At 47.1% G+C, this 122,006-nt stretch overlaps 2 protein-coding genes across 2 annotated transcripts; one reads left to right on the top strand and one right to left on the bottom strand.

Annotated features, from left to right (window-relative positions):
* Window positions 1-37,841: 37,841 nt before the first annotated feature.
* LOC8041560 (DNA polymerase eta) lies at window positions 37,842-101,171 on the bottom strand. The gene is made up of 11 exons (XM_040220288.3): window positions 100,885-101,171; window positions 94,898-95,058; window positions 92,423-92,557; window positions 83,014-83,207; window positions 74,717-74,868; window positions 67,680-67,783; window positions 61,622-61,741; window positions 48,411-48,534; window positions 46,235-46,300; window positions 39,794-39,948; window positions 37,842-38,880 (listed from the first exon to the last, which is right to left on the bottom strand). Exons 2-11 carry the CDS (start codon window positions 95,035-95,037, stop codon window positions 37,878-37,880), a joined length of 2,193 nt encoding a protein of 730 aa, XP_040076222.1. The 5' UTR covers window positions 95,038-95,058; window positions 100,885-101,171; the 3' UTR covers window positions 37,842-37,877.
* A 3,325-nt stretch (window positions 101,172-104,496) lies between these two features.
* Window positions 104,497-110,297, top strand: LOC121837607. Its single transcript, XM_042293275.1, has 2 exons — window positions 104,497-105,202; window positions 105,349-110,297. The coding sequence occupies exons 1-2, from the start codon at window positions 104,708-104,710 to the stop codon at window positions 109,822-109,824; spliced, it is 4,971 nt and encodes a 1,656-aa protein (XP_042149209.1). The 5' UTR covers window positions 104,497-104,707; the 3' UTR covers window positions 109,825-110,297.
* Window positions 110,298-122,006: the final 11,709 nt, after the last annotated feature.

The following is a 122,006-nucleotide window of genomic DNA, read 5'->3' as shown; positions in this document are numbered from 1 at the left end:
CCACACGGCCTCATCACCCGCGATATGAAGCCCAGTGTCCGCCTTGCCTTGGAGACGACACCCGCGATATGGGCCGAAAAGTCCAAATTCCTTGAGAATGTAATGCCCAAGGTGCATATAGTATCAGAAACGGCAAGTGGAGAGCCGCCCTTAGCGAAAAGTCGGTCAAAATAAGTAGACTGAAAGTATACTAATAGTGAACTTGGGGTATGTACTGAAATCGTACTAGTTTCACACTTTTATGAAACAAAATAGTACACCTTTAGTACACCCCAAGCACATATGTAGTATACCATAAGTGCACCTCAAGTGTACTTTCAGCATACTGTAAATGCACGTTTAGTACACTACAGGTATTCTTTTAATGTACTAAATGTACACTACCAGGACAAATATGCGGGGTGTCCCAGATAACTTGCACCAAAGTTAAAAAAAAAACCGGAGCGTTCTGCGGGAGTGAAACCAACTGTACGGTGTTAGAAAGTCTCTTGCGAAAGTGCACGAAATTGTTTTAGTGCGCCTATTTATTTAATTAGGAGTAACAAGCTAACTTTTGAAATCTTCGTTTAAAAGCCGAAGTGTGAAATGGAAAGTTGTAGAGCGCACTAAGAAACACCCAATTAAACCATTTTCAACAAGGTACACTTTGAATGCTCTTTTTTCCTAGCCTTCAAAAAAACGCCTGCGAAACACAAAAAAATACCGCGTGACAACTCGCTTCCCCAATCACGGTGTGCGAGCGCGCCGAGAATGTGCGTTCTTTGAAGGCCGGAAAAAAGCACGAAAACGTATTATGTTTCAAACACTTTAATGGGTGTTTCTCAATGCGCCCTGTAACTTTACAATTGACACCTTGGCCCTTAAAAGAATATTTGAAAGGTTAGCTCATTAATCTTAGTTATTTACATAACCAGGCGCATTAAAAAAATCTATGCACTTTCTCAAGACGCTTGCTTACGACAGTTGATTTCACTCCTGCAGAGCCCTCCGGTGTTTTTTTTAAAGTATGGTGCAAATTATCTGGGACGCCGTGTATGTCGGGCGTTCTGAATGGAAAGAACGGTCTCAAATTGGCCAGAAAAATCGGCACCTGCATTTAAAAAGCTGACTTTTCAAAGGTGTTTTTTTTTGAACGACTGTATTCCAACCTGTGAAATTTCATGTCATATGGCTCCATTCTCGTGAAATTTTAAGAAACGCCGTCGACAGCTCAATTGATGATGATAATGCAGAGGCGCCACCGTCGGGAGATGCACTCTTAAAAATGAGTCAGGAAATTAACGAGGAAATCTTTGGCAGCTCTATTCCTCGTGAGAATGACGTACCGGCGTCTTCTGAAACTGCGTGAGAAAAGCCATAAAGAAGAGGTGCATTGCAATTTTCAACTGAAAGTATGTATCTGTAGCATACAAACATTATGATCAGTGTTCTTCGCGTGATTGATAAGACAGAAATTGAAATCCTACTTATCACTTTATTCAAGTTTCCGAGCCTGCCTCACTGTACACTCTCCTTTGTGATGATGGTATGCCATTACATCCCGCGTAAAAAGAGAAGAGAAAATTATCCTCTGCCACTCTATGATATAACATCACATAATTCGCTCAAAGGACCACTATGTGAGGAAGGCAAGATAGTAGCAACTTCATCCTGACAAAAGGGTGACGAAAATCGGACAGTATCGTTTCTGAAAGCCTATGTCAGACATTGGTGGTGTGCTTTCTTTGCATGCCCAGGGCTGTGCTACAGGTAATAGTGTTGATTGGAGGGCACCAACATTTGTTACCCCAAATCTTAGGCACCATAAAGAAAAAAAAGAAAAGATTCAAGGTTGCAGCTTCTACATTTTAAGCACATGGATTGATGAAGGCCACAACGAAACCATCTGTAAATGGCCAATTTCAGGGCTGTGCATGCTAATAATAAAATAGCATTTTAGAAGTTTAGTATAATACGGATTCGATATTGGTTTCAAGATTAATTGTACTACAGTAAACGACCTAATTTTCGCGAAGGCTTAGTTTTTGCGAGTTTATCGAAATTGCTCAAAATTGGTCATGCAAAAAAGTAACCCCATGGATACGAATGCATTGAACATTACTCCTGATTCCAAAATTTTGTACCTGGAAAGTATTCTCAACACTAACACTTCATAAAATGAATGAAATATTGAGCTCGCGCAAACAAAGTCGTTTATGCCATTCAAACCTTCCAAAGCGCTCGCAGAGTCACCATTGCGATAGATTTGCTTTGTTCAGTGCGCTTCTCCGCATGTGCCAGTGCGCTGCAGAAATTAGTTCTGGATGAAATCCCAAGAATAGGGGGACATACACACTTTTTGATAAAATAGAATCTAAAAATTTTCACGTCGAATGGCTTCCCAGGCGACTTCTCGGGTCCGGATGCACTGTTTCTCCGCAACAAGCAGGCTCTCTTGGGATGACAAGAAAAAACACAGCGCCCTGAACGCTGTTCGGACCAGCACTCGGGAGAGTTGAAAAACCTGTCAAGCACTCGCTATCGGGACGGGCCGCTTACTTACGGTGGCTTCATACCTGTCTGCCCGATGCATCATCCAGCCACCTATAATAGACATCAGTGGGCGGACGTCACTTTTACTCTTGTGATGCAGGTCCCTGCAGGTTCCCATAGGTTGCAACCTGCTAGCCCAACTGAGTCAGGCCTGCAGCCCTGCGGGGAATGTCAATTACACTTTTTTAGATGTAGACACACATGCTGAGAACACACATACAAGTCATACGCTATTACACATTCAGTGGTGCGACTTAATTTATGATAAGCACTTTTTTTATATAACTTCGAGCTTTCAGAGAAAAGATTCAATATAATGGGTCGGACATAAATCCTTGCTATGACCTATCCTATATATTCACATATTATCTGATATCACAAAAGCACTAGAGCAGGGTAGGGGTGCTGCATCAATTATAAATTTCTAACCAATTAAAAGTTGGCATTTATTTAATTTATTAGTATTGGCTATTATTCTTTGACAAAGAATAACTGGGCAAGTTGGTACGTTGGTAGTCTTTCAACTCCATCGAATATTCAAGTCCTTTTAACATTTTTTTTCATGCTTTTGCTTTTTCTAACTGCTCTGTTTTTTGTAGCGGCTTTCGCCGCCACTAAGCGTGACATCCAAACTCACTTTATTCACAACACACAATCGCAAACTTGGAAAGCGTGCCGCTTCGGCATACGCAAAGAGATCGTCCGTCTTTACGGCACAGGCATCAGCACGGGCAAGAAATCGTGCTGCTCGCTCTTGTAACGTTTTCCTCGCTCCCGCTTTATGAAACAAATCGTTGGCGAGAGACTGTTGGGACCACACGTCAGAACTAGCATGACCTGTGATTGCTTGAACTGCCGTCAGGCTGTGCTTGAACGCTCCGCAAAAGCGTCGTCGGGCGACCGTCGTAGGGACGGCGCCCAGGACAGGCCCTCGGCTGGCCCTCGGTTCCGCCGCACGCGAATCTTTCTCACTCTGCGGTGAGAGCCATAAATTTTGAAAATACGGTCTTCTCAAATAACGAAATAAAACCGGGTAGAGCATAGTGAGAGTCAAGAATAGCTTAGCAAGCACACGGTACAAGACAAAGTTTGAAACAGCGGCGCACTTCGCAGAAACAAAAGAAACTTCCTCACCTTCGCTTGCCCCAGTCGGCCATGACTGTCCGCCACTTGCGACGCTGCGTCTCACAGCTCTCAGTAATCGCTTGCTATTATTGAATACGGTATTCATAAGTAAGCTATCTGAAACATCCGCTAAAACGGCTAAAACGTAAAAAGGAAGCGATGCTCGAACCCTCCGGAACTCCAACGGCGGCCGAAGCGAACGGAAGCTGATTGCAATAGCGATGGTCTTGCGCAGTTCTCAAAGTATCTTCTTTTTGTTCTTTGTTTCTTTTAAGACAAAACTAAGCAAATCAATATATTAATACTAATAATGCCACTTTATTATATTCGTAAAAAATTAACAAAACGTTTAGTCTATCTTGGGTTTCATCTAAATTTTCGGTTTCCTTTTCCAGTGTAAAACCGAAACTATCTCAAGCAATTTCTCCCTTGTCGCCAAGGATATTTTGATTCATGAGCGCATGCTTGCACCGCTGGGATTTCGGCTTTTCTGGAAGGATTGGCTCTCGCGGCACATAAATAAAGGGCAACCTCGTGTTTTGAAACAATGAGCGTGCCCGTCTTTTTTGACGAATGAAAGACACGTTAAATTTACGTCTTTTTTTACAGTGTGGAACTCTCAATCGACGGTGTTGTTCGTTGTTGCAATTGTCAATCTCTTTTCACAGGAATTGAGATGCGTGTCTAAGAGTTTTGCAAGATAAGTCTACACCATGGAAACACTTTCGGTGAAAGCTTTGTTACATGAAGGCGCCGATTTCTCCAACCAATTTGAGAGCGAGCTTCCATTCATAACACCAGTTCGCTTACGCGGTTCAGAAGTTGATTTGCGCTGCATGCGACTATGCAAGGTGGAGCATCTGATGTCCCCATTATTAGCCGTGGTTTCTTTTGCCTCCTGTACTTTTGGCTGCTGTGGATGCAGATATCTGAAACAGCGTATAGTGCGCTGAGACCTGCATTACAAAAACACCGGATTATCCTGCAAACGTAATTTGTCTACTAGCCTATGAGGCAGCACGCAAGTGGCGGTGCACTTTGAAAACAAAGTCATGTGCATGCTTTTTCATAGGCGATCGTGCGATTGCCCTCGATCGCCTAGCTTCCGAATAGTGCTAACAGTTTTTTTACAGTAAACTTTGTGGGGACCCCCTCTCCCTGGCTCCTCCGCTCTCCGTGACCTTGCCGGTCCCTGCCGCTGTACTGTCGGGCGCTCCTTCGTTCCCCGTGACCTTCCCGTTTCCTGTCGCCGTCCTGTCGCGGAACGTCCGAGCTCTCCGGGAGGAACGGGGCAAGCGCCCCCTCACCTAGCGCTGACGTCGGAGGGTCGGCTCGCAGCAAGGTTCCCGATTGGACGGTCGGCGGGACAAGGACTTGGGAAGGTCTTAAGAGGGGAACGGAGACAAAGGAAGAGGCTTGGGCGGCCGACTAGACAAGGGACCGGTCATGGAGGCGAGCTCGGACGGCGCTGGACGCTGGCGCAGGGAGTGCGGGCACTACGTCGAGTGGCGGACTCGACAAACGGACCGGACAGCGACCCTGGACGACGACGTCCCCATGACGCGGTGTGGACGACCACCGCTGGGACTCGGAGAAGCTGCTGTGGCAGCGGACTCTCCCTCGGCCTCGCTGATGACCGTCCCCCGATCCCGAAACCCCCCCAGGCAATGAGTGAGTGAATAAACCCTTTTGCCGAGAGCGAAGTATTGCAGTGTCATATTCATCCGGAGACAGGGTCTGAGGGAATCGGAGCTAGAAGATGCCCGCATAAACTGGCGCCGCAACGTGGGGCCTGATTTTCGATCAGGCAGGCATTCCGATTCCTAACCTGCTTCCGGTTGAATTGGGGCACTGTTTCGCGCTCTTTTTGGGGGTCATCTTTGTCGCGGGAGCGCCGCACGAAGTTTCGTTGCGGGAGCGCCGCACGGAGGCCCTGACATTATCGCCTGCCTGACGAGGAGGCGCGGACCTTGACCGTTGTCTTTAAGGATTAACCCTTTGTCCCAGCACGTCAGGAATTTACTTATTCCCCGTTATGAGAAGCGCCATGAGTGTTTGCTATTTAGCGCACCGCTGGATGCGGGCAGGTTGATCCTGCTACATAAGAGCGCTGTGTGCGTCGAAATTACCGCACCCCTCGAGGCATGTAGCGTCGGGCGTCACCCCACCTACGCCTCCGGCCGTCCATGTCTGCTGGAAAGATGCCGGCTCACTGTTTGGGAGATGTGACGCGCCTAACCGCCTTTGTTCGCGTATCGATGTAATGGTTTGTAACGCTTGTTACTCATCGGACGCGTTAAAGAGGCATCGCTTTGGGTGGAGAACGCTCCCATTGCGGATGGCGGTTGCATGGACTGTGTTTGGAAATCATTCCCGCATTGCATTTTGTCCGGGAGGAGACTAGCGTCTCGGTTTGATGGCATGCTAGCTCCCAGTTGGCCTTGCTTGAGCTGTCGGCGCGGTTTTGAGCGTCGTTAGTTGACAGCGTTTTAAGGTACGGATGCGCTCTTATGGTTCCGACCAAGATCGCTTTAAACGAGTACCTTGTGGCCAGAGGCTACATTTAGGGGCTGAGCCCACTAAATTGTGCCGGATAGGCGATGTCTGGTGCGTAGACATCGAAATCCCGAAAGCCACAGAGTTTCCGTGTTCACTTATCAGTGGCTGTGCGTGTGTAATGCTCCGTGGAGTCCAGTGTGACGCGATGGGCATGACCCGTGCGTATCTGGTTGTAGAGTCGTGAGGTTGATCCCGTTTGATTGTGCGCACAGTTGGTTCCGGATCCTCACACCGCCATATCGATGGTTGAGCCTCGAGGCGGGAGTTACTCTCTATTTCGTTTTCTCCGTCTCCGGAGGAGCGGCGGCCAGCGCGCGCTTTGCGCTGCCGCCGGATACGGCTCTCGGCCGCGGTTGGGTTCGCGTTGGGACGCGAGGGCGTAGAGAGCGTAATTGGTCGTGCAGAGACCTGGGTTAGAGATAAATTATAAATTTAGGGGAGAAAAGACAGCTAGGTGAGGAAAGAGCTGGGCTCGTGCAGTGAAAACCTGCACGAGGGGACAGCGGTCTTGCGATGATGTGACGAGTTGTTCATAGTTTTATCCTGTACAGATGCGCGGTTGGCCCGGGAAAACGTACGGTTCACGTCGGCGGGTACGTGCCCGGGAAGCCTAGAAATTATGGCAGCGGCATGGCCGTCGGCGGCCTATAACTGTTGTGCGTTGGGTCAGCCCGTCGCTGTACAAACTGCAGCCTTTGCATGAATGGGTAGCGGGTGTTGGAATGCGGCGGTAAATGCTGTAGACACTTCGACGCTGCAGAAACTGTTTATGCAGAGCCAATATAGTTTATTAGCTCGTCCATCTCCAAGACTGGCCGGTTAGATTATTTGGCACTTCGGAATCGCGCTCGTTGCGCGGAAGTTGAGAGGTGCGCGTGTGGGATACTTACATTGTTCGAACCCTGCCTGTCCTCACAGTCGCAAGAAGACTTTTCAGTCATGCGGCGTGTTGACTTGGCTGGGGGCGAGTTTTGTGCGTAACCTACTGCGTTTGTATGTGGACACGTTGCTCGATTCGAGAACGTTGAAGAGTCGCGAGACGCGTTGGCGGCGTACCTTTATTGCTCGATCCCGGCCGGCCTTGACATCAGCTGGAAGACTTTTTAGTTATGCTGTGTCGGGGTCTGGCCGGGTGAGAACTCTAACGTGCGTCGATGCGCTTATTGCGGTTGTCGAGCCCGTGCGGGGTTCGGTGCGGACCGCCGTTACGCGTCTGTCGCTCCTGTTGGGTGGTCGCCTCCGAGCAGTGAAGCGGTAACGTCTGGTACATGCCCAAACGTTACGGACATAGCCGTGTAAATAGGCTGTCCAATGAGATCTGCTGTTCGCACGATCCAGGTACTGTTCCCTTTGTACTGGTGTAAGTGGCCGGTACCACGGAACAACGGCCTCTCAGTAAGGTGATTACCCCTTCTGATGAAGGCGTGCTGCGTAGCTTGGCTGTAGCGTGTTTGTAGCTCGGGTGTCGCGAACGCCGAGTGCATGGGTGCCTGTCTTGGGTAATTGCTACTGTTGACAGCGTGCTCCTTCCGAGTCGCACCTCGCAAACGGGACAGGATTTGTGACCGTTTCTGTTTTACGGAAGGTTATTCTTAGTTTTTGAGGTTTTGTGCGTTCTTCGCGAGTGTGTTGGAGATCAATATTGTGGTCAGAGGTGTGCGGTTCTAACGCTTTGGTAGATTGCTTACTGTTTTAAAAGAATGCGGTTGAGTTTGATAGGAGCAAATGTTGTGTAGTGGGCGTATGTACGATTTGAGTATACAATGAGTGCTCATACTTTTTGGTTAAGGAATGGTTTTCCTCTTATGTACCTCTTGAACGTGTAGCTTGTCGTTCTTGATGATTGCCTGCCCGTTAGTATTGAAATGAAAAGTTTTGTTTTTATTTCGTGGCATGTCCAACGATCGAAAGATTTTGGTTTCGTCCCGCTGTCTGATATTGCCGCGCGCGGGGTCACGAACGTGTAGAAGATTCTTGTTTATTCTTGCTGCGGACATACCTTTTATCGTTTGTCCTTGCTTCTGTTGTTCTAGAAAGTGCGCGTTCATTCTCGCCCTGAGCGCGCTAAGCACGAACCTTCCCCGCCGAATCTTCGAGATAGTGATTCACTCTAGATAAGAGGCCACGCACAACCTTGTCGAGTCAGTTTCGCCTCAGCGTTCGACCTTGCTGCTTCGCCGCCTTCGACGCCCACGACGCTCTGTTGTTATCTTTCTATTTCCTTTTATTTTTGGCACAAGTTCGCCACATTAAACGTTTCTTTCTTTCTGTGTATTTATTGTTTTGTTTGGTCACCACCCGTGACATTTTGGTGGAGGTGCGGGGTAACGCATGCCCCTGCCGCGTACCCCTCCGAGGGCCCGCAGTGCAAGTCCGACGCCTAGCCCACGAAGAACCAACGAAAGCACTTCCGAGATCCGGTTCAGTCGTCGCACCCAAGGCCTACGCCCGGAATTCGGACCTCTGCTGCCCAAGACTAAGCAGCCAACGAGACCAACGATGGACAGGCAGTCGTCGCCGAACCCGTCCACCGCCAGCGTCGTCGTCCTGCCCGTCGCACCCCGGACTCCGGCGCCTTTCCACGGGGAGGTCACCGGAGACATCGAAGACTGGCTCCGACACTACGAACGTGTAGCCCGCCACAACGGATGGACGACTGAGCAGTGCCTCCACAACCTTTACTTCTCGCTTGAAGGCACTGCGAGGCACTGGTTTGAAAACCACGAAGCCTCCTTCCCCACATGGGAGTCCTGTGTCGCCGAACTTAAACGAACATTCATTAACCACCATCGTCGCCAGCGAGCAGAGGACCTGCTTCAAACAAGGGTGCAGGGCCCCAATGAAAGCCTACCAGCTTTGTAGAGGATGTTCTTCGTCTGAGTGCCCGAGCAGACCCGGAGGCCGCTGAGGAAAAGAAACTTCGAATCCTCATGCGAGGCGTCAAGGCAGAAATTTTTGGAGGCCTGGTTCGGAATCCCCCGACGACCGTCGATGCATTTGTGAGTGAAGCCACGAACATCGAGCGCGCACTGACGGCCCGAGCAAGCCACTACCACCGACTCGCCGGCGCGCCTACTTCTCCAACCGTCGCAGCTACCCTTCCGGACCTGAGCACCACCGGTGTCGACAGCCTTCGGGATATCGTCCGGGGTATCGTCCGGGAAGAGCTCCGGAAGATTCTACCTGCTGCAGATCGCCCAGCCTCACTCTCACTCGCCGACGTCGTCCGAGAGGAAGTTCACCGAGCTTTCCATCCCGAGGTTGCCGTCACCGCAGCAGCACAGCAGGAGCCAGCCGTAAGCTAAGCCGAAATGCTCCGCCGAGCACCATCAGCACCGCGTCCGTACATGGCGCCTCCCCGACGTGTGCTTCCAGAGCCGCAGCATTCCCGACGCCAGGAAGATCGGGCGCACGTTCGTCCAGAACAAGTTGCGCCAAGGAAGACCGACGTGTGGAGGACGGCTGATCGACGCCCGTTGTGCTACCACTGCGGGGAAGCCGACCATATCTACCGACGATGCCCCTACCGCCAGCTGGGCCTACGAGGGTTCGCGCCCAACGACCCTCGACCACGTCTTGGAGAGCGACCTCGGGACATCGAGGACTACCTCCGTCAGCTTGTTCTCCCCAAGGTCGATGATGGCGCCATACGGCGCCATCATCGACCTTGGGGAGAACAAGCTGACGCTACGGAAACCTGTTCCCTCGGCGGAAGATCCCAAAGCGACGTTAGCTGCAGTGCGAGTCCTTACCAGCCACGTAAACCTGCCGCCGCTGTCCAGTGTCTTTGTCCCCGTCGGTACCGACGAAGCCACCTGCGGGATAGCACTGTTGGAAGGAAGCGTCCAACTTCTCCTTGGACGAGGGATTGGTATTGCAAGAGGCGTAACCGAGCTCCAGGACGGGCGTACCGTAGCCCTTGTCACTAACTTCCGGCAAGAGTCGCAGCACCTTACAATGGGTACAGCTGTGGGCTACGTCGAGGAAATTGAGGACTCGGCCGCCATCGCCGTGATCTCAGAAGACGCCTCTCCGACGCACCACAAGGGAACCACGCCGCCAAAGCTCGACATCGACCCATCCCTCCCAGGCCCACAACGACGACAGCTGACTGGCGTTCTCGCTGAGTTCAGTGAGTGCTTCGCCACATCGTCAAGGCTACGCCAAACAGCGGTTGCGAAGCATCGAATTGTTACTGACGATGACGTGCCCCCTATTCATCAGTCGCCGTACCGAGTTTCGGTGAAGGAGAGGGAAACCATCCAGAAACAAGTTCAAGAAATGCTTGACGACGATATTATCCAGCCTTCAAGCAGTCCGTGGGCCTCTCCAGTCGTGCTGGTGAAGAAGAAAGACGGAACCCTTAGGTTGTGCGTGGACTACAGGCGGCTGAACGCTGTTACAAAGAAAGATGTCTATCCGCTTCCCCGCATAGATGACACCCTCGACCGTTTACGCCACACCCGGTACTTTTCGTCGATGGACTTGAAGAGTGGCTACTGGCAGTTTGAGGTCGATGAACGGGACCGCGAGAAGACTGCCTTTGTCACGCCCGATGGACTTTACGAGTTCAAGGTGATGCCCTTCGGACTTTGTACGGCGCCGGCGACTTTCCAGCGGGTCATGGATACTGTACTAACGGGACTGAAGTGGCAGAGCTGCCTCGTTTACCTGGATGACGTCGTCGTTTTTTCGCACGACTTCGACGAGCACTTGAAACGGCTTAGGGCCGTGCTCCAAGCCATCAAGACCGCAGGGCTCACACTCAAGCCAACTAAGTGCCGCTTCGCCTACGCCGAACTTAAGTTCCTTGGTCATGTCGTTAGTAGCGAAGGAGTACGCCCTGACCCCGCGAAGACATCCGCCGTAGCCGAATTCCCTCGACCATCGGACAAGAAGGCCATCCGCAGATTCCTGGGGCTTTGCGCGTACTACAGGCGCTTCGTTCAAGATTTCGCAAAAATTTCGGCGCCCCTCACACATCTTACGAAAGACGCCGTGAAGTTTCACTGGGCAGAAGAACAAGAACGGGCGTTCGACGAACTGAAACAAAGACTTCAGACACCTCCGATCCTCGGACATTTCGACCAGCACGCCGAAACCGAAATTCACACGGACGCAAGTAACTCCGGACTTGGTGCGGTATTGGTACAGCTACAGGAAGGCACGGAGCGAGTTATTGCCTACGCAAGTCGGACACTGTCAAAAGCGGAGAAAAATTACTCCACGACGGAAAAAGAATGTCTCGCGGTTGTATGGGCGATCACAAAGTTTCGTCCGTACATATACGGGAACCCGTTCCGGGTGGTCACAGACCACCACTCGCTCTGTTGGCTTGCAAACCTCAAAGACCCTTCAGGACGCCTGGCTCGATGGAGTCTTCGACTACAAGAATTTGACATGACCGTAGTCTACAAGTCAGGACGGAAACACAGTGACGCCGACTGCTTGTCCAGAGCCCCCGTCGAAACGTCAGACTGTACCGACGTGGATGATGACGAGTGTTTCCTAGGTGCCGTGGACACCAACGACATGGCAGGACTTCAACGAGACGATCCGGAGCTCCGCGCCCTGATTGAGCATCTAGAAGGACGAGGAAGTACCGTTTCTCGTGTCTTTTCACGAGTCCTGCCGACCTTCGCTATTCGAAGAGGTGTACTTTATAAGAAAAATTTTGGAACCAGTAATTCGTCGTGGCTTCTGGTAGTCCCCACCAGCCTTCGAGAAGAGATTTTTCAAGCCTGCCACGACGACCCAACTTCAGGACACCTCGGTTACAGCCGAACACTAGCCCGAATACGTGAAAAATACTACTGGCCCAAGCTGCCGAAGACCGTCCATCTCTACACGCGATCGTGCCATGAGTGCCAGCGACGCAAGAAACCGCCGTCAAAGCCAGCAGGTCGCCTTCAGCCGATTCCCCCTCCAACCAAACCGTTCCAGCAAATTGGAATGGATTTGCTGGGCCCTTTTCCACCGTCGACCCTGGGAAACCGCTGGATAATCGTCGCCACAGATTATCTTACGCGTTACGCCGAGACGAAAGCCCTTCCTTCAGGGACTGCTGTCGAAGTCGCGAAGTTCTTCATCGAGTCCATCGTCCTCCGGCATGGCGCTCCCGAAGTCCTGATCACAGACCGAGGGTCATCGTTCATGGCGCAGTTAACCCAGGAGATCCTTCGTCTAAGCCAGACGGACCACCGTCGGACAACTGCATACCATCCGCAGACAAACGGGTTGACGGAGCGGCTCAACAAGACCATCGCCGACATGATCTCCATGTACGTCGACGTGGAGCACAAGACATGGGACGAGGTATTGCCATACGTCACATTTGCCTACAATACGGCCGTACAAGAGACCACAAGAGTGACGCCCTTCCAGCTGGTGTATGGCCGGAAGGTGACGACTATGCTAGACTCTATGTTGCCGCACGATCCAGTCGACGACGGAAGCGATGACGCCCAGGTGGTTGCTCAACGGGCAGAAGAGGTCCGCCAACTGGCAAGACTACGAATTCAAGACCAGCAACATGTCGACGCCGGCCGATACAATCTTCGCCGGCGTGACGCCCACTATCAACCCGGAGACCGGGTGTGGGTGTGGACACCAATACGGCGCCGCGGTCTCAGCGAGAAGCTTCTCAAGCGCTACTTTGGACCCTACAAGGTGCTTCGCCGTCTCGGGGACTTAAACTACGAGGTGCTTCCCGACGGAACTCGACCATCAAGACGACGTCAACCGCGACCCGAAGTAGTCCACGTCGTGCGCCTCAAGCCATATTACGAACGATAGAACTTCGGACTCTCGTCAAACTGTGAACTGTGTCTCGCGATTCTACTGTCCTTTTGTTGTGGATTTAGTGTTTTCGGTTTGTGCTGCATCGGGACGATGCGCTTTTAAAGGGAGGGATAATGCCGCGCGCGGGGTCACGAACGTGTAGAAGATTCTTGTTTATTCTTGCTGCGGACATACCTTTTATCGTTTGTCCTTGCTTCTGTTGTTCTAGAAAGTGCGCGTTCATTCTCGCCCTGAGCGCGCTAAGCACGAACCTTCCCCGCCGAATCTTAGAGATAGTGATTCACTCTAGATAAGAGGCTACGCACAACCTTGTCGAGTCAGTTTCGCCTCAGCGTTCGACCTTGCTGCTTCGCCGCCTTCGACGCCCGCGACGCTCTGTTGTTATCTTTCTATTTCCTTTTATTTTTGGCACAAGTTCGCCACATTAAACGTTTCTTTCTTTCTGTGTATTTATTGTTTTGTTTGGTCACCACCCGTGACAATATAGCGTGCCGCTATTCGTTTTTGCGCATTTCGCTGTCTGTTACATTAGGGACGGAAGCGAACTTTAAGTGCCGGCGTGTTGTGCGTGCCTGAGTGCCCGTCCGTGTTGTGAGCTGTGGCGCTCCGGACCAGTTCGTGGACCGTGCTCCGTCGGTCACGAGCTTCCCAGTGAATCAACGTTCACCGCTGACCTGCTTGGGTTGATGCCATCATCATCATCGAGGGTGCGCGTCGTCATCGGTGACACTCAGCTGAACGAGCTCCCTGCCAAGGGTCCTGGGGACCACGCAACCTCAAGCCCCCCGGGGTCCGAGCCTTGAGGGAGGGGAGGTGTGGGGACCCCCTCTCCCTGGCTCCTCCGCTCTCCGTGACCTTGCCGGTCCCTGCCGCCGTACTGTCGGGCGCTCCTTCGTTCCCCGTGACCTTCCCGTTTCCTGTCGCCGTCCTGTCGCGGAACGTCCGAGCTCTCCGGGAGGAACGGGGCAAGCGCCCCCTCACCCAGCGCTGACGTCGGAGGGTCGGCTGGCAGCAAGGTTCCCGATTGGACGGTCGGCGGGACAAGGACTTGGGAAGGTCTTAAGAGGGGAACGGAGACAAAGGAAGAGGGCTTGGGCTGCCGACTTCACAAGGGACCGGTCATGGAGGCGAGCTCGGACGGCGCCGGACGCTGGCGCAGGGAGTGCGGGCACTACGTCGAGTGGCGGACTCGACAAACGTACCGGACAGCGACCCTGGACGACGACGTCCCCATGACGCGGTGTGGACGACCACCGCTGGGACTCGGAGAAGCTGCTGTGGCAGCGGACTCTCCCCCGGCCTCGCTGATGACCGTCCCCCGATCCCGAAACCCCCCGGCAATGAGTGAGTGAATAAACCCTTTTGCCGAGAGCGAAGTATTGCAGTGTCATATTCATCCGGAGACAGGGTTTGTGGGAATCGGAGCAAGAAGATGCCCGCAACTTTTATTCTTCAATAAAGGTAACGAGTACAGCTCAGGGAAAATAAAAGCTATCATTGCAATAAAAGTAAACTTTTCAATTGCTAAATTTATAGGAATGACTAGCTAAAATAATTGTTGACAAGTTAGATAGCACTACTTTCCGTGGCGTTCAATGTAGCTAATTTTTCTATTTGTGCTTTTTTTTAGGCGTAAGTCCATGTTGCATTTGCGACGTAAGTATGCTATGACAGTGCCGGTCGTTTCCCCGGGGAACTTTCGGACCACGTGGTCTGCAGTGAAATGAGAAATGAACCATCCCTTTGTCACATTATGTCAGCTATACCCGGTGATATTTTTTAATCAACTGGTTTCAGGAAAATTGGGGGCTCACTGTCATGTTGATGCACTCTTCATGTGTGTCGTGCGACTCGGCGGACATTACATGGGTGAATAACCGTGGCAACATTTTTTTTAAGTAATTAAAATCCGTAAATTTACTTTTTTTATTATTGCTGTTTTAGAGGCAGTCGTTATTAGAGCCTAACACAATTAAAACTATTCACGAAACAGCGAGGGGCTTTCAGATATTTATTTATCAAATTTCGCACTTTTTTCCCTCGATTCAAGAACCACGCGCGGCAGGGGCGGGCAAAGTGGAGAGTGACCTAGCGGTTTTGACATGGCATATCGGTGATGGCATGTTTGTTTGTGTTAGCGAGAACTTCTCATACTGGAGTTCTACGCATTATTTAATTTTCTAGTGAAGTTACAACCCTCATAAAGTGCTGTCGCATTCAGCATGAACGAAGTTGCACACCTTTGACAGCGTGCCTTTGGTGGATGCTCCAGCATCATACTTCCAACGGTTCGACTGAAGGGAATGCGTAAGAATAGCATCCTGCGCTCTGTCCAGCGCGCTGTTTTTAATCAGGCAACGAAAGGCAGAGTTTTAGCTATGAATAACCCAAAACTCGTCACCTTTTCGCAAATTGTTTCAGTTGGGCTAGAGTTTATTCATAGCCCCTTTAAAATTGAAAATTCAAAATGGTCAATTACACTGTCAATTAAAAAAGCTAATTAGACAACGTACTGTGACGTTTATTTACTCATCTAATGTCCGCCGAGCAACACAAATATTCTGTGAAAATGGCATCGGCCTATCTATCGCGTTTTTAGTGAGTGTATGTTAAAAATCGCACTATATATATATATATATAGATATATATAGATATATATATATAGATATATATAGATATATATATATATAGATATATATAGATATATATATATATAGATATATATATAGATATATATATAGATATATATATAGATATATATATAGATATATATAGATATATATATAGATATATATACCCGTTATTATAATTTGCGTACGCCGACTGCAAGCACTGAAACTACACCTTTAGTATACTTAAGTGCACTTCCTGTATACTGATTTTGAACTACTTTTTACCGCGGGCACTACGATTCTATTACATGTACTAGTTTTGTACGGACGAGTATACTTTCAGTCCACCGCCATTTTTACTGGAAGTATACTTTAAGTACACTTAAAGTATACAATCAGTACAAAGACCGCACTGAAAGTATACTTTTAGTATACTTCAGTACACTTTGAGTGTACTGATTTTGAACGACTTTTCGCTAAGGGTAGCTCACGCTGTACCTGAGAAATTCAGCCTGTGCAACTCAAACACGTGCCGGTACGATGCTCATCCTGATTGGTGGGGACGAACCCAGGATTTCCGGGTTTTTGTAGCCTGATCTTTCTGCTCTCCACATGCCCCGAGCTACCAGGCGCTAGCACACTCGGTTAGGGACTCTCAGAAAACCAGGTCTCAAACAGGAAATGTCGCGGGTCCCTCGCCTTCGCTGAAGGTATAAAATATATTGGCGAACTAGCATATAATTATTTATTTATTTGCACCATATAGTATCTCTCTTTCTCTCCCTTGCACAATATTACCAACTGCAGAGCTTACAGATGTTTCTGTGACTATCAGACAACTTAGTCAAATTTCGACACGGGCTTAAAATCATGTGGGTTACCACAATTTCAAGGTTGCTTGCAGAGTTTTTGCTGAACCTGGAAACGCGACTTGCAAAAACTTGCATATTATACAGTTTGTTACAATATATGGTCAGCAGGGGAAGCTCCAACTCCGGCTCGAGCTCTCCAAGTTTGGTAACGCTTCAACTTACGAAGAATGACAAGCGCGAGGTGGAGACGGAGGTTCTCCTGCTGACCTTCTCGGTGTGGTCCAACCATTCGTAGGTACCGTCTCTATCTGTACCACATCGCGCTCGGCGTGAGTTGATATTACAAGGGCACCAGGGTGGTTCGTGCCCCAGTAGACTTCTGGTAAAGCGCTTATTTGTCCATCTCTAATGCAAAGCGTGCTTTGTGTTCTGAGTTATACTTATACCTTTATATGAAAGTGCATACAAGGGTCGTTTGATGAGTTTGGTAAAGAAAGCTAGTTAAACGCTTTGTTAGAAGAAAAGGTTGATGTCGTTTCTCAACATAGTCCCCATTGAGGACTATCCGCTTGGTCCAGCGAGTTTCTAAATTTTCTTTCTCTCAGAAAAAGAGGTTTTCTTAAAGGCTAGAAAATATGAACTGACGGGAGTAATGACATTCTCATTTGATGAGAACCTTTTCCGACAGAGTCAGATTTCTCAAGTTCGGGAACACTGATAAAACACACGACGCCATATCAGAAGAATGGGGTGGATGAAGAAACAACTCGAAGCCCAATTCTTCCAATTTTGCCATTGTCACGGTCAATTCGTGGGAGAGCGCGTTGTCTTGGTGAATGAACAGTCTGGTACCAACACCTCCTAGATCACAAGGCCGTAGTGCTGATAATTTTTCGACACAGAAGAAGGCCGATCGCGGGCGGTGATTGGATACGAGCGCTGCGTCCGTCTCTCTGATTAGACACGAGACGCTGATGCAGCCCTCGCGTCCAATCACGGCCCGCGATCGGCCTTCTTTTGTGGCGAAAAATTATCAGCATTACGGCCTTGTTATCTAGGAGGTGGTGCTGGTACCCATCGCGCACATAGAATTTTGTAGAGGGTTTTGTGCACACGTTATTTTGAGATGCCTATGGTCTCAGCAGTCTTGTGCACATTCACTCGACTGTCCTCCAATTAATATACTATGAATCTATTCGACAATATCCGTCGTGGTGACCTCAACTCGGCGTCCGGAGCGCGCTTCATCTTCAGGGAACGTTCTGCCACGTTTAATCCAATGAACCCAGAGCTAAACAGCCTTCAACGTTGAATAAGGGTCCCCATGAACTTAATGCAACTCGGTTTTGTGGCGTAGACGTTAACATTTTTAAAACAAACGTGCTTGATCATTGCACAGGGCTGGGTTTTTTTTTTTTTCCAGTGTTGTGGCAAGCGCTACAGTGTTTGCTTCAGCCGTCTGTCAAACATGAACAGCGTTTCGCTCCCCTCTGGAAGCTAGCTTGGGTTAGTTCGAAGAATGACACTTGCCAGCCATGGCGTCATCCATTGAATTGTTCATCGTATAAATTTACCAAACTTATCAAACGACCCTTGTACTTGCGAGCTGTACAGGAAGCAAAATTACGTGGAACAAAACGGAAAGAAGTTCGAATCCGGAAGCGCGCAGGGGTTCGCCAATAGTGGACTCAATAGTCTGTGACAGCTCAAGAGTGCAGTGGAAGCTCCGCTTCCAGCACGAGCTTTGTGTCCTTGATAGCACAAGTGTGCACGCGCAGCCAAAGCGCGGCGGAAAGCAAGGAGCGCGCTGAAGGCGGAGCTTACACTGCACTCTTGAGCTGTCACCCACGATAGTGAGCTTGTTTACAAAATGACAAATAAATAGCTGACGTGCATATTCCACCGTATCACGGCCAAAGCTACACTGTTAGCAAGTCCCGTGTATTTGGCGAATATTTGGGGTGAAAAACACGCCATTTACACAAATTACCATAAATTTACACGATGAGTAACGGATAATTCGTTCAGAAATCATGCGAGGTTGTAAAAAACGTGTTTTGGTTCGGTCATACACGCATAACCGTGTAGCCGACCTCGAAAACACGCATCGCCCCCGGCGACGACCGCGGGATTGCCGGCTATCGAAGCACCGGAATGCTTGGGGACACACTTAGAAAGGACCGTCGAGACAAATGCCGCGGAAAGAAACATGTCTCGGAGACAGATATGCACCAAAAGCAATTGCGCCATGTCGCAGGACGTTGGCGAAACCCACGCTTACCGGGCTCGCCGCCATCTTCTGGTCGATGGCAATGCGGCTTGCTTCATGTCGCCCATGTTTGTATTTAGTTTAGGGGTCCTGATAACACTTTCTTGGACACCACAAATAAAGTTATGGGTCTAATTATTCGTTCCAAACAGTTAAAATGGATATAAAAAGCGTGTCCTCGATGTGAACACGTGACATTGCAGTTGGTTTCGTTTTTGCTTCAACCTTCAACTGCAAGCGATCTGGCGATCTGGCCACGGCGCAAGCGCAACGCCGATGTACGCTGGAAGCAAGCGCCGGTTGGCTTTCGTTGTTTTTCTTTGACCGGAGGAAATCTGGCAAGTACGAATGGCGCCGCTACTGTTTTGGTTTGACAAAACGCGAGAAGCTTCGCATAGAGCTTCGGAGTTTGCGAGCACATAGTGAAGACGTGACCGGAGAAGTGCCCCTGTGATGTTCCTGGAAGACGGAAAGTAGCATTCGTAATCGTCGTGTGTGCTTTGAAAGCGAAGGGAGTCACAGGGTCCACGAGTTCGCAACCACAAGCCAAGGTTCACGACAGCGCGGCGTTGACTTCGGCGATCTGTTCTGTTTGGTGCAACCCGGCGATGCGAAAAAGAGCTGAAACATTCGTCCTGTGTGGTGCGGTGCTTTGTATTCCGGGTCTGTTTGAACCACGCTTTTAACACGGAGCGCAAATTGTTTGTTGCGTGGTGGGGGTTCAACGGGTACAGTCCCGTCGTCGTCAGCTGATCCGGTCCAGCTGGTCCGGGAGGACGCAGCGAGCGTTTTTAAAAGTAAATCTTCCCTCGTTCCGTTTCAAACTGTGGAAGTATCCCGACACATACCGTGAGTAAGAAGCAGCGGGCGTTTTCAACAAAATTACGTTGTTTTAATTGAATAATGGACTCCGGATTGTTGTCTTAAATCTGCCGTTTTTTATGCTTCGTGTTGGACTGCGTTTGCATAGCGACGCACACCGCTCGAGTATGATTCGGTCCTGCAACGAGTTTGTTGCGGCACTCATGCCCGTCGTTTCCAGCAAAACGAATAACATGATCTACTACAAAGGCGCAATCACAAGCCAAGATTTAAGATAGCAGTCGTTTGCTTCGGTGATCCGTGTAGCTGTATTTTACCCTGCTCTCTGCAACACCGTGTCATGACGAAGAGCTGGAACGGTCACGGTTTGTGCTGGCCTCCCGGTTGACAGAAACCCGCGTCGCCCGCATCGGCACCGAGTGCGCTCGGGCTGTTGATGCTCAAGGCTTTCATCCGCGGCTTGTCGCCAGCTCATCCTGCTGCTCAACGGTGAGGAAGCGGCGAGAGTAACCTCGGAAGTGAATGTAAATCCTCGTTCATTCAGTTATCCGGTGTCAAAGTGTGGAAGATGTCCAACGTGTACTAAGGGCGGGAACTACGAGCGTTTTGCCTTGCTTTTATAACCGAAACCAGACCAACGAGATAACTGCCTTGCGCACTCTAAAATGACGGAAGCAATAAGTTTCAACAGGTCGAGTACGTCATCGGGGATGTAGGCGAGACGGTGCGCACTGTTTAAACGCTTGCAGTATCCACGAGTGGTACCAGGAAAGCGATGTCAACAGAGAAGGAGCTCGCGATTCAGCATAATGCACTGCTACGGGCCCGTGTATCTTCAAAGTTCGGGGTGGTGGCAGTATAAAAAAAAGACGCATCAGCGCCCCACACCAGTGTTCACGAATAACACCGGTCACAAACTCCCAAGCCCCACCGCCCTTCTCGACATCGACACAACATACGACAACAAACTGCATCAAAACGCCCCAAAAGTGAAGGCGTCTGCTCCCGTACTGCAACTGCTGCAACTAGCGGAAGTGAAGTGTTCGGCGGATGTCCGGATGTCCTTCACAAAAATATATAAAAAATGCTTTGCGCAAGGATCATTTTCATTTATTATTGTATACGTAATGACAAAATCCCAATAATTTGTTTTTCTATCTGATTCATGCTAGTCGGACTGCTCATAACACTGGTCAAGCAAGAAAATAACAAAAATTTGAACTTTTTCATGACCGGTTTAAGATTTATTTTTAACATATCATTATTTATTGCAACGGACTAACATTATAGATTTTTCCTCCATACTTTTTAAATGCAAACAGTTCTAACACACGGCTGTCCATTGCGCCGTGTTTTGTGTATTCTTCTATAAATCTGTAATGGTCAGTGACCAAGGAGCTCACCCGCACATGTCAAGCTTATATGCGCCGCGGGGAGAAATGGATATCGAGTAGGAAGTGTCGGGCGTTGTGTCGGTTGTTGTGTTTGTGTATATGTCGGTGCCGTGTAGCTGTGTGCTGTGTTGCCTGCGCTGAATGTAGGGTTGCTGTTAGGGGTGTCGCGAACTTTTGTCGAACCAGATTTTTTGGTCGAACTTTCGGGGTTCGACTGGGTCGAACCGGTTTGACGAACCTTCGACCTTTTTACCAGATTCGACCGGTTCGACTTTGTGGACAGTGTGGCCAGACCTTGATACAAGCATGTCTAGGTTTGAAAAAAAAAATTTTATGCAAAGGGTTGTTTTATATTGTGAACAGCTGCAATTAAAGGAAACTAATTCTAATCAATGAAGAAGTTAATAACTAATTTTTAGTACTGTATTAACTGAAATAGCCAATCAGCGCTGCACTTAATTCATCTCTTAGCCATTATCATCCAATCCGAAGCCAACTGGCCAGCTTGTCGCGCATGCGCACACGAGTCGAACCTCAATAGAAGGTTCGTCGAACTTTCCACTAAAAGTTTGAAAAAGTCGAACCTGGTCGAACTCGAACCGCGGCCGGTTCGCGACACCCCTAGTTGCTGTGTGGCCGTGGTCGTTCAAAGTGTTAACAGACTCGTCTTTTTTTTTTTTAATCAGGCTGCTAGAAATCTCGATAGGTGGCGCAAGTTACCGCCCGATTCTAAATAGTTTGCTCAAGTTATTTATCCATGTGAGTTCGGCGTGCGTTTTTTTCTTTTTTTTTTTTTTTTTTTTGTCTAGCGGCTCGTTGAAGCTATTGACGCCGCCGACCGCCGACAACACACGTACGTACCTTTGCAAGTAGCTACGTCCGCCGCTTGGAGACTTTACTGTGTATAAAAGACATCGAACGAGAACTAACGCGCCCTGTGTGCTTTCAATTCGGCTGAAAGGCGCGCGGCTCGCTGGGCTCGTCTCTCGCCTGTTCTCGGCCGCTGGCCGCCATGTTTCATAAGGAACACGCTCGAAACGGTTTTGCGGAAGGCAGGCACGGTGTAGCGTGTTAAGTTTACACAGCAACTCATGTGTAGACGAAAAACACAGATGGCCTCGTGTAAAACGAACACGTTTCGACGTGTCCGCTATGGGACAACGGTTTACACGTCTGGGCGTGTTATTTTTGCTAACAGTGTATAATTGTATCTTTTTAGCAACCACGCGCAATAAAAGCCCGGGGTAATCGCTTTGGGTGACGCCTCGGCAGCTGCGCGAGCACTCGTGCTGCGAGGATGCAAATCTACGCAGTCAGGGCTGCCATCTCACGCTAGCGCAGCCTCCGTTGTTAGTCCATGTTAGCGTGAGACTGCGAAGTACTACTGAAAAGGTTGTGCAAGCGCGAGCGGCTAGCCTTGACAAACTCGACTGGAGTACTCTCTGCCCGAGCGCTCGCGCAGCCACCGAGGGGTGATTCAAAGGAAACGGCTCGCGCCTTTAGCATGCATGGCTAACAATAGTCCATGCTGAGGTGAGACAAAGTTTAGCCTGAGCCAAGGCGCCCTAAGCCAGAAGACCCTCTCTAAGAGGCTCCAGTGACAAGAGAAAGCCCAGCCTGAAACAGAGCACTTTTAGCATCGTTTTGCCTTATGTCCGATGCACTACCGCCGGTGCGAGGTAGGAAAACGCAGCGGATTCGGCTCGCGCTTCAATACTTCGTCTAACCTTAGCATGGGCTATTGTTGGTCGCGTGCTAAAAGCGCGAGCTATTTGCTTTCGACGACACCTCGGCGGCTGCACGAGGGCTCGTGTGGCTCGAACGCCAATGAAGGCTACCGTCTCGCGCTGGAGCAGCCTCCGGGGCCAGTCCATGCTAAGGTGAGACGAAGTATAGCTTTAACTTTGCTCGGTTTAAATTTGGCTTTTTAGCGATGGAGCAATAGTCTTGAGCGTTAGCTTATCACTTTAAAATGCACATTGGCTGCGGGAGAAGCAATTACACATTGCACGTCTGCGCTAGGCGCGCCCAGCTGTGACCTTGAGAGGTTCCGAGGTTCGGAGCTGTCTTGAGCGTGTTATCAGTGCTATGCCCTTACTGCATTACGATGTCTCCTCTCCGGATTCGAAGATAAGATTGGCGGTGCGGGCGGAAACAGAGGGCACATTGGAAATTGGAAAAGTGATTTCGCTCGGAACTTAGGCGCCACATGTCGTCGCGGAATGGAATTAAACCGAATGTCTCGGATTCTTGGCCATGGGAAGACGGTTTTATTTGTGTTTCCTTGAGGGGTGCGCGCACGCACGCGCTTACAAAAGACAAAAACATGGGCGCACGGACGCACGCAGATGCAATCAACGCGAAGAGAAACCCTCCCGTGGCAGAATAGCACAGTGGCAAAACGACACCTTCCCCGGCCCCCCACACACAATGACACACACACCGAAAGGAGGAGCCGCCAAGCCGCGCCGCGTAAACGGAACCCCACGGCCATGCAGGAGGCTCAAACGTCTGCCGCGCACAGACAAAGCTCCCCTAACGTTCGCTAAGCTGCACGTGTACTACGCGACGCGGGTACGCACGCACGCACGCAGTATCGGGGCAGAGGAGCGGAGGCCTGCCAAACTCGTTGGAGTCGCCGCTGAGTCTGTGCCGGTCCAAACATCCCCCCCCCCCCTCCCCCCCAATCCCCATCTGGGAAGCGCTGGTGCCGCTTCGTCTGCAATACACAGTCCCCTCCCCATTTCCGATTTCGCGCTTAAGCCGCGCACAGTCGCACACGCAAAATGTCACATCCTCTCTCAAAGTCCTCCAAAGCAAACGCCCCCTGCAGTTGCTTCCCCCAAACGTTACCAGACCACCCCTACGAATCTCGTTCTGGCCTCTAACAGAAGTTCCTTCCAAGTTTCTGCTCCGTCTGCACTCTATACTAACCGCCACAGCATGTTTGTGCGTGTAAGGGCACCAACATGCTGCAGACACTACCAAATGTCAAGTCGGGTATCAGTCGCGAAGAGTACGCACAGCCAAGCAAATCCATACCAACATTTCACATCACAAATTCAGTTCACGAATTCATTCACCATCACATCACGTATACAGCCGAGTCACGAAGTCCTTCACCACTGCATCACGGGTGCGTCAGAGTTCACGAGGTCACTTCCCGTCACATCACGGCTCCTTCCGAGTTCATGAAGTCACTCGCCTTCGCATCACGACTCGTTCCGCGTTCACGAAGTCACATCCACTTCACATCACGGCTTCTTCCGAGTTCACGGAGTCACGCCTGTTCACATCACGACTCCTTCCGCGTTCACGAAGTCACATCCCCTTCACATCACGGGTTCTTTCGCGTTCACGGAGTCACGCCCGTTCACATCACGACTCCTTCCGCATTCACGAAGTCACATCCCCTTCACATCACGACTTGGTCCGAGTTCACGAAGTCATTCACAGCCCTTCACCTTGACGCGGTGAGCGTGAGTGAGTGTGAGTGAGCGAGTTCGTGAGTGACTTCGCCGAGGTATGCTCGGTTGGTCCAGCTCCTTGTGGCAGGTGTGCCGGCTGGCCTTCTGGATAATCTTTTCAAATCCTTGAAGCTTTCATTTCCTTCACCCCAAACTTGTAAAAAAAAAAAAAAAAAAAAAAACAGGCAGCGGGCAAAAAACAAAAACAAGAAAAAAATTGGAAAATGGCGAGGAGGAAACGAGAGGTGATTTTCTCCTTTCATAGAGGCGAGAAGGAAAGTGAGGGCGCAGTGTTTGGAGATGTTGCGTTTGAATAAATGCTCATTTTTTGCGCGAAAGCAAATTACGTGAATAGGACTTGTGAAATGTCAACAGACCATTTTTGACGAGATAGGTGGGTGGAGTAGAGTTAACACATTCGTTAACTCGCATTCGCGCAACGCGCGAAGCTCTACCATGTCATGTCTGAACGTTCGTGGCACATTAAACTTCGCCAGTTTCGTCCGAGTTTTGTCAGCACTTTCAGCCGTGCTGGGCTGAGTTTTGCCGATCCCCAAGACAAGCGAAATATCATTCGTCCTCCTGGCGAACATTCCGTTTGCCTTCGGGGACTAAATCATACAGATGCACCCTGTCTCAGGGGGACTAATGGCTGCTTTTTCTCGCGCACGCCCATCGATTAGCCCCAGTCGAGCGCAGTTAGTCCCCAGCTTTTGCGCACGGTACCTAGCTTGAACCAGATGGTCCTTTCGGGAAGCAACTGGGAGTTCAGAGGACCAAATGCTGCCGTTAGTTCCTTGAGGCCAGCATTTTTCTTAGTGTGAGGAACGTTGTGCAAATTTTGTTTACGGTTGAGTCATTTTGTTCAGGTCGTTCATCCAGCAGGACAAGATAATCATCAACATATCTGAACACACGTGATATCAGGTTTGCTGGAAGCTTCTGGGCTATGTTCTTGTCACATTGGGCTAAGAAGATGGTACACAGAACTGGAGCTACGCATGAGCCAACTAGCCCAACAGTTCATTTTAAAACGCATATTCATAACGTAAAAAAAAAAAAAACTTGCGTACCGTTTCGTCTGAACTCGACCGTACCACGCCAAAGCTGCCTACGAATGTTACGTAAGCGAGGGGAGAAGTCCTCGTTAATGGTCAAACGGGCACCCTTCAGTTTTCGTGTGTTTTTAAGAATTAGTTTTGTCATTGTGGTCAATCACTGGTAAGAAAATAGGCCTAATTTTACCCTCAATATTAGAACCAAGATGGTGACAGCGTTCAAAGCCGTCACAGGTAACCGAAAACTTGGAAGACAAAAGATTGGTGACACACTTAAATAGAGACGTGGGCGATTCATTATCAGCTTCCTCTAATCCATAGAAAATCAAATTTTTCCTACGAGATTGATTTTCCAAGTCTTCGTTCTTATCTGTCAGCTGGGCAACGGCAACCCTCTAGAGCAACAATTCCATCTTCAAGACACCGCAACTTGTTGTCAAGAGCCGGTAGTTGTGATAAACTGGAATCAATAACAGTAAGGCGTGCCTCGAAAGCACCAAGTTTGGTCTGCAGAGATGCCTGATGGCATTTTATTTAGGTAATATCGGCAGAATTTTTTGCTTGCCCTCTCAAAATGTTTTTAAAGGGGCACTGACACATCAAAATCGTAATTTATTTTATTATCCGAAACGATTGAAAATGATGCCGGGACATTACCCTCAAAATTCGAAACTTGGGAATTCAGTATTTCTGAATTAAAAAAACAATTTCCAAATGCCGAATTTGAAGTTCCCGCGCGATCCGCGCCAGCGCAGTGAGTCAAATTTTGCGGTCTCCTGCGACTCGACTTTCTTTCGGACCTCCGCTCCACGCTGTGAAGCAAAGCGCCGTTGCTACCGCGACCCGAAGAGAGGAGGAGGTGAGCAGGCGGGATAGAAGGGAGCCGACGCGGGGAAAAACCGGTCTTCCCCGACTCGGCGATAAGCCTCTGCTCCAGCGCCGCCAAGGTTTCCGAGGGAGAACACAAATTCAGGAAGCAACATCACACCGAAATCTGATTTTTGGTATTTCAAAAAGAAAGGCCGTTGTGCGTTCGTCATTGCGTTAAAAAACATGTTTTACGATTGCCGTTATTAAATGTTATAGAAATGTCGCCTACAAAGCTTCTAAATTTCCTGATTTTTGACGTCACCGATCAAAAGAAGCAAGGAGGTTAGCGCGGGAAATATAAACGCCAAAAATAAAAAGGCGCGCGCGCGCGCGGGGAAATTTTTTTTCGCGATGCGGTTTTTTTTGCGTGTATATGACTACAACTTGCATCGTTTTAGACAATAAAAAAGAATACGACCTTTGGGGTGTCAGTGCCCCTTTAAGAGCCAGAGTATCATCGTCGGGGCCGGGGTTCATCTCAACTTCGCCGCTACGAATGAGCAGGGTTAAACAAACTCTAAGCCAATCTAACAAGGAAGAACAAGGTGTAACAATACGCAGTGGGCAAGGTTGCAGCAACAAAAATTGGTTGTCGGACCTAAGAGACTAAGGTTCACAAATAAACCCTACCTGCAGGCAAAGAAGAAGAAACTCAGTGGCCTGTTGATCATGCTGCCACCAAGCCCACTAAAGACGAACGGCCGCAGCGGTGGTCTTGAAGCATCGATGCCGGAAGTTGGTGTCGTCAGTGTCGTTTCGAAGGCTCCAATCAGATGATAGGGCGAAGGCACGTGGTCACAGCGATCAGCACATGGCGAACAGTCAGTGATGGGGCACGAGGATTCTGCGGTGTCAGCGTAAATCTCGGGGAAAGTGAACAGCGTGGAAGCTGCAATGCCACCGGACTCAACATGTACTGACGACTGGACGATCTGCATCTGCAGGGCAAAGAAGAAGAGACTCAGTGGTCTGTTTATCATGCTGCCACCAAGCCCACTGGCATGGAGAAACAGACTTATCTGTTCCTCCACCCCAGCCACCGCGAGGTCAAAGACTTGGTCCTTCTGCATCTGGTGGATCTAGGAAACCGGGGAAGCCATCGAGGTTACAGGCCTCCAAGGAGGAGCCCCTTGCGGCTCTAGCTGAACCAGTGGACGAGAGTGGGTCAAAGCCCGACGGAGACAAACCCCACTCGAGTTCCGAGTCCTTACTTCCGGCCTCCAGTGGCTCCACGGGTAGGCCGAATGACACTTCCAAAAAGAAAAATGCTCCGATAAAACATATGCTTACCACTGACAGTTTTTTTAATTTTTTTTTATAAACTTTGCAATGGTCCATAATTATAGCATCATGCAGTGGAATTGTCGCAGCCTTTTTCGTAACATTGATGACATACATTTTGTTCGTGATGAGCTACGTCCTGTGGCCTTCTGCTCACAGGAGACTGATCTGAGTGACCACACAAAAGTGCTACATCGTCATCAGGTTTTCCGAAAGGACCGCAATTCCTCAAACCCCTCGGGTGGTGTAGCAGTGGTAGTACAGAGTGGAGTCGCCTGCGCTCCAGTCCCTCTACAGATTCCACTTGAGGCAGTTGCAGTTCGATTTCTGCTTGACCGCTTTATTACTCTTGTATCGCTCTACCTGCCATTCAACACTCCACTGCATTTGCAAGAGCTGCAGAGACTTGTCGGCCAGCTGCCCCAGCCCTTTTTATTTCTTGGTGATTTTAACTCGCACCACCTCTTGTGGGGTAGTCCTCGACAAGAGTCTCGCGGTGGAGTCAATGAACGACTTTTATTATCATCCGAGCTCAGTGTTTTGAACAAAAAAGAAGCAACATTTGTTAGTGCCGCCAATAACACTTTTACAACTATGGACTTGTCCCTATCATCACCATCGTTACTCCCATGTTTTTCATAGAACGCTTTAAACGACCCTTCTGGCTGCCATCATTTTCCCATTATTTTAGAAAGCGTTATACCGATTTCATCGTTTCCGACTCGCCTTCCTAGGTGGAAATTGTAGAATGCCGACTGGTCTAGTTTTGAATTAGAGACTGTGCTTGATCCATCCTTGCTTTGTACTATGAGCCCCGACAATGCGACAGTTTATGACACTGAATATATAACTAGTGCGGCTTCGAATTCTATATTTCTCAAACCTCTGGACATCTTCCTAAAAGGTGCAAAGCGTGGTACTAAGGAGTGCCATATCCACTCCTCTATTGGAAAAACGTACCAGAAACCTACCTGCTGCTACCAAATTCTGGTACGACACCACAATAATTTCTTATTATGTATGCAGCTAGTTTGGTTTGGCGTTCTGCATAACTGGAGATCCCGGCACCGCTATGGCTCTGCGTCTGCCTATACTGGCAGCCAGATTGCTTGCCGATATGATTCGGTGTAGCTGGTATGATTTTGCGTCCGATGACGTAGGCGACCGATCTTTCCACCACAACGCTTATACCTCAAGACCACCGGTATCACCAAATCATATATGCAGAAAGGCGACCGCCATTTTCCAACAAAAACGTCTATCATTTACCACTGGTATCGTTACATATACCATACATGTCGAAACAGAATACAGACCGACGTTGAGCCCCCCCCCCCCCCCCCACACACACACACACACAAATTCCTCGGCCAACTCTTCACGGCGACGTCTTGGTGCGACTGTCTCGAATAATATGCACCACAAGTATTCGACAACCGCACCAGCCGTACCGCATGGCGAAGCCAACGTGCACGGCAACAAACCGATCGTGACACCAAGCCAGGATACCGCGTCAACGGTCGACATCGGCAAACGTCCCGGTGAAACCGGCGTCGGCTAAAAGCGAAACTTAAAGCGGCCGCCCAGTGACTTCCGCTTCCGCTGCTCGGCTTCCCCGCTTCCCCAGCTTCCCGTCAGGGTTGCCAGGTTGGGCATAAATAGCCAAATTGGGCTAGTTTTATTTGCAGTTGGCGGGAAAAAGTGGTAGTTGGCTATTTGGCTAGTATTGGGCTATTTCTGACCCGTGCTGGGCACGCCAGAATGCCTCAAAGCACTTGAGTTTATGCGGAGGACAAGTACGTCTGCTTCTTGCGCAGGGGGTAGCGGTGACGTCAGAACGCCGAACCCTGATTGGCTGATCGCGACCCCCCTATCTGAGCGTCGTCTGCTCCTTTGCAACGTCGTCTGCTCGCAACGTCGTCTGCGTCTGTCTCACCCTTCCTGCGACTTTCGGAAGTGCAGAGGCCAGATTCACGAAACGATCTTACGCCAAAAATGTGCGTAAGACATAACTTAAGAACAAATTCGTATTCACGAAACGAAATTTTCGTAAGTTTTGCGCAGGTTACGACGAAATCCTACGACAGCTCCGAAGCTGTCTTACGCACTTCTTACGATCAAATCAGCATGGCCGACAGCGTCGCGGTCGCGACGACCCACGGACGTTTATTTTTCTACGTGCGCTTCTCACGCGTCCCGACTTCAAGCAGCAAGAAAAAAGTACTTGAAACAGACCACGACGAACAAGAACGCTGGATCCACAAACACCCGGGAAAAGCACCAACGGCCACGATTCCACCGAACGCGACCAAGCGAGCATGGCAGTTAGGCCTAGCAGGCACTCCGCGACTCGGCGACCGTCTGCCCACGACCGGCTGGTGTGCTGAATGGAATATGCCCGCGCGACCCTTGTGAACCCTTCCCGTATTATACTTTGATCGCTGACCTGAGTTTTAGATTAAGAGGTCAATTTCTTCCTCTTGTTATCTCCTTGTTTCCCGAGGCAACGGTGACTCTCGCCGGTGAAAAAGCGGTGAATCTCCGACAGACGCAGGAAAGGTAAAGCAGCCATCGCTTTGACTAGCAGACGTAAAGCAGACGACGTAAACTGCGCCAACCCGCCGACGCCGTTAAAAAATGAGGGGTCTCGCTGCACACGAGAGGAGGGAAAAAGTATTTGGGAGGGAACTTGCAGACACTAACACGCTCACCTCTCGGCTGTTAGCAAACAAACCTCGGCGCCTTGCGACACCTCGCCAGTGAGTCCTTTGACTTCCCTCCTTGATGCGCGACTGCTAGTTAGACAAAACCAACGTACCACCTGTTCTGCACATTCTTTAGGTTGTCTGTTGATTGGCGTGCGCATATACATTGTGTTTAAATCTGAATAGTTTTCCCGTGACATCGATCTGGTCACCATGCCCCGATACTAAGCATCCCATCATACAGTGAAAGGTATGTTTCTTAGGTTACCATTGTCCAACGCTGCAGTAGAACGCGTGTTCAGCCAGGTCACCCTCAGAAAGACGTACTTGCGAAACAGGATGTCGATGGAAACGCTATAGAACATTTTGTCCGTTACATTGGGACTGTGGGGCAAACAGCAGTGCTGCAAGGCCTATGTTCCTTCAGATGTTTTTAATACCGCAGTGATGTACTCGTACTCTGCCGTTGGTTCTGCGAGCTAGTGGTGTGAATATTTCTATTTGATGTATAAAAATGCATTACGTGACTTTAGTTCTTCAAATAAACGTTCCGAATGGTCAGTTTTTTTTGTTCTTTTATTTTGTTATTTTGGGGCTACTTTTTTGGATCGACATTTGGCATTTTTTGGGCTATATCTCGTAGAAATTTGGCGGGTAAGAGTACAAACACCTGGCAACCCTGACTCTGGCGTGCGCAGCACGGGTCAGAAATAGCCCAATACTAGCCAGATAGCCAACTACCACTTTTTCCCGCCAACTGCAAATAAAACTAGCCCAGTTTGGCTATTTATAGCCCAACCTGGCAACCCTGGTGCGAACCTCCAAGAACGTTAGAGACGAGATCATTGATCTCTATGACAACTGCTGGATCGCGCTTCCCCGCTTCGAGCCCATTGCGCGATCGAAGCCACCCGTCGGCCATCTTACCGGTTCCGCGGAAGCGTTGTCAAGGCGGCGGTTGTCTCTGTTGTCACGTGACCTACACACGGTAACCATATGGTAACTGTCTAGGTTCGACAGCGCTAGAGCACATCTCGTAACATGGCCGGCGGTGGCGCGATCCAACGAACGTTTGTTTCCCGCTCTTTTAATATGGCGTCTCCCCTTGACCCAGAGTTGCCAGACCTCTTTCCGTCTCTGCGCACGACACTAACAGCACCCGTTATTTTTTAACGAGAGGCAACAAATTTACAGTTTAAAGGGATACCCTACAACGAAATTTCGGTGCTCATTTTTGAGTCTATATGTGTTCAAAGGAGCAGTATCACACCGAACATACCAATATCTTGTTAAAAAAAAAGTCTCGAAAAGGAATTTTAAAACGAATTAAACGATTAGCAAAGAGCACCTGGTGGATGTCGCTAACACCTCGTTTGTAATGCTCGTCTAGGAACCTTGACAGCTATTGACGGAGGTTGTCTAGCCTCCGGCCACGACGGATGAAGAGGGGAAGGAGGAACTCCCCTCTTCCCGAGAATGCCTTTTGTGGGTCGCAGAAGTCGCTATTGTCCCCCTACAAGATTATAAAAAATTAACCTGTCACTCAAAATTCGTACAAAAGCAGCCGCTTCGGTGGCTGGAACGACTAGGCCATCCTCTCGACGTCAGCCTCGCCATAGCTTTGCTCGTCCCGAGACGACCTACGTCACGATTGCGTTGGATGTCACGTGGTCTCCGCTGGGCCTTCTCCGAGCGCTTGCCAGAGTGGGCCGTTTATAACGAAAAATACAGCCACCAGGCTCAAAATACAAACGTGCGATTGTCTTTTACGGATATTGTGGATCATATTCAACCTATTTTTTTTTAACACGACGGGAATATTTCAAATTTCGCTGAAGTATCCCTTTAAATGTGAAGCTAAGGATTAATGTTAGGTAATTAATTTGCTAATTATCACTTTACCCCAACTGGCGTCCACCGCGGTCACTGAGGTAAGAAGCTTCTGGAGGCCACACGACACCACCAAAGGTGAAGCTGGTGGAGACTTCTGGTTTTAACGATGACCAAAACCAAGACACTATTGGATGGACTTGAGCACCCTTGGCAGCGTTCCCACCAACCGCAACCTCTACTTCCGGCTTCATTTAAGATCTACTCGATTGGCTGGCTCGAGCCAGCACACTTAAAAGACATTTGTCAATTGTAAGTGAGACACTCTCCATAAATACTTGCATGATAGCCACGATTCAATTTTGAAACCTTTACTGCAAGGATGAGAATCACATCAACATTCACCCAGTTTATGTGTAAATTGCAAGAGATTTCTGCAGTTCAGCCAGGTTGGAGGGTGGTGCATACACAATATAAAAAATGCTGACATTAACAATAAATTTTAAAAGTGATACGACAGGTCTCTGCAATCTACACGATGCTTATTCCGTACGACTCTGGATCACACTCAAAAGTGTGTGAGCATCGAATTGGTTGAAATTACCGACTATTAGGGAACTGAAGGAACACCGTTCCCATGATCCCTCGAGCGCGGGCTTGGGCGCTTGAGCAAATGGTCCATTCAATTTGTCCCAAACTGATACAAGAATATAAGTTCTTCACTTCCGGAACAACTGTTTAAAGGGACACTGACAGGGTATTTATGCTCGCCGAGGATTTTAGTTGTACGTGACATATGAGAGCTCAACTACCCAGAACAGAATTTGCGGCTCGAAATTCGGTTTCTTTCCGCCCGAAAACCGCCGATCAAGAACTGGCCGGTTCGAGTCTCGCTCACTCTCTTTTTCAAGGTCACGGGCCGTTTTCTGAGGTATCGATGCGACCACCAAATTTAATCAAAGTCGTGGGTCACTGAAAGCACACACTCAATATTAAAAATAGAAAATATGAAACCCATCTTTTGTGGCTTCTAAAAAGCTGTAAATACGTTGATTGAAAAAAAAAAAGTTCCACAGACAACCGGAAGCATTCTGTGCGTTCGTCGCTTCGCGTATCGTAGGACTCGCGGGGACGGCGATGGTAGTGGACGACGGGCGTGGGACCTCTATTTCAGAACTGTCGTTCGCGGTACCGGCGAATTCTGTCTACCGTTAAAAGAGAAATTTGGGACTGTTCAAAAGAATTGGTATTCATCCCGTACGACACGCCCGGCCACCAAGCCGATTTGCACGAAGACGTCGCCGAGCCGTCGCTCCCTTCTCGTGGCTGAAGACATCGCTCGCGCAAACGTCAAGCACGAAGTGTCTACTTCGAGTTGAATATGCACGCGTACGATTTCTTTACTAGGTGCGAATGTCCCCAAAGCGTGGTGCTTCCCGACTTCGACCCGGGAGTGCTAAATTTGCTAGAGAAAAATCGACAGCAAACTTTCCAACTTACAGTTTACCGGCTGAATTATTACTAAGGAAAGAGATCCACCACAAAACAGATGCCCCAGTGTTCAGTGGGAAAGACGTCCGGTTCACACGCGGTAGGACCGAGTTCGATCATCCGTAAAACTTTATTTTTTTTTTCAAACATTTTCCGATGTTTACATATCTTTTTCTTTTTTTTACAATCATCACTGAAGAAACAAACAAAAAATAGCAAACAAATGTTGTGGACGATACTTCGCTGAATTAAATGGTATGGGATTTCCGTTTTGACAACTGCGAAATCCATGTAATCACTTTCCACAAAATACAAGGAGCATATAAATCAGGTAGCGTCCGCTTTCCGAGGTGCCCGTATATGTTCTACAGGAATTGCAGCCAGCCATTGGTCCCGATCCCGTTGATCTTTCGGAAACTCTGTCGCACAATGCCACTTTTTTTTTTCGGACGCAGGACATGTGAGCCAGCTGTTCACGCAACATCTTGGGTGTATTCTTTTCAGAGCCGATCATGGAAATTCACCACGGGCACTCACTACTCATCTCCAACTCCTCAATGTACAAAATAACTCATCTTGGAGTACAGAACAACGAGCGGAACAAACATAACTGCAAAAGAATCGAACGGCGAGCAGTTCCCGCAAGCCGCATCGCACGCCGCATGTCGTGTCGTCTGCTACGGAGAAAAAAAAAAAAAAAACGCACGGTCGGGTATAGCACGTAACTTCCGCCACTCACTCTCTTCTCTCCATTTCTCCGATCTCCGTCGGGTTTCGGTTTCGAGCAGTTGCGTCTTTTGGCTTTATTAAAAAAATATGCTACTCTGTTGCAAAATATTAATTGGGTAGTCCTCCGACACCATAATAAAGCGCCTGGCAAAAAATAAAAAAAAATTTTTGGGGGGTGTCAGTGTCCCTTTAATGTCTTCCAAACAATTGAAATGATCGCTCCTAAATACTGCATTTCATGCATTATAAAACTTCAGAAATAAAGTCTGATGCCTTTTTTTTTAATATCCGGGTTTTTTGCATGCACCATCCGCCTCAAAAGGTATGTTCTTTTCTAAAAATGCCGCTGCACTGCAGAAACGCCAAATGTGCAGGATTGCAATGAAGATTTGTGGGTGTTGTTTCACAGCAGCACACCAATGCGCAGTGAGAAGCGCGCTCAACATACCCGACTAATCCGCCTGTACTGACCAGAAACAATTAGAACCACATAGCGGAAATTCTAAGTACTCTCAAAGTTTGATGAAACTATTATAATCGCAAGCGTTCATAATTCGATCGCACAGATCTAACGCACCGATTCGATAAGTATGGCGGGGCTATAAGCTTTAAGTTCCAGTACTGAGAAACTGGAGCTAACCTTCTTGGTGACACAGAGCAGGGTAAGTACTTTGGCACCAACTGTGCAGGAATCACATCACCGCTTTCGCCTCTCTGAAAGTGCTTGCCACTATTATTTTTTCAAGGCAGTTTCATTGATTTTAAGGAAAGTACCACATATATTTTTTTTTTCAAGTTTATTAAAAATTGCATGACAACTTTGATCAGATTAAACTAAAACCCCCTAAAACGCTTCAAGTGCCATAAATTCAACCTCCAGAGGCATAACATGTTTGTTTATCAGTTCTCTCAAAACCCTGGAAGTTAACAAAAACTGCTCCAATAACATACAGCCCAATAAAATAAAAACAAAATTGCGACTTAGGGGAGAGAGGGGAAGGGGTGCATTCAACGAGCTCGGCTGTTGCAGAACACATATAAATGGCTCATTTTTTTTTGTTGTTGTTGTTGAAAAGGTGCATTTGAAACAGCAAGGTAGAGCAGGTAAAGACATGGACCCTGTGAAAAAAAAGGAGCAGCAGGTTTATCTTTCTCCTTTCGTTTCTCGACTTCTGTGGGAGTAAGTGCAAGTGATATAACTAATGATGGCAATTGTGGTAAAGAGATAAGGTCCGATGCTTTAGAACTTACGATTTTGCAACCAATATCCCTAAAGTTTCAAAATCACGGTTCACAGATTACAAAATACAGCAGCACAAACAATTTTTATGTTGGATGCCAAACATGCTGGTTCATGACTCAGGCAGTAGGTTTCCAAGAGGGTACCCAAAAACTTCTGTCATAATATTACAAATGCCACAACTAGAGCCACTAAATGAGCTGCACTTAGAGTATCGGCACTCCATTCCCCGACATTGTTGTGGGCGTCGCCATTTTGGCTCGTATGCAAAGCAGACGCAACTGCCGATCGTCGTGATTCATAAGTGCGACTTCCGCAGCATTAGATTCGGTGTTAGAAAGCTAAGTCATATAATGTTGTCTTGCTCTGTCGCGAACTGTCTAAACATCTGTGGAGGGCGCAAAATGTGCTTCTTGTGATTTCCGATAAAGCTTCAGATAACTGGCAACCCTGATTTTAAGACACAATATGACCAAGTGTCGTTACTCTGAAGCGTAGCTTATTTAGTGGCACTAGATACAACATAGAAGGGGATTACATACAGATAGTTTAAATTATGCAGGATTAATTGAAAATAAAGCATTTCACAAACAATGCAGCATACATTTTATTTTAAACTTTAAAATGAAACTTTCCCGTCTAGACACATCTCAAAAAAAGTTCAGACTGCTATACTCAATAACTTAATTTCTACGATTATACTGGGCATTTCCGCTAGGTTGTGCCAAGACTTGAGAAAAGTGTGTCGAATCAATGCAGTATTGTTCACAGTTCAACTGAACAAGTCAAGATATTGTTGACAATGTGCCAAATTGGCTAATAAGAACAAATTATACTTAGTTACCTTTTTAAATATTAATTTGTGCTCAAATCCTCTAAAAGAAAAAGTTGTGGAGAATGTTGACAAACATTGCAATGTTGCGTTTCGATGAAGGTGACCTTGGTGTGTCCACTTTTTTTTGAGCCTTAAAGAAAATGTGAAAAATTTTAACAAATTCCACGAGACCAAGGGTATTAACACCACAGTTCACTAGCGACTAGTCATGTGTAATTTTCCAAAATCTAGCGCGCTTTCTTAAAATCTTGAAAAAGATTAGAAATAAAGGCTACCTTGGTAGAAGCGACAAGATGGGATGTTCCCCAAGATACACCGACGCGTCCCCGTATCCGCATAAGCCAGCACATGCTGTATGTGTAACCAATGCAGCAGGGCAAGAAATGACCGCACTCACAGTCCGCACAACATCTACAGAAGCCGCCGAAGAAATTGCCATCGCCCTAGCCGCAACGACAGGCGACGATATAATCACAGTGCTCAGACTCTCAGGCAGCGTGTCGAAATTACCTACGGAGACGCATCTCGAAAACAGTGCTTCGCATCCTCAAGACCATCCCCCAGCTCCCCGAAGTACACCTAGTCTGGGTACCCGGACACGAACACCTCGAAGGTAATGAGGCGGCACATGCCGCTGCCCGCGCGCATACACACCGGGCCATTACCCGAGAGAGAACAACCTCACTTGTTGCCCCCACGACCGACCTACTCATCAACCATGCCGACATACTAGCCCACTACCGTCACGACCGAAAAAAATACCCGGCACCGCACCCAAGATTATCAAGAGATGAAGCCACCACCCTCCGAAGACTGCAGACCAACACATATCCCCACAGCACCCTTCTTCACGCCATCTATCCCGTTCAATACCCCGCCACTTGTAATTTTTGTCCTCCTCCCGGCAACCTTTACCATCAGGTATGGGAATGCCAACGAACCCCGGACCTCACTCCCAAACCCACCCCATCCTACGAGCAGTGGATGGCCTGTCTGACCAGCCCGGACCCTGGGATCCAGCAAGACTTGGTGACAAGGGCCCGGATAGCCAGCCGTAGCCAGGGTATCCCGGACTAAGGGTGCCTTCCACCGGGTGGGTGCTCTAACATCTGCACCTGATGCTCGATAAATAAAGGTTTATTCATCATCATCATCCCCAAGACTCACAATTTTTGTATTGAAAAGTTTGCAAACAAATACTCAAAAAGGTAGCTAATTAACCTGGGTCAATTAGTCAGTTTGGCAAACCACAAAAGACGTCTTGACCCGCTCAAGAGGACTGTGAACAATATTGCACCAGTTTGACAAACGTAGCACACACCGGCTTCTTTTTTTTAAGTCTAGGCACAAGTTAGCTGAAACACCCTGTACAGTCCAAACACAAAATATAATACCAAAAGGAACAAGTCGCACCATTTCACAGAATTGTTTTAATTTTTACTCATCTAAATCACAAAAAAAAAGTCTTTCAGAGTTTTAACCTTCTCGGGGCGAGCTTTCTTTCTTTTGTGCTTGGAGCCCCGAGATGCAAACGCTTTTCGCTTGGACGGGCTTGCACTTGGCAAAGGCAAAATGCTTTCCACTTTGCTCAAGTCCTGTGCGAGATGATAGCCTTTGTGCTCCTGCACTTTCCACACGGGAACCGCTTTGCCGCACCGTTCCCAATTCTGAACAAAGGTTGGTTCCAGGCTGACAACCGAACCGTCGCCCGAGTTACGGTCACCGGGAGAGCCACCAGCAGCACAGTCCACATCTTCTGGGACACTGCACCTGTCATCGTCGGCTCCATACTGGGTACCTTCAGAACGATCGGGGAGATTTTCATCACTTCTCATGTCTCGCTCCTCTTTCACAGTTTTGCCCGATGAGGCCACACCAAAAAAATCAACGAATTTGCGCGTCTCCATGGCTGCCGAAGAACAAGGCTTAGGCGCAAGAAGAGATGCCCCACAGCTGAACTCTTCGCGAGCCTCGACGACACCCGCTCCCGAGTGATCGCGGACGACTGCAGGTGACTCCAGCGAGAGATCTGCATCGTCAGTCTTTAGGTTCACTGCAAGACTGCCATCACTTGCTTTGGTACCAGAGGCAGCATCTCTATGAAGATTTGATAAGAGAAAATGACCATTGTAATTTTTTTCTGGCAACACCACCGTGTCACTACTGCTTTCTTCGCTCGTTGACTCCACCAGGGGGAGTTTGAGCTTTTTCGAGAAAGAAAATGTTGCACGAGCAACTGGTTTGTCCAAAGCTGGTTCTGGAAGCTTCTTGTCCGGTGAAGAACTGCAGTGTTTCCCTACGGTCTCTGGTACGGTCTGCTCGGAAGAGGTCCCTGCCGAGTCCTTCAAACGACGCACCAAGAATTTGGAGATGTCCTGGGCAGCGTCGGCGGCGGCGACGGCCCTGAATCTCGCGGCTGACAGAGAAATGTTCGTAAGAGCTGGAGTCCTGCAATAAAAAAAAAGAAAAGACAACTAATGTTTTGACACATTCCAAAAGCAAACATTGCTTAAATATACTCCACACTAAGAGTATCACACTTGAGCAAAAAAGTCAACATCCCTTAGTGTAGATGTTAGAAAATTCTCCATAAAATGTTGGTCGAAACATTTAAACGACACATGCAAAGGAAAAAAAAAATTTTTTTTAAACAGCCTAGATGGAAAAGGATGTCATAAAACAAACTTGCAAAAAAAATATTTCCATGTTTACGCTACTGTTTTCTGCTTGCACCGCAGACGGCGCTACACGGCACCATTGAGGTAAGAGCTCCAAAGAGGATTGTCTGTCAGCCCGGAGTATAAGCAACAAAACAACAAACAATGTGACGCTATTTTTGTTCTGCAAAAGCGTGTGAGTGCATATTTATGTGTGCAAGCATTTCACCAAGAGCTAGGCCGCTTCTGCGAGTGCTGAGGCTTTCAGAGAGGTGCCGTTGGTGCCGCAAAGTCTTGCAAAATGTAATTGTAAATATGCCTGAAATTTACCAATTACAGATGCTAGGAAACAATTAAATTACAATTACAATTCTTTTTAGTCAAAGCAATTAATTACAATTAAAAAAGAAAGTAAGTAAGTAACAGTAATGCAATTACTGTAATTGCATTACTACCCCAGTTCGAGTAGTTACTGAAAGGGTGAGAATGACAGGGAGGAACTTCAGTTGTCCCGCTTTAACTGCGAGCTTCCTACCTTCAATGACGCTTTGGCATCCCCCAAAACTCAAGCGTACATGCACAGTGAAAGCACGGCGAGGGCAAATGAGAGTGCACCGAAGGCTGGGCATTCAAAAAGATGCCTCATCATTCTCATCTTCTCGACGACTACCACAAGGATTATTGCAACGACCGCCGCAACTCACCAGGAGCCCGTCGTGTTGAGCTTGGCCAAGATTGCGAGGGCGTCCTGGGCGATCCTCGCGGCGCAGTAGGCTACCATCGGGCGGGAGCGAGAGACGGCCCCCTGCTGGCCACTTCGCTGAACGCCCACCGTCAGCAGCTCGGCGATCCGGTCGTTCTGCATTGCGAGGGACCACACTTAGCAAGACAGCAAAGTAGGGAGCAAAGGGCAGCGAATCGTAAGCGCCGACGTTGGCGGTGCCGGAGTCCTTTGCCATGCTACTGGTTACGAAACTTCGGCCAAAGCTTGGTACGGAGTCAAAAACTGCCGCCAGGTGTGCCACTGTTCCAGAGGGGGAATTTTCGTCTGACCCCCCCCACTCTCAGTAAGCCACCCTCAATTCGCAATAACGAGTAGTTTAAAAGAAGAAAATTGTTTCTCGTATGCTGAAGTTTGTTTACGCCTGTAATTGATCAATCAATCAATTCTTAATTGATCTCTAACAACAGAATCTAGAAATAAGTTTTTTTTTTCACTTCTTTTAAAAATAAATGGCGTTTTTGCGAGCAAGAAAGCACCAGGCAACTGAGTGCCTCTACAAGAGGGTGCTGAAGCTTGACTCTCAGCGCTCGAGCTTGAGGGTAAAAGCGGCACAGAGAGTTCATTTTGAGAAAAGAAGAGGAGGGAAGAATTATATTTTTTTGGAAAATGTTGCAGAAAAGCAAGTTTAATTGGTCGACTGAGAGTACACAGCCGAATACGCTTACGTTAGCGAGAAGAAACGCATCAGAGGGGGTTCAAAATTGCTACACCGTTTTTGGCTGCCAGACTCCCAGCGGTGCTGGCTAGATTGGCGACTCCTAGCCAACCTCGTCGACGCTATACTCCGTTTCACCTTATGTCGTAACACAGAGAAGGCTAGAAGCACGAGCTCATAGTGTTGGGAGCTGCTCTTAACGCACGAGAGCTTGCGCCGCCAATATGTGCCCTAGAGCAAGGAGCTCGCGCCTGTAGCCTTTCCTGCGGTACATCATAAGGTGAAACAGAGTATAGTGCCACACATGGTCACGTACCAAGCTCTGCCATACAGCTATATAACGACTTAATATGGAGAATGACAACACAACATGCTGGATCTTGCGATATTCTGGGTTGCCACTTTGGGACCACTTTCAATGCGTGGGAGGAATAGGACACTGAACGCACCAGTCCGAAATGCACTGCAGTCTTCCCAGTGGTACTGAGAAAAAGTTTGAGAAAGAGGGCAACGGAACAGCAAACGCATTTGAGTTGTTTGAGTGTTTTGTTAATTCTCTAGCTTTTAACGCAGAACAAGTAAGGGCTGGTTCCCACATTGGTGATGGCTGCATTCACAACAACCAAAACAACCACAACACCGGAACAACCGTGACTCACTACTGCTGCCAAAGCTACCTCTTACGTTGCCTGCCACACTGCATATGGTAAACGCTTGTTCCGGTGACTTTGTCGTTGCTGTGGTTTCGGTCGCTCCAAATGCAACCCACACAAATCTGTGAATCGGCCATTAAAAGGAGTATTCACCGGCGGCCATAGCTGACTTCCCGGCTGCTGAACGCGGGCCGACACAGAGCTACCGCAGCTCTTTTGCAACTTGCATTTGAAACCATCAAAATTGCAGATCTTCGCGCCCAATAAATGTAAGCTCGTTCTGGGCATGTGCAGCGAACGGTGTGATCTAATATGGTGTCCGGTGAATACCCCCTGACTCGCATTCATGAGATGAGCGTAACATTATAAAACAATGTGATAAAGAACCTCACGCAGTCGCATAATTTAGCGGGGTCCCCGTCTCGCTGCATCTAGCAAGCAAAACATTGCCTGCCTTATTTACATGAAATATTTAATGAACTAACATTGAACGATATCGATAATTACGAGTAGAGAAAAAAAACAGCATTCTTCGACTGTATACTCCATGTGTCAAGACTTCAACCCTAGCATTAAAGGGACACTGACACCCCCGAAAATTGTTTGCTTGTTTTTTGTCAGGCAATTCATTATGGTTTCAGTAGACTACCCAATCAATATTTTGCTACAGTGTCACATATATTTTTAATAAAGTCAAAAACCGCAACTGCTCAAAACAGAAACCGATCTGGTAGGAAGTAGAAATATAGAGGAGGAAAAATTTACCAAAAATAATGTGGCTCTGCAGCTTTTCTTTTTTTCAATCAGCGTATTTGCAATGTTTTAGAGGCCACAAAATATGGGTGTCTTATTTTTTTGTCTATTTTTAGTATTGAGTGTGTGCCTTTGATGACCCACAACTCTGATTATCTTTGGTGGTTGCGTCTAAACCATGGAAAACGAATTGTGACCATGAGAAGAGAGTGAGCGCGACTCATACCAGGCAGTTCTCGATTGGCAGTTTTCGGGCGGAAAGAAAACTAATTTTGAGGCGCAAAATATGTTCTGGGTAGGTAGGCTCTCATGTCATGTACAAATAAAAACTTTAGCAAGCATAAATACCGTCAGTGTCCCTTTAAGGTAGATGTATTTATTTTTATACAACGCATGACACCAGTCTTTCCTTCCAAAACATAGTTAGAAAACAGTACAAACCGACCCTGCAAGTGAAATTTTGCCGCTCCTTTGTGTTTATTAAAGCAACATAAGCAGTCTGGATGCTTGCCTGTACACTCTGCTATTTTGAGGCAACCGAAACACACGAGAGGGTGGCGGACCTCTTTTGCTAGAGAGTGTTTACGAGCACTACAGTGTAGACCGCACATAACGTATGTCTCCGGAGTCGCGAAAATCCGCACTATAAGCGGTACCGCACTATAACCAAAACATCAATTTTTCAGGCCAAAATACATGCCATGAGACAACTTACCTTTATAAAAGAATTTATATTATGTTAGATGAAAAATAAAGCTTAGTTTGAGGAAAGTCTTTATTTCAATAGACTAGCACAGTTCTGTCTCAAGTGTGTCACACATTTTGAAAGAAATGAGCAGCTTTTCCCTGGCGCAGCCTTTTAACGGCGTCGCGGGTTGCGGACGGACGTTGCGAGCGTTCAGGATTGCTAACCCTAATCACTTTTCTCCGGAGATGAAAACCCGTGAAAATTCGCATCCTTCATACGGTACGCGCCAGCGATACCTTGAACTTGAGCACACGCATGAAATGCGCCAAATAAGAAATCCGGGCGATGTTCGAGGACGTAAATGCTTAGAAATCACCACTGTAGTCGAAGTAAACAAACACGACGACACGGGCGTTTCTGCTGTCTTGAGAGCGCCGCCACGACATCGCCGCACGAGTAGGTGAATCTTCCCTTCTAGTACGTCCTGGGTTATCATAGCGACACACAACGAAAATTCAGTCAAGGATAGCGCTTTTACGCAGAACGATGAGATGCACGCCGTCTACGACGAGGATCACAACCGACGCCATGTTTGCGGAATAAAAGCAGCCGGCCTGTGACCGGCACACCGGCATGCAACGCGCGCGAACACTTCTCCTCGACCTGCGATTGGTCTGTCGTTGCGGTTGTTTGTTTCTTTGTTTCCAATGCAGTGGAGGGCACGGCCGGTCTAGAGCAGAGAGGCACGTGAACGACTCGTGCGTGCGTTCCTCCGTCGCTATGGCAACTGAAGCCCCTCTCTTCGCTTCTCCCCGCGTTTTCGAGCAACCTCCTTGCCCTGCGAGTGCAGCTTGCGGCTCGCGCCGTCAGCTGCGTCAGCGCCGTTACCTAGTGTCGCACAGGGAAGCGAGCTCGCTGCTCCAGTCGTCGGCGCGGTCGGCGGGCTGTGCCAAAAACCGCACTATAACCGGTATTTCCCTTCGCGCGCCTGCATTTTAAGCGGTATGTAATTACATGGAGTTCTATGGGGGGTGAACCGGTGGTTTAAAAAAAACGCGTTATACCCGGTCCTGCACTATAAGCAGTTACGTTGTAAGTGGTCTATACTGTATCCTGGCCTGAAAAGATTCATATAAACGACTAACGAAGTGTACTGAAACTTTCCACAAAAGTGTCTTTAGTTGGTGCATTCATCATACTCAAATTTAATGAGCACAGGTTGGAATACAAAAATTGAAGCCTGATAAAAGTCCGTCTTTTGCTATGAACTGGGGAGAAAAATGGCAAAAACTGTCTGGCTCACGCCTCTACTCACAGATGGTACCACACATCCTCGGATCTTTCAGATATTCACCTCAAAGACGCTTTCCCGTTTTTGCCGTATGTTGTGCCCTCTGCGAGTAGAAGCATCAACCGGATGGTTTCTGCCAGTTTCCTCCCTGTGCATAGGAAAAAAACAAGGTTTTTTAAGGGCTTAAATTATTTTCCTAAACCTCCACTCATCAAATTTGAGCATGACAAATGCACCACCCAAAGAAGCCTTTGTGAGAAGTTTCACTGCACTCTGCCCGTCAGTTTATTAATAATACAAATTGTTTTCGTCCAACTTGTGTTCGGAAACACCCTGTAGGTTTGTCACACAAACTCTGTGAAGCTCGGTCAGTCACTGCAACTCAGTTCCTATCAGCCACTGGACAGGCAATGTCCCACTGAAGCTTCTATCGTAGGGAGGCTGTCATAGTCCCAGCACCATCCGCTGCTAGGCGTGTGTGTCACCACTTCTGTGCTTTACAAACCTGAGTGTGCTTTCTGCCAGGATGGGCGGAACATTGGACCCGATCCGTGCCAAATGGCAGTACCAAAGGCGATTCCCAACCAGACGCATCCAATACTGCACGAGGACGACGGAGAAGAAAACTGCGATTATTGAACGAGCAGCAAGTGGTAGGTACTGAGTGGAAGTTGAACGGAGACTTAACATTTTGAACAAGAACGATTTTTCGTTGTGCACAATTACTTTTGTGCAATCCCCACAGAATTTGGAAAATCGGTCCATGACCGTGACAGTGATGTGATTGGCCTAAGCCATTTTGGAGCACCTTTGGGAGCAGTCAAAACAGTGTTTTGGAGCAGAAAAAATGGCTTTTGGAGCAGCCAAGACAGTGTTTTGGAGCAGCAAAAGTGGCTTTTGGAGCAGATATTCTTAGAAAAATAAAAATATTTGTTTTAAGTGCTGTACAAACGAAGGGTACTTTGGATTGTGTTGTGTTCTGATGTGACGTGTTGTAACGGAATTTGCTGCGTGTGTTTTTACGGCTGAGACATCCCAAAAGTGTACAGTGCCGTAGCATTGCCGAGCAATTCCGAAAATCCGCTTGCCACCGTTTTACTGGTTCCCGACGTGCCGGATTTTCGTCAAAAGAAAGCAAGCGCGAGACAATAGATTGCAAGCGTCCCGGCTGGTGCCTCTGTCGTGCAATCACGTTCACGTGCACATGGGGGCAACTTCGGCAGGCTTGCAGTTGCGCGCGCTTAGTCTCGCGAGCGGAGACAACGGCTGCCACTCCTCTCCGTCGCTAACTGATTCCCAACATTGTATGCAAAATTTAACTGTCGACCATACGACAAAAAACAGTGCAGCGGCGCGTGCTTGCCAGGACGGCAGACAAAATACAAACTAAACACAAAAAAAACCCAAAAAAACTGAGCGCATCGATGCAAGACTTTGCGAGCCAGGGTGAGAAAGTTCCTGAAGCACTTTGTGTAACGACTGAACTCGAGACAAACAAGCGCGCTGTGCGGGTTCAGCGTGGAGATTGCCTTCTTCGCTTTAGCTCACTTCTCTTCACCAAATTTCTTCCGCGGCAGATTTTTCACGTACCGGGGTCTCTCTCGAAAGAAAGTCCACTGAGAGAACCCTAGGTAATTAGTACTTCGACACAACAGTCTTTAAGTTAAAGAGTGATTTTTATAGTAACGCATGATTTAAACAAGAACAGGAATGTTGATGAACATGTGGCGTTATTTAGTCTCCTTTTAGAAAGCGCCATATCTGCAGCGACGTGGGAACGGCAATATCCGACGCCGCACGACCATGGTGACTTGAAGGCAGGTTACAAATATAATTTTCCCGTGGCCGTTGCTTTCATGAGCTAGTGCTTCAGCTCACAAAATAACTCCCGCCGCGCAAAAACGTGGTTTCGTTTCACAGCATCACGGCATGGCTGGTACCCGGCATGCTAGCATTGGAGCGTCCGCACGCACCCGCGTACATCGTTAAAAAATTTAAAAAAAACGATACCCACAAGACGACGAGAGCGCGAAACTTCAGACGGCAAGAAAACCATGCACGACCGAATGGACAATTGATGCAGGGTACATTGTGCCGGGCGGCCACTTGCGCCACCTAGCTCACGTGTGCTCAATTACGGTACTCAGTTTAATTTCGGTTTTGCAAGGCCACCGATAATGGTTTTTTGGCGCAGGCTTGGCGCAGATTACCCACATTTTGGCAAAATGTAGCAGCATGTAGCAGGGTTAGCCCCTAGGTGCAGTTTGGCGCAACTGGCGCAGCAATCACATCACTGCCGTGAGCTGAGAAGGCGAGCAAACCTGTTGCTGGTCCCGCTGCAGTCGTTCTGCCAGCTCGGCAGCCAGCTGCTCGACCCAGTATTTCACCTGCACCGAGCCACAAAAGACACCGTTGTCAACAACAATGACCCCACCAAATTCAGTCTCTTTTCCTAATACTTTCTGATCTCGGAAGCAAAACTCCCACATCTAATTATCGGACAAGAAAAATCAAAATGGCCCCATAAATATTTTTAAAGGTTGGATAATTGTTAAATTTGCTTATGAAACACAAAAACTGCAGTATTTACTGAAACTCCTCGTTAGACCAAATATAAATAAATCATTGACTCGAAACGTTCTTTGCATCACGGCAGAACCATAAAAAGCTGCGCCGTGCTTTTTTATCATCTATGAAAGACAAACAAACTCACAATAAAAGTGAACTCCGACCAAACAAAGTCATCCTCTGGGATATGAGGCTTTGATACGCAACAGGAAACTTTTTTAGCTCCAGGGTTCCATTATTCGGGAGCACCATTACAGTCGCCGACCAATTTTTCGGACTCCGATAATTCGGCCTTGTTTGATATTTCAGACTTAAAAGAGGAACCGTGACCCACCCCATAAAAACATTGGATATTTACGACCAATGTTTCGGACAGCTTGAAGTTCAAAAGTTTGATTTTTCGAACAAAATTGTCGCGAGCGATCAGCGGGAAACACCCCTGAGAAGCGGCAATTTTGGATTCTATGTTGGCTGCACATGAATTGGCTTGGTTTGGCAGTGCTACTTAAAATTAAACACTGCTAAGTCCTACTGCTAGGTGACACTGTAGGGCTTTTTTTTTTTTTTCCAGCTGTGCGTCATTATCACTATCATTGTTGTTTCCATTTTGCTTTGTTAATTCGCCATTGCAGCCATGAACTTGTGCCTCTCATCTTGATCTCAATGAATCGTGTCTTTGGACTACACTGGCTTGGACGTCATGGCCCCGTCTGTTTTCCGCCCCCGCGAAGTGTCGCTAAGCGCCGAAAGTACTCAACCATAACGCTAGAAAAGAAGGCAGCAATTCTCAAGCTAATAGAAAGTTGCCAAATGCAAACGGAGGTGTAACCTAAAACAAGGCACGCAGGCGTTACCTGAAGCAAGCCACTATTTACAACTCTTTAACTCCGCTTGGAAGTAATTAAGGCAAGTTTTTCCAACTGCTGATTTTTCGGACTGCTCTGTTATTTGGACGTTTTTTCGGTCCCTGCGAAGTCCGAAAAATCAGTCGGCGACTGTATTTCCAGGTTCTCCACGCCTGGCCGTTGCGTCGAGTCCCATCTCGAATATCTGCCCAGACTTCGTCTCCTCCCGTCAGAAACGCAATGAGTGAGAGAGGGAATGTGCAACGTAACTTTTGTTCACATCACACATCACAAATCTTAAAAACAAACGTCTTTAAGGGGGGACACTGGCTAGAGGTCAAACTTTTGAACTACTCTAGTGATTGGAATGAAATTTGCAGGGGAGATTTAGCTTCAGATGTAGGTGTACTGTGCCAACTTTCAGCTCTCTAGGACAAATTTACATACCTGCATAAGATGATGTGTCACTTTTCATTAAGAAATCTATGATATGCAAATCAAGCTATTAAGCACCATTTTGACTGCTTGAATATAAAGTGGGGGATATGGGACCTCGGGCTATCTAGTTTTAATAACTTAAATGTAAATATTTCAGGAAGAGTTATTACCTCAAACTACGAGATGCACTTCTGTCATCTGTCAATTTTTTAAAACTTGGCTTTTTATCACTGAGGACTTCAACCTAAAACAAAATAAAGTAGATAGCCCGATTCCTGAGTAAATTTCAGTTCAGGAACATCTTGATTGTGGTATCAGAATACTTTCACCTTCGAACAAAAGATTCCTTCGTATGAAATTCGCAGCAAAAAGTGGAACTGAGAAAAATGCATTCAAACATTGAACTCCTTTACTTTGTTACTGCCTCACAATGTGTTGAAAATATTTTATATCAACATAACTATTTGGCGTATGGTCATCAAAATTGGTGTAAGGGTGTATAATTAGTTTCTAAAACTGAAAACCTCAAAATTAAAAAATGAATTTTTTCAAACAAATTTAAAATTTAGGCCCATGTCCCCCCTTAACTCAATTTCTGTAGCAAGCTGTTTATGAGTACAAAACATGAAGGAACGAATGAACACACCTTGACTGTCGAATGCAGAGCCGAGCTGCCGCTGAAGTTCTTGCTGCAGCCAATGGACTGGGGCAGCTTCCGACAGGTCACGGGTTCGTCGTCCACCCCCCTCGCCAGTTTGTACAGCCACTGCCTGGGACCAATCAAAAGTCAGAATTACCAATCTACATACCTAAACACATTAAATTTTAAAATATTCAAATTACTTGGCACAATACAAGAAGAGCTTTCTCGTCCAACATCCATATATGTTATAGCAGCTGTTCAAATGTCTAAACGGCCTAACTTCGCGTTATTCAACGAGGAGTTTAGGCCGGTTTAAGTCTGCCACGTCGAGGCTGCGAGAAAAAAAAAAACCTGACACAAGCCGGGCATCCGCGCAGGCGTCAGAGTGTAGTGCACATTTTCTAGAATCACGTGACCCTTAGATAATCTGCCGCCGCCAAATCAATGAAACTTTTTCTTAAATTGAAGCGATCCTAGCGGCAAGATGCCACGCGTTGCATCGGGGGTACCGGCTGGCCACTATGTTTCAGTTTCGATCGGCCAATTTTACTCCGTGGACATTCTGTCGCAACCAAGTACGCCGCTTGTGCTTTCAAAATGTGACTTCGCACACATTTACGAGATTGCAAGCAGTGCTGACCGGAACGGAGGAGCGCTGGGGCGGGATCCCAACAGGTTGGAGTTTGTGCGTAGGCAAACGTAGGCGGACGATAGGTCATTCGCTTCACGACACACTTCTATTTTTGACTTCAATATTGAAGTCAACCGCAATTACATTAGAGTCGGCGCGAGCCTATTAAGTTTTTGGTTTGCCAAAAGTAAGCTTTTTGTCGCATTGTGTCAAGCGAAAAGCGAGCCGTGCGGTTCAACCTTTTGGTAGGATGCACCTTCATATTATACTTTGCCAAATCTTTCGTTTCCTAGCAAAATTGAAGCAATGAAGCAATCGCACATCCACAGTTCCAAATTGCCGTCATCTCCCGACATCTTTTTAGTTGCCGAGCGACAGTCGTGAACCAAGCGCGACCTTTTTCCGAGCAGGAAGTAGAAATGGAAATCTCAAAAAAATTAAAAACCTTTTTGGTCGACTTAACCTCAAAAAGAAGTTCTCAGAGTAGCGAAGGTCCTAAGAGAAACAAACAACATAAAAGACAGTGTTGCACCAGTAGTGAATCCTGGCAGAACACTTTTCTGTAGGGGTGTGTGAATATTTGTCATTTTCGAATAACGAATCAAATATTACCCTATTAGATTCGTTAATCGAATCGAATAATAATTTTCAAAAGTTTAGAATAATTTCCGTATAGTCGTTTCGGTGTCGCGCCGCGAGATTCCCTTCACAGGCGTCCCACAACGCTCCGGCACGCCTGCCATATGTGCCCGCAAGATGGCTCTCTTCTCCTAGACAATGAGTATCATTATCGGCAGTAGCCGTTTTTCTCTCTACGTACGTTGCTGTTGCCTCCATTAGGGACCACTGAGTTAAGTAGAAAGGTTCGTTAACACATTTACAACCGAGCACGGCCAAAAGAGACAAGACCAGTTTTTAAGCCTCTTGCAACGTCTTAGGACCGGATGCGCTGCAGCGGAGCTGGTCTTAAGACGTCGCAAGAGGCTTAAAAACCAGTCTGGTCTCTCTTGGTCGCACTCGGTTGCATATGAGCAAACGATGCTTTAGGACCAGCTCCGCAGCAGCGCACCCGGTCCTAAGACGTCGCAAGAGGCTTAAAGACCGGTCTTGTCTTTGTCGGTCTTACTCGGTAACATATGCGTGAATGAGGCTTAACTCGCATGAAAGCGATTCACCAAGAGACAAGACAGGTGACGTCGAACCGCTTCGCTGTTGCTCGGTCAGTCGCGCGATGAGGCAAGCCGCATGAAAGTGGTGTGAGCAAGCGACCAAGGTGATGAGGACGTTTTCTAGAAATCCAAACACCGAGTGATGCAACGAGCGACAGTGAGAAAATTCCATCGCTCGCTGCCGACTCTCGTCGCTCGCTAAATCGCTTAAAGGGAAGATGGGGCACTTCTACATTTGAGAAAAAACGCTTAAATTGCGTTCATTTGGCCTTTAGATTAACAGATATCAAAATTGTATTTCAATGCGACGCGCCGGAGAGCCATACGAGCAATTTCAAAATAGGAGTGAAGCCCCGCTTCCCTAGCCTTGGGCAGCCAAAAGAGCCGTCGATGACGTCACGGACAGCGACTGTCTTTCGCGTTTTTCTCGCGTTTAAGAATACTTACGCAGCAAATAGTTTGGGTATTCGGGTTCACGGTGTAAAAATACACTTGAATTCACTTCTAGCTCATTTTTTCCAAGAAGCTCCGTAGCTTCCTTTTAAATGCAGTTCAGCCTTTAGGGACCGCTTTCGCACGAGACTGCTCGTACATGCTTTCGGAAAGCGTGCCATGGAGACGTTTCAGAACTGGTTACAACAGTACCGCCGCTCTGTATGAGCGAAGTAGAAGTGGTAGTAGCGGGAAGTTGTTCGAAGAGAAAGCGCAGTGGAGTGTGGAAGTTTCTCGGCCACTCCCATGCAACCAATTGAAGAAGCCATCACAGCTGCTTGTGTCGAGCCTTTGCCAACACTTTCCATGGTTGTTCCACTTATTCTGTGTGTAAGGATGTTGATTTTTGAGGACGCAAGTGGAACCAGAGATTGCGTTTTCCCAGAATCTTCTCGGATCAGTGAAAACAAGGTTCCTGGACGTAAGCACACAGGCACATCACGCCCTTGCCACCTTCCTTGATCCTAGATTCAAGGACATCTGCTACATCAAGGAATAAAAAGAGAATGTATAGTTCCTACTAAGTACATTGCCTCAGGATGTACCAAGCTCAAGTGAACTCTGATTTTATGTTCAGCATCTGCGTGACCTGTGATATTATGTTTAGCATTCTAATATTTGAGTAGCCTTTGTATCTATTTAATTATGTATAGGTGAACTCTAGTCATAATCATCTATTTGCGTTTTTACAATAATGTTAAGAAACATATTGGAACAATAAAAATAATTTTATAATCTCCTTGCTCTTTTTTAGTAGTTGTCTACTTACTATTCGGAAACTATAAGAAAATTATTCGATTCATATTCGATGCGGTGCCACAATTATTCGATTCGTAATCGATTCCGTCTCAAAAATCACTATTCGCACACCCCTACTTTTCTGCTTTCTGATTCCACCGCAGTTCGACATACCTGAACGATGTGATTCTTCCCAGTGTTTGTCTGCTTTCCCAAGCAGCAAAGAAAATAAACAAAAGTTGATATGCATTCTCTGTTTTCCCTTTCTCTCGTATCACAAAGATCCTCCACAGAGACATAGAAGGTTATGAAAACATGTACGTTACGTGAAAATAGTGTATTCTGAGTTCTAAGCGAATAGTAATTTTGGCCGAATATTTTCCAATCAAATATTGCATTGTTTCTCCAAGCGTTCACTATTATGCAAACTGCTAAAATGAAAATTTGGCTGAACTCGTGAAGGTTGTTCCCATTGTTCCATTTGTCCACTTCTCAAGTTCAGTTACTTTTATTTAACTGGTATATTTATATACATTTGGCATGGAAATGAACAATTTGTCACAGCTATCCTAATCGAGATATTTATTAATCTGCTCGCTTTATGCAAATATTCTTACTTCAATTTAAAATATGACACAAAAGAAAGAATCATGAATGATGAGCATGGGTTGTCAAGACATAGCAGCCTAATAGCGAGTTCAATTTCACACGCACTGGCACCGTTCGAGTTCTCTCCCAGAATGCATCGCACTCGCAGAGTGTTGCACGGAGAACTGGACTCAAACGAACTCGCCAAATGCACCGAGTGCAGAAGACTGATGCTGCCGCCATCTATGTTGTAGAAAAGATACCGACCTCAAACCGAAACTAGCGCCTTTCTGTTCGGAGTGATGGGTGGGAATGCGAGAGTGCAGTCACTACCAACGTTTATCTACAAACGTTGAATGCTGCAACCTGTAGTTTATAGCTGCGATGACTTCAAGCAACTCGGCTGTCATAGAGATAGTTACAGACGGCGTAAATTTCCGCACCCAGCTGTCTGCAAAGCAGCTGGTTGCGATCTTTTAATTCTTATAACCGTTTACACTGAAGAAAACTGATGATGCTGTCCGAGCAGAAGCTTGATCCGTTTGAGCATGGTATTATGCGTGAACCACTGAAAGGGTACGGCTTAAAACTAGTCTGTTGGAATATCCAGCAAAACTTTTCGTGGGACTTTCGATTTCGATAGTCATTACAAGTGGATCAGATATTAGCCTTGATGAGGACGTCGAGAACGAGAGCTTTCTCGAACGAAATACGACGGGGCAGGTTAGCTGACGTAGGTAAATGTTAAACATGATGATGCTGCCCAAGCCTCGGATAAAGTCACTATGTTTAGCTTTCTCTGATGCTTATTTGGCAGTCAGAGGTTTCTGCTGAGGGAGTTTTGTCGACAAATGTTCAATTTTTCACCCGCACATGTTGATAAATATCTCGGGGGCCGCTGGTGCGTTTGTTTTGAGCTTTTCTTGACACACTGTATAGTTCAGTGTTTGTACGGCAACAGAGGGACTTAAAACCTACAAATAAAGCACGAGTTGTCAATTGCTTTCTTCATGAAATAGCAGACGCTCACAATTCAAGCTCGCATTTGATTCCGCTGCCCGCGGGATGCGCTTTCTATCATAAAATCTACTTTTTTTTTCCCTTTCGGTTCCGCGACACATCGTAGCAGACGAACCCTCGTCGTCTGCTTCCGCTCCTCGCCGGAGCGAGGCATGACGGGATTGCATTTTGGCGCACGCCCGATTTTCTCAGGGCAGCGAGTGCATGCACGCGTGGGGTGCCGCCGCTGAAACGAACTCGGAGAGTGCAACTACTCGTGGAGTGCCTGCCGAAACAAACTCGCTTTACGCCGTGAGTGGGCACGCGTGGACACGAGTGCCGTGAAACGAATTCGCTATAACATACAGGGAGTATTCACTGGCGGCCATAGCTGTGTGCACAAATGCTGAACGCGTGCTGATGGCGAGCTTCCACAGTTTGTTTGCAACATGCTTTCCACGCCATAAGATTGCCGGTCTTAGCAGCCTATTAATGTGAGCTTGTTCAGAGCATGTGCTCTCAACAACGCCCTCAATAAGGCGTCCAGTGAATACCCCTATAGGTACTCTGGCATAATCGCAGAGGGATAGCCCCATTGAGTATGCTTCTCACTGAGCTTCTGTGCACAGCGGGGAAGCAACACCCAGGAGCCTGCAAGCTCCGTGGGTGTTGCTTCCCCGCAGTGCACAGGTGCTCCTTGAGAAGTGCACTCAACAGGGCTGACCCGCTGGCGCTGCGATCAACACTCCAAAAAGTATAAATATCGAAGTTCATCTTGAAGCTAATATCAAATAACCTAACAAATTAATACTTCAACTTCTATAAGTACTTAGGAGTAAATTTAACCTCAACGCTTTCTTGGGTTCTGCATGTCGATAATATTATAGCTGAGGCATCACGCACACTTGGATACCTGAAACGTAATTTAAAGTCCGCGCCCAGTCACCTTAAGAAACTTGCATACATAACATTCGTTCGACCAAAGCTTGAATATGCGTCATCCATCTGGCACCCTTCTCAAGCTTACCTCTCTGATAACCTGGAACGCATACAAACCCGCGCAGCCCGATTCATCGCATCAGCTTATACTCATGACATCAGTGTGACCAAACTTAAAGAAACTCTAGAACTACCCTTACTGTCCAGTCGAAGATTGAACTCGCGGTTATGTTTATTGCATAAGTTCTACTATAACTATCCATACTCCCATACCACCCCTCTTGCTCCTCCAGACCAAGTATCATCACGCCTTAATCACAGTCAATGCATCAAGCGTATTGCATGCAAAACGCTTGCCTTCAACACGTCCTTTTTCCCTCATGCAATAGCCATCTGGAACTCCCTTCCCGACGACATTGTAGTCATTACTGACCCGATAAAGTTTCGCCAGGAAGTCTCTTTACACAACCACTAACCACTCCCGACTAAACCATATCAGTACTTTGTGTTTTTTACTATTGTTATTTTGACTCTCTCCTTTTCCTATTTTTGTCGTTTTCAAGTGTATTTTAGTTCTCGTCTACTCCCCCCTTTATGTAATGCCCCACCCGGGCCCTTAAGGATAAATAAATGAAATGAAATTCTAAATGACTAATAAACAATTCAAACACTCCCACGATAAAACCACGATAAAAAGGCCAAGTCATGTGAATTAGATATAGATGTCTTTAGAAAACACTGGCCTAGCCAGGAATCGAACCCTGGACCCCTTGCTTTGCAGTCCTGTGCTCTACCCCTGCACTTACAGAGTGGCTTGGACGAGAGTCATTACAGCTGCTATGTACTTCTGTTACAGCAAAACATTTGATGCCCCAATGTGGGGACTGGGTCTGCAATGTCACGTCATGTGATCCTATAAGTTGCATGATCACGTGACCGCCACAGGTGTCACATGGTCCAACAGCGGAGGCATGCGGTTTAGTGAAGCTCAGTTTAGCAAAAGCCGTTTTGCCGACCCCAGTTTGTCAAATGCCTTTAGAGAAAAACCCAGTTTAGAGAAAATGGCGATGAGACTCCAAGCGAATTCGGCCGCCGCGAATTCGGCCACCGCGAAGCGGCGTGTACGGTCAATTCAGGCGAGTTAACATATTTGTAATGAGCCGCCGCAGACTGCCGCAGCAGCGGGGGCGCAGCGGGGGCCTGGGTTAACACGCGCACCAGTGATGCACGTGCGAAGTAAGAAAGCCTTTTTTAAAGAGTGCCCCATTTTTAATAAACGGAGTTTTTCTAAACTGAGGCTCTGCTTTCTCTAAACCGTGTTTCGATAAAACATGCCCATTCTCTAAAACGTCCTTCGATCAAATGGCATTCGATCATCCATAGTAAACCCATCCAACAGAGTTTCGTGAACATGTCAAATGACTTCACATAATGTCACAGTTGCAGAGCATGTAATGTGACTGTGTGACATTGTAATTTAATGAAAAATATCTGCAGCTTGACTCGGTTCTTTGTACGAAGTTGAGATGCAGAGTGCACTGCGTGTGTCTTAGCTTCTCAAACGAGTCTAAAAGCCTAATAATGTCAGAGAGAAATATAAAGGTATAAATGAAAGAGGTCTAAAATCACTAAAAAGTCAGAAACCACTACACATAAATGTCTAAAACCATCAAAGCATCCATTCTGGGACCTCTCCAAGTGCTGGTAACAGATTCCTCTACGATCTGAACTAACTACTAGTAACCAGTAGAACAAATGGGCAAGTTCCAGGGATGGGGTGTATTTCAAATACAAGTATTTGAAATACGTATTTCAAATACTTTGTGTATTTTGCATTTGTATTTAATTACAAATTGGGTAATGTATTTGACGTGTGTATTTAAATACTAAAACGTGGGTATTTCAAATACAATTGTAATTAAATACAATTTTGTGGGCGAAAATACATCTCTCAAATTTATTGTCACGACTTATTTTGCTCATTCTAAGACGTGTCCAAAGCTGCTCTTTCTTCATCTCAACGCCAACAGCAAAAACAAACCAAGAAACTCTTCATCTCTTCATACACCAGTCCTGCGGCAGTTCGCGTCTCGCTCACCGCGGGCGCCCGGGCACGCCGGGCACGCATCGTCTAACGTTGAGACATTGGAACTGCCAGCCCGCTGCTGCTGCACGCCTTCCCAAGACCCCGACCTGAGGGCGCCGTCTGTGCACCGTCGGGGAGATCGGAATTGAACGCCTCGTGCAAAAGGGAGTCGGAGACGAGCCATCCTTGCAGAAACAGACTCATTGCCCCCCCCCCCCCCCCCCCCCAACCCCCCTTACCCCCTTCCCGCTCTTTTTCCTACACACGCACACGCACGCACGCGCGCACACAGTACACGAAAAGAAAATAGCACAAGAAAACGTTTTCGAAGCCCGAAGCCATGGAGGCTAAAGGCTTCGAAGCACTGGGTGTCTAGAAATGGTAAGGAGGCTTTTCATTTTTTTTTTTTTTTTATTTGTTGATCTTGCAAAGGACTTCCACGTTTTCTGACATGCAACAGTGCCAGTGCCTCCTGCCACGAGATTCGTCCGGATGATTGGGGCGCTTGTCGCAGTGCACACTTTTCTTCGTGGGAGCTCGACGGAAGGGTAAGGTCTCAGAGAGGAGCCCCTAAGTGGTTTCCTATTTGCAAATCCAAACGAGTCGCCGCTATCGAGTGGTCGATACATGACACGTTGAAACGGGGAGCTCGCGGCGATTGGAATGCGCAGCGAAAGCTGGCGCGGCCTAGGGAATGAAACTTGAAACAGAGGAGCGAGTATAAAAAAGAGCACGTGGTTGGAGTTGCGAATATCCTATCTCGTGAATTCATTGCTTTTTCGAAGTGTAGACATTTCGCAAAGATTTGTACAGCTGGAGCGCATGACCTTCGTAGAAACCCAAGTCCTAGTAGTTACCCTTTCCCTCTGATAGTCTGCCGACCTCTATGTGATTATATTTCTATTACGTTACTAAAGCCTCGCACACTAACTCCTTAGTGTGCAATGCAAAATTAAAATGAGACACCCAGAAACCCGTTGCAGGTGCCCTGAAGTCGCTGACGCAAATTTTGGGGAATGTATTTGGAAACGCATGTGGAGGAGACCAAATACATTTGGTTGTTTTTGTATCTTGTACTTAAATTCTTTTTTGGAAATGTAATTAGATTTGTGATTAAATACATTTTTGACGAAGTATTTTGTATTTGTATTTCGGTAGATATTAGCATGTATTTTGCCCATTTCTGTGGGTAACAGTTGCCACTAGGCTTATCTGTAGAAGAACGGTATCTCAATATAGCCACTACACACCAGAGTTGTAGGTATCAGCAAAGAAAGTAATGAAATACATTACTCGTTAGTTGAAAATAAAAAGAATATGTTACCGATCTATGTTAGCTCAAAATAAAAGGAATGCGTTACCATTACGATCAAAGCAAACAGCGTACACAAACAGGGCGGAAGAGGGAGAACACACAATCGCCTAACTTGCCACTGGGGTTTAATCGTCAAGGCGCAACCTTGTATTTGACGACCAACCACGAAAAAATATGCACACCCAATGACACATCAGTAGATTCCAGCTCCCTTATCCCGGTCACTGTCACGATAAGAAGCGGCAATGCCGTGACCAGAGAAATCATTGCACACCTAAGGAAGGTTGTGTAAGTGCCCCACCTGTTTTGTTATCTTGTAAAGAGTTACAATTTCTTGCAGGACGACAGCGACCGCGATAAGGGTGCTGGAATCTACCGGTGTGTCATTGGGTGTGCGTGTTTTTTCTTGGTCGTCAAATATAAGGTTCCGCCTTGATGATCAAACTCCAGTTGCAAGTTCAGCGACTGTGCGTTTTCTTTCTTCTGTCCCGTCTTTGTGGGGGGGTACATTTTAATCATTGTGCCTTACCAATACGCCCCAGCTCTCATTTTGAACAGTTACCATTGCCATTACCGATGAAAAGTAATGCGTATCGTCTTTGCGATACTGCCATTTGTGTTACAGTCCATTAATGGCGATGGTGTTTTTCAACAATGGGAGAAAGGACGTTGCTGTTGGTGATATTTTAAAGTGGAAGTAGGAAAAGAGATGCAAAAATTCATATGACTTGGGAATAAGATGTGACAAGTAACGTAAGTATGTTACCCGTTACTTGAAAAAAAATGACCGCATCTCCACGTGGTGAATGATGTTGATTGGGGCAAAGCTCTTGTGGTGCTGATGATACTGATTTTGTTCATAGGTAGTGCACTGCTGATAGTGCTGATTTTTTAGTCTGCTTGGCGTTTTTGACGCTTTGCAGCAGCTTTTTGCGCCCTGGTCTCCGGAGCAGCTTGCTGCCTGCATAGACGCTGAGCCGCAGCATGCCGAGCTTTTCATTGTTTTTTCATCCATGTCGGAAAGAGAATATGTAGTATGGAATGTGGTTATACACGCATCCGAGCATTTGACCGCAGCGCCCTCTCGTCTATCAACGTTGAGCCAATGCATGCAAAGTTTAACGCGATTATATACGCATTTGACCGCAGCGCCCTCTCCTGTATAGACGTTGAGCGGCTACATGCAATGTTTCATCCATGATATCCCCAGCTCTTGAGTTACTACCACATCTCGGAGCCGCCTACTCGTCCCGCAATCGTGGACGAGTGGTTAAGGTGATGGACTAGAAATCCATTGGGGTCCCCCGCACAGGTTCGAATCCTGTCCACCGAGCAAACATTTTTTTTTTTGTTTAAAGGGGCCATGAAATGATTTTAAAATAGAATTTCATCCACCGCATGTCGTAAAAGGTGTAAAGAAGAAACACAAAAACCCAAAAATAGGGAGCCAAAAAAATTATCTGCTATAGAACTTTTAAAAGAAAACTGGACTCTTTTGCGCCTTCTTTCCTTCGCCTTTTCACTCCGATGCATCCGCGGAAACGGAGCACAACAGCCGAATCCACGTCGCCTATTGGGTAAGAGCCTACCTCACCAGCACCGCGATCGTAAACAATAAACAGCCGGCGAATGTTTCCTAAAAGTTTTGTTAAATAATATTCAGATCCACATTTTGTACCATAATTAGAGATGTGTGGCGAAAATTGCCAAATTTGATAATGCTGAGAGCCAAGCGCCACCTATCGTGTGGTAAACGAAGCAACTACTGCGCGTGAGCAGTAGGGCAGGGCCGACTTCAGTTACTTGGGTCGCGACGACCGACAAACGTTTATTTCCTTTGATTTCCTTCCTCTCAAAACTCTGACTGACTGAACGTTTATTTTTCTACGTGTTCTTCTCGCGCGTGCCGACTTCAAGCAGCAAGAAAAAAAGTACTTAAAACAGACCACGGCGAACAGGAACACTGGATCCACAAACACCCGAGAAAAGCGACAATGGCCACGAATCTACCGACTCCGATGAAGCGAGCTGCTCAGAATATAGGGCTAGCAGGCACTCCGACTCGGCGCAGCGCTGCTTCGTCGCAAGACCATTTGCCTACGACCGGCTGGCGTGCTGAATGGAATATGCCCGCACTACCCTTGTGGACTCTTCCCGTATTGTAGTTAGATCGCTGACCTAAATTTTAGATTAAGAGGTGAGGTCAATCTCTTCCCCTTGTTTTCCGAGGCAGTGTTGACGAACACTCGTCGAAAAGGGACTCTCGTCGATTCTATCTTCTTGTTTTGTGTGATATAGAGCTGAAATAAACGCCGTATGGATTACCTTTGTAACACGGTATGTACACTTTGTTATTGGTATGCCATTTTTATTCTGACAGACTGCACGTCACTGTCGAGCTATAACAGTTCGTGGGAGGTATACGTGCGATGCCGGTCCAACCTTTCTTTGCCGAGTGTCGCATCAGTATCGAGTTGCAATCGTAAAGGATCGGTCCCAAAGCGCATACCAACAGCGCGAATACAGCACTTCCATCAAACGCGCGCGTCCGCTCCGAGTGTGAACAGGTATTTATGTGGCTCTTGCTGACACTCGTACTTCAAAGGTATCGTTTTTAACGTCGGCTCGCTCCTGCATCTCCGAGACCGCGAAAAACGCCACGGCAATTTGTTTCCACTTACGTCACTTTGCAAACGACTGACACGGGCCGCCTTTTACCAACAATGACAGTTGGGTTGACTTCTGGAGTCTTCACCGGAAGACTCGCTGCACTCCCCAACAGGCATACCGGCGTATGGGACTAGTCCCATGCTGTCGCTGTAGCGCAACATATCTAATTGAATTTCGCTCAGCTGCGATGCGGCGATGAGAGGCGCCGATTCAGAAAATACGTCGGTGACATCAGCGCAGTAAAACCTACCGGCGCACCCCAAATCGTCGCCGCTAACGCTCCCATTCTCCTACTGCCGAGAGAACTTCCGGTTCCGGAAACAGCTTACGTCACGGCTTGTTTTGCGGTCAGTTGGAGAGAAAGAAAAAGTCTATATTTCATTAATTTTTTCTGTAGAAGTTAATAAACCGAGAAGAAAACGGATGCCTGTTCGGTATTCAGTGAACATTGACGGTTTAATGTAAAAGTTATCTGGAAAAAGTAAAAAGGTGATTTCATGGTCCCTTTAAGATGACAGATGGGATGGCAATTGATGTGAGCACGGACGCCGGACGGACAAGGCTAGACCCTAAGGAGCTTCGCCCCTAAAAAGTATCTAACATAAGTGTGTTGTTCATTACTGCATAGAAGATGTAATGAGTATGTTTCTATGTTACCGAAAAAAGTAACGTGTTGCAGCCAAAAGTGCTATGTACCAAATCAACTCTCCGACATTGCATCACCATACCAGCGGTGCCGTTGGCGCCGCACATGCGCGGATGCTTCACCTCGCACTAATCCGGTCTGTGCGCATGTGCGGTGCACACCCCCGGTGTGGACAAAGGTCTACTTGTAAATGGCAAGCTGGTGTATAATCGCGTACAGAACAAAAAGAGCAGAGAAGTCCTTCGGCTGTCTTGCCTTGAGCGCAAGTTTCCCACCTACCGGAACACTTTGAAGTTTTGCAAGCCACGAGCGTGCACACACCGCCAAAGCACGGTGGAAGGCAACGAGCATGTGCTGGAGGCCAGAAATGCACAGTGGAAGGCAATGAGCATGTGAAGGAGGTCAGAAATGCACAGTGGAAGGCAATGAGCACAGTGGAAGGCAACAAGCATAGGATGGAGGCGAAAAACACACACTGGAAGGCAATGAGCATGTGATGGAGGCCACAAATGCACGATGGAAGGCAATGAGCACGTGATGGAGGCCACAAATGCACGATGGAAGGCAATGAGCATGTGATGGAGGCCAGATATGCAGAGTGGAAGGCAATGAGCATGTGAAGGAGGTCAGAAATGCACAGTGGAAGGCAATGAGCACAGTGGAAGGCAACAAGCATAGGATGGAGGCAAAAAACACACATTGGAAGGCAATGAGCATGTGATGGAGGCCACAAATGCACGATGGAAGGCAATGAGCACGTGATGGAGGCCGCAAATGCACAATGGAAGGCAATGAACATGTGATGGAGGCCAGATATGCAGAGTGGAAGGCAATGAGCACGTACTCGAGGCCAGAGGCTAACAGGATGAGAAGAGGAGGCCTGGAGGCCTTGATCTTTTCATTCTGTCAGCAACCACGGCAGCGAGGGGGTCGAGGCTCACCCTTTGCGGGTTCCAAACACCGAGCACAAGTAGTCCTGGGAGAAAGGCAGCAGGTCAGCAACCACCTTCACCTGCAGCTTTTCACGGACGTCTTCACCTAGCTTGCCTCCCAGTTTCCTCCTGCGAAGAGGCAAAAAAAATCCCCTGGCATAGATGTTTCGTCAGATGCAACAAAGGTGCGATAGCACTCGGTGAATCTTCATGGCGAGATGTGGGTCAAAAAAGAGCAACGTTTCCCAAGAAATTCGATTTTGGATTTTATGATGTTTTATTATTTTTTCATCTGCGTATTCAATGTATAAAAACAACTCTAGTACCGGTTATGATTGTGAAATAAGTCAAAACATGCATTTGAAGACCTCCAGGCAACCCAGAGCGGCATGAACTTCAGCAACTTTTCTTTGCCTGGTGCTTGAGGTTGCAACGTCGCCCGCCGTCACATTTACGTTGACAATTTGGCCTAGCCCTCTTTTCTCCAACGCAGTCCTCTGCAGCTTCAATTTCTCAAGAAAATATATTGGAAAAATATTATTTTCTGCCCTGCGAAAGAGTATTCGCGTCTCCAGCTCGACGCTCGCCCTTTCGCGGCGGAACCGGGAAGCGCTCTAGTGAGGGTCCCCAGATTCTCCAGCTCAGCGGGCACGGCGGAACTGCTCGCGATCATGGCTCGCGAAATGTCCTTTCCCAATGCAAGTGACACTCTTCACTCTCCCAACGCAGTGCTACAGCCGGTATGGAATTGTACCTTACTGGAAATTTTTAGTATTGCGCATAGAAGCAAATGCAAGCGGTGAGCATTTGTTGCGTGCGACACATTGTGCGTGCGCCTCATCGCTCTGCGCCATCCAAGACTGCAATTTTGGGCTCCACGCACGTGCAGTGTGGAACACGCAAAGCTAACGCAAACACACAGCGCTTGCGTCCGCTCGTGTACGCAATACTAAAACTCACTACTGTTTCAGCGGCTTCCAACGCCAACAAAACGTCCTGCAGTGAGCAGACATGCAAGCAGGTAGGCATTCCTTCAAACTTGAAAGGCTGAGATTGGCAAAACGACGGAGCGTAAAAATGAAAGTAACTACATGTTATGAAAAAATTGCTAATTACAAAAACAGCTTTTTTTTATTTCTGGGCATTTGGTATGCAAGGATATTTGCGGCGACTTGGGACGTTTTGCCGATCGTTAAAATTCGCAACATTGATAGCAAAATATACTTTACCCACAATAATGTAATTTTACATGAATTTCTCACATTAGATAGAATGTTTCATTGATTTTAGACTTTTTTAATTTTATTACTTGGTAATTAAAGTTGCTGCTATTGACACCAGTGATGATACTTAGCACACTTTTGATTGTCACATTTGTTTGTGCGTTTCAAATTAGGTCATAAGCAACAAATTATACTAGAGCTTGAAAAATTGCGTATTAATATATCTGAATTTTAATAATATTATTAATACAAATCGCGGCAATGTATGCCCCCAATTAACGCTACGATCACAACAAAAACACAGTTTAACCATAATAGTATTTCCAAAAAGGTATCAGTTCGTTTTCTATTCAACATATGAAAACCTCTGACATCGTTATCAAGGTAGATAAACAGTCAAACACTGGATGGAATATAAAGTCATATGCATGACCGTGTTGCTATAAAACACACACACACAAGCACTTCAGCTGTCTGACTTAGATTCCATCTTTGGATTGTTGCAGTGAGAACAGCGTATATTAATTTATATGGTTTGTGGATATACTGTAAAAATTTGAACTATTTTATTAATGTGCTGGGAAGAATGTTAAACCAATTAATCATATAAATACCCAAAAGCCATTAAAAGGGCCCACAGTCTATTATTTCCCATGACAATTCTCTGAGCGAGAAAAGGCAGCGAGAACGCACGAATATCAGCACTGATTTCTTCAACAACTACAAATAGCCTGGATCAAAATGTATGTCACAAAATAAAGTTTCCACAAACAACTTCTCTAACTATATAATTACAATGTGAGACACATCTTGAGACACATCTTGAGTGCGGGCGTCCGCGTGTGGAGCGCGACCCGGTAACGAAACTAAGCTGTGCAAAAAAAAAGCAAAAAAAAAAAAAGGTCTTTGTTTTTTTTTTTCTCCTAGGTCCTTGGGTTCTTTTTTTTTTTTTTTTTTTGCCGCCTGTCGCAACATGTTTTGTTTGTTAATAAGTGGGAACAGCGCAGGAAAAACCGACGAAGGACCAGTAGAAGAAGTGCACAGACACAGCGCTGACTAACAACTGAATGTTTATTTTCAAGCGAACCAGAAAGTAAACACTGGGTGCGGAGAGGAAAAAACACACAAACACGTTGGGTATGCGCGCCCCTTTGCTCAAGTCATGCCACCATAGGTGTGAGGACAGCCTGCTTTCACAGGTGTCTAGGCTGACCTCTGCGGGATACCCGGTGGCGATGATTGTGGGAGTGGCTGAGTCCCTTGTTAAGGTGTTCGGAGGTAGAACCAGTCCTAAGGCGAGGCAAAAACCGACAACCAGACCAGTGGTGGTGCCCTACATTCACGCCCTCTCACATCAAGTCAAGCGCGTGGCCAACAAGTATAAGGTGCCTGTGGTGTTTTCGGCGCCCCGGAAGTTATCTCGACTATGCTCCGCCGTTAACCGAGGGTTGAACAGGGATAACCACTGTGATGTTAACCACCGCGATCCGTTTGTCTCATGCGCAGTAGGGGTTGTTTACCAGATCCCCTTCACATGTGGTCGGGTTTACATTGGACAGACAGGGAGGTGTGTGAACGTGAGGGCGAGGGAGCATTCCCTTCCTCTCCGTTCCTCACCCTCTGGCCACCTTGCGGTACATTGTAGTAGGTGCGGCTGCGTTCCCCTGTTCAATGAGTTGACGATCTTGGCGCGCAACAAAAACAAGACTGCCCGGGAGATTGATGAGGCCTTTTATATTTTATCAAGGGGGGAGGAAGAATGCGTCACTGCTCCGTCGGTTAACTTGGGGGCTGACGAAGTGTTTTTTATCAAGAACTGTGGCAGACGTGTGTGAAAGTGATATGGCGTGGTAGTGTCTTGTTTTATCGGGTTCCCTCCTTTTTATTGGCTTCTGTGTTTTTTCCTCTCCACACCCAGTGTTTACTTTCTGGTTCGCTTGAAAATAAACATTCAGTTGTTAGTCAGCGCTGTGTCTGTGCACTTCTTCTACTCGTCCTTCGTCGGTTTTTCCTGCGCTGTTCCCACTTATTAAGATGCTTAACCAACTCGCCCAACTCTCTGCCATGTTTTGTTTGCTTAGGCCAGGGCTTCTCCGCTTATCTTATCACCTTGCGCGCGACCCCCCCCCCCCCCCCCCCCTAACCAAACTGCACTGTGCAAAAAAAAAAGAAGAAAAAAAGCTCCTCTTTGTTTTTGTTTGCTCTTAGTTCCGTGTTTTTTAGTTTTTTTTTTTGCCGCTTTTTGCAAGCTGTTTTGTTTGCTTAGAGGGCTTCGCGGCTTCTCTTTCTTACCTCCTTGCGCGTGTCGTCGCTTGGGCGCGACACCAAAGTCCAGACTGCTCTGTGCAAAAAAAAAAAAGCTCCTCTCCATGTTTTTTTTTTTTTTTTGCTTCCGTTGGATCTTTTCGAATTTTTTTAACGCCTTTTGCAAGGCATTTTGTTCGCCCACGCTGTCCATGCATTCGCGACCTCGCTGCACCAGGATAGAAAAGTGCGTTCATTTTACGCGCGTGGAGGGAGAGGTCAAAATTTTGACGTCCGAGTTGGGGGTGCGTTTAATACACGGGTGGAAAAAAAAGTAGAAATTTTTATAGCCGACTTGGGGGTTGCGTTTATTACGCAAGTGCGCTCATTGTGCGAGTATATACGGTAGATGTAAAACTCTAACCTTACAAAACTGATAAGCTTACACAACGCATTTCTGAATGGAATAGCATGCCCCAAGCCTGGTGATGACATGCGACCATAACCATTTTACGCAGGAGCTTGTTAAGTTGTTTGAGTAATCTCTGTATAATGATGCTTTCTCATTGTTCTCATTCAATGTTTTCCCCAATTTTTGTGAATTTGATGTACCCCCCTTATGTAATGCCTCACGCAGAAGACCTTAAAATAATAAAATGAAGAAAAAAAAAATGTGCCCATCCCATATTTTTTTGTGATTATCTTCAAATTTTGAGTGGGTGCTTGCTCAGTATTTTACGGTATACTAGTAGTATGAAAACACAAAGCAGCAGAGTAATCATAGAGCAAAGCAGCACAACGAAAACAATCACACTCACCGAATCGCCCAGCATTGGCTGGTCCTAGGGAAATGAAAGCAGCTGTACTGTGTTGCTGAATCTTTCAAGCTGACATAGACTCAGTGTTCCTTACATTTTAGCAAAAACGTCGGAGGAACCAGACAGTGGTGGGAGAGGATATGGAAAAGGGTTGAACAGGCAGTTGGCACCACCTTAGGCAAAGCACCGATGAAAACATCCTAGGCTAAACCTAGAAGTGTAAACTGCAGGTAGGGATCGTCTTTTTCGGAGAATTCCTTTTCCATTTGCTCCATTCAGTGCAAGTAGGTCTTGTCTTACTGCTTCCTTTCCTTAAACACGGATGGAAAGTACTTATAATGCAATTAAATGCAAAGGTGCAAGCGAGCTGGACAAGAATGACGAAAATAATCCCTGGAGAAGGGGAACGAGAGGGACAAAGGACAAACACAAATCTCCAAACACAGCTAGGTGACTGGTGTGCGACCTTTGTCCCTCTCGTTCCCCTTCTCCAGGGATTATTTTCGTCATTCTTGTCCAGCTCGCTTGCACCTTTGCATTTAATTGCATTATAATTATAACCTTAAATTGCAAGCTTCACCCTTGTTGGTGTTAGACTGGTGGCGGCTGATAAAACCCGTTTGCTCTACTGATGTCTAACCCCTGGTTAGCTCAATTGGTAGAGCGCTCCACCTGTAATGGAGAGGTCCCGGGTTCGATACCCGGACCAGGCGGATTTTTTCGGTCGCACACCAGTCACCTAGCTGTGTTTGGAGATTTGTGTTTGTCCTTTGTCCCTCTCGTTCCCCTTCTCCAGGGATTATTTTCGTCATTCTTGTCCAGCTCGCTTGCACCTTTGCATTTAATTGCATTATAATTATAACCTTAAATTGCAAGCTTCACCCTTGTTGGTGTTAGACTGGTGGCGGCTGATAAAACCCGTTTGCTCTACTGATGTCTAACCCCTGGTTAGCTCAATTGGTAGAGCGCTCCACCTGTAATGGAGAGGTCCCGGGTTCGATACCCGGACCAGGCGGATTTTTTCGGTCGCACACCAGTCACCTAGCTGTGTTTGGAGATTTGTGTTTGTCCTTTGTCCCTCTCGTTCCCCTTCTCCAGGGATTATTTTCGTCATTCTTGTCCAGCTCGCTTGCACCTTTGCATTTAATTGCATTATAATTATAACCTTAAATTGCAAGCTTCACCCTTGTTGGTGTTAGACTGGTGGCGGCTGATAAAACCCGTTTGCTCTACTGATGTCTAACCCCTGGTTAGCTCAATTGGTAGAGCGCTCCACCTGTAATGGAGAGGTCCCGGGTTCGATACCCGGACCAGGCGGATTTTTTCGGTCGCACACCAGTCACCTAGCTGTGTTTGGAGATTTGTGTTTGTCCTTTGTCCCTCTCGTTCCCCTTCTCCAGGGATTATTTTCGTCATTCTTGTCCAGCTCGCTTGCACCTTTGCATTTAATTGCATTATAATTATAACCTTAAATTGCAAGCTTCACCCTTGTTGGTGTTAGACTGGTGGCGGCTGATAAAACCCGTTTGCTCTACTGATGTCTAACCCCTGGTTAGCTCAATTGGTAGAGCGCTCCACCTGTAATGGAGAGGTCCCGGGTTCGATACCCGGACCAGGCGGATTTTTTCGGTCGCACACCAGTCACCTAGCTGTGTTTGGAGATTTGTGTTTGTCCTTTGTCCCTCTCGTTCCCCTTCTCCAGGGATTATTTTCGTCATGGAAAGTACACGGCACGGCCTGCCCTCTTGAAACACCCTGAATACATTAAGAGGCAAATCTCACAGCTTGTGAACAGGCAGGGTGGTAAAGAGGTTTGGCACGGCGCTGTGGGGAAGCACCGTCTGCTGCCTGGGCTTGTGCAGACCACACACCAGCTTGGCCAGGACCTGAAGGGCACAGAGAACTCGGTCAAGTGTACAAGGCTACAAATTCTGCAGCTTAATCTATGTGGTTGGGTATTCCACTTTTTCCCAACACTTCCTGGTTTGCTTCGACAACTTTATCCAAATTCCACAACTGATGTCCAAAAACAAAGTCTCCAACTATGAATCACGGCGACAATGGTGCACTATGGAGCCACCATATCTACTCTCGAAGAGAGACAAGTACTGCAAACTGAAAAGCCATCTCTTGGCCGTTTTTGCAAACCAATCAAACAGACTTCAGACACCCTTTGACTTTTGACTTTGTAATTGTAGGTCTCAATCATGTCGCATGTTGAAGAAAAAAAAGATGTACAGTGTTTTTCACTGCAAAAATAAAGTATGCATCGTCAAATGCTCAGTCTCTGTCCAAATGTAAGAGACCAGATGCAGAGATTTAAGAGCTAACTGTTATCTTATTCAAACCTTATAAGAGAATTTCTAAAATTTTCAATGGAAAAATAAGGCCCTATCTTGACAGTTTGTGCCATTCAGCCACATGTATTTGCGGGCTTTGTCGGACTTATTTTACCCTTGAAAACTTCAGAAATTTGCTTAAAACTTTTGATTAAGATATTACCGTATTTACTTGCATAACGTGCACTCGATTAATGAACACACCCCAGGGGTGGAAGCGGGCTAGAGCCTTTTGTATCAGGGCTGGGAGCAGCAAAAGTCCCACTTTGGAGCAGTTTTGGAGCAGTAAAAAGCTCGCTTTAGGGCAGCTCGGGAGCAGCAAAAATAAGTTTTGTAGCCGTAGAAGTAGGTTTTGCAGCAGGTCACGGAGGTCAAACAAATGTTTAAAAGTGATTTGTTGTTTCTAAATGTGAAAATGTAGCAAAAATATATGCATGCACACCCCAGAATAATTTTCAAGCAACATACATACACACCTTTCTATTTCTATTGCATTGAAATATGGAATATTGGCAATTTATGGAAAGGAAAGGCTTTGAGAACCATTCCGGCAGCAGGCAGAGTCATGATAGACTTTATATGGGAGGCCCCGACAATAAAAGCCTAACTTGAGCCACGCCAGTACAAAACCGTCTACTTATTAGACTAATTGTAAACATGTATCCAGAAAACTAAACCACTGCAAGGTGTCAGATAAACTACCTTCGCTGACTACAGTTTTTGTTTAATAAAGAATACACATGTTCAATCAGTGCTTAAAAAGCCCCATATCAAGTTTAGTAACAAAATGCAAGGCTACTGACATTTGACGAAAAATCAGATGCAAAATAAAATGTGTATTTTATATTTTTAGAATACCACAGTCACTCGTACATATGCAGCTTTAAGCATCGACTAGGAGAGCAACGAAACCTTATGTACTCCATAAAATGCTGTGCATTGCGTGTCTCCATAAAAAACATTAAGGTACCACAACATGTTTCAGAATAAAGCAGTCCTTGCTGACTTGTTTTCATTAAATACAAATGTTCTTAATCCCTGTTCAAAAATACAGTAATCCCTACACCCAAGTTAGCATACAAAGCAATATTTATATTACTTTAGATGGAAAAATATATTGTCTTAAAACTATCACAGCCACTAATACATATGCAGCATAAACACTGACTAGAAGAGCCCACAGGCTCCATGTTAAAAAAAAGGCGTTGTGACTAAGCTGAATCTGTGTAATTTAGAAACAACTGAAGTTCACTTTTTTTTTTCACAGTTTGAAGAGCAGAGTCAATTTCTTTTATGCGCCCGAGTACTTTGGGCAGTTTAGAGTTCACATCTCTTAGCAGGAGGTGTCCACTCCCCACCTTGTCCATGTCCTTAACTGCCTCACCCTTGCTTATGAGTTCTTGTGCACTCAGTAGAAGTGCTTTAAGAGAAGACAGTTTGAACGAGACTGAAAATGAGATGTAGCTGATCAGGCGCTGATCCCTGCGGGGCAGGCTGCCTTCTTACGTGACAAAAAGCCCACTAACTCCTCTCTACCCTACCCTACCCAACCCCACCCCACCCCACCCCACCCCACCCCACCCCACCCCACCCACCCCCCCCCCCCCCCCAACCAGATACACCTATACCCGAAACTTATACGAGTAGAGTGGCTATAGCAAGTTAAGGTACGTTCTTGACAGGAATCGGCAGCGCGGGAGTGCTGTACGGCATTTCTGATGTCACCCCCCACTCCTCCACGCTAAAGGAAAGAAACAAAAAAGTGTAGCACTGCCAATTAACCAACTCCCTTAAGATTGCGGGTATTGTTTTCGCTAGTGGTCTGACGGCGGGAGACAACACACGACAGCGTGCACATTCGCGCACACAATGATGGTTTTGGTTTCGTTTTGACAAGACAAATTGAGCTCGAGCACAGATGTGCCTGTGCTCGCGATTCTTCACGGCTAAGCGTCCAAATATGGTAGGCTACCAAATAACAGGTAAAGCTAGTAAAGACCACTTACTTCTGCTCATGTTAATGGCCAAGGTAGCCCACCGGTGCCGAGGCACCAACTCCCACGATCACGGCAAATCGGGACGACGGGCAACTGCATGCGCGCTCCAACCGCGCCAACCAACTATGCCCGAAACCAAACCGATGTGTTCGTATATCAAGCTCTTTGTAGTAAAAAACGACATCGCACTCTCGATGAACTAAAATCGACGCCTCGCCCTTAGGTTACACATGGTTCGGAGCCCCAGTCGAGTTGGTACGAGTCACCCGCAGTGACACCTAAGCAAAAGTACACACCACATGGTGGCCCGTGGCCAACCGTTTTCCGCTAAATTTAAAGAAAACACACACAAAAAAAAAAAAAAAAAGTTGAAATTGGCGTTTTAGAGCAGGCTGGCGCAGGGAAGTGAATTGGCGCAGGGTGGTGCAATTGGCGCAGCGCTTCCACCCCTGACACCCCCTACAACGATCATCAATATCTTAACTTTTTTTTTTTTCTCGCGTAAAGCATGCACTTTTAATTTTCCGTTTCGCAAATCTTGAACTGCATCCATCTTAGCTCGCCGGCTAGACACCGAGCCCGCCAATTTTCTTCTGCCGTATAGTGAAAAGGCATGGAACAGACAAAGACGGCAAACCTCTGGCGAACCTGTAGCGTCTCTGTCGTGCCCTGTAGTTTCGTGGTGAAACAGTAAAAACACAGAATGTATGGTGTGGCACTTTGCAATGATGTTGAGCAAACAAACCCGGTATGCTCTTTGTGCCTTAACCACAAAAACATTGTCATGCATGGTGTCTTTAAAAGAAAGCCCTGCCATAGCCAGCACTCCCACACAGTGAAACGCACAGCCAAACACTAACGCAACACTCGTTCAATGCTTGCCCCGTACAGGTGTGTTCTACAATGCGGGTTCTCAAACAGCGTTTCTAGGAACCCAGCGGTTCCCCAAAGTACCCTCACGGATTCCCCCAAGTTCCCAAACTTCCTTGATCATCGGTCACGAAGTGAGGTGTTTTTCCAGTTTGAGAACTGGTATTTATTCGGATCCAAGCCCCCAACCCAGGCAAACATTTCAAAGTGGGACCAGTTGGAATCTCAACTGTTTTAAACTGGGACTAGCTTGTCCCAACTGGGGATCAGCTGAAACCAATAGGGGTTCAACTGGGACCTGCTCAGGAGTCAAAGGGCTGGAACCATTCCCAATTAGAACTCAACAGGTTTGACCATGCCCAGTTGGGGAACAGGTAGGGGTGAACTGGGACCAGTTAATCCATTAACTGGTTGGAGGAATGTCCCATCAGAGTTCAAATGATCTTCCCATTTCCAATTGGGGTCCACACAGGATGTTAGACTGGACAAGTTGGGGGTGTATTCACTTTTGTTTATGAAGAAAATTAATTAACGAGATTTATGGATTAATCAAGATAAGTAAAACTTTAATTAGGTACATTTACCGTAATATCCCGAGTCATTGCCCACCCCCCTACCGCCTGAAATTCATAAAAAAGTGGGGTGGGCCATGTCTCGGTGGGTGAGCACAAACAATTGAAAAAAAGCGGAAAAAAACGCCTATTTTTCTCTGCGTATCTAGCGCTGATGCACAAGAGATACATCAAACTCAAAACTCGATTTAGTTTCATTGTTTTATAGAAAAAAATGCTCAATAAAGAATATTTTACTATAGCGAAGTCCGTTGCTTGCATACGCGCTAGAAACACCGCCGATCTGCATATAGCGCGAACGTTTGTTCCGCGAAAGAATGTCACCACTATGTTCTCCTAGTTAGTAAAAAAAAAAAAAAAGAAAGAAAAGTCTACAAGAAAATGGAAAAACCAACCAGGCGCAACGAGCGAGCGAGCGAGCGAGCGAGCAGACCAAAGAAGCGACCAAGAGCAATGCTGGGAAAGCGGGAAAGCCGGCGGTCGTGTTGGCAAATACTTTGGCGTCGGGCCAAGTCGGGCGCCTTGTCAATTACAAGCTCTTGCGCAACTTTCTTGTTTGGTGCGTACATACGTGCGTCGGTGCACGGCGGGCTATCAATGCACGGTTGGGACGCTCTGCAAACGTCTACGTTCCAGCAAAGCTTTATTTACGCGTTGGCTTTGCCTAAAATATTGCACAACCGCGGTCGCGACGGGCGGGAAGAAGGAGCGGGTTCGCGGTGACCTTACTTCGGCGGAGACAGACTGACCTAACACTCCGCGGTTACATTAACAAACTCTTATTTTGTTATCTCCATCGTTTTCTTTTCGCACGGATACACAACCACTTCGGGGTCGCTCACGGAGGAAATGCGTAAACAAAAAGAAGTGTCTTTCCCTCCTTCGTTTTACTTTGTCACGGACGTCCTTTAACTGTAAGGTCCGCGGCCGCGTCATTCGGGTAGCATGAGTGTTCACGGATCGCTGAGTCCGCGCTGGGGTATTTGAAGGGGTGGGCGATGACTCGGTGTTTTTTCGGAAATCGATATTGGCCCAAAAAATAGGGTGGGCGATGGCTCGGGGATGGGCGATGACTCGGGATATTACGGTATATATTTATAGAGATAAATACAATTTTATTGAACTACATAACATTTAATTTTTTTAATTAGAAAAGTATAATTAGCAACATAAAATGAGTTTACCTAAATAAACAGTTATGTACATCAATCAGCATGTGTTAAAACATTTATGTAAATACCTTCATTAATTTGCTTGAAAAAATAAATTAATGTTTAGGGTAATCACCGGCTGCGGATTAGTTTTACTCGCTGTCAAGAGATGGCGCTGCATATGCTACGTGAGGCGGACACAGCGGGGCGGTTGGTAGGGGAGGGACGCCATCGCCCAAGTTGGCGCATTGATATACGAGTTGTTTTGAAAACGTACAAAATGAAAGACGTTTCCAAATCTCTGTAATGCAAAATTAGCGATCAGCTCTTGAGGAGGAAAACGGGAGGGTATGTCCCTCCTCCTCCTCCTCCTACTCCTCCTCCATCCATTCTTCTCCCCTCCTCCTCCAATTCAGCTTCCCCGCTAAATTTAACGGAGTAAATGACATCACACGACTTGATGTTACGTCACCCATGAACAGATTCAGTTTCTCCGCTAGATTCAGCAAGAAAATTGATTTAAAATTGACCTCCAACACATTTTCAATTCCCCGCTAAATTTCACGGGGAATTGAATTGGTGTTCAGGTCACGTGACAACAATTTCCACCCCTAGATCTAGCGGAGAAACAATATTTGTCCGTTAAATCTAGCGGAGGTACTGAATTTCCCAGTCAAATTCAGTGGGCAATTGAATTGGCGGTGAAGTCATGTGACAACAATTTTTCCGCTAAACCTAGCGCGGTTACGCCGTTGGCAACACCGACACCGCGAAACTCAGAATCCGGCACCTAAGAGCTGCACTCTAAAACCACGTCTGCACCTGTTTTGACTCCACTGTAAACACGGCATGGTGGCAGTTCTGAACTTCGAGGTTAGGAAGACGCCGTCCAGCGAGTGGAGGGCACCGACAGAAAAACAAACTGAAGAGAACTACGCCGCAAAGAGCATGACGGCAGAAATGGCGGGCAGTCTACCTCGGAAATGTTTGACTCATTGTGACACAAGGGATTAAAGAGGGTCGGAGCACTACCCCATCTTATCAGGACTTCATCTGTGCAACGCGGAAACACGAGTGAGCATAATTCTTTCTGCAATGGAAAGAGGAGCTGAGGACTTTTTGACTGATGCTGACAGAAACTGGCAGCCGATTTTCTTTCATCTTGAACGAGAGCATTTCCGACAAAGATCTTTCATCTCGCACAAATATTACCTCAGAAAGGGCGACTCAATCATCGCAAGCAAGTGGCTAATGAGGCAGCTGAAGCGTTCCTCACAGGACAACATGTTTCATTCAGCCCAGGACGGTAATGTGTGCGTTACAGAGCATATTATTTATTTTTATTGAGGTTTTGACAATAAAGACTGGTCAACCTTCCTCTTTGTGTTGTCAATTGTTGTTGCTAGAGGTCGCACCAGCGGGAGCTGGGATTAACTCCAACTGGGATAAGCTGCAACCAGGACCAGCTGCAACTGGGACCCACTCAAACTGGTACCCACAGCACTGGGACCGGCTGCAAATAGGAATGTGTTCCATAAGCCAGTTGGGCTGGGACCAGTTGGATCCCAGGTAAAAATTTTTGCCTGGGAACTGATGCGTAACTATGAGCCAAACAGCTCTTACAGCATACATCAATGTTTTCAAGGTCTGTAGGCTTCTGAACGCTGCTATATTGCACCACTGCGGGGTCCAAAGGGGCTTCCTCAACTGCCAATCAAGAGAGATAGAGGTTCCTGGAGATTGAAAAGTTTTAGAGTCTATGTAGAAGCGCCAGCCATATTATCATTCCGCGTTAAAATTCCTCGTGCACCTTGTTCTTGATGCGCTCTCTGCTCTTGGAATAACTTGAACCCAGTTCAGAAACTCCCTTGAAAGGTCGAGGGAAGGCACCTTGTTGTGGGCGATGCCCGCCGAGCAGTGGAAGCTTGTCTGCTCCAAGACGGCCGCCCGTACACACTCCACCAGGGCACAGCCGCGGGCCAGCAAAGAGTCTCCTCCGCCGGGGTCTACGATGGTCGAGAGCCACTCTGCCACAGCCTCCTCTGTGCCACAAACGACGCAGGCTTATTGTTCAACGTTACTACGTCCTTTCAGACTTAGGGCTTCCCACGAACGCTACAATGAGAGCCTTCGAAACCGTGTCAGAATCTTTTGTAGCGGTGGCACTATAATGCATCTGGCACACGTCATCTTCTAGTAACTGCAAGCTTTGGACAGAAACCAAATACTGTCGGCACTATGCTTTAAAATGCCGAATCTACGAAAGCCCAATACGGCTTTCAAAAACAAAAATCGGTGGAGCTAACGCCTCTTAACATAAAGGATAAAATAGTTGAAAATACTGACAACAAATTATTTACTCTTCGTCTCTTCTTAAAGGGATTGTCCGGTCAAATTTTGTATTAAAAAAAACAATTGAATATCATTGTTATTACCTCGAGACGAATCGTACGTCCAATATCTGAATTTTATGTGCTCCTCTGCGTGAGTAATTGAATTTATACTGCTCCAATCGCACTCTAGCATAAACGCTGTTTTCGGTGGCAACATGGGAGCTGTGACGTCACACAACACAAAGCGAGCATTTCTGTCTCGTCGTTTACCTGCTAGTGAACGCTTCAGTGTGCTTCGTTTTTGATGTTGTGCTCGACTTATTTCGTGGTTGGGTGAGATTTTTGTTGCACGGTTGGGTGCCACAACCACCGAGCAGCACATGCGAGCCAAGACATGATGTCCCACACTTTTCCGCGAGATGTGCAGTGACAAGCAAAATGGATCATCGCCGTGCGTGGGGACTGGGTTCCCGTCGAGATCGAGATCCCGCTTATGCAGCAATCATCTCACAGAAGAGAGCTATGAGCTGAGCTCTAAGCGGACAGAAGACTCGTAAGCTGAGGTGTGATGTTGTGCCAACGATATTAAACTACGCCCATCCACTCCTCGCCCAAATCGGATCAATCAATTTGTTTATGCAGCGAAACCGAAACCAACAGCTAATTCACCTGGAAGCGATACCAGAATTTGTATTTAGCACGCGTGCAGCCAAATTCTGTTTGACCCGCATGTGCAAATAGAGCGTGGCTACGATTCACCAATCTCGTCCAAGTCAAGTGGCGACATGCATTATTTAAACGATTCGCCGGTCGCCTTCGACCCGCGGTCATCGCCTCTGAGGGAAAGACCTGCAGCCTCATCACCGATCCAGTGGATCCACCGATATGTGTATCCAGATATCGCTTCGTGTACAGGCCTCGTCAAAGTAAAACGGAGCGCCAGAGCGGCGACCGAACTGTTCAATCGCCGATCCGGCGCTCCGTTTTACTTTGACGGGACCTGTACCTAGTTGTCGCTTCAGAGGCGAAATCTGCATCGTCTGCTTCGCAAGCGCTCCTAATTCGATCGGTGGCCGTCGCAGTTGTGTTTGCGCGAAACGGCATACATTTGCTTGAAGCTTATGGCTGTTTTCGAGTAATATCCTGCTAAAGCGCGTGACTTTTTTTTGCACACGCTTGAACTGCATTCAAAGAACCGTATTTCAGTAGGGTACAGCCCAGGGCAGTGGTTCTCAACCATCGATGTTTCGCGGACCCCTTGTGGATCGGCGGAGATGATGGAGGACCCCGTTCGTGGTGAGAGGAGAGGAAAGGTATAGGTTAAATATAATAATAATTTGATAAATGGATATAACTAAGGGCTAGTGTGAAGTAGACCTCACTTATTGACGTTCACACGAAAAAACTCGCCCGAAAACTGAAACATTTCTTTTTGACCTGAAAAAAAAAAGACAACTTTTATTTTGAAAAGTAGTGAAAACGCACAATAAAGACGAGGACGAAGATGGAAAGGCAAACTGGACGAGCGCTGACTATCTACTGAATTTTGATTGGAAAATAAAAACGGCAAAACAGAAACAGCAAAAGCCACAAATACAGTGTAGACCGCATATAACGTATGTCTCGGGAGTCGCGAAAATCCGCACTATAAGCGGTACCGCACTATAACCAACATCAATTTTTCAGGCCAAAATACATGCCATGAGAACACTTACCTTTGTAAAAGAATTTATTTTATGTTAGATGAAAAAATAAGCTTAGTTTGAGGGAAGTCTTTATTTCAATAGACTAGCACAGTTATGTCTCAAGTGTGTCACACATTTTAAAAGAAATTAGCGGCTTTTGCCTGGCGCAGCCTTTTAACGGCGTCACGGGTTGCGGACGGACGTTGCGAGCGTTCAGGATTGCTAACCCTAATCACTTTTCTCCGAAGATGAAAACGCATGAAAATTCGCATCCTTCATACGGTACGCGCCAGTAATACCTTGAACTTGAGCACACGCATGAAATGCGCCAAATAAGAAATCCGGGCGATGTTCGACGACACAAATGCTTAGAAATCACCACTGTAGTTGAAGTAAACAAACACAACGACACGGGCGTTTCTGCTGTCTTGAGAGCGCCGCCACGACATCGCCGCACGAGTAGGTGGATCTTCCCTTCTAGTACGTGCTGGGTTATCATAGCGACATACAACGAAAATTCAGAGTCAAAGATAGCGCTTTTACGCAGAACGATGAGATGCACGCCCTCTACGACGACGATCACAACCGACGCCATGTTTGCGGAATAGAAGCAGCCGGCCAGCGACCGGCATGCAACGCGCGCGAACACTTCTCCTCGACCTGCGATTGGTCTGTCGTTGCGGTTGTTTGTATCTTTGTTTCCAACGCAGCGGACGGACGCACGCACGTGAACGACTCTTGCGTGCGTCCCTCCGTCGCTATGGCAACTGAAGCCTCTCTCTTCGCTTCTCCCCGCGTTTTCGAGCAACCTCCTTGCCTCGCGAGTGCTACTTTTTCAACATGCATAACCAACTCGCCTGCATCGCTTCGTTAGTTCAACTTTTATTGCCGGGCTTGACTGATGAGGCAGGACTTCGCGAACCCCCATTTGAGAACCACTGGCCTAGGAGACTATAGAATTCGAAGCAAAATAGAAGACATCCATCGACCAACGCTTGTTATCCCGACCATCCGACAAGCCTTTGCTGCTTTTGCGTTTCGTGACGTCACGCCGCAGCTACGGATGTCAGCCATTGACACTGGCGAAATTCGGGGTGCAGTTCCGTACATACGCTCATGAAAGGTTTAGTTAATAACGGGAGATCATATATCAAAATAAAAATGTTGTTTGTCTACATGAAGGCTCCCTCGGCGAAACGAGCGCCAAAACTTGAGTACTTCCGTTTTCGACCGGACAATCCCTTTAAATTTAAGTAAAGCTTTTGATACTATGCAGCACAATATTTTACTTAAAAAGCTTGAAATTTGCAGTGTGCACGGATTAGGTCTAAAATTAATTGGAACGTATCTTGCAGATTGTTACGAATATTTAGTAATAAACGGCGGATCGTCAAATCGATTTAAAATACAACATGGTGTTCCTCAGGGGTCAATTTTAGGTCCACTTCTTTTTCTTAAATACGTTAATAATATAACGACTATATCCGGTTCCCCCGATCTAATTATTTATATGCAGATGATATTAACATATCTTTTTTGAGTGACGAAAAAATGCCAAGAAAATGCTGCAAATGTCTACCTATTGAAGCCATCAATTGGTTACAAACAAATTGGTTAAAACTAAATACAAGCAAAACAAAGTATATTATTTTTAGGCCAGTAAATATACTCGACTGCAGCCCCATAAGCTTAAGATTTGAAGACACTGTGCTTGAGCAAGTGTCGGCACCAAAATTTCTTGGTGTAAGGTTTACTAAGGACCTCTCATGGAACACTCCCGTGAATAAACTCAAAGGTGAATTATCTCATGTTACAGGAAGTATATATACGAAACTGCCCACGTGGCTAAAACAGGTATATACGTAAAACAAATATCTCATGTAACGGGAAGTATATATACGAAACTGCCCACGTGGCTAAAAAGTATATACGAAACTGCCCACGTGGCTAAAACAGACGTTGTACTATTCTTTGCTGTGCTCCTATAAAATCAGTTACTACATCTTAGTTTGGGGGACGACGATCAATTCGAACTATGTCAAACTTATCACTTTGAGTATACCAATTGCTGAATGTATTCATTCGCAATGTTGACTGTTGAACTGTTGGAGGCAGAGACTCTGTCAGGCTTCACGCCTTTATCTCTGCCTCAGGGCGAAAAAACCCACCAAACAAATAAATTTAAAAAAAACATAATAAAGGAAGAGGAGGATGTAACATTAAAAAAACTGAGAAATAGCAGAAAAAATGAAAGCCGTTTACAACTCCCTGTAACACCGAATTAGAGCGCAGCTCTTGAGGAGGAGGAGGGAAGGGTACTGGGGGGGGGTGGGTCAAGAGACCTCGGGGGGCGGGGGGGTCACGTGACCTTGGGGGTCACGTGACCTTGTGGGAGTCACGTGACCTTGGGGCGTCACGTGACATCGGGGGGGGTCAGGTGACCTGGGGCCACGTGACGATGCCGATGACGTCATCAGTGATGATGACGATGACGATGCGGATGCCGGTGACGTCATCAGTGACGTCACTGATGACGTCATCAGTGGCTATGACGTCAACGGGGGTCACGTGACCTCGGGGGGTATCCCCAGGTCACGTGACCCCGGGGGGGGGTCACGTGACCTGGGTAACCATCGTGACCCTCGTGAGGGTAACCCTAGTAACCCTCGTGAGGGTAACTCTCGTGACCCTCGTGAGGGTAACTCTCGTGACTTTCGTGAGGGTAACTCGCATAACCCTCGTGACCCTCGTGAGGGTAACCCTCGTGAAGGTAACCCTTTTGAGGGTTACTAACCCTCGTCACCCTCGTGAAGGTTATGAGGGTGAGTAACCCTCGTGAGGGTAACCTTCGTGAAGGTAACCCTTTTGAGGGTAACTAACCCTCGTAACCCTTACGAGGGTTAGTTACCCTCAAAAGGGTTACCTTCACGAGGGTTACCCTCACGAGGGTTACTTACCCTCGTAACCCTCACGAGGGTTAGTAACCCTCGTGAGGGTAACCCTCGTGAAGGTAACCCTTTTGAGGGTAACTAACCCTCGTAACCCTCGTGAGGGTTACGAGGGTAAGTAACCCTCGTGGCCCTCGTGATCCTCGTGAGGGTAACCCTCATGAGATTAACCCTCGTAACCCTCATAACCCTCGCGAGGGTTACGAGGGTTGCGGTTACGCCGACGCCGACGCCGCTCAAGCCGGGAACGGGCCCCTAAGAGCTGCGCTCTAAAAAAGAGGAAGTTGCTGACAGGAAACCAAAGAAACCACCTCAAGTAGGAAAGTCAAGGTAAAGAAGTTCTTTGTCACTTAATGCAACTGATGGTGCACTGACACAAGAGTTGTCCTTTTCTTTGATGGTCATTGCATTGTATAGTTCCCTGATCTCTTCTCATGGAACCTTAGAAAGACCTTTTTTTTCTGTCAGTTTAGGTTGTAAAGTGACAGTCTCTTCCGCGCACTGCAGGATGCCCCGATGGTGTTGATTTGAGTGCGGAAGCATGTTCACGTAACCTAGTGTTCCCGCAGCAGCCTGACTGACCAACATATACTCTGCCACAGGTGAAAGGTATATGTAACCTGGCTTTTGCAAGGTATTTACTCGCATAATGAATGCACCCCCCCCCCCCCCCGCCCCCAACGGGTACCAATATTTGGACTTTTTTTTTTTGCCCTACCGTAATAAACACACCTCCAATTTTTGGCTCTGCAAGTCTCGGATTGCATCCAACTCACCAAGCCAATTTTCTTCTGCCGCCAAGCGGTTAGGCCAAGTCAAGCCAAGACAAGCCGCTCTCGTAATGGCTGCAAGTGCATAGTTGCGGAAGGGATCAATTGTGAAACCGAGCGGCGCGCACACTTGACAAAGCTTGGGTCGAGGAACTGCTCAGCCGGGGACATTTTTCGCCTATCGGATGCACTGAGTCAACAAACACGCCGTGGTCTTTGGTCCACTTTCGGACAGTGAAATCGGGAAAGTGCTTAGGCCTAAGAATGGTCACGTCGTTCTCCGTGCTGAGTGAGCTTCTTAGGGCGCTTTTCCTTCGGCATAAGGCAGCCCGAAAGCGCCCTAAAAAGGTTTACAATTTATAGAGCATGGTTATTGCGGTGCGCCCCCAACGAGCCGTGGGTGCGCCTCCATCACTGGAGACGTGCCACAGGACCTTGCCGTGTCATACTGGCACCTAATATGACATTTGCACAAAGTGTGTAAATGCAAAATTTTACCCCGTGTAATGAATTCTTCCCCCCCCCCCCCCCCAAGTGTGTCAATTTTTTGGGAAAAAAAGTTAGTTCATTATGCAAGTAAATATGCAGGGTGTCTAGCAAATTATTATTTTGAAGTTCCCTGAGAATTCCAGGTGAAATTCCCTTACCACTGTTGAGGCGGTTAAATATATAAGACGATTACAGTCGAACCTCGTTATATCGAACAGTGCGAGGACCGTCAAATGGTTCAATATACGGTAATCAAAATTCGTTATACAAAATCACACACAAAAAAAGCGTCTAAGTACAGAGTGATTTAATCCCTAAAAGGCTAACGGCAAAAATGACTACTCATGCGAAGCGTTAAGGTGAACTATTGAAACTACTGTTGAAACTCAAGAAACCACAAAGTTTCTTGAGCTTGTCTGATGCTGAGAATACAACAGGGATGTCAAACCTGGAAGCTTCCTTTTTTATGCTGTGTGATACCTGGTGGATGTAGGGCATCACAGCCGGGCATTGTCCTTTGTACTTGGCTTTTTCTTTCTGTCTGTGGGAGTTAACCATTCTTTCTACAGCATCGTACAAGGCGGTACAGTTGAATCTCGTTAATTCAAACTCTCTTAATTCAAACTTGCCGATAATTCAGGGTCCCATCTTATGCGTCTTTATGGGAGAAAACTCCTGGTAATTCAAACTTTGCTTTATTCAAACAAATTTTCGGTCCCCCTCGAGTTTGAATTAACGAGATTAGACTGTACTTGGGTATCCAGAGGTCTTGAGTAGTGTTTGTGCCTCAAAGCTCTGTCCTGCCTTGTGGTCACATGACTTCGTGAGGGCTGTGCTAAGATAGTTGTTGATAATTGCCATTTTAATGAGTTTTGAATGGGAAGACTCAGTGCATACTCCGTCAATGTGTACTTGACTCAGACTCCGTCAGTGTGTACTTGACCTTTGCAATATTTATTTCTAATTTGCATCAAATACCTGGCATTACCTGACGCTTCAGTGCTGAGTGAAAAAGTTTTTTCATAGGCTGAAGGAGTTGTTTTTGCTGAAAGGGAATGCCTCCTACCTGACCATGAGCAGCAGTTGATTTTTCTGCATGACAACTTGTAATCTTCATCCCTACAACTAAAATTTTTGTTTTTCTGCTTTTGTTCTTGTTAACACCAGTGAGTCGTTCCAACGTGAAAATAAAAGTGCTGCGAATAAATGCACCTGCCTTCGACTATTCAATTCAATATTCAAAGCTAACCATTCATATTCGATTCATATTCTAAAATATTAATACAGCCTAAGCTCGTTATAACAGACCTTGATTTTGACCAAGATTTCGGTCCGTTGTAAAAAAAGTAAGTTGTATGCAGATATGAAGTTTAGTCAAGGGTGCATAAAGTGAATATCAACCGAAGTTCACAAATCGGTATGTTATATCCAAACGTCTTTTGTAACCAGGTCTGTTATAATGAGCTTAGACTGTATTTGCACACCCCTCTAATTTTGCAAAGGCACATCTGACAAGCTTCACCGAATGGGACCGGCATGTTAGAGATAGCGTCTGGGTTGACTCGACAGGCTTGCTCGCTCTTATAGGTCGACACTGCTCGCTTTCGATCATAAATCGAAAGGGATTGTGCCATCCTCGTAGGCACCTTCGACCCAGCTGAAAGGAGAACACAAGCTGTTCGACACAGCAGACAATATCACTTGCTGGTTCTCCCCTCCTTCTCCCCTGCACTCGGTGCGCAGCAGCAGACAGAACTACGGCAATTTTTTAACGGAAGGTAAAGTCGCACCTACTATCACATGGTTTTTTAGGGTGCCTAGATGAACACTTTCGAGTCCTTTTGAATTCAAAAACCCCTTCGGCTTCCTGTTAAAGGGCAAAACGGCTTAGGCAATCAATAGTGCCGTGCAACCGTGAACGAGAACAATGTCGACACACCATGAGGGGCACGGGTGTCTCACCTCTGGTGCGCACACCCCGTTCCTCGAGGTAGCCCACGACGTGCGTACTGGGGAGAGAGTCCAGGGAAGGAAAGGCCGTCTGAGTGGCCACCACGGGCGTCAGGTCGAGGTAGGCCTCGTCGATGCTCGCACGCTGCACCACTGCGCCAAACTGACACAGCACGGAGAGCACCTCGGCACCGGCATCCCTGTACCTGTGCCAAGGGGGAAGTGGCGGTCGGTCAACGGTCATGGGTCTACGCTCGGCGTCCGCTTTTCCGGTACTCGTTGTCCAGTACAGAGTAGTTTCAACAGCGCTTCAGCCCCACGTCGCTGCGAGAGCATGCAGCTTCCCGTTGTCTTGATCGCGACTTGCAATTTGCAGCTCCTAATTCTTTCTCCATTCTCGCACGCACGACAAGTCAACGCCATAGCGAACATAGTTACGGCCTGCCGCTCAACAATGCGGAGCTGCGATTGACGTCTCGGAGCCCGCAAAAACAAAGCAAAGATGGCTACCTTCAAAATGGAGGAGAAGGTAGAGAGAAGAATGTCCCTAGGAAAGACCAGAGAAGAGGAACTAAGGAATCTATCACTAGAAATATGCGTTCATTGCTGTGGAACCACACTGTCTGCCGAAATATGCATACAGTCAACTCATTAACTCAAACTCTCTTAATTCAAACGTGCGGATAATTCAAACTAATATGCATGTCCTATCCTATGCATCTCTATGGGAGGAAGCTCACAGTAATTCAGACTTTACTTTATTGAAACAAATTTTCGGTCCCCCTCGAGTTTGAACTAACGAGATTCGACTGTATAACCCACACCTCTAATTTGCCTTTGACTTTTCATAAATTTTTATGCGGGTTATACATAAGAAAATACGGTATGTTGAGAATAAGGTGGGCACATGCAGTGCATGTGTGTGTGACATTGTGAGGTCACATGACTGTGACATAACTGTACGTCACAATGTCACAGATATTATTATGTCACATGGCATCAGAGTCACGTGATCTCATAACGTCATAGGACGTCAGGATGACATCCCGACATTTAACAAGTATGTAGCGCCCCCCTCCAGTCCGCCCGTCTGCGGCCGCCAGGCTCGGCGGGCAACATTGATCACCGCGCCCCAATAAACGCCGTCGAGCACACACTGCTCCGGTCAGACATCGTCCACCCTCAACCAGGCTGCGTGTCGTCTCTCCTCGGCGGGTGCTTCGGCCCTTTCGTCCACGTTCGAGAAAGATCGTGACGCTGGCGACGAGGAACCGTGGCACTGGAGGCCACCAACGTGCACGGTTCGGCCCACGCCGCCGAGAGAGTCGCAACACCGCCGCCCGCTCCTGTCGCCATGCCGCTCTACGGGAGGCTCGAGCCGTTCGACGGAGATGGGTCCGCCTGGCCAGTCTACGAAGAACAAGTCCACGTGTTCTTCCGGGCGAATGACACGCCCGAGGGGAAACAACGGGACATCTTCCTGGCCAGCTGCGGGACCCGTGTCTTCAGCCTCCTGCTCGACCTCCTCAAGCCGGCCACGCCGCACGTCAAAACGCTGGGTGAGCTGCTCGCCACGCTGCGCTCGCACTTCAGCCCGGCGCCGTCCACGCTTATGGAGCGGTTCCGCTTCAACAACCGGAGCCGCCAGGACGGGGAGACCCTCGGGCAGTTCGTCGCTGCGCTACGAGGGTTAGCGAGCACCTGCGCCTTCGGCGACCAGTTGGACTCGCTACTCCGGGACCGGTTCGTCTGCGGCATCAACAACTCCGCCATGCAGACGAGACTCCTGGAGCTCCCCGACCCCTCGCTGGACGACGCGGTGAAGGCAGCGCTGGCGATGGAAGCAGCAGCGAAAGACGCCAGCGAGATAGCGCGTGCGGCCGGCTCACCGTCGACGGAAGCGGCGGTGAACAAGATGGCGGCAAGGAGCGGTGCCTGCAGCCGCTGCGGTGCTGCCCACTCCCCCTCACAGTGCCAGTTCGTCCAAGCACAATGCTTCACGTGCGGGAGAACTGGGCACCTCGCACGTGTCTGCCGAGGGGGAAAGACGAGCGGCGGCCAGCAGCAGCAGCAGCAGCCTGGTTCAAGCCCGGGTTCCAGCCAAGCCCGCGGCCAGGGTGGTCGTCGCAAGAAAACGCGGCGGGGACGAGCGGCACCAGGCCCGGGTTCGTCGTCAGCTAGGGTCCACGTCGTGGCCGACGAGCCGCAGATCTTCGACGTGTGGCATTTGAATAAACTTTCGCCTGTGCCACCATACATGGTGTCTGTCGAAATCTGCGGCCACCCCATCACCATGGAGCTGGACACAGGGGCCAGCGTGTCGGTCATGCCCGGGAAGCTGTTCAAGCGGACCTTCCCCGGCGTGTCCATCGAGGCGTCAGACGTCATGCTGCGCAGCTACTCCGGGCAGCTTTCCCAGGTCCAGGGTCGGGCCCAAGTCAGCGTTCGCCTTGGCGACAGGGAGGCAACCCTTCCCCTTTACTTAACCAAGGGGTCGTCGCCGACGCTGCTGGGCCGAAACTGGATTCACTCGCTGGGTGTTCGGCTGCCAGAGTACCAAGAAGCTGCGCTGCACGTGGTGAAGGACGTCCCGAGCCTCCTGACCGACTTCCAGTCCCTGTTCCAGCCAGGGGTGGGCACCTTCGCCGGCACGACGGTCGGCATCCACGTACCCGAGGGAACCCGGCCTCGATTCTTCAAGCCGCGTCCGCTGCCGTTTGCCCTGAAGGACGGGGTCACCCAGGAGCTGCAACGGCTGCAGCGAGAGGGTATCCTGGTGCCCGTCAAGACTTCCGAGTGGGCTGCACCAATCGTTCCAGTCCTCAAGCGAGACGGCCGCGTCAGGATCTGCGGGGACTTCAAGGTCACCATCAACCCCGTCGCTACCGTCGAAAAGTACCCGCTGCCTCGGGTAGAAGATCTCTGGTCGGCTCTGTCCGGGGGACAGAAGTTCTCCAAGCTCGACCTTCGAGATGCCTACCAGCAGCTGGTGCTCCAGGATGCCGCCCGGAAGTATGTCACCATTTCGACAACCATGGGACTCTTCCAGTACACGCGCCTACCGTTCGGCGTGACCTCAGCCCCAGCCATCTTCCAGAGAGAGATGGACAACCTCTTCAGGGGCATGAGGCACGTGGCGGTGTACTTGGACGACATCCTGGTTACCGGTACCGACGACGGGGACCACCTGCAGAACCTGCGCAAAGTCCTGACACTACTACAGGACGCCGGTCTCAAGCTGAGGCTGGACAAGTGCGTGTTCCTGACCCCCAGCGTGGAGTACCTGGGACACATCATCTCCCAGGCTGGCCTGGCCCCGGCAACTCGCAAGATTGAGGCCGTGCTCAAGGCGCTGAAGCCCAAGAGCAAGAAGGAGCTTCAGAGCTACCTCGGCCTCATCAACTTCTACAGGAGGTTCCTGCCCAACCTGTCGACGCATCTGGAGCCGCTGCATCGCCTGCTTCGTGATGGGCAGCAGTGGGCTTGGAAGAAGGAGCAGGACTTGGCCTTCCAGCGCAGCAAGGAGCTGGTCGTTAAGGCTCCAGTGCTGGTGCACTTCGACCCGGCCAAGCCTGTAGTCCTCACCGTGGATGCGTCGCCGTACGGGGTAGGAGCCGTCCTGTCGCACCGGGGTCAGGATGGTCAGGAACACCCTGTGGCGTTTGCTTCTCGTCGACTACATGCGGCAGAGCAACGCTACAGCCAGCTCGACAAGGAAGGCTTGGCCCTCATCTTCGGGGTCCAGCGCTTCCATCAGTACCTGTGGGGCCGGCAGTTCGAGGCAGTCACGGACCACAAGCCGCTGCTGGGGCTGCTGGGACCTGACAAGGCAGTCCCAGTGCAAGCCTCGCCTCGAGTGGTACGCTGGGCCTTGACGCTGGCAGCCTACAGGTACAAGCTGGTCTACCGCCCTGGGAAGGACCTGGGACCTGCCGACGCCCTGAGCCGCCTGCCCCTGCCGGAGGTGCCTGCTGCCGTTCCAGAGCCAGCTGACGTGTTCCTGCTGGAGCGGGCCTACCCGGGGGTGCTCACCAGGACTGCGGTGGCGCAGGCGACCAGCCGGGACCCGGTCCTGTCTCAGGTGGTCAAGGCGGTTTCCCGAGGGGAGGAGCTGCGTCACCAGGCATACAGCCACAAGACCGCCGAGCTGAGCTTGGAGCAAGGCTGCCTCCTGTGGGGTTCCAGGGTGGTGATTCCACAAAGTCTGCGGGCCAAGGTGCTGCAGCTGCTGCACGCGGGGCATCCTGGCATCGAAAAGACCAAGATGGTGGCACGGTCGCACGTTTGGTGGCCTGGCTTGGACCAGGACATCGTGCACCAGGTGCAAGGCTGCCAGGTCTGCCAGGAGAACCAGCGAGCCTCGCGCCACGTGGAGATCACCCCCTGGCCGTTCCCACAGAGGCCGTGGTCCCGCCTGCACGTGGACTATGCGGGACCCTTCAAGGGCCACTACTTCCTGGTGGTAGTGGACGCCTTCTCCAAGTGGGTGGAGGCACTGCCAGTCACCAGTCCCTCGGCAAGCGCGACCATTGCGGCTCTGCGGCAGGTCTTCGCGGCGCAGGGATTGCCGGACATTATAGTGTCTGATAATGGTCCCGCTTTCGCCAGCGCCGAGTACCTGGACTGGCTGCAGAGGAATGGAATCCGCCGGATGCTGGTTCCGCCGTACCACCCCGCTTCCGATGGTGCGGCCGAGCGAGTGGTCCAGACCATCAAGGACAAGCTCAAGAAGAGCCAGCCCGGGGATTTCCGAACGCAGGTGGCCCGGGTACTGTTCCAGTACCGGACCACACCCCACGAGGTCACTGGCCGTGCCCCCTGCGAGCTTCTGCTGGGCCGGATGGTCAAGACACCCTTGGACGTCTTGCATCCAGACCTCCGGTCCACGGCGCTCCTGAAGCAGCTGAAGCAGAAGCTGGCTGCTGACCGAGGGTGCCGTCCCGGGCCTTTGCCGGAGCCGGGAGCGTCGGTGTACGCCAGGAACTTCCGTCCTGGCCCACCCTGGTCTGCCGGGCGTGTGGTTTCACCAGCGAGCGCCTCATCGCTGCTCGTCCGCATGCCCGACGGGACCACCTGGCACCGGCACGCCGACCATGTCAGGCCTCGCCTCGGGACCTGGCTTCCACCCTCGGCCGTCGCTTCGGAGGACCAGCCTGCAGGGGGCCCAACAACAGCACCAGTAGCGGCCGGCGGAGCGCCATCCACCCCGGAGGCGACAAGCGTCGCCGCTCCTCAGGCACCAGTTGGACCGGTGCCAATCCCTTATCCGGTCCCTGCAGCTCCACCGGGTGGAGCGCGACCGGGACAGGCAGCGTCCGGCGTTGCCACACCTGGCCCGTCGACACCAGTGCCCAGGCGGAGTGCACGGCAGCGGAGGCCACCTGACCGCTACTCGCCGGGGTGACCTTCATCGTCGACAGGCCGGGACTTTGCATGACCAGACGCCGAGATGGTGTCGGTCGTGCGCGTTGTTTATTCATTTATTTTGTTTTAGGAAAAACAAACTGGGGGGGAGGAGTGTAACAAGTATCCGCGCCCCAATAAACGCCGTCGAGCACACACTGCTCCGGTCAGTCATCGTCCACCCTCAACCAGGCTGCGTGTCGTCTCTTCTCGGCGGGTGCTTCGTCTCTTCTCGGCGGGTGCTTCGGCCCCCTTCGTCCACGTTCCAGAAAGATCGTGACAGAGATCACATGTGATATTACATGTCAAGTCACACTGTCATGTGACACCATATGACGTCACATGACTTATGATGTCAGATGACATACAATGTGACATGACTCTGGGATACTACGTAACATCACAATATTGTGTGATGAAATGACGTGCCTCGCCAAGCGAACGTGCAGTCAGGCCCAGGTATAACTCACTCAAGTATTTCGAATTATTGCTTATATCAAACAGTCCAAACATCCCCTTGAAAATCACATGTAATACTATAGGAGTGCTGTCTGTCTTTTTGTATCCCACTCCTATGGCAGGGACAATCGATATACATGGCTTGCATTGACGTCACATCAGCCGCCATTGCTCCGTACCGTTCTCCTGTACCCGTAAATTCTGCAGCCTACATTTGACACAATTGAATTTGTTTTTCTGGTTAAGACTTGCCGAGAAGAGCAGATTCGATGGTGCCAAATGTATGCCGCAAAAGGCTCCGTACAGGAACCTGGTACGGAGCAATGGCGGCTGGTACAGTGCCATATGACGTCACGTGCAAGGCATGTATAGCGAATGAAGTCGGCAGCCCGTTGCTTTTTCCACCATCCGACTGCGCCAGTGGCAAGCACATGGCTTGCGTCGCGGCACTGCCAGACCGCCAAGCCAGCATACGCGCAGTAAGAAACACAGCGAAGGACCAGTTGTGGAAAGAGAAACAATGAACCGTAAAAAGAAAAAAAAAGTGAAGGATGACAAAAACAAGGGTACACGCATAGAGAGAGCAGGGCATGTTTGCTGTTGGAACGTTAGCCTGTGGCTTTTTCCCGCACACTACTGATGCTGCGCAACTCCCTAGCCCCAAAATAAAATAAGCAAAAAAAAAAAAATCATTGGCAAGTTGAGTGTGTCGACAACAGCACTTCGAAGGCCTTTTCTTTGTGTACCTTTTTCTTTTGCCCCTTCTGCTTTGCCCTTCTTTTTTTTCTTTCTTTTTCTGCTGCCTGAATTTAGTGACTTTTCTTTTTTGTTGCTTCCTTAACTTTTTTTTTTTTTATGATATTTTTTTTATCTGACTTGCTTTTGCATTTTTCGTTTATTGCTTTTTTTATTATTTTCATGTTTTGTCGTTTATGCTGTGTGGAGGTCCTGGCCAGCCGCACATGTAAGCGCGGCAATGTTTGCAGTCTCTGCCAACTACGCTCGCTCTACTATATTTAGCGGCTCTTGGATGCTCTATTTGGTAAGCTCCCGTTTGTCAGGACCTTCGGTATTACCAGAGACGCCAGGAAATTTCAACTCGAGCTTAACTTATCTTTGTGTATCATATTATTGCTACATCGAACTATTGTACGATCCCCTTTGAATTCAATATATCCGGGTTCAACTATAATGATGCCATGTGGTGTCACAGTCTTTTGTGACAATTCCTCGTGACAATTCTTCATGACAGTTTTTTTTTCTCGTGGAATGTAATAAAACACAATCTATGTTAAAAAGATTGCATTCATAGCCCCATGACACGTCGTAACAAAAAAAAAATTCTCCACAAATCACCTCACAAGAAGCTCTATTCAGGTGCCCGGAGGTGTGAATGAACAGCTAAATGTTGTGCGTAGTTTTCCTCTTGTTCGACCCACCCAAACATTGGTCGAGCACAGCGTCATAAAAAAAAATGTGACATTTAGCTATTCTAGCGATTTTTATAGGAGCAGAATAAGAATTAAGGCTCGTATTTGACTGTTGTTTCCTGGCTGCCTATTGATAATTTTAACTTACGACATGCACCAACGAAGGTGAAACGCTCAAGGTCACGAGCTTTGACGGTTTCTCCCGCGACTGAAAAGCTTATTCCTCCAGCCTGTGTCCTCAAGCGAGAGGCCCGTGCTTGTAGCCTTGAAGTGGGACCATCCTACTGGTGACTGACGTGAGAAACAAGTGGGAGAAAAACTGAAAACGAAACACTTAGAGGAAAGGAAAGAGTCCACAACATTAGACTTCTATAATAAGAGCCATTTGCGGTACTTGGACATCTGAAGGGGGCTCGTAGCCACGGGATTCCTGTGGGCTGCGTCCCAGCGAGTCACAGGCCGCTTGTTTGAGACTTCTGATAAACACGTATGTGAAATGTTTCTTGTGTAATAAAACTGCTCCTTTTAGAGCGCAGCTCTTAGGGGCCCGTTCCCGGCTTGAGCGGCGTCACCGTCGGCGTAACCAAGGTCACCCCAAGGTCACGCGACCCCCCAAGGTCATCCCAAGGTCATGTGGCCCCCAAGGTCACTCCGAGGTCACGTGACCCCTCCCCCAGGGTCACGTGACACCCAAAGTCACGTGACCCCCCGAGGTCACGTGACCACACCCCAGGGTCACGTGACCTCCCCGATGACGTCATCGTCACTGATGACGTCATCAGTGACGTCACTGATGACCTCATCATCATCGTCACTGATGACGTCATCTGCATCGTCATCGTCATCATCACTGATGACGTCACCGGCATCCGCATCGTCATCATCACGGATTACGTCATCAGTGACGTCACTGATGACGCCACCGACATCCGCCTCGTCATCATCGCTGATGACGTCATTGGAGTCCGCATCGTCATCGTCACTGATGACGTCATCAGTGACGTCACTGATGACCTCACCGGCATCCGCATCGTCATCGTCGTCATCACTGATGACGTCATCAGTGACGTCACTGATGACGTCACCGGCATCCGCATCGTCATCGTTATCATCACGGATGACGTTATCAGTGGCGTCACTGATGACATCATCGGCATCGTCACGTGACCCCCCCCCAGGTCACTTCACCCCCCAGTACCCTTCCCTCCTCCTCCTCAAGAGCTGCGCTCTAATTCAATGTTACAGGGAGTTGTAAACGGCTTTCACTTTTTAAAGGTATCCTTTCCAAAAAAAAGACTTCCACTTAAGGCCCATCCACGCACTTGCAACTGAGCAGAACAGGTATTTAAGCCTCTTGCAACGGCTTAGGATCGGATGTGCTGCTGCAGAGGAAGTCCTAAGCCGTTGCAAGAGGCTTAAAAACAGGTCTTGTCTCAGCTAGTCCAGCTCGGTTGCAAGTGTGTGAATGGGCCTTTAAAGAGACTCAATTCTCGTTGAATGCCAAGTATTCAAATCTGATTCTCAGTAAAAAGTTTTATATTTGTACACTTCTACTTTCTCGCATCCTTTTTTTGCCGATACTGGCCTTCACAGTATTGCAATCTTTAAATACAGTTTTTTAGCTTGGGAGTAATAAATCCAGCCTGCATGTGCCTCCACCTGACATGTGGAACAAATAAGTACTTCTTTAATTAAATATCAGTAGTATTTTTATCCGGCTTTTATTTTTGGGAGAAATTAGGTTTTGCCTCCAAACAACCTTCCCGACCAATATAGTAAGCTTACAAAGTTGCTGCCAGCTCATTAACACCGTTTAATAAGAACATTATCGGTGCTACCGAATTTGTACGGTAATTACGCTTTTTCCAGACAATATGCTCCGATATAAGAACGTGCAGAAGAGCAAAGTCATGTATTCTCACGTACCATGTGTGAACAGCGTTCTTCTAAAGCAGTAAATTGCTTTGATCGTGCAACTGCATGACCATGTTTTCACTCGGAATGACGATATGATTCCAGAATACCGAATGACTCAAAATTACTTCTGTCTCTTTGCCATTCTTGCAAACAGAGTCTAGTCACGAACACCACCTGTTGTTCTGAGGCACTGGAGATGATGATGATGATACCTGGTGAGGTCGGCCTTGCCTCGCTGTTCAGGCACCCGAAAGAGGTGCAGGTCCTTGGCGAGCTTGAGGGCCTGCTCACCTCGCATGCCTCGCTTCACCCCCAGTGCACGGGCCTCGTAGTTCACCGCTATCAGCCTGCGGGAGATTTACGTTTTTTCAAGGATGGTGGTCCTTTTAACTACCTACTTGAAGTGCGCCAAACGAGGCCCTGTGCATGAATAACTCCAGGTTAAAAGGTGGGCCCTTTGTCCATCCCAAATGTGGTGCCAGAGGTGGGATCACGCAAGGCCTCAATCGTCAGCTCGCGAAACAACTGACTCTTCTTTGGACATCAACGCGATCACAAGAATGGCCATCATAGAAACTTGCTGGTTAAACGTGTGGTATGCAAATCATTCCTGCCGCTCATGCCGCTGTCCAGAATAGATCTGTGCGTTTCATTCTTTCTAATTACCATCGTACATCAAGCGTAACCTCTATGAAAAAATGCCTATCCTTGCCAGCTCTTTCTTTACGCCGAAAGTTTTATCGATTAAGTTTATTTCAGAAAATATTTTTTCACAACCCTATACTTAAGACTGAACTCCTACTGGAGCCATCCTACATATCATCACGCAATGATCACATACATAAAGTCGAAATTCCACAGTGCCACACTAATACCTACTACAGATCATTCATACCTCGTACGTCTGCTGACTGGAATCACCTTTCCACATCCATCGCCACAATTGTTAATCCTGTTGATTTTAAAAAAGCTGTATCAATACTACTAGAAGTTGATTGTGATTTGAGTGTTCCATTAACTTGTACGTAATAATCCCACCCCCCTCTGTAATGCCTTCGGGCCCTGAGGGTACCAATAAATGAAATGAAATGAAATGAAATAATTGTTGACTGAAACAGTGTTCCAGGGTTGTTAGTCTCGATCACTGACCCTGTGGTGTATTAAAACTCAAATCTCTCGAATTATGCTGTGCACAATTAGGCTTCTAATGCCTCGTGTCATTTCTACCATTCAGTTTCCTCAAGTGTGCATGTTATTTTGTGTTTTCTTGCTTCTTTTACTCAATTGTGTAAGTTATTGCATTTCCTCTTGCTTATATATTACGCTTTGATAAGGACCACCAAAGGATCAATAAATGAAATTAAATATTGCGACTTTTTCTGCCTCATCTAAACAGTTCATTACATTCATTCATTTCACCCTTAAAGGCCCAGTAAAGGCATTATATGGGGGGGGGGGGGGGGGGGTTATGTATTGAAGAATACAATAGTGACAGAGAACAGCAGCAAAGCATAAAAAAAGTCAAAACAGCAAAAGTTATAATTAGGATTCTGTGTTTTAGGAATTTATTTTTCGCCAAATTCGGAGGGCGTTTTTTTTTTTTTTAGTTTATTTTTTTGCCGAAAATTCTGCATTTATGGGAGTTTATTTTTCTTCGACTCCCCTCCCAATTCTATGAAATTCTGAACGTAATCTTGCAGTGCGTTTATTTTAAAAAAACGTTACATGTACATGCACGTAAACGTGTGCTACCTTCAAAAAAAGGAGCTTGTATCAATTAATATTTCTTTAACTAGATTTGTTTCTGGTGCCACTGCCATCGGCAATACTAATTTGTCCACTAGCAAAGTTGCAAACAAGTGTTCTTTTGATAAACGTCGGAACCTTAAAATCAATAAGCTCCAGCAGGTGGTCGCTGGGGAGCTTGTATTCATCCCATCCGTCAACCCACCCCATGGCCATGCTCGGCAGGATGGCAAAGGTTGCAATATTTAGGTCTGAACTGCCTGCCCCCCTTCCACCTTCTACAAAATCTCTATGGTTTGCAGCTTGCAGTGTTATAAAAACACAACCCCTCCTTCCTCTAAGAAGCACTATGGCCCAAACTGGAAACCGGTAGAGAGGCTTTTGTTCTAAACTGGAAGACCCGTTTTAATGATGAACCTTGGCGGGATAAACGATAAAATTCCTTTTGTCAATGTTCCGAGATTTGAGAAAAAAAATAAACAATGGGGTGACACTTTTTTAAAACCATTAACCCTGAGACCGTCTTTTTTTGTGTGTCTGTGTGTGTGCGTGCGCTGTGTGTGTGTGTGGAGAGGGGGGGCGAGCCTTGGTACAACGAAATTCGGAGTTCATCAAATAAATCCAGATTCACAAAATATTGACACGACAGTCTTCTTTTAGTTGTTCAGATTCCTCCGAAAACAAGGAACCCTAGTTAGAGTTCAGGCTAAGGTCAACCATGCTGCGCAACACCCGAGTCCGCAGGAAGGAAAGGTTCAGAAACCTTCACGTCAAATAAAGACGTAGGACGTACCGTAAGTGTCTCCTCCCGCGTCTCCTCCTTCGACTCCGAAGATCCTCGCTCTTTCCTTGCTGCACTCTCGGGAGTTGCCTAACAAGACAAACCGTCGCCAACACTTCCACACACTCGCCGTCTCTTCGGCCGAGGTAATCGTACGCACCCTCCACCTTGGAAGGTGTTGTACTGTGCCACGGCACATGGCTTCCCCTTCCACTTGGGTGCCAGCCTCTGCTCCACCTGGACGTAGAAGCAGTCCATGTCCACCAGCGAGATGACCCGCAGGCACTTCGACGCCGTCATTGGTCACACCGGGGAGGCACACTGCAAGAGAAGAATCTCCTCACGACCGGGCAGCGAGATCAGGCCATCCCGGGGACTACCGTCGAAAACTGGGAAGGTCGGACGCACCTCGAACAAAAAGAAGAATCAGTTTTTCGAAGTACAGCATTATTACTACCGTTGCAGACACCTTAAGAAATGTGCGATTCATCAAGCTCGCGCTTCTTGCTTCGCAATTTGTTCGTCTGCATTCCTATCAATAAATGCCGCAATCTCGGCGGCCGAGGAGAGACGAAAAGCGGCTCGAGACTTGCCGTGCCCTGCACCTCTTTAGCTTCCAGTGTTTGGGAGCACCAGAAAAGCGCAATAAAAAAATAAATATCTTTTACATAAATTCAGGGGTAAAAATTGGCAGGTGTTTCTTGTGAAATTATATTGCAATTTTGGTTTTTATGTTTATAGTTGGTCTATAAGGAACAATAAAGAGTACCGATCAGTTCTAAATTGAATATTTCTTAGCAACTAAGTCATTAAAGTACACAAAACAGCTCCTAACCTGATATAAATGGTCACCTGGTATTTTAAATTTCTTTATAAAACTTTTTAGCTTATATAAAATCCACGTGCGTGGCATCTCCGTCTCCGTCCTAAAGGCCTGTTTGGTTTTTTGGAAATATCTGAATTGAGAGAACGCTCTCTCAATATCCCAGCTTTTACAAAGCGCAATGTCATTGGCCTCTGCTGCTCCTGTCAAAACAAGCTGCTCATCCTTTTTTTTATTTTGCACTAGTCGAAATGGAAGGGAAGGGCAAAAGATAATTTGCAATGGACATAAGAGAGACACCCTGCGACTCTATCTGTCACTGCAGTGCAATCAGGTCAACAAGGCCTAGCATCATTTCCGAGGTCTAGAGCTGGCGTACATGTTCCTATCAACTTTTGTTTCGTAGAAAATATTTTTGAAGCAAAGTAATTTAGAAAATGGTGAAACTCATTTTCTGAATTCAAGCGAGAATGGGGCATGGTCTGATTTTCAGAAAAAAGTGTTCAGCATGTAACTATCTGGAAATATTGGGTTTCACCCAACTTAAGTTATAGAGCAGCAGTCTCTGGAGTTGCTAGCAGCTGATCAGTGTCCTCACAAAATTGTAGTCAGCGTCCTCACAAAATATTATGATGTAATCCGTTCATGGGAACATTAGAAAAAAAAATGAACATTAGAAAAAAAAATGAACATTAGAAAAAAAAAATGAAAGAAGTAAAGAATGCGTGAAATGTTCATAAAATCATATTTTCCTGTTTCGACACTTCCTTATGCAAAAATAGTTATAAATAAAGTAAAATAATTCTGAACAAACTAAAAGCGAGTTTGTTTCACACGCACTGGCACCATTCGAGTTCTCTCCCAGAATGCATCGCACTCGCCGAGTGTTGCACGAAGAACTGGACTCGAACGAATTCGCCAAATGCACCAAGTGCAGAAGACTGATGCTGCCGCCATCTATGTTGTAGAAAAGTTACCGACCTCAAACCGAAACTAGCACCTTTCTGTTCGGAGTGATGGGTGGGAATGCGAGAGTGCAGTCGCTACCAACATTTATCTACAAACGTTGGTCGCTGCAGCCTGTAGTTTATAGATGCGATGACTTCAAGCAACTCGGCTGTCGTAGAGATAATTATAGACGGCGTAAATTTCCGCAACCAGCTGTCTACAAAGCAGCTGGTTGCAATCTTTCAATTTTTATAACCGTTTACACTGAAGAAAACTGATGATGCTGTCCGAGCAGAAGCTTGATCCGTTTGAGCACGGTATTATGCGTGAACCACTGAAAGGGCACGGCTTAAAACTAGTCTGTTGGAATATCCAGCAAAACTTTTCGTGGGACTTTCGATTTCGATCGTCATTACAAGTGGATCAGATTTTAGCCTTGGCGAGGGCGTGGACAACGAGAGCTTTCTCGAACAAAATACGACGGGGCAAGTTAGCTGACGAAGGTAAATGTTAAACATGATGATGCTGCCCAAGCCTCGAGTAAAGTCACTATGTTTAGCTTTCTCTGATGCTTATTGGCCAGTCGGAGGTTTCTGCTGGGAGAGTTTTGTCGACAAATGTTAAATTTTTCACCTGCACACGGATGGCGATAAACATCTGGGGGGCCACTGATGCATTTATTCTGAGCATTTCTTTACACACTGGTATATTCCAGCGTTTGTACGGCAACAACGACTCCTCAAAATAAAGCGCGGTTTGTCAATTGCTTCCTTCATGAAATAGCAGACGCTCACAATTCAAGCTCGCGTTTGATTATGTTGCCCACGGGACGCGATTTCTATCAGATAATCTACTCTTTTTTCCTTTCAGTTCCGCGACACATCGTAGCAGACAAACCCTCGTCTGCTTCCGCTTCTCGCCGGTCTCGCCGTAGCGAGGCATGACGGGATCGCATTTGGCGCACTCCCGATTTTCTCGGTGCAGCGAGTGCATGCACGCGTGGGGTGCCACCGCTGAAACGAACTCGGAGAGTGCAACCACTCATGGAGTGCCGGCCGAAACGAACCCGCTTTAAGCCGCGAGTGGGCACGCATGGACCCGAGTGCCGTGAAACGAACTCGCTATAATAAGGGAGTGAGAGGGTTTTAAAAATAAATTGTCTCTTCTGTGCGGGAAGTTATCAGCAAAATTAAATCTTAATTAGCTAATTTCAGTATGAGTTTCACAAAACCTTCTTATTAAAATTCTAATGAAAAAAGGTATCAATTGCTTTCTACAGAAATGCCATAGAAGCTAAAGCAATTTTTATTTCTTTAGCACCATATAATCAAGAATAAAAGTGATAAGAATGTCTAATATTGAAATGCCGGTTCTATATACCCAAAAAAGCCGTTTACAACTCCCTGTAACGCCGAATTAGAGCGCAGCTCTTGAGGAGGAGGAGGGAAGGGTTCTGAAGGGGGGGGGGTCATCAATGATGTGATTGGCCTAAGCCGTTTTGGAGCACCTTTCGGAGCAGCCAAAACAATGTTTTGGAGCAGCAAAAGTGGCCTTTGGAGCAGCCAAAACAGTGTTTCGGGGCAGCACAAGCGGCTTTTGGAGCAGATATTCTAATAAAAATAAAAATATTTGTTTTAAGTGGTGAACAAACGAAGGGCACTTTTCTCGCCACATAAACAAATTATGGTCAAGCTAGACCACCTGGGAGTCTTTCAACATGTAACTGAAATGCCAATGACATGACACATTTTGCAATGATTCAGCTAAATGACACATTATGTAACTTCTATAAATAAATAAGAACAAAACTGCACATAAGAAAATTTATTTCAAAATGATCAGCTTAGTAGTAAATATCATAGCAGTACTAAGTAGGTTGACTAGTTATATAACACAATAAAGGGAAGCAGTCTCCGACTGATGAAACACATAACTACTGCAGAGCAATGCGAAATGTTACACAAGACAAAGGTGGATTACGAGACTTAACGAGTGCTTTCCTTTTCATTTTTCAAAACTTTCTGCAAGGCTGGTCCAAGCCTCGCTTTGCCTTCGGCTAGTAATGAATATCAACTTTCAATGTCTCCAAAGAGACATCCCCATAAGTGTACAATGCTGTAGGCGTTGCCGAGCAATTCAGAAAAGCCGCAATTGCCGCCGTTTTACTGGTTTCTGAAGTGCCAGATTTTCGTCAGAAGTAAGCAAACGTAAAACAATGGATCGCAAGCGTACCAGCTCTTGCCTGTGTCGTGCAATCATGTTCGCATGCACATGAGGGCAACTTCGGCAGGCTTGCAGCTGCACGTGCTTCGTCGTGCGAGCGGAGATGGCTGTTCGACTGAAACAATGCCACTGCGCTCCGTTGCCAACTGGTTCCCAAATCTATATGCAAAACGTAACTGTCCGGCATACGACAAAAGAGTCCAGTGGCACGTGCTTGCAAGGTGAGCAGGCAGGGTACATGCTAAACACACACAAAAAGAGAACCTGAGCGCATCGATGGAAGACATCGCGAGCCAGGGTCAAAAAGTTTTTGGATCGCTTTGTGCAACGACTGAACTCGAGACAAACAAGCACGCTGTACGGGTTCAGCGTGCATACATCGCCTTTTTTGTTTCAGCTCACTTCTCTTCACCAACTTTGTTTGGCGGGATTTTTCACGTACCGGGGTCCCTCTCGAAAGAAAGCCTACCGAGAGAAACCTAGGTAATCGATACTTTGACACAGCAAACGGAGTTAATGAGAGGTTCTTGTAGTAGCGTGTGATTTAAAAAGCAGGAATGTTGATGAACATGCGGCAGTCCTTACATTTCAGTTTAGAAAGCGCACATCTGCAGCGACGTGGGGACGGCAACACCCTACGTTGCGCGACCACGGTGATTGGCAGGCAGAGACCAAATATAGTTTTCCCACAACCATTGTTTTCAGGAGCGAGTGCTTCAAGCCACAAAGTAACCCCCGCCGCGCAAAAACGCGGTTTCGTTTCACAGTATGACGGCATGGCTGGCCTGATACCCGGTACGCTACTGTCGGTGCATCCACAAATGCCTGCGTCTACCGTTGAAATTTTTTTTAAACACGCGAGACGAAAGCGTCACGAGAGACGGCGGAAAAAGCCAATGGGAAAACCATGCAAGACCGAATGGACCACTGATGCAAAGTACTTTGTGTCGGGCGGCCGCTTGCACCACCTAGCTCACGCATGCTCAATTGTGGTACTCAGTTTAGTTACGGTTTCGAAAGGAGACCAAAATTGGTCCTTTGGCGCAGGCTTGGCGCAGATTACCCATAATTTGACAAAATGTAGCAGGATGTAGCAGGGTTAGCTCCTTGGTGCAGTTTGGCGCAATTGGCGCAGCAATCACATCACTGGGTCATGTGACCTCGGGGGGGGGGGGGGGGGGGGGGGTCACGTGATCTCGGGAGGTCACGTGACCTTGACGATGACGGTCCTATGACGTCATCAGTGATAATGACGATGACGATGTGGATGCCAATGACGTCATCAGGTTGCGTCAACCTGGGTTGCATGCAACAGGTTGCAAGCCAGCTGTATGCAACAGCTTGCGTGCTACCTGTTGCATGCAACTCCCGAAGGAACCAAAGGTCCCCCCGAAGGAACCCGAGGTCCTCCCGAAGGTACCCGAGGTCCTCCCGAAGGTACCCGAGGTCCTTCGGGAGGACCTCGGGTTCCTTCGGGAGGACCTCGGGTCCCTTCGGAAAAATTTACCCATAATGCACCGCGCGGTTACGCCGACGCCGACGGCGACGGCGACGCCGCTCAAGCCGGAAACGGGCGCCTAAGAGCTGCGCTCTAAAATCATCACAATAAAAATAGCTTTAGCTTGCTGTCTTGTTTCTTCCAAAGATAATAGTACCAAGTTTATGAAAATCGGTTGAGCTTGAGCAAGTGAATAAAAAGCCTACCGAACCAAAGAATACGCGAAATAAAAAAACAAATAAAAAAGCTGGGAAAATAGATTTTGAAATTTGTGTATGCATAAGTACCAATGTTGAAGCTTTAGATGGGATGCCTTTGGTTTTAATTTCATACTAAAGGAAAGGCACGGGTAGGAGAAGCAGCCCAACGTGCAACAAGGGTCCATATCAGATGAGCAAATGACATTTTAGCGAATGACACTTTAGCAAAGATGTCATTTGAGCTAATCTACATTTTACCGAATATTTGTCATTCCAGCGACGTTTTAGCGAACGGTGTTTTAGCGAGTATACTTGTTTCGCTTCATTTTTTTCTTTACCAAAGCCTGAAATGCTTGTCTGGCTTTTCCTTTTTTACCGCGGCGGAAAACGACACGGAAATGTCTAGCTTGGTTTTAGTAAACCCGGATCACCCGCGATCACTAGGAAATAGTTACCTGTCGTCGGAAAAATCCTGAAGAAGCCCGCTATCGCTGCGATCGCTGTAACTTCGTTCGCTTCCTCGGTTCGTGCTTCTGGGATCCCAACAGAAGTTTTCTTGCAATAACGACGAACGACGAACGGCGACGAAACACAACGCAGCTCAGTCAGAATATCATAATACGCGTATCACGCAGCACAATAAGTTGCCACAGTTAGGAAATCTTTTCAGTATCAGCGGTATCAGAACGTCCCAAGTCACGAAATATTCGCCCGGAACCATGTGCGTTTGAGCGTGTCCAGGCGTGTCGAAGGAAAACAAATTGTGTTCGCTCAATCGATTCTAGGTTCCTAGATGACAGATAGTAACTCTTGGTGGGTTACTTTTGCCATGTGACAAACTCTAACGTTCTACTTGTTAAAGGGGCCCTGCAATCATATTTAAGCGTCCACCTTTTTTGCGGTTTCCGCGTCTCTTGGGGTTGGGGCAAGCCAGCGGGCACGGAGAGAGTAACTAAATATCAGTGCGTCATATTTTAACCGGACAACGCGGAAACCTCCTCCACCGACGAGGGCGACCCGCGGTACCGAAAGCGCGCAAAATCTGACGTCTTTGGTCTTGGGCAAAGTAACGTTGGTCTTGGGCTTGTCACTGGTCAAAGCCGCTAAGAGCTTTTTTTTAGTCGAGATACAAAATATAAGTGTCGCGAACCGTTTCAATTATGTATAAAAGTAGTTTTTGTTCACTATTTTAGATCAGAAAAGAAACAAATGCAGTTTAGAAAGTACGGAAATGAGAAATGACCCGTCGACATACCCGCCACCAAGCGGCGGAAAAAAAAACGGCGCATACTAGAAAAGGCTAGTGGGATGAGGCTACGACAACCAGGAGCGTATAAGGTCCCGCATGTACGCGGCGGCGCTGTGGTCGTATACTGGCTCTAGGGAGGCCTCCCTAACTGCACGAGAGCAGGCGACCGCTCTGTGCAACTCTGTCACTCTGTTGCTCCATGCGCCTTTCCTCCTCTCGCCTCCCATTGCAAGCAACGAGCCAACGAGCGCCTTGGCGCAGCCTCTCTCGCTTCCTTCTCGCTCCGAGAATTGCAAACGTCGAGTGGAGAAAGCAAAGTAGCCAGACAAGCAGCAATGTCCAAGATGGCGGAATTTACCATTTTTCGCGTTAAAAAAATACTTAACCTATCGCAACAAAACTGGTGGCTATGGAAAAGTAATCATTTATACCTTGTGTAAATTATTCAAGCACCTTAATGGGCTTATATGACCCGAGTTAGGAAAGAAAACGACCCTTTGCCCCATAGACTCCCAGCAAAATTTAGCAATTAAATGGCGTCCATGTCCCGTGATCGCCGATCTAGCAGTTGCACCCACCCTCACTTGAGCCTCCCTAACTGGCTCAAGAATCCGACCGGTTTCGAGCCTTCCGAAGGCCTTCGGCGAGGGCCCTGTTGGCAATTTGGCCATTTGGCGGTGCGTCAGCGCGAGGTGGCTCCCGTTCTGAACTGATCTTTACCCCGTGTTTTCTGTCGTTTGTGGCCAATGAAATGTTATGCCGAATTAGTGTTTAGTCGCGCTGCAAATGCAATATGAGCTGCCCTGGCCGCCCGCTTCATACAGCCTATCCAACACGTGCTTTAGTGGCGCCCTCTCGAGCCGTCGACACAGAGTGCGGCAGCCGTGTGCGCTCGATGAGCTCACTACTCCTCCTCTAGTTCAAGGCCACTCAAGGCAGGACTAGGACCTACGACGTCATGAAGGAGGTTATTTTTTGCTTGTTTTTGTAATTCTAATTTGCCTATAACTTTTAAAATAAAGCGAAATTTGAGAAAAGAAAAGTTGGATTAAGTTACCACGTTCAGTACGCTCAGGTTCAGTGCAAATTAAAAACCACTCAAAAAGTCATTGCAGGGCCCCTTTAACCCTCAGAGCAGCGGAGGCTTCATCAAAAGCGTACACTGTTTAATTGCTTTCTTTTAAACAAAAATATAATTTACAAAATTATAGTACGACTTTTTATTTTTCATTCATGAATGAATTCATATAGCGAGTTCGTTTCACTCGCACTGGCACCGTTCGAGTTCTCTCCCAGAATGCATCGCACTCACAGAGTGTTGCATGGAAAACTGGACTCAAACGAACTCGCCAAATGCACCGAGTGCAGAAGGCTGATGCTGCCGCCATCTATGTTGTAGAAAAGGTACCGATTTCAAACCGAAACTAGCGTCTTTCTGTTCGGAGTGATGCGTGGGAATGTGAGAATGTAGTCGCTACCAACGTTTATCTACAAACGTTGGTCGCTGAAACCTGTAGTTTATAGTTGCGATAACTTCAAGCAGCTCGGCTGCCGTACAGATAGTTACAGACGGCGTAAATTTCCGCAACCAGCTGTCTACAAAACAGCTGGTTGCTATCTTTCAATTCTTATAACCGTTTACACTGAAGAAAACTGATGATGCTGTCCGAGCAGGAGCTTGATCCGTTTGAGCATGGTATTATGCGTGAACCACTCAAAGGGTACGGCTTAGAACTAGCCTGTTTGAATATCCAGCACTGGGACTTTCGATTTGGATTGCCATTATAGGTGGATTAGATATCAGCCTTAGTGAGGGCGTCGAGAACGAGAGCTTTCTCAAACAAAATATGACGGGGCAAGTTGGCTGACGTAGGTAAATGTTAAACATGATGATGTTGCCCAATCCTCGGGTAAAGTCACCATCTTTAGCTTTCTCTGATGCTTATTAGGCAGTCAGAGGTTTCTGCTGGGGGAGTTCTGTCGACAAATGTTAAATTTTTCACCCGCACGCGGATGGTGATAGACATCTCGGGGGCCGCGCTTGCGTTTGTTCTGAGCATTTATTTACACAGTGGTATATTTCAGCGTTTGTACGGCAACAGAGCGATTTAAAACCTGCAAATAAATCACGGATTGTCAATTGCTTCCTTCGTGAAATAACAGACGCTCACAATTCAAGCTCGCGTTTGATTTCGTTGCCCGCGGGACGCGATTTCTATCAGAAAATCTACTTTTTTCTTTTTCCGTTCGGTTCCGCGACACATCGTAGCAGACGAACCCTCGTCGTCTGCTCCCGCTCCTCGCCGGCCCCGCCGGAGCGAGGCATGACGGGATTGCATTTTGGCGCACTCCCGGTTTTCTCGGTGCAGCGAGTGCATGCACGCGTGGGGTGTAAGCGCTGAAACGAACTCGAAGAGTGCAACCACTCGTGGAGTGCCGGCCGAAACGAACCCGATCCACGCTGCGAGTGGGCACGCGTGGGCACGAGTGCCGTGAAACGAACTCGCCAATAGATAAACCATAACGGGCTGCACTTTTTTCATTGGCACTGTTTGCTGCCACCCGGTGGTAGCAACGACTTCCGGGTAGACCCGCTTGCTGCCACGGACCAATCGGATGGCTACACACCACGTGACCGTGCTAACATACTAGATAATTAGATTTTATATTTATTTTATTTGGTATATACAAGATATATTATGTTATAATTGCCTTATAACGATATAACTTATGTTATAATTATTTGTGACGTCACAGCTTGCTTTGTTTGTGAATTCTTTCTGGCCGTTCCCGCCGTTTTCCGATTTGCTGTCGGCTGGTACCTGAGCAGGCGTGCGTTTGTGTACGGCACAGGATCTTCGGCAAGCTTCGGATATCGCCCTGAAATAATCGCGAATCGGCATTCTCGATTGTTGATTGGTTTTTTGTAGAGTGTTATTGAGGGTTGCAGCTAGTTATTTTCACTTGACATCTCTTGGTTTAGTTGTAATTGGTGCTGGTTGTGTTGGTGTGCGGGTCCCGAACTAGGCATGCCACGTGTGTTGGTAGCCGGTGATTCGATGTTGAAAGACCAAGCGCGGTCTTTCACACTGAATCCTGGCGTGGCTGTCGAGGTCAGGTCCTTTAGTGGTGTCAGGATTGAGCGGTTGTTCTCCATGATCGCTGACAGTCTGCCTGGCTTTGATGCGGTGGTCGTGCATGTTGGCACTAACAACGTCGGGGATAGTGACATCACGCGCGTCGCCAAATTTCGTCAGCTGGTGTCGCGCATCATGGAGAAAAACCCCGAGATCCAGGTCGCGTTCTCGGCCATCCTTCCGAGGGAGGTGAGCCTTCGGAAGAATGATCGGTGGGCGGTCAGTGCCGAAGTGCTGCAAGAACACAATGATGAGGCCAGGAGAACGAATCTCATCTTGCAGGAACTCTGCCGCAAGGAGGGATACGGCTTCATCGACGGAAGCAGGCAGTCGTGGAGTGGGCTGCTCATGCTGGATGGTGTCCACTTCAACAAGAAAGGCAGCAGGGTAGGTTTGATCTGCGTATTTGAGCCATAGCATGAATTTAGAACAATAAATTAGAATCAACATGTATGCAAATAACGCTAAAAGGTTGCTGTGCCTTAGATTTTCGTGGTGTCGCGTTTTCCCCTAAAGTTTCCATATCTTGGCAGGTGTTTGGACGCATCCTTCGAGGCGGCCTTCATGGTGTTGTGGCAGGCCACGGGCAGGAGGCTGAGGACCAGGAGTGGAGTCGCCATGCAGCAGAGGAGGAACACCAGGAGCTGCGTCGTGAGTATGGGGACCAGGCCAAGGAGCTTGCAGAGTTCTGGAACGGTAAGTATAACTTCCCTTCCCTTAGTTCTAGTGTCGGAGGAGGCCCAGCCTGTGTGGGTGAAGAACAGGTGCAGGGCATGTGCACTGTGACAACCACCGACACATGCACCACCAGCTGGGCCGCTGTTGTGCAGAGGCCGCCGAAACGTGTGTCACGTGGCCGTGGCGGCGTTGACGGCGTTGACAACACTGTCAGAAGTAGGGGCTGTGTGCCGCGCACACAGTCTTCACAGAACACCGAGCCCTCTCGGGGTGCCCCAGCCGCCAGCGGTCATGCCACTCGAGAGCAGAGGCTGAGAGGACTAAAGCCCTCTAGGATGCCAATGATGCTTTCTGATGGCTGTGCTCCTGCGCTTGCCGGGGGAGTGTGGGTGCACCGGAAGGCTGGCAGATCTGTTGCTGCCTGTGGTGCCTCGGTGCGTCCCTCCTCTCCTGTGGCGCAGTGCATCGACCCCCATGAGGGTGTACTGGCCATGGCCTGTCGCACCACTCGAAAGCAGAGGCGGAGAGGAACAAAGTCCTCAGGGATGCCAATGACGCAAACAGGCGGTCGTGCTCCTGCGCTTGTCGGGGGAGTGTGGGTGCACCAGAAGGCTGGCACATCTGTTGCTGCCTGTGGTGCCTCGGTGCGTCCCTCCTCTCCTGTGGCGCAGTGCATCGACCCCCGTGAGGGTGTACCGGCCACGGCCTGTCGCACCACTCGAAAGCAGAGGCGGAGAGGAACAAAGTCCTCAGGGATGCCAATGACGCAAACAGGCGGTCGTGCTCCAGCGCTTGTTGGTAGAGTGTGGGTGCACCAGAAGGCTGGCACATCTGTTGCTGCCTGTGGTGCCTCGGTGCGTCCCTCCTCTCCTGTGGCGCAGTGCATTGACCCTTGTGAGGGTGTACCGGCTACGGCCTGTCGCACCACTCGAAAGCAGAGGCGGAGAGGAACAAAGTCCTCTGGGATGCCGATGACGCAAAGGGGTGGCTGTGCTCCTGCGCTTGTCGGGGGAGCTCGGCACTCTTGGATGGCGCATACATGTGGTGCTGCCTTTGAGTGTTCGTCTCTTTTAGAGGACTCGGTTTCTTCTTCTGGCAGAAATAAAGGGTGTTCTAGTGAGATAGTGGGTCAGATGCCTCTAAGATGCATTTCTTGTAATGTACCAACAGTGCATGGTCAGGCTGGTGCAGATGCTCCTGTCAGTGGTGCAGATAGGGTGCCTTGCACACCCTTTGGGTTAGGCAAATTAGCTGGAGGGGGCACTCTGGGTCTAGGCGTCACATTCAGTGACTATAGCGAGTTTGAATCTAGCTATAAGCAGTGGCTAGCTGCCAAATTCACTCCCATGAGAATTGGTCACTCTGAAAAAAATTTGTCTAGTTGCACAAGCCCTACATCTAAGGACCCCTTCCCTTATAGGCGTATCACTTTTGAGTGCTGCCGTGCTGGGAAGTCTCGATCTAGAGGAAACGGCATCCGAAACAAGCAGAGGTATCTTGCGACAGGATGCCTATGCAAGGTGTCAGTTTCTTTAATTGTGGAACCGATGCCTCATTATAAAGTTCACAGCATGGTAGAGGGCCACAACCATCCCGAGGGGCCAGGGTTCGAAATGTGGTATCCGCAGAACAGGCTTCTAAACAAGGCTGAAAAGAAAGAATTTGAAGACGTCCTTTCATGCAATGTTAAACCAAAGGATTTGAAAGAGTTGGTATTTAAAAAGACTGGAAAGCATATTACATCGCAAGACGTTAGGAATGTAAAGCATGAAAATGTGAGGAAAATCGAGAATAGTCTGCATCATGGTTCTCTCTTGTTAAAGCAAATGGAAGATTTAGTTAAAAAATGTCCTGGTTGGATTGTACACATTGAAAAGGATTCTAGCAATCAGCTTTTGTTTGTATTATTTCAGTCTAACTTAATGAGGCAGTTCACAGAAAATTATTCAGAGGTATTATTTTTCGATGGCACTTACAAGGTTAATATTGAAGGTTATATTCTTCATTCAGTACTCTGCGAGGACAGCACAAGCCATGGGAGACCGATCTGTTACATGTTTGTGCAGCGGGAGACTAAAGAAATTCTTCAAGCAGCTATAGCGAAGTTCCTCGATTTAAATCCTGCTGTGGTGTCGAATTGTAATGTAGCGGTGATGGATAAGGACCTTAATGAAATGAATATTCTTGCACAGCTGCTACCAAATTGTAGAATTTTGCTATGCTCTTGGCATGTGGTAAAGTATCTGCACCAAAGAGTTTCGCAACTTTGTTCTAGCAGAGTTGACAAGCAAGCCGTTAAGTCTCTCATATCAAAGCTAGTTTTCTCTTATGATGACAATACTTACCAGGAACTCTTGGAAGAGCTTGAAAATGAAATGCAAAAGGAGCTTGAAAGTGAAAAGCAAAAAAAGTCCAGCTTTCTTGAGTTTTATTATAAAAATTGGCACGACTGTAGGGAGATGTGGGTGCATGCATACCGTCGTAACATCTATACCTTTGGGAATAACACTAACAACAGAATGGAAAGCCACAATCAAAAGATAAAGCAGTTTATGCACCAGCGTATGCATTTAGTTGATGCTGTCAAAGCCTTGGTTCAATATGTAAACCATGATACTTTATCTGTTAGCTTTGCACAATTCCAAGAAACCATGCTGTGCCTTGACACACGAAAAATTGATGCATTTCATATTCAGGTATCTACCAACTGTACAGGATATGCTAGCAACTTAATTTATAAGGAGTATGAATCTTACTTAAATGGAAATCTTGCATATTGTATGAATAATGGACAGCATACAGTCAATAGTAAAAGTAATTGTTACATTGTTTCACAGGATTTAACTGCCTGTACATGCACATTCCAAAATCAGTTCCGGCTTCCTTGTAGACATATCTTTGCTGTTAGATCTAATCTTTCAGTGGATCTTTTCGATGTCAAATGTGTTGCATTTCGGTGGTTAAAGTCTGGCTTTGTTGAAACTGATGTAGATACTGCACAGGCAGTAGCGCAAAAAATTAGTTTGAATGTATCAACTAAAGGAAATCCCAAACTGGACACGACGGAATCAAAGTATAATTACGCTTTAAGTGAGCTCTCGGAATCGTGCAAAAGCATAGCAAACACTTTGGCATGCTGTGGTAAATCTGAGCTGCTGGAAAAGTTATCTGAAATAAAGAGTTTTTTTAATAACCTGATAACCTATCCTAGGAATAAGACTTCCAAAACAGTATTCAATCAAGATGAACAGCAGGATTTGAAGCAGGCTCATTGCAAGGATGAAGATGAGCTAAATGAAGAAGGGTCATTTGGTAGTGAGGATGGCATTGTAGAGAGCCCTGCTAGTATTCCAAGCATTAAAAGGGAGGAAATTTGCAATTCGAGCACTGTTGAGCGTACGCAATTAAAGCAGCATTTTGTGGACCACAATTATTGCAAAAGTTTAGACATGAATACAAACTCTTCAGACATAATTACTCTGTCTCCAGAACCGGAATTTCATAATGAAAGAAAACGTGCTGAAGTTTCACATACTGTTGTAGATCTGACCTGTGACGAAGTATTGGATAAAGACGTATTGATTGTTCCATTGAATAAGTCTCCTCGTGGTAGGCCCAGTAAAAGAAAGAGGACATCTAAAGTGCAGGCATTGCCAATCATGAAGTCTGGTAAAAGTAGCACTAATTGTAACATCAGCGACCGCAGCATGCTTCGTTTAGAGCGTGCAGCACGTTATATTACGCAGCATGATTTATTGTGTGTGCAAGGCATTGAATGGTTAAATGATAATGTGATCAATGAGGCACAATCACTTATTCATACACAGTTTAACCATGTTGGGGGGCTACAGGATGTTCTTCTTGGCCCAAGATTGTTGTTTAAAAAGCAAGATAAATTTGTCCAGATCCTTCATATTCCAGATCATGAACATTGGGTGACTATTACAAATTATGGGGCCCCAAACAATTCAGTATTTTTATTTGACTCCCTCTTCGAAGAAATATCAAACAATTTGGTTTCTCAGGTCTTAAATATCATGGGATTAGATTTACATCAGCTCATTGTTTATGTTATGCCTACGCAGCGCCAGATGAACACATATGATTGTGGGGTGTATTCTATAGCCAATGCATATTGCATTGCATCTGGACAGGATCCATGTTCTCAAAATTTTGACCAGAGTTCTATGCGAGGCCACTTATTACGATGTCTTTATGATGGTGAAATTTTACACTTCCCTATTACAACTTCACGTGTGCCTAGAATGAAGCGTAGAAAAATTTGTTATGCTGACAGGACATTATTGCTAGATACGAGTGGACATATGTAATAGAAGCTGCATTTTTTTAAATACCAAGTGTAACAAAAAGGTGTGGCTTTAAATGTTTGATTTACCAGTCACAACCACCTAATGTTTGTTCCTTCAGAAATGAAAATCTTAAGTTAATGCTCATGATAACGATAAATATAAAATAATTTCCCTTTAATATAAAGAATATTTAGCTTTAAATTTAGCCGCAGCCAATGATGAAGGGTTGCCTGAGCCTCTACTTCTGTGTGAGCCATAGGTCCCAATCTGAGGCTTTACCTTTAAATTATTTTATTAATTTGCAAGAACCTGCATGGATTATCTGCAGGTATAGCCTAAATTTATTAAGCACAAAGCTCTGTGAACATATACTAAACTTTTATACATAAAACGGGTAGGTTCTGCTTTTGTTACTGTACTCTTGTTATTAATTGTGCCAGTCGGGTCTTTAGCTTTATTGATACTACAGTGTGAGTCAAAGGGATCAACGGCTGATTGACAGAATTGCGAATATTGGTTTCTGAATGTATTGTGCTAAGGTCCTTCACAGAAATGCTAAGCAATGTGCATTAAAGGTAAAGAAGTTCCATTGATCAAACTACCTAAGTAAAAAATTAGGATGGAAAAACTTGAAATCACTACCCACGGCGGCGTCTTAATGGCGAAAAAGCCAAAAGATGTTGGCAGTGCTCTCTGCGTTGACAGGTGGGGATCAGCAGCGAAGACACAACGAATACTATTTCAGCATCAGCTTCGGTGATGACACTGCTGTTGTCAGTGGCTTGTTTTTGAGGTTTCCCTCATTGAGGCGCACCTCACCCAGCGTAGAATTGTAGAGGAGTCTGGAGGTAGCCGCCGAAACTCCACCCAAAAAAGTCAGTGGACCTATTTTGTTCTCTTACACTCTCCAGAACAGAGCAACCTTCACTCACTCGTTGGGAGCTAAGTGCACCCCAAAACAGCACGGATGAAAGTTGTAGACAAGAAAAGTGATGCGGTAACAACCAGAGAGTGCAAAGTAGACAGCGACATGTAGCCGAAAATAATTGCAGAAAGAAAATGAGACAACACAACTGTTTTGTTTGTGTTTTATCTTGAATTTTTTGTTTTATTGGTAGAATAAAACACTCATGCACTGACAATTCGTGCAAAAATAAAAAAAAAGATTGCATCGCCTTTAGTTTAGAAACGTCATCCGCTATTGCACCCCTCCAGATGCCCATGTGTCAAGTTATTGTCTGCAACCGCAGCACGATTCAAGCGTACCGCCTGTAGGCTCTCTAACCGTCTGTGATTTTACGTGCCTCCATCTGTCGGTTGCACCAGACACCTTTTTTTTATAGCAGACAGCTGTCGAAGGTAGGGATTTCAAGATTTTGGTCTCTAACTCTTTACTCAGGTAAGTTTAATAAGTAAGACTTTTATACCCTTGATCAACGCTCTTCAGCCACCCCTCTAAAACATTTAAGTGCAATACATTCACGAACCAATTTATGCAATCGCTTCAAACGGTCATCGATTCCTTTGACTCGCCCTGTAGATACTAATTGCACTAATCAAAATGTGTTACGCGAATGTTTAACAGCTATCTTCAATTATTTCAATGTATAGAGCTCAGCAGAAGTCCTCCAGCTGGTTAAGCAGAAGGTATAATCGAACTTCAAAAAATATTTCATACGCTCGAAAACAGCCCGTCGAGAATTGGCCGGTTTTAATCATGCTCACTCTCTTTTACATGGTCACATGGCATTCAAACTGTGTACTAAATTCAAAGTCATGGGTCATCATTCAATATTAAAAATAGAAAGTAGCATGAACCCCATTTTTGTGGCCTCCAAATATGTACATTGAAAGAAAAAAAATGTTGCACAGGTCAGAGGAAGCACATGTACACATCATTCTGAACATGGCGACGTACCGCGGGCTAGACAAAACGATGGCGGCGCACGATGAACGTGGGGCCGCTACTTCGCAACTGTTGTTCATAGTACCGGCCAATTGATCTTCAAGCACAGAGCATCGAGCAGAAGAGATATAAGTGTGAAACAACCGCACGGGCAAACAGTGCACCCAACTTAGTTGTTGTCTGCTTCGCTTGCTGAAGAAGAAAAAGAAGTGCAGTTGGGTGTCGCGATGTGGCTTCTGATATCTCTCTCCTCCTCTACCTTGCTTCCTCCTCCTCGGTACAGATTGTCCACATGTCTCGGTCATGAGCTTCTATGCTCATGTTTTGGTTTCAAGCAGTGGAGTTTTTTTGGCCTTGTTAAATATATATGTGACTGTAGCAAAATATTGATTTGGGTAGTCTCCTGACATCATATTAAATCGCCTGGCAAAAAATTAAGAAAAGCCTTTGTGTGTGTGTGTGGGGGGGGGGGGAGAGGGGGTTAGTGTTTCTTTAACCACAATTTCTATAAACTTCCCAACGTTATGGGACCGACTTGGCTTCTATTAGTATGTGACTAAAAGAAGCCGAATGGTTGCAGCTTTTCTTTGTTTTTCTTTTGATTTTTTTTTTTTTCTTTTTAACCTAGGCATATCAAACAGACAAGAAAGAGCTTGAAGAGATTTATAAGAATTCTCAAGCAGCTACTTCCATGGGCTATGGTAGTAAAAGGAAAATGAATATAGATGCAACCATTTGGGCTGTTTAGTGACTCGTGACCAAGGAGCAAGTCTATCCTGAAACATTAAGAAGTTCACAGGAATCGTGTTTGCGGTTCCTAATTTGTGTCATATATTTGACTCGGGTCGGTAAACAAGGTTGTGGCATAAACACAGCCAAGCATGATTGATGCTATAAATAGTTAAAAAAATATGATGCAAGAAAAATTGGAGGGCTACAGCAGTTTGACTGGTTGGTATCCGGGCTGGCTGATTGTCACAATAGGATTGTGCGAGTTTTCAGAACTTCTGATTGTGACGTCAAATAACATACAATTCGATCTGATTTCGTATCAAACACTGAGTACTTGGAAGTTCTGCAATAATTCACATGTTTGTGTTCTGTTCTCGCTGGTTAGTGTCCTATAGAGCGCTTCTCGCTGTACACTGGTGTACTGTGGTGGAGCAAATGCCACGAAGCAGGCATTGCGATTTTGCGTGTCCTGCTTTGTTGCAGCACACCTGCATGCTAAGGGGAAAGCATTCCTCTAGAGCAAGACGTGACAATTTTCTAATGAAACTTCGGCTTGCATATATGGTAGATGGACTCTGATATTCTGACGATATCTTTTTCCATTCCTAGATTTAGCAAGGATGCTCCAAAATTGCAGAAATATTTATATGGACTTTTTAGGTTCATGTTTTATGCCAACTTTTTTTGTCTAGTTGTCACTTTTATATATGTGCGAGTAAATTGTAACTCAATTAGCTGAAGTAGTGGATGCAAGCTTGGGAAGAACCTTGAAGGAGTTTAAAATGTAATTTACGTTTGTGGGCAACCTAAGGATCCAAGTCATTCGACCAGGTGGCCCGCGTGCCAAATGGTCCACAATCATTTCCACCACAGGGGAGTCAAGTACAATTGGCCACGCGAGTGGCGCTCCGCCGCTAATAAACAGCTGTTGCAGCGGATGTGTGGGAATCTTGGGATCGCAGCGCGGGCGATGGCAGTGAATAAATGATTACAGGTTGTTGAACCAGTGCATTGTGTCATTCTCCGAGATAGGTAGTACCAAGTGGATTCCCACGCATTTAGTAATCAAATGACGAATGCTTTTTTTTAATGTAGAACTGCAGTTTTATTACAGCCTCTAAAACTTAGAGGAAACAGATTTAGGTACTCAAAATTATTGTATTTTAACATTATTTCACTGGATGAAAACGAAGTGGGCGCTCATGCCCCAAAAGTTATCTTAGCTGCTTCAAGAGCTGTTCCAAAACGACTCAGACCAATCACATGACTTGTCTTCTGAATGTTTGCTTCTGGCGCATATCAAGACGCATGTCTTAAAGGTAACTACTGAATAGTTTCAGTAAATAAATTTTTAATTTATTAATTAGCTTAACGAGGTGAGTTCTATCCTATAGCAGCAAGCAGATGATGAAACTTTTTCTGCCATTTCATTTGTTCTTGTTTAGGTAAGCAAGAATGCTTCGCGATCCGGAATGTTACATTGCTTCACTCCTGTGCATCGTGTTTTTTGAAACCGACGAATCAGAGTCACTCACTCCTTAACCCTGGAGCCGCTGCTGAATGTGCCTATTGCCTCCTGGGACTTTAACAAGGTAAGCGGGCTTGTCTCATGCACTGCAAATCAGTTTTTACAGGTTGGAGATGGCCAAACAGCAGGATCCCTCAACATTGGCTTTTGTGACCTTCTGTGGTAAAGACACATCACCAAGTGCATCCTGCCAAGAGTGCAGAAGCTGAGTTTCAACTTAAAATTAATTGCAAAGGAAATGAAGGAAAAGGCTAAATATGCAATTAACAAAGTATAAGTCGAGATTTTCTAACAATATTTTTATTTGTAACCATAATTGGAAATTTTGTAAAGCCTAACCTCATTTTTACAACATATAATTTAAATTATTTTACAATTGTTTGATGTGTATTGATGAAGCATATAAATAAACTTGCATTTCAAATTGGTACATGTGTCTTTGTGTCATCAATCTAATTTACTGAAACAATACCAGCTGAAATGCTTTTGACAGTTTCATAACTGTGACCTATGTTTAGTTTCTTCATTGAATAATTTTTACAAGGCAAATTGTTCGATTTTTTATTTGTGCCGTGGTAGGATTATTTTTGCTCTGGGTAGTAAAATGTTATTTAACATTAAACAACCAAGATCTAGCATATGTGTGTGCAAAAGCTCGCAGGTCTTCGTCTGGAAGGCAGGCTTCTCCCACCGTTCACAGGTGTATTGCAGGGAAGTGTTGTTGGAACTTGAAAAATACTATTGGCCTGGCTGCTGGCCATAATTTTTTTTTTTGTTTTATTAACAATGTGTTTCTTTTTGGTTCAACATGGACACTAAGCTCTGTTGCAACTTAAAGACAGTGGAGGAGGCCACCCCTGCCAGCCACAATTAATACTTCTCCAGCGTCTGCTTTGCTATGGAAAGAGGAGTGATCTGTGGGAGGGGGTCTTACTAGTCTTGTAAAAGGGTATGTGTGCTGCAATTGCTTTCCTGCAGCATGACACTTCATTGGGGGGAAGAAGGCAAAGCTAACAATTGATGGGCACTGCAAATAGATGTGATGCATTTGATGAGTGCATCTTCCATTGGAACTGGAGAGCTTTCTAAGTGCTGGTTTTCACTGCCATGTGCAGGGCATTGCCAACACTTGACTCCTCAAAACATTAAGAATTTTTCAAGTATTGCCATTTCATCATGCGAACAGCACTTTTATTACAATCTTATTTTAGTTGTAGAATACAACTAAACTGCTGACCCACTTCCTGTAATATAAAGGCCCCATTGCCTTTTGGATGAGTACATGGGTTTTTGTTGCTACTATCCTTACTCCATAGCAGAAGCAGAGATGCCTGCAAGGCACAGTGATGCCCACTCTCCCACAGAGGGTATGGTACTAGACTCCCTCTGTATGAATAACATCTGATTTTGAATGTGTCTCCATGTGTTTTTGTGCCACCAGGGAAAAGTGGCAAAGTTCAATTTATAGGTGGAGTGTCCACAGTTTTCACAGGAAACGCTTGTGTGAGGTTCATTGGAGCAGCACTGACTTGTTCAACCTGATCCAACCTTGCTTTACAGGTTTCTATTTGTCTCTTGAATTTATTGGAATTTGCATATAAATAATGTGCAGATTATAAATTCGTTGATTGTTTCAAGAGTGTCATGTGAGCTTCTTTTAAACGCTAGTGGGAAAGGCGTACACGGATGCAATCATGTGAAGCTTGTGTGAATATGAAACGTAAATCTTGAGTATGTAGCAATTAAAATTCAAGAACTCCTATTCTCCTAACTTCTAGGTTAAAATTGTAAGTAACCAGAAATATTCCTTTAGATGCATACCTTAAATGCTTAGTGGAGATTCTTCCATATTCTTAATACGGTATGAGCAAGACCTAAAATAAACTCGTGTAATAATTTTTTTTGAAAAGCAAACGAAATATTTGTGAATTGTATCTGAATTATATGCTGACGCAAACCAAGCTTAAAGGAAAAGTGGAGTGCTCTATGCTCATGAAACGAACGACCCCCCCCCCCCCCCCCCTCCATTGTCAGCAAACCTCTTGCTAAATGTCCGTATTTTATATATTGACGTTAAAAAAAAGTGATATTGCAACACGTTAGCCTTTTAGTGGCAATTTCTCTCGCAGTTCCTAAAATGACCGCTCTCAGAAGTGCTTTGTCACATGGCACTCTTTTTTTTTACTTTCGATTTTTTTTTTTTTTTGGAAGGGGGGGGGGGGGGGTTAAAAAGAACCTTGACAAGAATAACATATTAGGAATCATTAGGTTCAATATAAAAAATACTGGCATTATTGGTTTCATGCAAATAAAAAAGCTCTGCCTTTTTTTTTTTTTTTTAAACGGTTGATTTGTGCTGCGGGAACACTCGGTCTGCCATGGAGTCCCGTTCTCACATCATTTGTTATCTGGTGTCCCTTGACAGACACCAGGAGCTGGGACTCCTGGCGTCTGTTAGGTGACTCCAGAGATGAAATGACTGATATGGGAGGAAAAAGCCAAATGGACGCGCCAAGAAGAGATATTAAGGCATGGGGCGTTTTTTTTTTTTTTTCCTTTTTCTTTTTATAAGCCATATTAGAGCTGGGCAATTGATCGATTATCCTACCGATTAATGCTTTAATTGCTATTATTTTTTTAACCGGTTAATCGGTAAAATTTTGACGAATCAAAATAAAATAAAAAATTAAGTGCTTTCACCAAGCAGAAATGGACGAGCACACCTATAGGAAAAATTTTAGGTGAAATTTTAACCTATAGTAAACTGTTCAGGGCAAACTTTGTAACCCCAGACGAGTGCGGAAGGTTTCACGTGTCCCAGCCACCTCAACGACGTGCGAGTGTCCGTTCAGAGCAGCAAAGACTGCTGGGAGCAATCAAAGGAGGCCGCTCTTGCCGGAGAATATCAACAAACCTCTTTGCCTTATGCGGCTGAAGTAAGAATTTGGGAGTATGAGTGTCTCTTAACTGTTATCAACTACGTATTAAAATTGATTCATAATTACAATGATTGGGCCGTTTTACATGCACATATTCAGAAAAAAAAGATAGGTGTCATTTTGACTTAAAAAAAATATGCATGGAAATTAACGAAACCAATTAATTAATTAATCGATTAAAGGGTGGCGATTCATCGGGTTAATATTTTTAATGGACGCCCAGCCCTACACCATATACATATCATAACAATGGCACAGCGTTTCGCCTCCGAACTTCGAGCACGCTTGCTCCTTCATTTTCAAGGGTAGGCTTTTCATTGTGCGCAGGAGCACGGCAGGGAAGGGGGCGGATCAAGTGGAACCGCAAAAATTGGTTGCTCGACATACTGCGCAGCGATGTGCTACAGAGCTACCGAAGGAACACGGGGGAGGGAGGGGTTGTACTTATGATACGCTGACATATCCCCCTTATTTAGAAATACTTGCGTCCGCCCCTGTGCACGCGCCAGTTAGTTTTACAGCGTTATTGTATTCACTGGCGGCCATAGTTCTGTGCGCGACTGCTGAGCACGTGCTGATGGCGAGCTTGCACGGTTCTTTTGCAACGTGCATTCCACACCATCAGGATTGCCGGTCTTAGCAGCCTATTAATGTGGGCTCGTTCTGAGCATCCCTTTAATAAATACGTTTTCTCACTCACTCGTGCGCTCTAGACAGCACCCACAAATATGGCGCCCAGTGAATACTCCTTATACGTACGAAGCAAATTACCTCAATACACAACTAAAATAACAAGAAAAATAATAGGTGAGTTTATTGTGGCAATGCAGCCAGAGGCAGAGCGCGTGCGGTTGCCTACCTTGAGCGCCGATTGCAGCTGTGGAAGCGCGCTTTTCAAGGAGCCGCGTGCATATTCTTTAATCGGTGCTAAAGGCGCGCGGTCACACGCGCTTTACATATGGCTGCATCGCCACAGAAAATAAACTCCTGACATATTTATGCAAGCACGTCTTTTCGCTTATTGTTTTTTCCAGCCGATAAAAAAACGCAATAAAAGTTTTTTTGTTTTTTTTGAGATAGAGAATTTTTTTTTTTTTGGCTTCTCCCCCCCACCCCTCCCCCGCCCCCCCCCCCCCCCCCCCCCCCCCCCGGAAAACAAATTTCTCTCTCAATCGGTTGGTCGGTTGACAAAGAACGGTAAAAGCACAAAACGTCTCAATCGAGACGTTTGTGTTTGTCCCCTTCGTCCGTCGTCTCCTATTTTTTTTTTTTTTTTTCAATATGCGTAGCGCCATTTATTGTCCAAAAGATACGGCTCAGTCGATAACCTGTGTATAAATACTCCTCCCTAATAAATAAATAAATAAAAAAAACTATCCTAATTTAACCTAAGGAAATCTGAACTCTGGCGATAGTAATCATGTGGCACTGGAGAGATATCTGGTTATCCAAGGGCAGGCAGTTTGTAAATAAAACCGCCCCCCCTCCCCCCCCTCCCCCCCCCCCCCCCCCCCCCTCACGCACACAAACCCCTTTTTTCCGCCGGTTCTTCTCAAAAATAAAGGTTCCTATCCATAGAAATTTCATAGGCTCCAATTCTCTTTTCGACTCTTGGAAATTCATGACTGGTTGCTTGCATGACGTGCGAAATACTCGACGGCTACGACGCGGGCTCAGGCAAGCTGCTCAGGTAACAGCTAGCTACGCATGATCTTGCGCTTCCGGAGCTTCTGATAGAAAACGCGCTGGGCTTCACGAGCCGAAAGTGCCACGCGAGAGAGACGCATCCATGGCACGAGTGTTCGTGTAATGGGAGACATGTGTTGTCTGCAAAAAATTTTTCAGCACAAAAAAAAAAATGCTTTGGACTTTAGACAGTGTTATGCTAAATAGTTCTGAAATATGTTGGGGTTAAGTTTCACCGCTGTTGAGGAGGACTTTTGCCACTGCAGTATTGCCACGAATTTCTAAAATCGTTGGCATATACACGAGGTAAAGATTTAAACAATCTACTGTGCGGACTAGGTTTATGCGAAATTGTCCCTAAAATGCCATGTGTTGAGCATCCAGAATTGAATTAGAGATTCTAAGTTAAGTTGGCCGGAAACACACCCCAACTAGACTCTGTTTCACATTATGATGTACCGCAGGAAAGGCTACAAGCGCGAGCTCCTTGCTCTAGGGCACGTCTCGGCGGCACAAGCTCCCAACGCTATGAGCTCGCGCTCCTAGCCTTCTCTGCGGTACAGCATAAGGTGAAACGAAGTATAGTGCTTGTGCAAAGGTACTTTGGTATTATATGATGGCTTTTATGTTTTCAGAAGGCACATCATTTGCTTCGGAAAAACATTGATCCTGACTTTGAAATGACCTTAATTAACAAGGTCAGTATTCCATTCGCAAGAGCGAGCGATAAGCCACGCATGCTCGCATGTTTAGGGTGAGGACGAGATATGGGTAAAGCAATGGAATCTGGCGAACACTCGATGCCAACACCTGCTTGATATACAGAGGACGCAGCCATGGCCGTCAGTGAATATTTGCGTTTCCAAAGGGGATTGTATTGATATATGTCTAGACAGCAGGGATGTTGGTGTGCCTCACGGGGGCGACGTGCCTCCTGCTGTAAGTGATAAATATCAGTGCAGTACTGCTAGCGCTGGGGTCTTTCAATGTGCACAACGCAGTGGTGATACACGACCGCACGTCCGTGCGATGCTCATCCAGATCGAAACAAGCAGGTGGTCCTAGGTTCTGGCAGCACGAGTTTTTGCTCCACTTGCTCCGCGGGCTGATGCGCGCTAAAGTCACTGGGTCCTGGAGTCACTGGATCCTGGGAAAGTAGCGCCATTGCCTTCCTACGTCTGCTAGCCGAATACAAACAAATACTAACATACACGACCAAACCCTCGCAAGGCGATTGCCTAATCGGTTTCCGTTGCCATGACAATCAGCATGTCGACCCCTTTAAATCTTCGAAGCTTCCAGAGGGTTGTTCTTAACGTCTCACACCAAGATCAGCATATGTAGCATCGTCCTACTGAAGGCGTTCCTCGCCAATATAAGCGTCTTTGGCAGTGTATATATGCAATCAACTTATCAAACATGTCCATGTCCACGAATCTCTTACAATTATATTGTTCTTCTTGAATATTTCAAAACAGAAAAAAAAAATATATGTATATCTTTTTTTAATGCTTTTAGGCTTTTTGCTTGTCGTGGTGGTACGGAGATGTACGCTTGTTTCGCCGGTGTGTGGAGAGCAAAATCTCTGTATACAAAAAACGAGTCAATAAAGTTACCCGTCACCAGAAAATTCAGATCGGCTCCCCAAGAATGGAGATCAAGAAGAAATTGTTCATTTCAATTGGGCCAAAATGGCGAGCGTACGAGGAGCTTGACGCTACTTTACCACGATCCGATCTACCATTTGTTTTATTACCCAAGCGTCAAGGAGAATGCAGGGATTGGTGTTCCGCGCGCCACACGTGCTGGCCTCAGCATTAGTGACTTTTCTAAAGCAAATACCTAAAACAAATGGCATCTTGCACACGCGTTCGTCAACGCTTTATTTTGGTTAGTTACGTCGAATCTTTTATACGGGGAAGGCGTGCGCGTGTCGCGCGTGTAACACCAATCCCTGCATTCTCCTTGATGCTTGGGTAATATATCAATAGGTCTATTACCTAGTGTGCGCTAGCCTAAAGTCCCTCGATGTCGGCGCAGCAAATGGTCGGCCCCGCCCTTCGGAGCGAATGGCGGCGGAGCACCCGCTCGTGACACGTTTCCTGTGCGCTTCAAAACGCCTTTATTATTACGCTAGCCCTCTCGGCTACTGATCCGCCTACTCTGTTTCATGTTTAGTGTACAGCGTTGTCAAGGCTGCGGGCCCGAGCAAGCCTTGACAAGCAATGGCTACGACTAATATTTTATAGTCTCCGGATAGCTCGTATCCTACTTGCTAACGACAAATCCACCACGCGGTAGATGAAGTCACGCGCACCGTCCCATGGGTGCTTGGCACAACGGGATTGAGACCTAAAAGGCGGGACTGCACCGCCGAAGTCGGGACCAACGCCTTGTCGGAACTTCTGGTCACTTGTCCCAACGGTCTCGGCTCTTTTATTCTTTCCAAACTGAGCTTGCACTGAGCTTATATTCTGTTTCATACTTAGTGTGCAACGCTGTCAAAGTTACTGGCGCGAGCATGGGGCTTGATCTCGTTGATATATCATTTGCTCGCGTTCTCGCGCAAGCAAAACCGTAGATGAAGCCACGCGCTCGCGCCAGTCACTTTGACGGCGTTGCACGATAATTACAAAACATAGTATAAGGAGTATTAACTGGGCGTCATATTTGTGGGTGCTGTCTAGAGCGCATGGTCAGAACGAGCTCACATTAATAGGCTGCCAAGACCGGCAATCTTGAGGGTGCGGAATGCACGTTACAAAAGAACTGTGGAAGTTCGCCATCAGCACGCGCTCAGGAGTCGCGCACACAGCTATGGCCGCCAGTGGATACTTCCTATAGTTAGAAGCAGCCAGTGCTGCAAGCACGAGAGCACGGGGTCTAGACCACTGTGATCTCAACACCTCAGCTTTGAAAAGTTCGTCGGCAAAACGAACGCTCGCGCAAGAAAGGAACGTCTCAAAGCCAGCACCGCGGTCTAGCTCGGGGCTCGGGCTTCTAGGTTTGGCTTTATTCTCACAGGTCTCACTCGCAAGCTTCAAAGTCGAAACGTCAGAACAGCAACCAAATGCCCCAAAGGTAGTACACCATAACAAAGGAACCAGCGCCAACCAACTCCCTCCAACAAGGCCAACACAATCGATATCAAAAGCATAATACTGCTGAGATGACAAAATGTTTGGCTAGGTAGCGCAAGCTGCCGCCCGTTACAAAGGGTATTGCCATTACCATCCATCCACCTAACCAGGTGCTGCCGCCTGTCGCTGTCGGGCAGTCGCTCACAGTCGCTAATGTTTTCAAAGAGCATTAATATTGCTGAATATATTATGCGTTGGTTATAAAACAGTTTATAAACCTAAATAAAACTAAAAAAATATAAACTAGGCGCGGTAAAAATACAAAAAGGCGC

This window comes from Ixodes scapularis, unplaced genomic scaffold (assembly GCF_016920785.2).
Source record: "Ixodes scapularis isolate PalLabHiFi unplaced genomic scaffold, ASM1692078v2 PGA_scaffold4__175_contigs__length_147842914, whole genome shotgun sequence".
NCBI classification, from domain to species: domain Eukaryota; kingdom Metazoa; phylum Arthropoda; class Arachnida; order Ixodida; family Ixodidae; genus Ixodes; species Ixodes scapularis.
This window is presented reverse-complemented; position numbering and strand designations above follow the sequence as displayed.

Excerpts from the sequence above, each read along its gene's own strand:
- LOC8041560 (XM_040220288.3), bottom strand. The coding sequence starts at position 95,037 with ATGACGGCGTCGAAGTGCCTGCGGGTCATCTCGCTGGTGGACATGGAC. Across the intron at positions 92,558-94,897 it reads AACACCTTCCAAGGTGGAGG|GCTGATAGCGGTGAACTACG; the intron begins GTGCGTACGATT and ends AATCTCCCGCAG. Across the intron at positions 38,881-39,793 it reads CTCAACACGACGGGCTCCTG|GACTCCAGCTCTTACGAACA; the intron begins GTGAGTTGCGGC and ends TTTTTATTGCAG.
- LOC121837607 (XM_042293275.1), top strand. The coding sequence starts at position 104,708 with ATGCCACGTGTGTTGGTAGCCGGTGATTCGATGTTGAAAGACCAAGCG. Across the intron at positions 105,203-105,348 it reads TCAACAAGAAAGGCAGCAGG|GTGTTTGGACGCATCCTTCG; the intron begins GTAGGTTTGATC and ends ATATCTTGGCAG.